The sequence below is a fragment of the Sylvia atricapilla genome, chromosome 15 (genome assembly GCF_009819655.1).
Source record: "Sylvia atricapilla isolate bSylAtr1 chromosome 15, bSylAtr1.pri, whole genome shotgun sequence".
Taxonomy (NCBI): domain Eukaryota; kingdom Metazoa; phylum Chordata; class Aves; order Passeriformes; family Sylviidae; genus Sylvia; species Sylvia atricapilla.
Genome location: NC_089154.1, coordinates 3,816,657 through 3,956,295, shown reverse-complemented (window position 1 = coordinate 3,956,295; position 139,639 = coordinate 3,816,657). Strand labels below are relative to the sequence as shown.

Genomic DNA, 139,639 nt, shown 5'->3' with positions numbered 1-139,639 from the left:
CCAAATACCAGATCTGGGGACAAAGTGCAGAGCAGTCATGGCAGTGTCCCTCATGTGCCCCTCATGGGCCACAGGCTCCACAGTGGAATGACATTTCCACTCCGCCGTGTTAGTGCCACACATACCCACACTGCCCGGGTTATTGATTATTGCTCAGCACACCATTTCTGGAGACTGCTGATCATCTCAAGGCTTCTGTCTCAAAAATCCGGTGCCAAACCCCCCGTGCAGGATGCAAAGCTGTAGTGCAGAAACTCTTTGCGCTCAGACGTTTCCATGGAGATGAATCTTTGATCTCGCTGAAATAAATAAAGGGCGGAGAAGACGCTCCCAAACTAGGGAGGAAGGCAAGGCTGATCCCTACGGGGCAGAAGCTCTCAACAGGAATTAGGGTGACAGGAGGCTTCTCCTTTTACCCCCTCCCGGTGCCTGTGGTGGCAGGGATGTTGAGCTGTGTGGAGAACGTGCCTCCATGCAGCCAGCCAGCCCCTCTGCACCTTGGAGCCGCCTGATTTAATGCTGCTGGAGAGGCAGACCTTTGTGTGAACTGCAGTGATGCTCACCCCGTGCTGCAGGATCCGGGGAGCAGGGACACAGGGCTTTAACACCAGGGCGAGGCACAGTCCTTCTCTTGACCGTGGGGAAGCAATCTGAGCGATGAGAACAGCCAGGAAAAGTGCTCTGTTTACCGATAAAATATAGAGGGGAAAAAACAACAAATCACGTTTTACTCTGGTGTAATGTGCAAAAGACAAGTGTTTACTGAGCTGACACGGAGACAGTGACCAAAGGCAGCTGTCAGTGGCTTTATCCACACTGGTGAGCTTCGGCCGTGCCAACAATCCCTGTGTTCCTCAAGCAGGATCAGTTACTGCTGGCACTGGGAATTGAGGCTTCCGTGGACGGAGCAGGAGAGAGTTCATTAGGGAAGGGTGTAATTAGCAGAGCAGTCTCTGAGAGCTCCGGTAGGATGCTCCGGGCCGGCGCCGGGCGCTGCAGCGGGACACGACCCGGCTGTCCCGGGGCCTGTGCCGGGCTGGGCACACCGGGGTGGCATTTCTGCCTCCTCTGGACACCCTGTGGTGCCTTTCCCTGCTCACAGCACAGTGACAGACCCGTCCCTTTGTCTCAGCCGCCAGCACGGCCCCGAACGGGTTTTAGTGCAGCCAGAGGGGTGAGCAAACCGCTGTGCACAGCTGGTGCAGCGCTGGGCTCCCTCCTTTTCCCCTAAATAACCTTCCTCAGATGCACTGAGCTGCCAGTTGTGCTGATCAGGGGCTCTCTGCTCTGGGGGGTTCACCCAGGCTAAATGGTGCTTAAGTACCTTTTTCCCACTCGTTCCCTGGAGCAAGTGACCCCTTTGTGCCTCGCTGGATCTCAGGCTCCTAAGCGACTCAACCATCATTTCATGTGATTTTAAATGTACAGTTTAAATACTTTATTTATGAGGATAAACGTTGTTTACAGCTCTGAAATCGTCTTTCCCAAATATCGCAGAAAGCCTCAGGGTTGAACAAAGCCCACAGGTTCTCTTTAGAAGCCAACGTGGGGGTTTTGTTGATTTTGTTGTTGTTTCACATGACCCTCACTGAAAACACTGCCACTGCTCTCTGTTTTCAGAAACGGGCCGTCTGACTGAGAAAGCCATGTTGTCTTATGCACTGCTTCACTAGGAAGAAAACATGTCGAAAGAACATGCAATATTAAAGGTATTTTGACTCAAATTCACTTCAGCTGGTTTCAGTGGAAGATTTAGCCTTGTTTCCACAGAGCTCTTCGAGAGAACCTAAAGCACAAAATACTCCATTGGGTCGCAGTTAAGGTTACTAGAGAGTAATGAAAACAGCGTTTTTATCCTCAATTACAGGGACAAGACAGGGTTGCTGTGCAGCCACAGCTGTTTGTCTCAGGGCTGTGATGGATGTTGTCACTTAGCAACCACTGTCATTTGTGCTTTAACTGCAGCTTTTTTGTTGTTGGCTCGTAATGAGAGTTGTAATCACAAGATCAATCCCGTCTAAGGTGTTTGTTATCCAGGGTGATGGAGATTAGCACTTACCTGTGCCCCAGCCTATAAGGGCTAAATCAGAGGATTTCATGTGTGATGGCTAAAGCAGCTTCACAGGGGTTTGTTTAGGAGCTGGCTTGGCTGGCCCAAGTCATGTTTCAAGATGCACAGCCTGCATTCACCATCTGCCAGACCTGGCTCTGCAGCCCCTCCGTGCTGGCCACAGCCCAGCCCAGGAGCTGGTTTGAGGCCAAAGCTCTGAGAGAAGAAAGGAGGGACCAGCCTGGGCAAGCCTGGATGTCCCTGTGCACAGCAGCTCCAGATCCCTGCTCCCTCTGCTGCCCCAGCCTGAGAGCTCAGGGAATATGGGCCAGTGGGGACTGGAAATGTGAGGAGTGAAGATAATGAGATGGGAGAACTGAAGACTGAAAGTCTCTGTCTCTTGAGGGTAATGCCCACCTGTCTTGCATTGACAATGACGGAAAAAGGTGAGACTTATGACAGTTCAAGCTCTAATACTCTACAGGAACTGGTTAAGGTCGTGGTTTAATACCTGCTCTGATCTGGTCTAACCAAGAAATGTCTCTGAAAGAGGTGAGTGCACCCTCTGTGCCAGATATTGGGTTCTTGCCTGGCATGGAGGTTAACAACCAGCCAAGTGGGGAGTAACTTGTTTTGGAGGGGTTTGTTTTGCAGGCAGAGGTGTGAAAGGTGTCTTTGCAGCCCTGTTATATGTGCTTTATTCTGTACACTTTCAGCTGGTCTGCTCTGAGCAGAGAGTGGGTATTGGTCCCACGAATAGAAACACTGTTTTCTTTAATTTCATTTTTGAACTGAAGTTGTTGTGTAACTGCACCTGCAGCTCTGCAGGGAGTCTTGGGGAGGGCTGTTCATCCCCCTTCCATCGGGGGGGATTTAGGAGAGCCCCCAGGATGTGTTTCCTTACAGTTGCACATCCTCAGCTCTGCTCTGCCTTGTCCGGATGAACACGCTGCTCCTTCAAATCCCATTTCTCCACGTGCTGGCTCCAAGGTTAAAGGCAGGACCTGTTCTGCCTCTGGAGCAGCACAGCTGACACAGGCTGAGGTCTGGCCCTGCTGAAGTGGTGCTTTATTTCCCAGCAGAAGACAAAACCCACTGCTCCGAGGGGAAATGACACAGATCACAGAGCTGCTGCTGCTGGCATATTTTTCCATTATAAATGGCTGAGATCCTCTGCAGTGAAGCTGTTTGAGTTTCTCTCTAATGCACACAAAGTTTTTAGAAGCCTTGATGAATATGTATTGAAAGGTAGAGCAAATTTTATCAGAGGAGGACAGAAGGAATTGCATAAATGTGCACAAATTGATCTGTAATCACAGATCACGTATATCTAAGCTGAAGCAACAGCCCTAGACATTTATGGCTCATTTTTGACTAAGTTGTGCAATTAGAGTAATTAGGCAAAGAATACTCTTTGTATTGTAAATGTCTAGTGTATTAAACCAGAAAATTAACAGCCATTCCTTTGGCAGCTTTCATAAAGCCATTGCTAGCACAGGGCTGAGCTAAAGATGCTTATTCTCTCTGGTGTCTGAGGCTGAGCAGTTAAAGGATAAATCCTTTCTTCAGACCTTTGTTAAAATGGGTTGAAAGCAACTCTAGGAATTTCCTACCTGTGTACAGATCAGACAACACAACTTAACACTGCCCCTGTGCAGAAAAAGAGCTGAAATGAGCTTTGAAATTTTCTTCTTTCACAGCACCAGCCACCAGAGATACAATTATTTTAAGCTGTGATGTTTTTTGTCAATCCCACCTGTATTTCTCCTGCTGGCTGTTCACAGCCTACTTAAAAACCAAGGAGAGTTCTGAGCCTCGTGTGCTCTTGTGCTGAGGCCCATGTTTGGCCACAGCCTCTGTCAGAACCAGCTCTGTGGGTGTTGGAAAAACTCAGTGGTGCCTGCCTCCTGCAGGAACCAAACACTGCTACAGCTCTGATGGGATGAACGCTGGAGCTTCCAGAAAAATCCATCCCAAAATGTCCTTAAGAGCAGGCCAGGCAGCCCCCTCCTTCTCTGTGCTGTGTGACAGAGTGAACTGGTGGTAGTTTCTGGAGGGACAGCAGTAGTTGTGCTGTGCGGTGGTTAAATAACAACGGCACTTGCTGAAGTGAATGCTCAGGACACACCTGGGGGCAGCCAGGGCTGCTCAGGGCTGGATCCTTGGGAGCCAAACCTTGCCCCAGCTGCAGCATCAGCACAGCTCCTTGGCAGGACAGCACAGAGTGTAACTCTTAACCCAGCAGGAAGCTCTGTGGCTGGGATGAGGATCTTGTGGAGGGGCAGAAAAAGCCTGGGAGGGTTAGAACTGGGTTTAAAATAAGTTGTGAGCGTAAGCAAGTGGGATAGGGCTTGTATGGGTCCTCAAGTGTGTGAAGATGGGCATCCCAGAGAGGATATCCCAGCATGAGGGATGATCCACAGCAGTAGCTGTTGGTGTGTGTTCATAAACTTGGTAGCTAAAATTTCCAGCTTAAAAATCCCACCCCATTGTTTTCTGTAGAAAGAATTGTGGAGTTTTTAGTTTGCTTTCATCTCCCTTACTGTCTCTAGCCCTGGGAATTTGCTCCACACACTGGCCAGATGTCCATGACCCTTCCTGCCGCTCCCAGCTCTCAGGGGCAGGATGGCAGTGCCAGCACCTGGGTGTGTCACTGGAGCAGCAGAGAAAACAAAGGCAAAGCAGGGAGCTCAGACAGGGCAGAAATACAGAGTCAGCACTGTCACAGAGTTGCTGGAGGTGGAGACCTGTTTTTAATGATAGAGGAAACAAGTCCTAAATACCCCTTCTAAAGATACGGAGCCCCCTCCCAGCCTGTTGTACATTTGGTTTTCAGTGTACAAGGGTATAAACATGATTTTGGACTGCAATTAGGCAAATGCTACAAACATAATGTCACCCTCACCCCAGCTGATTAAAAAGAAAAAAAGAGTTCCATGAAAAATTAATAGATCTGGGAGTTGAGAGACCTTGGTAATAAGCAGTGAATTTTCCTTCTCTAACAACTCACTTTTTCAATTTGCTGATATCTGAATAACTCCTTGGAGTCTCCTAAACTGCACAGCCCTGAAATGACAAGAATTCCAGCGCTGAACAGGAGGGAGGAGCTCACCCAGCAACCTGCTGCCTCCTCTTCTGGAGCACAGCTGACCTGCTGTCAGCACAGAATGCTGCTTTTGGAACTGCAGTGCCTTCACTAGACAGGACTGCTGGAACTCCACAAACACCTCACACTTCTTTAAAAGCAAATCCCTGCTCTCTCACTAACCCTTTCCATTTCTGAGATGAAGGCAGTGGCAGAAGAAGGCCTGGATTTCAGTACCTTCTGTCTTTTGCCAGGTGTAGACCCAGCTCAGGTAGAATTGTGTGTCAGAAGCAGAGCTATTCTCTCCTAAACACAGCTGCTGGTACAAAACCCGAGGGCTGTGTCACACATAAAGCTGTGCACAGAGCAATAGGCAAATGTGCTGCTTTCCTCAAAAGGCACAGAGCAAACCTTCAGCCTCAGCAGCAAGAGATCCAAACTACATCCCTGTCCATTGTACTGCAGCAGGGAGGAGACTGTACAAGTCCTTTCACTGCTCTGGCTGCTACAGCCTCCACTGCCCCCAAACCAGGGTCATGTTCCTGCCTCTCCACAGGCTGCAGGAGGGTGAAGGATGCTCAGTAATACCTCAGCGCTGGGAAAGAACCCACCAAGGTTTGATCTCCTGCTAAAGGTACTGTTCTGTTTGGGGTTTGTTTTTTTTTTTTTTTTTTCTCCTAGGCTGCAGAAAGCTTCTTAGCACATGGCAGGATATTGGAGCAGGTTGCAGAATGCACTCTTCCCCAAGTTGTTTAAAAACTGGCAATTTTTTTTCTCAGAAAATCGTGTTGCCCTTCACATTATGTCTGCTGGTTTATAATTGTTATCAAAGCTAATCACAGATCACAATTATCTTGAAAAAGCTTTAAGTGTAAGTTTCTCTCAAAAGTTAGAAACTATCTGAATACTTCAGGAATGGAAAATAAGAGCACTTGAGGAAAAAAAATCAGCAAAATGGACTTGCTTCTGGCTTCAATTAAAACCAAAGTCAGCATGTTGGTGTCACTGCTGAGATCAAACAAGTCTGTGATCTATAGGAGAATATTCGTAATGCAAAGGATGATCAGCTTTTGACTCCTTAAAGGCCACCTTCTGCTCTAGACCTCAAAATGCACAAGGAAAGCTGAGAGCTCTGTTTTTAGAATAAATATAGAAAGGTCAAAACAAGTGTCCCTTATAACCAGTCTCCATCAGTTTTAGCTACTCTGGCTCTAAAAGGAGCCTGTAACAGCTTGTTTTCAGTCACTCTTTTCCATTTTGTTAAAATGCTTCCTTGTGTAGTCATAGTCTGGTGCTTTCTTAAAAGACAACAACTTCTAAAAAAAGAACAAATGCCATTCTTAATGTTTTTTACTTTGAAAAAGAAACAATTTATTAGAAATGACACTTTTTAACAAAAAAAAAAACAGTATTAAAGCAAAGACTGTCTAACCCATTTCACAGCTAACGAAACCATCCTCCTCCAGAAGAAAACTGCCTAAGCACTGCTCCTTCAGAGCAAAACTGTGTTCAGTAACAGTCAACTTCATTATCCTCTACGGTCCCCACAGTAGCAAGGATGTCCTGTAAGAGGGACTGAGGGCTTTCCTCCACATGGTCACTACTTTTATTTAGCTCATCATGCAGCTCCAGTAAGTCTATTGCACCCAAAGCTAACATCATGCTCTCTGGGTCTTGGAAATCCACCCCATTAGCACCATCCATAGGGAAGTTCCGAGCCAGAGAACCCTGTCTCAGTGTCCTCTGTAACCAGGCAATGCCACGTCCTGCAGGTGAATCTTCAACCTCTCGTGGGTTCTCCAAAGTACTCACGGGGTAGAAATGACCTCTCAAGCCCACCAGCACATCACAGGCTCTCTGCCCCACGGGTTTGTCACAGTCACACAGAGATCCAAACAAGAACCCAAACAGCTTTGCCCGACAAAACACCCGCAGCAGCTCGTTCTGAGGGGTGGAGCTTGTGACTGCAGAGGAGACAGGAGCATAGGGACACTGGGAAAGCCGGAAAATGGTCTGACTACAGAAAACTTCAACCAGCTCCAAACCACCAAGTCTGACCTCCCAGTCTAAGTCCCGCTCCACAGTCTGGATGACTCTGGAGACAAACTGCTCTGTATCTTCCAGCGGGCCTGTGCAGCCTTCTCTCAGCCACTTGGTGAAGGTGCTGATCACAGCCCTCCTAGGAAAGCCCTCAGAGTCTGTGGACAAGATTTCCTGAAGCTTTGCTACAATGTTCTAGATGCAGGAGAAAGAAAAAAGCACTGTGAGGGGAGGAACAGGCAAAGAAACAAGAACAGCAGTGGTGAAAAGTCTTGTTGTTACTGATTGTACAATCTGCCTGCAGATAACTCGTGAAGAAAGTTATAAGCAGTACAACAGTAAACGGATGGGTAATTCTGCTCATGCAGAAAAGGTTATCCTACCTCCTTGTTATACGGACTGCCTGTGACAGGTGACTCTGGAGCAAAGCAAGTGATGAGGGCCAGGTGCCCCACCGCAGTCACGGCGCTGGCTCGCACGTAGCTCTCTGGGTCCTCCAGCAGGTTTTCTGTGAGCCTCAGCACCTCTGAGGACAGGAGACACTGCCTGAACTCCTCCTGGCCTGTAAACAAGACAGCAATCCAAAGGAGTGGCACTTTATTCCCTCTGAGCATGAAGCTGTTTCCTATGCAAACAGTCCTTTGCCTTCTACAGGGATGGCCACTGCCTGCAGGGAGAGCTGCCAGGGAGAGGAGTCACTGCAGGGACCAGGCAGATGTTCTGTGTCAGGCTCCCCTCTCCCAGCAGCTTTAGTCAAGCCCTGACAGACACTGGAACTTGGAAAATTGCACTTAGAGTTGTTTTAGCAGCAAGAAGAAAACTTTCTGCAGGCAAGTGGGGACATGGTTCCAGCCAGCCTCATCAAATTTATGCCTTTGCTTTAAAAGAATAAAAAATAGTCTCCCTTTCCTGTTGTCAGGCATATGGCAGAGAAAACAAAAGTAACTGCAGCACTGCAGAGAGGGGCTGCAGGGTAAAGTGCTAACACAGCTGAGCATGCTGGATACTGCTGTGACCTGGGGACAAGAGCAGCTGACAATATTCCCCTCCCTCCCTTCCAACATCACAGAGCTACGGTAGGAAAATTGGCATTGCTCAGTGCTACCTGCTGCAAAGCATGAGCTATCAGCAAAGAACAACACCAGTAATTAATCCCAAGCATATGAAGCAGGTCTAGGCTTTTAGCCTCCTAAAGCCCAGCCCCCAGCCTGCTGAAAGAAACCAGACCCCGGTGCAGAGCAAACTGAAAACCAGAAGGTATTATCTGCCATAAGCACTGTCACCTGCCTTGACAGACATGCCCCAACACCCCTCAGTTTAGCTCACCAAAACTGCCAATTAGGCAGGTACAGCCCTCTGAGTTCAACAGAAAAAGCAGGGTAAGTTTATTAATACTTCTGTCAGATTTTGATCGTGATCTCAGAGTAAATATCTTGACACTTCCTTCTTTTCTCAGCCCTCCAGTTACAGGTCAAAAGAAGCTTCAACAGCCCGACTGACTTCCACAACAATACAAGAAATACTCCTCAAATCTGAACTGGTAAATCTTTGCACCTACCTCTCAAGCACTTAACCATGGCAGTGAGGAACTCCAGGGAAGAATCTCTGACTTCCCAGCAAGGACTGCACAGACGTTTCTGCAGCACCACAAGCACATCTGTAAAAGGCAAGTGACAAACCTGAATGGACATGAAAGGCAACAAGCCTTACTGAAGTACTCCCTCTACAAACTCTACATCATTCATTCATTTTATCTGATACAATCCCTGTTGCTGCTGCTGTGTGCTTCTCCCAGAGTTCTGCAAAGCACTATTTGGGGAGCTAAACTTAAATCCAACATAACTGTGATCAAGTGAATCCAGTGCTTTGAGCAGGAACGGTAGGCAGCACTAGATTTCATGTGTGCCAACAGTTGCTGTCTGTCCCAGCTGGAACAGCTTCATTACCTTCCAAAATCTTCTCAGTTTGTTGCCACTGACTGTTGGAGCAGGACAGCTCTCGCAAGTGCACCAACCACTTGGATGTAGCTTGAAAGCTTTTCTTTAGAACCTGAAACAATGTAAAGCAGATAGACTTTACTACAGGAGGAGGCAATGCTGCCTTTATGCCTTGAAAGGTAAAATTCATTTTAGCCTCAAACTTACAGAGAAATTCTCAGAGTAAACAAGTGTGCCTCCTTACTAAGAAGCCAGCCACAAATAAATGGTGCTTAAATATAATTTCTAATAAACACCTAGAAAATCCCTATGTTCAGCTTAGTATTACCAAGTTCTAGTACCTCCAGCTTTGGATTTGCAGCTGCCATCAGAATCATTTAAACAAAACAAAGCAAAAAACCAAATCTCCTTAATAAAAAGAATTCAATACCTCATGACCAGGTCAAGTTGAGTATGTCAGTGCTACTCTCAGACATGATGGCTCCTGTCTTCCCAAGAACTCTCAATGTACTGGTCAGTTACTTGCTCATTACAATTTTAGCTATTTTCTGCAAGCCACCCAGGACAAGACAAGAGTCCACATATTCTAATACAAAGTGTGATAAGAAACTACTCCAGTAAGACCCTTTCTCAGAATTACACCCCACTGGAGCAAGCTAAGAGACTTGGATCTCTCCCTAGTTCTATACTCACAGTAGGGCTGGTGTTTGGACTCTGCAGATATGCCAGAAGGACATCAAATAGACTTCCTAAGAGTGTGTCACAGTCTGAAACAGAGAAAACAAACCCAAAGGACCGACGCTGAGAGATGGAGCAGCCAAATCCCTGCTGAAATACAGAAAGACACAGAACTGTAACTGTAAAATTGTTTTGGATCAGAAAGCAAAGATTAACTCACCTTTTTCCTCTGAGAGTGCTGCAAGGACATCAAGAGCTGACTTTTGCACTCTGCAGCAATTGATCAAATTCCGGCTTATTGTGCTTCCCAGAGGAGAAGTTGGGCTCAGGAAACCATTGCAGAATTGTAGGATTGTCATGAGAGAGCGCAGCAAGGACACACAGGGTAAATCCACTCTTAAATGTTTCTAAGGGTGAGAAAGAAAAGAAGAGTTTCCAGCAACAGTCCCAAGTACAGAGCAATTTTAGGTCAGAAGGCAGCAAAAATTGCAACTTCTACTGAGTTCTTAAGGTACCACAATGTCAATAATCACAAATAAATTATCTTTCTATCTTCCAAGAACTGTTGCACAGATGGAAGGAGATTCTTGTCACTGCTTGGGAAAGCAGTTCAATTTGTGCTGCTTCTCAGGATCAATAATTGCAGTACAAACAATGTATGGTAACAAAGCTCATCAAGACAAATTTAAACCTTAAGTGCCTCTTTAAGAGTCTCAGTATCACTCTGTTTTCCTAAGTGTAGAGCCTACTGTGCTAAATTTCCTTAACTATGGAAACCCTCACTGCCAACTCCTCTCCACATTCTGCACATTCTCTACTGCAAAAGTCTGCAACCATCTTAGCACTGTCTTTCAAAGACCAGTTTGATTCCCAGGCCCGTTTTTCCCCCTCTCTGAACGTTACCAGAGACAGCAGCTTCTCCAGGTGGGCGAGGGTCTGACACAGGAGACCAGCACAAGTTGTCTTGGAGGACAGGAGACTTTCAACAGTGCCAGGATCACTGACAGACTCATCCAGCAAACCTGGAAGACCAAAGAAGGGAAGAGCTCAGGTCATCAATGAATAGAGAAGGATGAGATTTTTAAAGTTACCCAAGATGTTCAGGTGATGTAGATGAATATCCCTTCAAATGCAACTGGCAGTAGGATTTACCACAAACACTGCTACTGTCCTTGACTTCTCCTACTCTTTTTCCTCCAGTTTTTGTCTGCACCAGGCACCTAAAATACTGGCAAAGCAGACTGGCCTCTAACTTTTCTGTCACAACTGTACCTGCACATTCCAGAGGCTGGGAGGCTGCTCTCAAAATACAGTCCATTGGCTGAAGCAGAACAGTCAGTGCCTGAATCCTGACATCTTGTGGGCTTCAAGGAGGAAACAGCAGTTACCAACACAAGTAAACTTCAATTCCTTTCCCAAATACCTGTCCCCAAATGCTGAGCAGGATAATGATTTTCCTGCAGGCTTTTAAACAAGCCAGCAATGAGAGAGCAACAAAAGCAGTATCACAATCTGAGCCTTCATCCAAGGTCCCCTTGCTAACTGAAAAAGAGAAATTGCTCTGGAATTTAGAAGCAGTTTTATCAAGCTATGCAAAGAGCAAGTGGGCTCCTGTGTAAGGAGGCTGGGAGAGAGGCATATCCTGTCAACAAAAATGTCCTTCTATTCTAGAACAAGAGTGTTACATAGCCTGTTAATCAATATCTGTAAATGCTGTATTCATCTGATGATTTCCTGCTGCTTTTTTACCACCTAAAGGGGAATTATGGAGCAGAAACACCTGCATAGTGCTGAAATTTCATTGCATGCAGTCCTACCATTTGCAGAGCTTCAAAAGTCCCACTGCCAGAGGACCTGCTTGTACTGGGGTCAGGTGCTCCAGAGCAGAAGTTACTAATGCCCAAAAGCTGCCTTCAGTGCCACAAAACACAGGGGATCTGAGAAGAGAGAAGTGTAAGTGTAACCTATCCCATGGTGGCAAACAGATCTATCTCAGCACAGGCTCCAAGGTGCCAGATCTTTACCGTGCCACATTCAGCAAAAGATTGGCCAGCAGGGGCTGTGCTTGAACTGTCTCCTCCAGCAGAAAGGATTCAATTTGCTTTGCTATGTCCAACCAAAGGACTTCTGTCCATGCAGCATAACTACTGCCAAAACAACTGCCAAACAAACTGCTCAACAGCTTCAGTGACTGCTCCACCTGAGAGGCAGAGCTGGAGTGAAGTGACTCCTGGATGTGCTTTACAATCATCTGGGCACACACTGGCCAGTCACAGTCCTTTGTACTGAGAGCTTTAGATGTCTCAGACTCCAGGGAGAAGGTGAGCACGTGCACCAGGAGCTGGCTGGCAGCTGAGGCCACAAACAGGCTGGGATCCCCTTGCAGAGTGAAGACCACATCCATGCCTCCTGTGGGAAAACAGAACAAGTCACTGGAGGAACAAACAACCATTTATGACTTTAATTCAGGTACCACACAGCTTTAAATGGTGATGGTGGGGTTTTCTTATACTTTGTAGTCTCTACTCAAAGTCAGGCAGTCCTTAAGGACAAGCAAATAGAAGAAGAAAACAGAATTGTTTTCAGACCCTCAGGGCTTTAATAACTCAGGATCAGACTTCAATATAACATCAGTAACATTAGGACAGTTGACAGCACACTCAATGTGTATTTATGGACATAACCAGTAGGAAAAACATGAACAGCAGTATCAGTAGCACTTTTCCATCACATGGAGAGCAGCACTGCTGCATTTTAATACCAATCCAGGCTTTTAGGCCCCTCTGTACATGGGAACTAAAGTTAACAGCAGAATTTACATACCTGCATAACAACGATAGGATTGCAACTGTGTGCAAGCACAGAGGTAAATGAGCCTCTGCTTAGCTTTTCTGCATTAAAATCATGCTGAAATGTATCCTTTAGTAGGAGTTACAAATTAGAGTACAGATAGCTCTTAATTCTGTTAGGACAATTTTATAATACTCTTTCCCTCTAAAAAGAGCACCACCTTCAGCGTTTGGAGAAAAAAAACTCCAAACACATAACTAACTTAACAAAAGTTAACTTCATGCTCAGCTAACTAAACCAACATCTTTTAATCCCAAATAAACAAAGACTCCCATCCCGCTCATTTGACATCTGAGCAGGGCAGGGCCACAGGAGATGCGGGGAGATGCAGGGCAGCCCCAGCAGCAGCCCTTCACTCACCGGAGGAGCAGAGGAAGAGCAGGGCAGGCTGGTGGTGCACCATGCTGTGCACACCCTTCACCCAGGCGCTGCGCACCGAGGCGTCCTCCCACGCCGCGCCGCCCCGGGGCCCCTCCCGGCCAAAGAGCCTCCCCAGCAGCTTCTCCTGCTGAAGGAGGGCAGAAAACGGAGTAAACAGCGAGCAAAGGGGCTGCTCTGGCCCGGTCAAGAGTATCAGTGCTGTGGTGAAACTTCCTCTTGCTACAAGTACCGCTAAAATGGGAAATTTTCAGAACTTCGCACTTAAACGCAGCATATGGACAAACTAGAGCGTTCAAAACCAAAACTGCTTTGTTTTCAGGAGCTAAGGGACAACTTACATACACCAGTTCCATTAAACTGCTTTATACACATCTCTTCCCTGAATGAAGCCTTTTGGGTTTTGTACTAAAATGTATCCTGTGGCAGAAAGCACAGCTTTACAAAGCTCCCTCATTTTTGCAGGGGATCAAAAATTTCTTGTCAACCTACTAATGGAGGGAAAATGACAACTGTTAGTGCAGTTTAAATCTACAGGATCTGTCTTGGGATACAGTGGTGTGCTGTGACTGCTGTGAAGTAGTGTTACCCCATGCACTCTTTTGAACTAAAATTGGGAAGCACTACACACCAGCATTCACAATCCCACTGTGGTGAGACAAGTGAGAAGTAACTTTACATGAGAACTGAACAAGAATGGTGATTGCAGGTCTTTGTTGCCACTTTTGCTGAGTTGTTCCATGTAAGCCATAACTTTACGAAGCAGAATACGCACATTTTTAGGGGTTGTCCCAGCAGAAGGAGGACACAGACACACAGCAACAGGTACCTGAGTGACCGGCTCACCTGCAGGTGCTGGAAGCGGTTTTCAGAGGAGGCGAGGATGCCAGCTAACTGCAGGGTGAAGGACAGGATGCTGGGGCTGGGATCCTGCAGGGCCAGCACGGAGGTGAGCAGCTCTGTCAGACACGGGTTGTCCCGCACCAGCTCCACAGTCGGATCTGCCCAGGAGAGGCCAGAAAACAGCAGGTCACTGCCAGGATTGTCCTGTCTCAATAAAGTGTTTCCCTGAGCTGAGGTAAGCCCTGTCAGCTGTTAGAACTGAGGAATTCGCGTTCACCTACAGCATTTTCAGGTGCCTGAAACAGCAGCACCTCAGATAGTTGTGGAGACGTTCAAATCCCACCTGGACACCCGTTCCCGTGTCACCTGCTCTGGATGACCCTAGATGCCGTGGCAGGGGGTTGCACTGGGTGATCTCTAGCGGCCCCTTCCAATGCGGACGATTCCATGAGAGACTCCGCTCCCCTCGGGCCAGCCCCTGCCAGCCCCCGGCACTCACCGAACCACGTCAGGCTGCGGAACCAGTCCAGCAGCTTCTCCAGGCAGGTGTCGTCGAGGCCGGGCTGCCGCGGGTCGGCTAGGGCGGCGCAGACACCGGGCAGCAGCACGGCGCACTCGCGGGTCATGGCGAAGCGGCGGCGGGCCCGGGCCACGAACCGGGACTGGGGATCGCACATGGCCGAGGGCACCGGGACCGACCCCGGGACCCACCCCGGCCCCGGCCGGCCCGGCCGCACCGCGACTGTCGCAAAGGGGGCGTGGCCAGTGGCCGGTCAGGGGGCGTGACCCGGGCTCGCCCCAGAGGCAGGCGGTGGGCGCGGGATGCTGCCCATGGTGCCCGGGTTGGAGTTGCGCCCTGTTCGGAGTTGTCCTGGCCCTCTCGGCCGGACGATCCCGGCCCGGTAGTGGAGCGGAGCCCTCGCAGAGGCCGCTCCGCCGCCCGCCGGGGTTTCGCTCCCTGCGGGGCCGCTTGGTGTCACCCGCGCTCCGCGGCCGGGCCGAGCCCTCCCCTGGCACTGCCCGCGGGCGCGCCGCGCCTCTGCGCATGCGTCACTCCCGCGGGTCGCAGCGGGTTGCCATGGTTACCGCGACCCGGAAGTGCCGCCGGGGGCCATGGCCGCCCCCAGCCCCGAGCCGGCAGCCGCGGCCCGGATGGGGCTCCGCGGCCCCGCCGCCCCGTGAGGCCTCCCGCCGCTCTCCCACCATGGCTCGGGGCCCCGGCGAGGCGGCCGCGGAGGGGGAGCTGGTAAGGAGTAAGCGGGGAGGAGGAGAAGGCCCCGCGTCTAGGCCTGCTTCCGCCCGGGCTCGGCTCAGGGAACGCTCCCGCGAGCACGGGGCAAAGCCTTGGAGCATCCCGCGCTTGGCAGGCCGGCGAGCCGGTGCCTCGGAGCGGGGCTGGGATGGCTTCTGCCGTCTCCAACCCGCGGGACTCTGGGCTCTGCCTGTGTCTCTCTGGCACGGCACAGGGGTGACTGAGTCTCAAGCTGTGCTAAGGAAGGTTTAGGTTGGGCGTTCGGAAGAAATTTTTCACAGAAAGGATGATTAGATATTGGAATGGGCTGCCCAGGGGAGCGGTGGATTTGCCGTCCCTGGAGATGTTTAAAGGAAGACTGGACGTGGCGCTCAGTGCCGTGACAAGGGTGACAAGGTGGAGTTGGGTCATAGGTTGGACTCGATGATCTTGGAGGGCTTTTCCAACCTAAATAATTCTGTAATTCTGTGTTGGCGTCTGTTTCCCACCCCCTCAGCAGCCAGAGGAAGGTTTGGAGCCCCTTTGGGAGCCCCCACGTTCTGTTGTTGCCTGCTGTAGGTGGCTCTGCTTGGGGCAGTTCTGCAGGAGCAAAGGGGCTGTGGAGGTTACCAAGCGATAGTGGTGGGGCTGTTATTGCATGTTTGTATCCAGGCAAATGTTTTGTTGTTACCATTTATCAAGGCTGAGCACCCTCCACGTTCTCTGATTGCAAACGTGATAGCTGCAGTTAGCACGAGAGATACTTCGGAATGAGACACCTTAAAATATCAAAAGTAATCATTGTGCTGCAAGGAGCATTGCCTCAGGAAATGAAAAACTGTATGGCCTGGTGTGTGAGGACACGTCCCTTATTGCTCTGAGCCAGCATGGCAGGCTCTTTAACCTGCTCTGTTGTCAATCCTTGCTCCTGTTCTGCCAGCCAGGGTTTCCAAAAATACTTCATCCCCTCCCCTGCCTCTTGCAGGCAGAGATCAGCATTTGTCCAAAGATTGGTGCTGAATGCCACAGAGTCAGCAGCAAGTGGTAAAGGTCTTTCTGTGAGGGCAGGATTCAATAATTTGAAAGCTAAGTGTAAATTTTCCTTCAGCTGTCGATATGCTTACATTTGAGAGGGAATCTTGTGGTCTTCTTTGTGTTTGTGGGTTTTTTCCCTCAGGCTGAGCACTTTCCCTTTTCAAAACAGGAACTGAACAATCCCATGGCATAGCAGGGATAGGACAAGCGAGTGAGGAAGGGAAGAGCTGAGTGAGTTGCAGCTTAAATGGTGAAGAAATTCACGCAGAGCCATCTGAAGGTTCAGCTGGTGTAATGCTGGGCACTGCAGTGCCAAGTCTCTGTGATCCAAGTGCAGAGTGTCCCTGCTTGTGGCACAGGAGTTGAAACTGGGTGATCTTTAAGGTCCCTTCCAACCCAAAGCATTCTATGATGGTTCATTTCTGAAGTGACTTTCACAATATCCCAGAACTGTTTGTATTAGTGCAATTGATGCTGGCTTTCACAGCAGGAGCCCCACCATCTTTCAGTGGCTTTAGCGTTTTCGAAAAATGGCTTATTTTTATCTTAAACAATTGACATTTTAGCAACGCAAGGGAAGAGAAACAGCAGCTTTGGTCACAGTGTTTCCTGTTTGTATTTGTTGCACTCCAGCTTTGTTGAATTGTCGGGGTTCTGTGTGTGTGTCACAAGCAGTTGTTCAGTAGCAAATGTCCTGTCTGTGTTTCCCAGGGAGATGACAGCCCGTCTGTGATAACCTGCGAGTCAGACACAGCCGTGGTGAGTGTTGATTAATGCCCCCAAAGACTCTGGAGTTCCTGTTGTATCTGTGTGATGTCGCCTTTCACCAAGCACCCCTCAGAGAGGAGAGTGAGCAGTGGCACTGCAATGGGCTTGAGGCACAAACCTCTAATTTCACATGGAATTCTGGCTTCCACATTCTCAGCACTGGGGCTGCAAATGATGTTTGGCATTATTGCTGTTTTAGCAAGTTGTGGGCTTAAGTAATCCTTTTAGAGAGTTTTAATGGAATTGAATAACTCCTTTAGCTAAAGGGTTCTACAGATCAGCCTCTGCTGTAGGATCATCTTGAATTTGCTGATACTCATATTTAATATTGATGGGAAATGTCTTATGTTCTGAGCAAGAATTGACAATTTACCTGTATAATCAGACTTCACTTGTCACCACCATAATTCTGGTGACCATTGCTGTGCCCAAATCTGCATATGCTCAATGCTGCTATATTTCTTTTCTATAGAAAATATTTTGTCTTATTAGAACAAAAGATGTTCATAGAAAATGGAGATTGAAGGCAATTTTGAGATTATATGATGAAATCTTAAGAGATGAGTATTTTCAATTCATAAAAAACATCCCATTTCTCTTTCAGAAGTTAAAGAAGAAGATTTTTCACAAGCCTCCAAAGTCACCAAGTAAGTGTTCCAAAACTTTTTATTCTGCAGTTGCAAACCAGGATACATTTGTGGGACACAGGAACTGAGAGCTTTGCTTGAGACAACATCTTGGTATTCTCCTCAGAACTACTCACTGCAGTGTGCAGGGCACACCTGTGTGAGATCTGTTCTGTAACCTGTGAAGTCCAACTTGTATCGACTAAAATAATTGACATTTATGGGTTGCTTGTAATTCTTGATTCTCCAGGATAAACGACTTTTTTTCTCATGTTATGCCTTCTGATGACAACCATTCTGAATTTGTTTCTCTCCTTGTTTTTTCTAAGAAATGCTGATACTTGTGTAGAGAGACTCTGGAATTATTGGAGCTCTCTACCATCCAGTCATATCTCTGTGTGTAGATTTAGTGGTTCTTGTTTCATTTGTTGTGATGGGTTGTTTTTATTTTTTTTTTCAGTGCAATGTTGTTATTATTATTAGATCTACAGCTTTAATATTTGGTTTGTCCTTTTTTTCTGGAATTTGTGGGGTTTTTTTCTATACTTTTCCATTTACTTTCCTTCTTAGGCTTGTAGTGAATGTTTCAAAGAAGACTTTACCCTAAAGTATTGTTAATAGCAGCATTTAGGTGTGCAGGTATCTTAAGGATGCCTCTCCAAACTGTACACATAAATATTTCCACATGTGTTGAGTCCTTCTAGTGTCACTCTGCCTTTTTCTAAGCCTCTTCATTTTTTGGAATTGTATTTTTTCCTGTCAAATGGAGTTTTTTGGTTTAGGGATTTTTTGTTATGTGACCGTTCCATTGCTACGTATAAACCAGTATGGAATATACTGTTAAATTCTGTTATTACAAGTAACAGGATTGAGTCTGGAAACTTTGAAGAACAAGACAATGAGAATTTTAGTGACATTGAGCTTTTGAAGGCAGCACTAAGATATTTTCTTTTGCTGTAGAGTCTCCCTACAGCTCGAGCACACAACTGTACCCTAAAAGAGCTGCAGCTTGGCAATCTCTGCAGGGAACGGGCAGTGCTGCTTTGGAGAATGCAGCTGCTAAAGACCCAGGGCAGATGTGGCTGGGATTGCTGAAACAAGGTATTACTATAGAAATGTTGTTTGCATTTATGGATAAAGTTCACTGTTGTGGACAGCTTAACATATCAACTGTTAAAAACTAGATTTCTGTTTGATTCAAGGTTATGTAGGAATCAATTTCACTGTTATTTATTTGGGTGGTTGGAGTCATCTGATCTTGAGCACTGGCATTTATAGAGGGAATAATTAACAGCATCTGGAGCTTTCCATGTTGCATTTGCTCAGAATAATTCCACAAATTTAATTCACAATTATCGCTGATTTTCACATTTTTGTTCCATTTCTCTTGGCAGGAATGAGCCATGCTCTGAAATCAGATGTTGACATGGGGCACATGCGAGCCAACGTTTCCAGCAGCACTCCAGAATATTTGAAGGAAGCTCTAGGAATGAAAAAGCCAAAACATTCTCGTTCTTCCAGAAATGGTAAACTCTGTAATGGTGTGGTAGATAAAAGTGAATGATCTTTTCCCCCCTCTAAAAACACATATTGCTTAAGATCTTAGCTTCAGTAAAGCAAGAGCCATTTTAGTTTACTAAAATATATGTGTCCAAATACGATCCATGAGATACTTTTTGAGATTCCTAAATGGGTTAAGGCAGGGATTTCCAATTTTTTTGAGCAATGAATCACTATTAGCTTTCAGAACTTTTGCAAATTGCCATGCATTTGCAGCTGAAAACGTTGCAAATATAATATGGTTCAATGGGACAGCTGTAGACAATTTATTGTGACTTCAAAACATAGTTTAGGAACCATTGATAGAAACCATCTGCTTGCCTGAAATTCTATGTAATTGACTCCTTTTACTTCTGTAGAAAGTGTTTTATCATGTGGTTGTGACATTAAAATCAAATGAGTTTTATGAGAAGAGCAAACTTTCAAAGTTTCATTTTGCTTTTCTTAAAGGAGAACTGTAAACTTTAAAATTCCACTTCCATTTAAAATGACACCTATACTTTTACTGGTGATAGACAGTTTCTGGCAGCTTTCCAGGATGATATATTTGTGCATGTTAAGCATAAATAGAAAAATGTATTCTAGACATCTTCTAGAAACCTTTTGTAAATAATGGATTTATCGGAATGAGAAGACTGCAGTCTTCTGTGAAGTTTGTGTCTTTCTCGAGATGGATATTTTAATATAGCACGAGAGAAGAGAATTAATTAGGAAAAAATTGGCTGCAAAATCTGGCAGAAGTTTTGTACAGTAACACTTTCATTTCACCTCCGTTCCTAAAATTAATTTCCTTGCTGATTTTTCTTCTTCGAGGAAAGAAAAAAAAACCTAGTTTCCACTTCGGTGCTGTTCTCGATATTTCTCTTTAACTGCAAAATTTCTGGTTGGTTAAAAATACCTCTTTTGGATCTGCTTATTTTACATACCCTTTCCTGTAGGCTACATTCCTGGAACTCCTGACTACAAAGAGAAAGAAGATATGTATGATGAAATTATAGAACTGAAAAAGGTACAGTTTCTCTAATACTTACAGAAAAAATGATGGCATTGCTCCATCCTGTACATGTCCTGGCCTTAATGATCCAGAATACTTTGATTTCTACAGCTTGGGAGATTCACCACATTTTTTGCATTTGTAATGTAGGGCTAAACTAAAACTTGTGTCTGTCTAAGACAATTTCACTGTGGTGATATGGTTAGAGTGAGTTTTCTGTAGAGGTTAGGGCACTGTATGAAGGGTGAGGACTGGGCTTGTTGAACTCTGGGGTTACCTATAGACAAAAAGCTTGGCTGTGGTTGATCATTTGTGTAAAGTTGCCTTTCTGTTAGATCTTTTCCTTTTATCTTCCCTCTGTCTCCTCCCTAAGCTGTCCTGTCCTGGTGTCTGCTCTGGTCCAGTGTGATGGTTTTGTATTTTGGCTGGTTTTTCCTCTTTTTCCATGTCATCTTTACCATAGTAGTTGGATTGACTTTGACATCAAAATGTGTTTCAGTGTGAAAACTCTTCATTTTCCTATTTCTGAAATGCACTTAAGATTCTTCTCCCCTCTTTTAGACGATACAAGCTCAGAAGAATGAGGGAGACAGAATGAAAACGAAGCTCCGTCGACTGGAAGAGGAGAACAGTAGAAAGGATAAACAGATTGAACAACTGCTGGATCCTTCCAGGGTGGGTATTTCTTGAGGGGATAAAAGTGAGGCAAAAGAGTAGGAGTTTGTGGTGTGGTGACTCCTAGGAGTGATGAGCTGGAATATGAGAGGTGCTATGAAGGGATTTCTGGTCTGTGCAGCTCAGATCAGCAGTGCTGCTCAGTTCAAAGGAAGATGATGCCAGGCACTACAGATAAGTTCATTTAGCACAAATACCATTAATTTCTGAAGGTAAAATAAAAATGTTCTCTCATTAGCAGCCCACTTGCTGAATATTTTGCCTGAGAGTAGAAGGAAGTTAACCTCTTGCAGGGTTCACACAGTCCTGAGACAGGAGGCAGAAGAGCAGCCTTGTCAGGCCCTGACAAAAAACATTTGTGATCATAGACTTGAATCTTAACTGAATTTCTTGTGGCTCTCACTGTGTGCAGACCTACATATTGAGAGGAATGTACTAACAGAAAGCTCTGGGTATAGGAAGCTCAGAATTTCAGCTGTTGGACTGTGAAGTGACTGTGGAGTTCAGGTTGGAAAATTCTGTGGAAAGAGCCAGCAGTAGAATAAAGTAGCAGAGTTGATCACTTGCTTTTTCTGTGTTACATTGCAGGGCTCTGAGCTGGTACGAGCTTTGTCAGAAAAGGAGACTGATAATGGATGGGTGAGAGTGTCTTCATCACTTCCTGCTTTCATTTGGTCTTTTTCCTGTTGCTAAGCTAAAACACAATTAAAAAATAAAATTAGATCAGAAAGAATAATCAGTTAGGGAATCACATAACCTTTATCTCTGTTAGCAGGTAAGGAGTCAGTAACAAAGATCCAGAATTAACATTATTTTGTCATTGTCTTGAGTCTGTTTAGGGAATATTCTCCCTACTGTTTGCTGCTTTGACTTAGGCAAGGTAATGGGCAGTGTTTTCATTTTATGGTTGTGTATCCATATTCTTAAACTCATTATGAAATCAAGCATCTTGATTTCATCAATGTTCCCTTTTCACAGGGTAGCAGATGTGTATGATTTACTAAATACTGAAATATGTAGAAATAAGTATATCTGATTAGGTACCATTTATAAAGACAGGGGCAGACAGGAACAGACCTGTGAAGAGATAGATTATTCAAGGACTCATGAGCTCTTTGTTCTTTCTGTAGGTGGTTACTGGATTAAAGCAGAAGATTGTCAAGCTTGAAGAGCAGTGCAAGGAGAAAGACAGTGTTATTAAGTATGACTTTGAGGGGGCAGGGGATAGAGGTTTGTGTTGGATGAGCTAATGAAGAGAATTGGAAATGCATTTGTGTTCTATTCCTTAAGGCATTTTAACAAAATTCCATGAACATTTTGGTAATTACAAACCAAAAAATTCTGAACCACTAGGCTGCAATGTCTTTGCTGATCTGAGTGGGTTATTTTTTGTGTTATTCTGTTTTCAGTGAATTCCAGGCCGACATGAGGACAAGTAATTTGGAAGAAGTGAGGTTAGCCGTGGAAACCTACTATGAACAGGTATGTCTGGCATGTCCTTCAGGGTGCATGCAGGACAGGAGGGTGGTCACTTGTTGAGTCAAAGTGCAAATGCAATGTTTAAGATAAATTTATTGTACCTTAGCAGCACCTGTCATTGGTAGCAGGTTTTCATAGTTATGCTCACAGCTCCAGCTGTACATACTGAAAAAAGGTTTTTCTTCAATAAGTTGAGTGTGTTAATGAAAAAGGGCAAGTCAAGAACCCACTGTACATCCATAAGTGTAATGTTGAAGCAAATATAACAGTAGCCTGATTTTCAGCAGTGGCATCATTAGTTCTGCCACTGCCCAGAGAGTTTTGTTCTGATTTTCACTTAATGAACAAATGTTGTTGTGGAAGCTGACATTGCCAATGCTCCTCAATGGAATCTGTATTTCACAGGTTCATCACCTCCAGCTCCTCCTGGCCAAGTCTGAGACTATGAGGAAAAAGTATGTTTAATTCTTCTGATGCAAGTGTTTGCATTCATGTGTTTGACACATCACTTATGTCCTGCTTTAACTGATGGAAAGCTAATACATGGGAACAGTTTTTATCATTTAGATTGCTGGATTTGCTTTTTGGTACTGCTTTGGTTGGCTTCACAGCCTTGAAATATGTCTTAGTCACATTTTTTTGCTTGTAGATAGATCATTTTGTGCGTGTGGAAAAATACCAGAGCTATTTAAAAAGTACATGATAGCGCTGAAAATTTATCTCTGTTACATCTTCCCTCATAATCACACCTATTCTGGCATCACTGGTAATTGAAACAAACTCCCTGCATGTTTTGCATTTCACACTTGAGTCAGTTCTGCTTCTTGCTCTAGAGTGTGTGCTGCAAAGAAAATGTTCTTGGAGTAAACATTATTTTCCTTTGGTACAGAGACACAGACTTAGTAAATTGTGCCAGAGAGGCTGGTACTAGTGCTTGTCATTGATCTGCAAGCCATGGGCATGGTGGTGAGGGTGAACAGTTTATAGAGGCTATACAAGTCAGAGCACAAAGGCAGAGGAAAAGCTCCACTAAGAGAGCAAATTAAAAGCATCAATGCAAGTGAATGTTATTTGAGCTGAAAAAAAGGGGTAAGAGTGTCTTGTAGGACAGTAAAATTCATTACCACACCACTTCAAGTTATACTTGACCTCCTAGTGTTAAGTACAGACAACTGTCTTCACATTGAGTGTATTTATTTAGATTGATAGAAGCATGTGAGACCTCTTTAGGGTCATTATTTATACTGCTTGTGTTCCCTAATTCACTGTCGCTCATGGATTGGAAACTGCAATTTGTTTTGTCACTTTTTAAAAAAAATAAATCCTTTTGGCTCAGGCCTGAAGTGAGCAGCCTCTTGAGGCTCTAAGCCATCACACCTAATTTATTTACAGGTGAAAATGAGTCATCAGGTCTCTTCCTTGTCCTCATTTATTCATAGCTTCAAAAATTGGTGGTCAGGGCAGTCTCTCTCCATTACGTGACTGTTGGTCTCTGCTGGAGAGGCTGAGCACTGAAATAATAAATCATGGAGAAGGTCAGGGCTCTGGCATATTGCAGGAGTTGTCTGACAGTATTTCTTTCACGATGCTTGTCTGCATTAGTTCTGGCTGAAGTGAATGGCATTTGGCTTCTCTTTCCCAGTGTTAATACTGAAATATGGTTATTTATAGGTGAAGCTGTAGTATCCAGTCATAGCTAGAAACTAACTTTTGAAGTCTTCAAAATGGACTGAAATAGATTTTTTTATTTAGATTTAGATGAGCCTAAAATAATGTCACTGAGTGGGTATGGTTATGGTTTCTATGATTCCTGTCACTACCCCATGTTGATGGTGTGTTGTGTTTTGGTTTTTACTCTTTTTTTTCCCTCCTGCCTGAGACAGCTGTATGCATAGTCATCCATGACATCTGGACAGCCTTGATTTGTTTGTTTAATTTCTGGAAAGGAGATCAGCTAAAAATTCATCTTTTCTCTCTAATACACTAACTGTAGGCTGTCTCCTCTTTTACTTTGTAATTATTCCAGTGGATGGGATATAAGATTGCTTCACAAACTGTTCTGTGGTTGTCACTGTCAGGGCCATCTGTGCAAAACTAAGTCCATCAGTTACTTCAGGCCTTTAATTCCAGAAGTAAGTTTTTAAGAATTTCTCATAGCAGTAAAGAAAAAATATTTCATCTCACTAAAAATCTGTTTTGTGAACAAATGTTACAGCTTTGCACATCTAGAAGATCAGATTTCTTCCCTCCTCTTATTAGAAAAAAAAAATTAAATCCCTGTAGTACATTTAAAGTAATTTTAGCACATAACAGACTTTCCCATTTCTGATATATTTCATTTCTGTATTAGCTGTATTTTTCAAATCTGTTCCAAATCTCTCTGGGGTTTATAGACACAAGGAGTTTCTTTTACAGTAGAGCACCATTCCCAGTTATCTGAAAATACACTTGGGTGTTGGATTTGTTTGAGAGTTATTCCATCTCTGTCTATCCCTCTCTCTCCCCACCAATCTCAATGTCTGTTAGTGAACAAAAGCCATTCAGAGCTTGCAGGTTGGCTCTCTGTGCTGGACAATTTTGTGGAGGAGTCTCACTGTTGGCTGAAGTGTTTTTCAAATCAGAGATTCACAGAGTGCTGGTAAAGCATTATAAGGTTGGTTAACAAAACAAACACAAAATGGGATAAACAACATTCATACAAATACCTTTGTGCATAAATGGAGCAGAGTGGGGGAGGAAGTAAAAGTAACAAGGGAATTTTCTATGTTTCAAAGTATCTTTTTTCTTTGACGCAAATTAAAACAATTGTGGCAGTGTTGAGCAGGATGATCTTTGCAAGCTTTTCCAGAAAAGAATAGGTGACTCCTAAGGAAGAAAAAACCCTTGAGAAATGTTATTATGGGGGAACTGAGGCTGCAACTCAGCCATCTGACTTGAATAGTCAATCTGCTCCACTCTTTTTAATGCTGCTTCTTTGTTCTCTGCTTTTAAGTTAACTCTCTGGTTTTGACCCCTTTTTTCCAAGTGCAGAGGGCAGAGACACCCAAAAACGACTAAAGGCACTGAATGCTGCTGTGCTGAGGCTGTCCAGGAACATCAAGGAATTGCAGGCTGAGAATCAGAGGCTGAAGGAAGATCTGGGTCATGTGCTGAGCAGTTCTCCTCCTCCCAGGAAAACAAAAAGTATGTGCTAGAAAATCAGTGGATGTGGGGCGAGGGGGTTGGGGACATCTAAAGGATGTGTGACAGCAGGACTCTACAAAGGTAGAAATAAGGGAGTTACAAAGGTGAAGATTGAGGAGTGGCAAAGTTGGAATGAGAACTTTCTTTCAAGAGTCTCTGATTTCTCCAGTCACATCTCTATTTCCTTTGTTATTGTCCCTGAGAATTCTAAACTGGAATTGGTAGAGGAAACTTTTTCAATAGCTGAAAACTAGTGAACAGGAGTGGCTTATATTGATTTTGGAGCTAATTGGTTTAGAAGTCAGATATTTTAAGCCCATTCTCATTTTTTCATTGGTAGATATTTGAAGTTGGCATTCAGAGATCTTTAAATGGTCTTTTGATATGGCTGAAGTTTTAAAAAGCAGGAACAGTGTTGCTGCATGGATGTAGTTACATGTTTAAAGCTTTGTTATTGTATTTAGATTACAGTGAGTGGAGCAGACAGAGGCTGGTGAGGAAGATTTCAGATCTAGAAAAAGTAAGTGGTCATAGTTAAGTGGCTTTCTCACCTGTCTGGGAGCAGAAAGTGCAGAGCCACTGCTTTGTGCTCTTGGCCTGTTGTCCTTCAGTGTCTCAGCCTTGTGCATTCTGCCTCATACCCATACCCTGCTGCCTGCAGCATGAGCCCTCCCTCCCTGATGTGTTTTATCACACTTGTTGTGTACAGATGCACATTTTAGAATTTACCTCCATTTGGTCTTTTCTCACGGCCTAAATAAAGTCATTTCATGCTAAATTTAATTTTCTTTTTGTGTTTGTGTGTGCTTTTTTCCATGTAAATTTACCCTGCTTAGAAAGTGTGTGCCTTGGAGAGCAGCAGGGTGTCCTCAGCTGATAGTGAGGCATCACAAGTTTCACCTTCACCTTCTGTGGACCTGGATCATCCAGCATCCCAACATTCAGACCATGGTGAGGAATGCTGTCACCTCCAAAGGCTGGTGAAGAAGCTGAAGAGTGATAAGGAGGAACTTCAGAATCTCCTGCTCAGTAAAGAGTAAGTGTGACTCTTGTTTGGGATGTTCTTCTGAAGGTGTGAGTTATTTCATCATTCCTGTTGTAAAATGATGTCATAAGTACTGCACATTTTCAGCTAGAAAATTAATTTTGAGAATCCCTTCAGTTTTTATTTTTAAAAGCTTCTGTATAATCCTACTTGCTTCCTAAAATTACATTGCAGAAAAAAAAGCCAGAGGATGGAAAATGAGAATTTCTGCTTGTTTCTAACACATTTTTCAAGGCTTATTTTTGTGCCAACCACACTGAAAACCTTTTGAAGGGTTATATGTTTATGCAGCACTTCTTGCTCATATTGTGCTGTAAAAAATTGCCTGGGTTTTTTCTTTTCCAACATGTTTTGTCCTGATCTCCCATTTGGAGTATCTGGGCCTTGGGGCAAGTGTATCTGGGCAGTGTGAGCAGGGACATGCCCACAGGGAGTGTTGGTGACACTCTGCCTCCTGTGTCACCTCTGAACAAAAATGCCCCATGAAAGCCCATGAGGAAGCCTTTTACTCCTCAGCAATGAGGGCTTGCACTTTGTTTGGTTTAAAAGGAAAAATCAAACATTTGGTGGCTTTATGAATTTGAAAAAACCCAATTGATTTAGAAGTTTCAAGAAAAAATAACTACTTTGTGGAAGTATGAATGTCTTAGATATCACTTAGATTTCCTTGCACCTTTGTAGATTAGATATCAAGGAGTTACTGCAGGCTAAGGCTGAAGTGGAGGTGGAGCTGCAGAAGTGGCAGAATAAGATGGCAGAAAAGAGTACAGAAGAGCAGACTTTAAGGTAAAGCATTTTGTATTAATAGATCCTTTTGGAACCCCTCTAAAAAATCTCCCAAAGTATAATTCTCTTTTGAAGTGGCTCAAGTTTGATAAGACTTCATCTGAACTGCAAGAAGCTGGGGATTCTTTTAAGCAGAAGTGTTTGGAGGGGTGGAGTAAGTTACTGGGGCAGAATTCTATAGAGTGCTTTTAGAAGAAGTGGAAGACTAAGTAGTATAGTAAAAATAAGATCTAAATAATAAAAATTTGTAAGATAAATGGAAAAAGCTTTTATGTTGGGCTCAGACATTTTTTCTCTACGAAAAGGTTGTACTGTCTTTACCTTAGCCTGTGTTTCTAGACCATTGCCTCTGTGTCATTCCAGTTACTCCTTGTGTTCTGTACAACTGTGAGTGATAATCCTGTGCAAGGGAGGCACAAAAAAAAGTGATTTCAATATTGTTTTGTGAGAAAGGACTTTGACTGATAAATATAAAACTGTAGCAGATCTAAATACATTATTAATAGTATCAAGGCTACCACAGGAACCTTGAGACTTCTTAATTTTAACATAAGGCTGTGCTATCACAGATTGATGTTATGTGTCTGATACTATGAGAGCAGGTATCATCCTGAGCAGTTTCCCTCTTTGGCCTTAAAAAACAAACCCAAAGCAACCAAGTGTTAGGAAATAGGTTCAGTATTTTCAAAGCAACAGAAAAGTTCTATAAGCCATAAATATCTTTGCTTTTCCAACCATAGTGAGGAGATCCAGAACCTGTCACAGAAAGTAGGGAAACTGGAGTTAAAACTGGAGGAAGAGAAAAGACAAATGGCAGAAGATACAGTGGAAAAGCTTAATAAGGTACAGCCACATTTTTGTTTGTGTTTTCCTTGTGCCTGATAGGGATTTCAAATGGAGCTAGTAGTGTAAAAAGCTGCTAGTTGTGTTTTTTCAGAGATGCATTAAATCTTTTCATAGAGATAATGATGGTTAACTCCCAATATTTGTTGGAAATAAGTTATTTCAATAGTTAACATGCAACTTAGGGAGTTTTTTGAAGCTGTTTTGTAAATGATCCTCTGCATTGCTGTTGCTTTTTTTTCTTGTTTAGTGTAATGTTGCAAAAGACTTAAACTCTTAAGGGTTTGGGGGTTTTCCCAATACTTAAAAAATGAAAAAAATGATGGTTACTTTTCTATTCTTACAGCATCTGAGGCCATTGCCTAATTTCAGTCTGATTTTGTAGATGGAGTGAGGGAGGTTTTGTAGGAGTTGACAGTTAGATAAAGGATGGAGACACAGGTAAATGTGCTCGCTGGCAGACTGGCAAAAGATAAAAAATCTCTTTTCAGTGTTTTTTTCTGCTGGCCAGGTGGTCACTTAGGGCACAAGAGCTGTCCAGTCAGAAAATAGTCACTTGGTTTTCTGTTAGGATGGAAGTGAGGTGCTTTTTCATGGGAAGCTTTACAGGATGTAGAACACTAATCATCAGGGAAATTGAGGGGGTTTTAATTGTGCTGCTGCTGGAACATAATATTTGAGTCAAGAATTAAGGAAGATGTCAATACAATAAAATAAGTGAACTTCACTTTCGAGTGAAGTTTTCCTAGAGTTGAAGTATTCATAACCTCTTCTTCCTTTTTTTCTGACAAATATATTAATGCATCTGTTAATCTTGAACAGTCTTAAATGTGGTTCTGTAATTGATTGGGGGTTTTGTGAAATATGTCTGAGCTTGATATCTTTGCAATCTTCTGTCCCTCTTCAAAGTGAGTTAATTGGCCAGTGGAGATGGATGGGCACTGACAGAGCTGCTTTCAGAGGCACTGTGGCCATGTTAATCTCATTTCACTAAATGCTGCTTGGAAATCATTACTGAGGATTTTGATTTGTACTTATAAATAAATAGACCCTGAAATACACGTAGTAAAAAATACTAATAAAAATGTCCAGTGGCTTAAGAGGGTTCTGGTTTCTGATAAAAACTCTGCCATTCTGTAGGTTCTCTTCTGTGTGTTACAGCCTCATGGATGTTAGAGGATGTTTTGAATACCAAATAACTGGAGTCTTTAAAAACAGCCAACAAACAGCTCCTTTTTCCCTCTGCAGACTATATATATTCTTGGCCAGTAACCATCCATTTATTGAAATGTTCCCATTATTTGTAATTATCACTAAGTTCCAACCAATTTCTCATTTTAATAGTAGGTTGTCATTTTTAATATGACATGATCCATTTGCTAAACTTAAGCCTGGAGCTCGGCGGTTTTAGGTTATAAATAAATGCTTTTCACAGAATCAAGAGGGTTTTTTTCAGAGTCTATGAAATCTCTTGTTCCTCTAGTTAAAATTTTACACCAACAAATTAAATTAGTCCTTTAAACTTGCAGTTAGCTTTTGTTTGGCAAGTGAGGTATGACAATTAGAGTGGGATAATTAGGGATCTAAAGGATCAAGTGGTGAGAGGTGGAATATGCAACCACACCTCAGGAGAAATTATTGGAACAAAATCTTGTTTTATTCTTGGTTTCTTCCTTTTTCCTCTAATCAAGTTATTAAGATAGGAGAGTAGATTTATGCCAATTTACATGAACCTGGTGCCATACAATGGCCAGCTCTCAGTAAGTTTAAAGGAATGATTATGGGGCCACAGTTGCCAGAATGAGGCATAAGAGACCTCTCTGGTTAATTAATACTTGTCTTTCCTGGAGAACTGCAAAATCAGATAACTTGATTTTTGTTCTCAGCCTGTTGATAACGCACAAATCATTTCTGAGCAGCAAAGCAGCAGGTTAGTGCCTTAGCAATGCACAGAAAAATAGGGGTATGTGCTAAAGGAAACTTTTCCATTCCCATGGCCTGCTGAGGGCTGAAAGGGGGCAGGGATGTGTTTCACTCTAAGAGTCGTCTCCATGATGAGTTTGAACATGAGCTGGGTTCAGAACTAAGAGTTTCCTCTTGAACTTCCTTCTGCCCTGCAGGCAGGATGAGCTCTGGTGCTGATTTTCCTGAGTCATTTGTAATCTGTTCCCTCACAGCTCTGTGTCTTTGCTGTGCTAAGTTAGAGATTCTCCTTTGCAGGCTCCACCAGTCTGCACACTTACAGGCAAAGGAAATCACAGGAAAGAACAAGCAGCCAAAGTTATCCAGAGGTACTGGAAGATGTACAAAACCAAGGTGAGATTCTCCTATCAGGGAACAGCAAGGACATCCCCCTCTGAAGCTTTCTCTTGTTTTAGCATCTGTCCACACATCTTTAAGATTATCTTGTTTGGGTTCTCAGGGGTTGGGACAGGTGTTTACTGTGGCTTTTAATCATTGGGAAAATTTGGCAAATCTTTATTGGCTGAGACTTGTATATATTTGTGGCATTAACATGGGCATTTTTCATTTCAGAAAGAAAAAATTGCTCTGGATGAGGTGAGTGTGTTTATAACACCCAACATAGCAGTACAACAGATTTAATTTGTATCAAAAGGCAAACAACCAAGACAATATTTGTTCTTCAGGCAGGTTTTAATCTTCCTTCTGACATCCTGATTTTGTTTAATGTATTTTTCAGTGTTTCCCTTTTGGTCTCAAATTTTCTAAACTTGTTTTTGCAAAAACTTATGAAAATTCTGAACAAAGTCTGATACTGACAGGAAGGTTTCTCTGAATGAGATAATTCTAATCATGATTTAATTTTCATTATAATTTTCAAAAAGACTTAAATAAGATTTGGAGCCTTTGCTAAGTAGAAATGTCTGTGAGAATTACAAAGATATTGAGGAGTTTGTCACACAAAGTCACTTCATGATGAATGTTTTGCAAAAGGGTTTTAATTAAACTGTTTTTTTTTTTTCAAAATAGCACAATGTAGCATCTTACGTTTGTTTCTTCCAGAACATTAAAAATCTGTCTTTCAGAAATTAGACATAATTCTTACCACGTGACACAAACACACTGTTCTAAGTGCTTTTTGTTGATTAAAACCCAGTAAAATCTCTGAGGGGAGTTGAAGGCCCTGCATTCAGTGTAATCACCACAAGGTCCTCCATTGGCTTGGTTTCTGATTGTGGCAGAGCATCTCAGAGCCCTCTGAGTAGCCAGAATCTCATGTGGGAATGGGAACGTGGTGCTGTGTTGGTGAAATACAAGCTGGTGCTGGCAGCTAGAACTTCAGTGATAGGATCAGTCCTGAACACCTCCCAGATGGAATTGAAACCCCAGCTCCTGGAGGTGGGTTATCTTTCAGAAGACCTAATGGCCACTTCTCTCCATGGCAGGCAGTTGTTGTGCTGCAGGCAGCCTTCAGAGGACATTTATCTCGACAGAAAATGCTGCTGGGTGTCGGGGTGCCCGATGCAGAGTCCCCCACTGAGGTAATTGTGGGGGCACGTGGGGATCCCAGCGTCACTCTGTGTTTATCTTGCAGTGTGAAGGACTTTACTTCCAGGCTTAATTGGTTGAATCACCTGGGGATTGTTTTAATGTGCTGCTTGGCAACACCACTGTAATTCTAGAAAGATACTGAGCTCATTCCCTGGCTTCCCTTCTTACTTTCTGTAGTTCACACTTTTTCTTAGAAGTAAAGCTGTAACTTCTCAGCCCTGTGGCCTGTAAGACTGTAACTAAGTCTTTTTTTCCCCCTGGGTCTCCTATCACATAACACACCCTTTAACTCTTTAATTTGGTGTGCTGTTCAAAGCTTTACCTGCTCTTGAGGGTTCACTACTCAATCACTGGAGTAACAGATAAACTTTTTTCACCAAAATTCAGCAATAGGAATCTGGAAAACATCTTTTATTGGATTGAAAAGTCAAGGAGTCTTGGTAAAGCATGCTCAGCCCGAGGCTTGGTGTCCTCTGTCATGTCCAGTTTGCTCCAAATTAATTAGTTCTGAATATGAAAAAATTTCCTTACCAATTAAACATTCAGTTTCTGTAAATCATTTGCCAGGTTATATAAATATCCTTTGGACCTTTAGCAGGCTATAGTTAATTTGTAATTCTCCATCCAGGTTGTCCATCTGATTGCACTTTCCATGCTCTTTGATTCTGATAAGCTGGTCCAGTGTGGGAGGATTGAATACTTGGCTTGATACAAGCAGAAGATAAATCCATTATGAAGGTTGTCTTACCTCCTTAATCTTCAAAAGGTTCCCTTCCTGGAAAATAAATGAAGTTTCCTTGCAGGTGTCTGTTCTTTCATTAATTGAATGCTGATGCTTCAAAGCTGATATGATGATCAGATTTGCATTTCCTGCTGATTTAGTCTTACAGAACCTTAAAAACTGCAGACCAAAAGATGGGGATGTTTGTTCTACTGCCAGTTTCACAATCAAGAGTGAGATTGTGAAAGGTTCTGTCAAGCTTCTGTGCAATCTGTAAAAGGTCAGTTTTCTTTAATCTGATTGCTTTGCAGGACTCCTGCCTGTCTTCCATGTCAGACTCCTTGAGCTTTTCTTCTGATTGCAAGGAGAGAGATGAGATTGTGACATTCATCCAGTCCATTTTCAGGGCTCACTTAGCACGTACAGGACTGCTCCAGGAGAGGTAAGCAAGGAGTAGATACTTCTGCAATGTGCAGTAACAAAATCATTTTTATTACAGGAGAGGAGTATTTTTAAAGTAGAATTTTAGTGTGGGTTCCTTGGCAGAGAAGGAGAACAAGGCCATTGTTGCAAAAAAGACAAGGGATAGCTTGTTTCTGAGAAGAGTCAAAAGATGTGCAGCTGAAAGGAGCTTTGTGGCAGCAGGAGTCTTCCCATATCCTGCTGCATGTTCTCTTCCATAGCAGTGAGTAAAAGTAAAGTGAAATAATCACTCTTTGGAACAGAAAGGTTACTGTTGTTATCACACAGATTGCTGATAGATTTGCTTAATGTGTGAATCTGAAGCCCTGACATGTGCAGGTGAAGGGTTATGTGGGGGAAGAAGAGGGAGAAGCCAGAATGCCATCAAGTCACTTAGCTCAGGCAGGGTGCAGGGATTTGATTACTGCCTAGGTTTATGGTGACTCTGTCTTGAAAAATACTTCCTTTCTCTCCAGGGTTTACTGCTCTGAAAGTTTTTAATGTTGGCTGCCATGGTTACAAGGAGAGTTACATGGCTGTCACCTCTGTTTAGTGTCTGGGTTCACTTCTGCAAGTGAAAAGCAGCAACACAAGAAACTTTGCAGCACAGACTGTGGAGAGAGACTGCAAACACTGTTCTGTGCCTCATGCTCTGAGTGTGTCTCTTTGCAGGCCCTCTGTGCCCGGTGGCCCCAGTGAGGAAGCAAATCCTGCAGTTTACATCCCAGAGAAGAAACCAGGCTCAGCAGCACTCCAGAGACCTTCAGTCCTCACATCTCCTCTTCCTGGTAATCTCCTGTGTTCAAAAGTCTGGGTGTTTTGAGTGGGTGCATGCACAGTTTTATAGAGAACATCTGCATGAGCACACACATGTGCATCCTTGTACTCCATGTGTGGCTTCATCTGGTGATGTTGCTTCTCCTGGCACGTGTAGTTCCCCACACAAAAAAACAAAAGTTCTGGCAGTCTCAGCACCAGCTCTTTCATAGTTCTTTGTCTGTTTGTCCCAGCTGTGGTTTGGAAGGTCTCTGTGGTGTGAGTGGTAATTATTGAGGGAATGTGGTGTTCCCCTGTATTGCCTCTCTGCTTCCTTTTCAGCCCTGGAGCTGGAGTATGGTACTTCATTTTGGGCCCTTAGCCATAGAGAAGCTGAGAGCATTTCCACCACCCTGACTTAGCTTCTGCAGAAGACAGACAGACATCTGCTAAAAAGAGCCATCCTGGGCAGCCATGTGCATTTAGTCACATTTTTTTCAGCAGTCTTCAGCTGATGCAGTAAAGGGAAAAAATGAAGTCCTGGATAACATTGCCAGCAAGTACTACTGCAATACAAACTGAGAAAATCTGTCTCTTTTATGGCTCTTGTGCCATTTGGTTTTCTTCTTGGATTCTTTATTGCTGTTTGTGAGAAGATGGAGTTAAAGCCAAAGATGCTTTTAGGAGGATATTAGAAGTACTGAGTAAGAAAGGCAAAACAGTGCTGCAAATAAGACATGCAGCTTCAAAGGAGTTAAATTGAAAAGGGCTGGTTCTGTCCAGAGTGGGATATCTTAGGCTTTTATGGACCAGCTGGGGAAAAAAGGAGTAACTTTGACTATGACCTGACTCAGTTTTTTTGTCAATGAAAAGCTGCCAGTCCCTGCAGGCTTGCTCAGAGACAGAGAATGCTGTAAGCAGTGAGGCTGTTTCTCTAATACAGGAGGTGGGGAATGAGGCAGATTTGCAGGGCTTGTGAAAACAGAGGTCACACTTCAGTGGAAGAAAATGTGTTTAAGAAACTTCACGGTGTTCCATATTCAGAGGCACATTCTACTTTATGAAGGAGTAGGTAGTACTTGCTTCTGAAGATGTTTGAGTTTTGAGTGGATGTTTGAGTTTGGTGGTAGTATCCAAGAAAAAAATAGTGCTGCAGCACCCTGTTTGGCCTAAGCTCTACTGCAGTAGTCATTATTAGTGTGCTTACTCTAAAGCCAGAGTAAATCAGTTGTGAAATTCTACTCCAAGAGAAAGAATGCCTTAAATGCTTAGTCCCTCTAAGACCCAAAGAGGAGTGTAAGATGAGGCAAGTCCAGTAAACACAGTCATATGAATACCAGCAGAGCACAGCTGCTGTCTAGCTATGAAGTCTCCTAAGCTGAGTTTCACTGCAGATCATGGTGACAAGTTGATGAGTGAAGAAGTTCTGGAATAGTTTATACTGGAAGAGAGAGAGAGAGAGGGGAAACCATACTTTCAAACTTTCTTCCTTGCAGTGCTTTCCTGGTGAATATCAAAAAGGATTGATTGGGAGCAGACCAGATTTCGTTTGCTGCTGATTTTATGAATGTGGGAGATGTTTTCAAACTCTGGGATGAGGACAGAATGTATCCAGGTGGTTGTGAAGAGGCACACTGGGGATGTGCTTCTGTAACTGCACAGCTTCCCAAAGACTGCCTGGCACTGAGCTCTCTGAAGTATTAGCTCCTGGTGCATGGGAGTGTTTAACCAAAATCTCCCAAAAGATGAATTGGGAAAAACCTCCTGAAACAAGGAGAGCATCCTGGTGTAAATGCAACCCCCCAGTGATCTGTTTGGTTTATTGCCATGTGGATTTATGTAGCTTAAAGTTAACTAAAAGTTAAAGTTAACTAGAAGTCCACCCCCTGCTATTTCTGCTCATGACTGATGCAAAAATCCACTGGCAAAATTGGGGTTTTGATGGTAAATTGGGATGTCAGTGGTCATCTTGCAGCTTGGGAAGGACATGAGACAAGGAGCTTGTTGAGCAGCTGAGTGATTTAAAAGCAATCAAATCCTTACAGCTTTAAATCATACAGCTGTTGAACAAGTTCTTTCTTCATTTGTCCCAACTCCGTTTATGCATTTCATGACCTCTGGGTCTTAAAATGATCTTAAGCTTTCAGTCAATATCTGTATTGCAATAAATCATTTCAATTCACTACCCTTTTGGCATTATTTTAAGAACAATGGGGAAGATGAAAATGTGTTTGTGAAAACCTTATACATCTGCTACAATTAATGTGTATATAATCCTGGTGTAGCATTTCAGACTTATAATTCATGGTTTGCATCAGGTTAGATGTCTGTATTTTCTAGGAAAATAAAATTTTATTTAAAAAGTGCATTATTCAGTGCTGCTTTGCTTGTCTTTAGGATGTGGAGATTTTATAAAGCCATTTCTGCTGTTTCCCATGAAATGAAACAGATATTAACGATTCAGCCTGTGAAACTTGGTGTTGTGTTTTTTGTTTTGTTCTGTCAGGGGAGTGACAGGAAGGAAGAATATGTTCTGTACATGCACAGCAATCTTGATAAAAGGCAGTTTTTCTCTTTGCACATTACTGACCACTCTGGCTGCAACTGTTAACTTTATTTCAGGCTTTTTTGGAATCATAATGAATTTACATACAACCCTTAAGTCTTATCAGTGCTTACCCTTCACAAGCACCAAGATAAAGTTGATATCAAACTGAAAATGAGGACAAGAAAATCTCATATGTCAGGAGTAGGATATAATCAAGGATGATTTGGATAATATTAAGGTATTTCACATATAATCATGTGTTTCCTTGCTTTTTAGGCTGAGGTCAATGTAATGTAATGGCCTCCCTGCATCCCCCTTGCCATTCACAGGCTCTGTCTGTCACTCTCTCCCTATTCCTGGGCCAGTTGTGGTCCCTTTTCTTTATTCCATGTTCCACTTTCTGTGTATGCCTGCTCTTCCATACCAGGCTGTTTTTTTCCAGTATCAGGAATCTCTTACTTCACAAGTAAGAGATTCACAATCTCTTACTTTACAAGACCCGTGGCAGGTCTGTTCTCCCTGGATAATGTTCTCTGTGTGCCCTCCAGTTCAGGTCACAACCTCAGACTGTGGCTTCTTGCCTGTTTCCTCTTCCTGCCACAGGTTGTCTTGATTTGTTTTCTTCTCTGGGATAGTCTTTTCAGAGAATTTATGTTTGAAACAGAAAACGAAGTGGAGCTGAGGGAAGAATATTGTGCTAGAAGGTATTAATAGCTGAGGGGAGGATATTGTTCTGGAAGGTATTAATAGCAGTCATCATTTAGTTCCTACATCTCTTGCACAGGGGTTAGAAGTTGCTGGTTCTGCTCTTCTTGTGTCAGGGACTTTGTACATACTCATTTTATGCCTCTGATTCTCCAGTGTTTGCTGGAATCATCAGGAATATCTCCTCACAACCTGAACACTTCTTCAAACACTGAAATGGCTGAGACACATAGAAACACATCCAGGAAAATAGTAAAGAAACAAAATAAAAAAAATAAAGGGACAAACCCTCTGGTGTGGTCGCTGTTTTTATTGTCATTACAGTAGAACAGCACATGAACAATATTTTGGGTGTTTTGCATGCATAAGGATTTAAGACAGTGACTTCTACTTTTTTTGCATCTATTTCCCTTTGTTCCATCTGTATCTGAGTCAAGTTCTCATTGTGACCTCTCTGCATAGTTTAAGCTTGGGTCAATTTTTCATTTTCTGGCCATTTAATAAATCTTTGGTTTTGACCTGCAATGACTTTCAGCATCAAATGGCTTTACTTGGTGTGTGTAACCCCTTGCAAGGATTTAAAGGCAGTAAGAGATCTCATGCATGGTCAGTGTGTCAGCTCAACCCTTGCTGTGCACTCTGGCTCATTAAAGAGGAACAGAAATAGCTCCATGCATAAAAAGATCAGAGTCATCCATAACTGGCTGGCTCCAGGTAAGCTTAATGGCTCAGAGACCACCACACTTGCACAAAGGTTTGTTTTGGTCAGTGTTGTTTGCTGATGACTTTGTTTGCTGGAATCATTTCAGGCAGGTGCTGCTCTGCTCCCTGTGTGCCCCTGAATGAGACTTACTCCAACGACTCTGAGGATGAGGATGATGATGTTGTTGTTGTCCCTCCCTTGCTGCAGGTGAAGAAAAGCTACACCCACTTCTGAGGTTTGGTATCAGGCTCTGGTGATCTTGTGTTATTTGGTTCATCAACAAAACTGTTTGTACCGAGATCAAGCATATCAAAGATGGAAATAAGGGGAATATCAGCCCCTTTTTAATGACAGTTTGCATGATTGTAGCCACAAATGAGTAATTCTTTGATATGTTGGCTAAAAGCCATTGACTGACTGTTAACCTTACCCTCCTGGTACACAAACAGTTTGGATTTAAGAACTCAACCAAAACACTTCAATGTTTTGCTTCACAATAAGGATTGTAAATTCAGTTGCCAAATTGAAATGAAAGCAATAAAGCCTTAAGATATTTAATGTCAAACAAAGTTGTGTTTCAGGTCAACTAAAATAATTTCTTTAATCAGAAAGTGGTCAATGACATAACTCCAGTTTTTAGCCTCTGTATGGAAAGGGGTACAACTGGTATTTGTTATCTGTGCTTCACTATTTAAAATTCTTACTGTATCATATTTTAATATCTTTTTTGATTATTTTTGTATTGAACATTTACTGTCTGTGCAGACCTTGTAAAGGCTTTTACAAAGCTATCTCTTTGTCATAGGGCTATTCTAGGCCCACTGTATCAGCTGGGTTTTCTTATTTATTGGCCTTTTCCATGTGTGTGTATGATGATTTGTGTTGTACTGTTTTGTGTTGAAATGTCTGATGACATAATCAGCTTTTGGGATTTTTCAGGACAGGTGTGTAATAGCAGGAGTGTGTTGTGAAGGGATACCCTTGTGAGTGTTTTTTCTGCCTAAAAAGTCACAGTTTATGTATGTTTTGCAAGGTCAACTCTTAATGTTTAAAAATACTTGACAGAGCAGCTAGAACTGTCTGGAATGTTCACCTGACTACATTGCTCCTGACTGATCCAGGCAGTTTGGTTTGGGAGCAGAAGTGGTAGGTTGGATTAAAACAGAAATTAGGATCCAGAAAAAGCACTCACAATATAATTATCCATGGAAAGACCAAAGGTCTGATGGGCTTTTGAGAATTTAATCAGAGGGAGTCTTTCCAGATCTGCTCTGCAAACTCTACTTTTGACTGGATAGTTCCTACTGTTGCACCAACATCCTTCAAAGACATTGAAATATGTGTGGGTTTTTTTAAGGTGAACTAGATCAATCATGATACTTATTGGAAGGGGAAATTAATTTTACAAGCACGTGGTGAAGGTTTTCTGGAAACACTAATGGTTTCTTTGTCATCAAAGAGTAATAAAGTCTGCTGCAAACAGAAAGCACACTCTTAAATATAAGATTTTTATCACCTTTTCTAAATTAAAAATCAGTCACCACTGTTTCTCAGAATACCAATAAGTCTGGGCTGTCTCAGTTCTGTGATTTCAATGAAGCACTATCTGAGCCTTATCAGAGTTTGTGCCAGTACTTGCAGCCAAAGAGGAAACTGGATGGCTGCAGCACAATGCAGCTGATTTCATTTAATCCCATCGGTGGAAATGCTGCCTGTGCTATTTCCAAAGGCAGTTTTGGGAGCTCTCCATACCCAAAGCAGTCTGAAGAATGTCATTTGCACTCCCACTGGGTAAATTTTTCCTGCTGGTGCTTTGGTCACGTGACTGTCATCTGCAGGAAGGATAAAAAAAAATATTCATAAAAGAAAAGGGATAGAATCCTTCTGGTAGAAGCTGGGATCTGTCTTCTTCATTTTCTGGAGGTCAGGTTAAGAAGGGTCATTTTGCTAAATGGAAGCTGTGCTGTACTGTGTTGTTGTGTATAATATTTCAGGTCTGTAACTGTGACTCTGTCATGGATCTCTCCAGAGAGTAACCAGAGATGAGGTCTGACACATTAAAGGGAGAGTGTGTAATATGTCAGGACCAAGGCTGTTACCAAATACCTGCCTGGCTGTCATCCTGTGGGGAGAGACTGGGGCAGCAAATGCAATAAAGAAAACCTTCTTTTACTTTACTGTGCTGTAATGAGCAGTGTGACAGTATTGGGAAGCTGAGACAGAGCAGAAGGGCTTGTGTTGGAGCTGAGCATGTGACCAGCAGCAGCACTGTCAATAGACAAATTCTGGGATAAATGGGACAAAGGACCTTGGGATGACCCAGACTCAGGCAGAAACTGGGGTGAAAAGGAGCAAGTGTTTTCTGGGGTGAATCAAAATGTGTCTAAAACTTTCTAAATTTGGGGGTGCTATCTCCCAGCTATCAAAAAAATCTGATACTAACTTTGAAACTCATGTCTTACTTTGGAAGATAATTATGTGTTCACTACTCATCAGAAGCTTGATGTGGTACAGTAGGAAGAGAAACCTGCACAGTATTAGCCTAATGTGTTGTTCTGTTGTACACTGTGATGGAATGTGTTGGAGGGAGTAGAGATTAACACTAGGGTTGGTTCTGTGGTTATCTATAAATGCCAGCACCCGTAAATCTGGGAAGAAGTGTGGCACAAAGAAGGAAGAAAATGTTAATTTTTGAATAAATGGCATTTTTCCTCAACAGGGAACTGAGGACAGTAAAAATCAGTGTGGCTCAAACCTGCCAAGGTAGGCCCAATACAAACACAGTTCTTGAAAAACAGCTCTGTAAAAAGCCCTGGAAACCTTGTGGGGGTGTCAAGGTCTTGAATTAAAATTAAACTCCCCTGTATCTTGTGTAATCTAAAAACACACTTTCCATTCTGTCGATATGGAATAATGTTTCTGACTTAAAACCTTCTGCAGTTTGCAGCAGTGTTAGTTAGAGGTTGTGTGTGAGGGCAGGGATCTGACTTTAATGGGACCTTATCTCTCTTGATCTCTTTTTGCCCTTAAGTGCCTTTGCCTGTAAATCTTTACTGAGGCATCAAGACCTGAAAACTGTATTGTTTCCTGCATAGCTCTAAAAATAATCCCTGCACAGGCAACTTCTAATGTAGTCAAAATGGAAAAGGATTAATCTTGGCATATGAGAGCACCATTAATTTTTATGATCTTTTTAATATTTAGAACTGCGCAAGTATTTTATATAATTTATTTTGGGATCTTTGAAAAGCGAAAACAATTGCAATGTATTTTCTTTGAGCTATTGAATTTTGAAATAAAGTTTATAACCGAATGTTGATGTGTTTGTTCTGCTGCTGCTGTGTTTTCATTGCCCCACTGGCCTCTGCTGCCCACTCCTGTTTTGTCTTTGCACTTGGGCTGACCTTTTATCCCTGATTTCCTTCATGGACAGTAACAAGATAACTGAAGCATGTAGGGTGTGAAATTTCTTCTTTCTTCTTAGCGCAGGTTCAAGGTTGTCCCATCAGGAATGAGCAGTGTTCCTGCCCAAAGCCTGGTGAAACTGAAAGAGCTGATGGGTTTTAGCTTTAAAAAAACTGGTCTGGCCACAGCTGAGGGAGAGCAGGAGACTACAGAGTTCAACAGTTTTCTGACAGTGGATCTCCTCACTTGGGTTAGTGTTGCTGTTTGTGAAGCTTTGAAGGAGCTGGGACACGTGCATTCCTTTCCAGGTCCACAAAAAGTCTTTAAGGAGTCCCCAAAGAAGTCTTATGCTGGTTTATGGAAATAGAAGACCCTGTCAGCTGCTGTGAAAACATGGGGAATCCTGCAGTCATCCTCCTGTCAAGCAGAGTCCTTGGTGTAGGACTACAACAGCTATGAGAGTACAAGATGAGACAATCTTTGTTGGATGATTATATTAATTAAATTTCACTTTTTTTTTTTTTTTTTTTTTTTAATTCTTTCCTCTTAGCTCTACAGGCATATTCTCTAGATTTCTTACAGAGAACTTCAATTTTAAATCTTAAACACCAGAGGTAATCCATGAGGCATGAATGGAAAAATTTGGTATTATTTCTTGGAACAGACTAGTCTTGAATTCAGTTGAAAGCAATTAAACATTCACACTTAGTTATATTAAGCCATAATTTGTCTGCAGCTGAAGTTGGAATGCCCTTGACTCTTGCAAGCTTTGCAGCATCTCTCTGTGGTAGGTTTGTCAGCTAATGAATTGCTTTCCTCATACAAACTTTTTAAGGGTAGGAAAGTTTCATTCAATGGGCATCATTAAGACCTGCAAAGAGCAGAATTTCCATGTTAGACTCCAGGTTTTTGGGGAAGGATTTTCAGGCAAGGTTGGTGGTCAGGTGCTGCATCAGTTCCTCTGATGTTTGCTGAAGGGCTGCTCTGGTGGAGGCAGTGCTGACATCCCCTTCCCACTGCCCTGACATCCCCTGCCCTGGGTTTGGGGTGTGTTTGGCACTGGTTCCACGTGGTGTTCAGTAACCACTGTGCTCAGGGAATAGCCTTGAGCAGTGAGTGTTGCTGTGTTCTCAGGAATTACACTCTGGTGGTGTCCCCTGCCCCTCCCTGCCTGGCTGTCCCAATTACCCTTTTCAAACCTGAGCATTTGGACTCCCCCTGCTCTCCAGGACTGGAGTTGTTCCCCTCACCAGAGCTGTGTCTGAACCAATGTCCCAGCTCAAGGTGTTGCTCAGGCTGTCTCAGCTCCCCTCTCTTTGGGAGGGTTTTTCCTCTCAGACACATTGCTCTGGGTAGCACATAAGCCCCTTTAGGGCTTCCATTGCTGGTAGTGTGAACAGAGGAGTCATAAAATCTTTGTTCAAAATAGCCTGGGCAGAAGCAGGAGGGACATCATGTCCATTGTCAGGGGCTGTCTGACCTCCCTCATTATGAGCCAGACAATCCCACACCCAGATCTCATTCCTGCCCCCTCCTCAGCCCATCAGCTCTGCCTCAGCCATGGAAGTCTTTGCTGTAATGTGACTTTAGGGATGCAATACTGTAAAATCTGTCACTTGGTTACAGTGCTGCTGTAACAAAAGGCTGTGCTTGAATGGCCTCTAGGTATCTGCATGGAAAATTAGAGGAGCTTTTAATAAATGGGATTGACCCTGAGTGCCTGTAGTACAAGTTACAACGTTCTGCACAAACATTGCTGTACATTGCCATTATCGAGCAATAATCCTTATTTGGAACTTATACAAATCGTGGCAGAACCTTCTATTTATCTAACCTGGAAATTTTTCCTGAGCAGGCTTTCTATGATGTACTCTGAGAATTGGCAGTTTTCTTCCCTCCCTCGGCAGATATTTAATAGCCACGTATTGCATTTCCATGCTAGTAAACCTTCATTATTATACAAAATGTACCAGAATGTTACGAAGAAATACCTTAAATTATTAAATAGAAACCAAGAGTGACAAAACAAACGAACAAACTGCAATTTGAGCTGTGTTATTCTTTCCTTTTTATGTTCACTTATTTGCTAATTTGCTGAACTTACTGGACTGCAGTGGGTCTTGCTGTGATTAGAGAGAGTTTGCCAAGTTCCTTTGTAATTGTTTCTTTGCAATTAACTAAATAATAGAATGTTCTCTGTGTGGCTCTCTGGGGAAAGGAGCGGGCAGGTGCTTTTGCAATAGGATTTCCACATCTTCCACCCATTTCCCTAGAACTCAGTTTAAAAAGACCAGTAAAACGAGAGAGAGAGAGAATATTGCCTCAGGACTGGAAACGAGAGAATTAACCCTCTATTATTGCTTCTTTCACTTGGCTGGAAGATTTTTGCCGGCCGAGTACTGGCTATTCTTTGTGTAAACCTGAAAATCCCCGGCAGGACGTCAGAGGAAAGTCCTGAAAACCCAAATGTATGTTCCTGCCTGCAGATGCCTCCACTGGGGGAAGTCCTTCAGGCTGGGGGAGAAGTCAGCTGGGAAGGTCCCTGGACGTGGGACAGCAGAGGCTGGCGTGCAGGGGACAGCGATGTCCGGGCGAGGCTGGAGAGCAGCGCCGGCTTTGTCATTTCCTTTGACTTTGAGCAGAAAATTGCAGAGGAAGCCCTGGGAGGAGAGGAAGGGTGATTTTGATGGAGGCGCAGTTCAGCTCAGCGGTCAGGAGGCACGGCGGGATGTACGGGCAGGGTTTATGGAGCGGCAGAGCAGAGGGGTGGCCTGACAGCCCGGACACGGGGCTCTCCCTGACCCGCCGTAATTCATTCCCCGTCTCGAGAGGGTCACTCATCCATCTGCTGGCACTTGGAGTGCAAACTTGCCTTTTATTTTATATATATATATATTTAATCTGTATTGTTGGCTAAAACCTTTTGTGGCACATATTAGGTTTGACAGTCAGGGGAAGACTCCTTGCTCCACAGTATATTAAAAGCTAAATTATTTAATTTCGTAGTGAATCAGAAAAGCCAGGGCTAGGAGATTGCTGTTTTAAAAGGTGTTCTCCTTACCACTTCAGCAGTAAGGATGTCTGGAATCAGGAGCTTGTGAAGAGTGAAAAATGTTAGATTTCTCAGAGTGCTTCTGCAGACTGCCTGGTGGTCTCAAGAGGATGCAGGACAGCACTGGCTGCCTTATTCTGGAGGTTTAAACCAGTCTTTTTATCCTTGCTGTCTTTAATGTGGAATGTTTCTCATCTGCCTGTTCTGTCCAGTGATTTTTTAGCAAAGCCACTGTCAGAGCAAGTTAGCTAACATTAATACAGCTCTTTGGGTTACTTTTCAGCAGGATTACCAGTGAACAAGCTGACATTTGCAGTTTGCTTTGCTTGACTGTAGAACTGCTTTCCATGCAGGGGTGATTTAGTGTTAGATTTTATTCATGGGATGTCACGATAGTGTCTCGTTTGTTCGTTTGGCTTTGGCAAAGCAGAGTGTACATATCTGTGTGGGAAGGAAAAAAAGGCTCTTATAACCTAAACATGAGAGCCTTGATAACTGTCTTGTCATATAATCAGGAGTTACCTGAACAGGATCAAATGAGAGATGCTAGACATCCAAGAATTGCAGATTTTTTTTGTGTGATGTAGTATAACGGGCTGAAATGCCATGGAAAGTATGGCTAGTGCTGGATCCTGTGGTTTGTCTCTTATTCCTCAGTCGCTGAATCCATTCTGCTCTTCATTTTCCCATATCATTATAAATAATTGTGGGGGAGAGACGAAAACTGTTGATGCCTCTGTTTCTCTGTAATCCCCAATCCTCATTCTGCTCTAATTTAATCCAGTTGTGTCGGCAGCAGGAGGCTGAGGGGAGGCAGGCACACCAGCACTGCTGAGCTGCTCCCTTCCCCACTCACCCCCAGCCCCGGAGAGTTTCTCAAACACCCACCCCCATGGAACAGCATCCAGCTTTTCCTGTCATATATTCCAAAACGTTTTGAGCCTCTTCAAACAAGAGCTCCTGGCTGCATCTCCTGTCCCCTCTCCATCACATGCTGGCAGAGGTACTTGGACTTACAGGCTGGTGGGGGTTTTGTGTCCATCCGGAGCCCCGTGGCTGCGGTTACATCTGCAGGACAGATTCCAGCCTTGAGCGTTTTAGCACCAAATTGGATAAACTCTGTGTCAAAAGGGGCTCACACAGAGATCTCTCACTCCCAGCCAGGTCTCTCTGCTCCTTCTCTTTGGGTTGTTAAAACTGGAGGTGAAATATGTTAGACCCTTGGCCCTTGAAATGATTCCTTCTTCATCCTCGCCAGCACTGTGAAAAAAAAAATGAAAATTATAAGGAAGAAAATAAAATTGGCTGATGTTCAGCTGTCCTCCTGCAGAAAAATAAACCCTTTTCTTGGAGAAAGCTGGAGGGAGTTGAGGTCTTGTATCTTGTACCCTTGTATATCTTGTACTTATGCACAAAGCACATGGCTCTGAGCCCTCTGACGTGTGTCTTAATGCTATTTGTGAGTGATAAGATTTCTTTTTAGCTGCGTTGATAGTATTCATATGAAAACCCCATCCTAGTCAAAAGCTATTGAAGTTGATGTTATATTTCAGAACATCAGCAGCAATATGTTTATTTGCTTCTGAAGGGTTAAATGGCCCGTTTTAGCACTTTTGCTTTCCTTATTTATGAGATCCATCAGTCATCAGACAATGTGTAAAGCACGAAATCCTGGCTGCACTTGGGAAAAGGAATAAAATCATACTTACAAAAAGGGGTGTCTCCATAATGTCTACTGATCTGCCACCCTTTAGGAGAAAACAACTGTTGGTGTTACCCATTTTTTTTCCAGTGGGATACACAGCACTCCAATATTCTCTAAGTTTTCATGGGCCATCACAGTTTCTAACTCTAAACAGATGAGAGTTTCTCAAGCCTGCAAGACCTGGAAATCATTTGCCTGAAGTCTGTTAGAGGACTGGATGGTCCTTTTTTCTCTTGCCAACTCCAAATTATGTTGAGTGGTATTTAAAAAACAATGCTTTGAGCAATCAGCAGTGGGTGAGGTGTGCTGCAGCAGGGCTGGGATGGGGACACGGGCATGGAGAGACTGAAGGCTTGGGAGATGGTCTGAATAGATTGGCCAAGTTTAGGAGCTCCTTCATTAATGCTCGGCCACACTGCATACTTACAGCAAGAATTAAATTATTCATTCTATTAGTTTTAAAAGAAAGCAGCAAATATTTTTATACATTTCAGTACAACAGGAGCAGTACAATCTTTGTAATAACGTGAATGAATTTGGGATTGCTGCTGCTTATCGTTATCTTTTCTATTTTACCTCACTATCCTAGCATTATCTAGAATATTTATGTGCTTGTTTCTGACATGATCCCCTGAGAAGGCATACTCATCTTTTTTTACCTTTTACCTAAAAATACTTTCAGTTCTGTTTAGAAAGAAATGAAAAGCCTTTCCCATTGGGTCAGAGTCTAATCCTTGGGAAACGTTGTGTGAGTGGCTCTGTGGGGAGCCCACCACACGCACAGCTCCGTGGAGTTCTGCAGGTAGATGCTGTCATTGCTGAAATATTCAGGTGTTTAATTCATGGCTCTGATTTATGATGTCATCAAAACAAGCTGAGAGTTGTCGGTCCCTTCAAGGTGTTGAAGCAACACACTGGCTTTGGGTCAGGGTTTGGATGAGGCCAAACCTTTGCCAGCAGAGAGAAGGGTGGAAGCTGAACCAGAGCCCTGCGTATCTCCGTGGAACAGGTGGAGGGCACACTTGGAAATCACACAAGGGGCTCATCCATATCTTTAGACACCCAGGTACCTCTAGAAATTTCCCCCTGAGTTTTGGGCAAACCAGGCTGGGCTGGGGCAGTCAGGGCTAGGGAACAAGTCCATCCGCTGGTGAAGGCATCCGTGTCATCAGTGGCACCAGGGGCTGGAACAGCCAGAGGGGTTGGGGTTACATTGGAGAGGGAGGTGTTGGTGTGAGGGGTGGGGATGAGGTTTGATGCTGGGTGTGGACACCACCCTCTGCCACCCATGGCCCTGTGCCCAGCACCGCAGAGTCACAGTCATTAAGGTCGGAAAAGACCTCCAAGATCACCAAGCCCAACCATCAAACTGGCACCACGACCATGTTTGCTGCTAAACCATGTCCTCGTGTCAAATCCGCACATTTTTGAGGTATTCTGAGAGATTCCAAGACTTTGTCCAAATCATCATTTTATTTTTTTTCCCTTCGTGCTGTCTGTCACACAGCGAGAGGTGTCCCCTTGACCTGTGCTCCCGTTGCTGCCACTGCCATGTGCGTGCCCCGCCAAGGGAGTGCTGGACAACACTCTGCCTCTGTGACCTGGGAGTTCAGGGAGGGCAAACTCTGCCTCCGCACCTTGGGGTGGGCGCCGAGCCGGACTCGAGAGGAACCAACGAGTGACTTTATGACTGCCTTTACCACTTGGTGCGGCACAAATCTCTGCTACTGCGCTGCCTTTAGGCTCAATGCAAACCGCGCCCTCCCGTTAGAGCCTCACGGCCGCGTGTGAGCGGGGGTACCGCCGGAGCACGCCGGCCGGCAGAGACCCCCGCTCCCGGGGAGGGCGCGGGGCCGGGCCGGGGCGGGGCGGCGGCGGCGGCGCCAATGGCAGCGGGCGGGCGGCGCCGGCAGCGGGCGGCGGAGCCTCTGCGCGAACAAAGAGGGAGCGGGAGCGGGCGGGGGACGGGCGGACCGGCGGACCGAGGGGGGACGGCCGGCCATGCGGGGCCGCGGTGAGGGCGAGTGAGGCGCTCCATGGCCGGCGGCTCGGGGTGAGGCAGGCGCGGGCATGGCGGGCGTGAGCTACTCGCCGCCCTGGTGGGTGAGCCTGCTGCACCGCCTGCCGCACCTCAGCCTGCGCTGGGAGCTCACCGCCGCCGACTTCCGACCGCACGACGCCGAGTACCAGCAGGTGGGTCTGCCCGGGGCCGGCCGCGGCTGTGCGGGGCGGCGGGAGCGGGGCTCGGGCCCGGGCAGCGAGGAGGAGGAGGGGGCGTGCGGCCCCCGGGTGGGTGCCGATGGGCGCCGGTGGGCGCCGGTGGGTGCCGATGGGTGCCGGTGGGTGCCGGTGGGCGCCGGTGGGTGCCGGTGGGCGCCGGTGGGCGCCGGTGGGTGCCGAGTGCCCGCCGCACGGGGGACAGGTGTCCCCGCAGGGCCGCGCCGGGCGCGCTGAGGGATGTCGCCGGCGGGGCTGGCTGGGAGGTCACCGCCCCCGGCGGGATGGGCAGCAGCGCCGAGCTGCCCCCAGCCTGCCCGGAGCCCGAGCTCTGCTGGAGAGAAGGTGAAATTGTGGACTGATAAAATCACTGAGGTTGGTAAAGTCCCCCAGGATCAGTGAGCTCAACCTCCGGCCGGATCCCGCCGTGCCCGCTGACCCACATCGCGATGTGCCCCTGGCACGGGTCAGCGCTGCTGGGAGCCCCGGGCTGCCCGCTGTCCCCGGGCTGCCCGCTGTCCCCGGCCCGCTGTCCCCGGGCTGCCCGCTGTCCCCGGCCCGCTGTGACAGCCCTGTGCAGGCTGCCCTGAGCATCCCCCCGGATGCCGCCAGCCCCGCAGCGAGGCCAGCAGTGCCTTTCCAAAACCGGCTGCCTGCCGGCTGGAAAACAGATGACTTAATGCACGAGAGTGGCGTTAGCATCAAGTGCACAGGAAGATGCTCGCAGAATACTTGTGTGCAGCGCCTTTTTTTTTTTTTTTTTTTTTTTTTTTTTTTCTAAATGCTGCTTAGCCTGTATCCTGTGCTTGGTTGGCTAGGCATGTAATTAAAATGATTGTGGAGTGAATCTGTGTGCTCCAACATCTGTGTTCTCTGCTGTCATCTTGGAACAGAGCTGCAGTGACTCTGCTGCCTCGGTTTGCCACGGTCTCTGGTTTGGAAAACACCATTTTGCTTTTCTGAACGTACTTGCAGTGTCCTATATACACAGCCTGCTCTCATGCACACAGGCATGGAGGCTAAAGCACCTAAGCAGTTCTTGTTTATCCTAGAAGTAGAAGGTATTCGAAAGACTTTAGGAAGCAGTGTGTTTTGGCTTTTTGTTCTAAACAGATGAACAGATCTGAGGACTGAAGCTGGAGCGAAATGTGAGAGATGTGTTTAAAGGGCCACGGGTAGATACAAAGAAACATCTTTACGCGTAAATCAAAGGGACTTTTGAGGAACTTTGTGTTTTGGAGCTTCATTTGTTAATTTGTTTTAGTTCCCTTGGTTTAGCAGAGTTCAAGATGGCCACATGCAGATGTAACGCTGCACAGCAGCTGAACTGTATTTCCATGACCTCAGAGGGTAGCTGCCTGTAAAACAAGGGATATGCGATCCTGGAGATCAGAAGTTAAAGAGTTCATTGAAAGATCTTCTTGGGAGTGTGTTATCATGAAATAAGCACTCGGTGACCTTTTGAATAGACAGCAGATGTACCAGTTCTCACTCAAATTGCTTAAAAGCATTCCTAGCAATGATCTGGGGTTGTGTTTGTTTGTCAGATAATTTTTCTACAGCAATCGTATTCCCACTTAAATCCTTCTGCTGTTCTCCTGTGTAGCTGCCTCCCCTCCCTTGATGGCATTAAGGACTTCTTGCACAGCAGTCAGTGGCCTTTTAGATCTTAACATCAGCAAACATCTTATCAAATCCCAACTCGAATGTCTGGATTACTGAGGCGTCTGTCGTCAAGAGAATGATGTGAGCAGCAGCAGCTTTGCTGGTTTTGGTGTTGGTGAGGGGTAGCAGGCAGGCTCCAGCACTGCAGCCTGTGCTATCAGTGCCGTGGTTATATAACCACGCTGCTGTGGCTCTGCAAGTTGGCTCTGGAGTTGGTAGGCACATAGATTAATTCTAATGCAGTGAAACAGGGAAACTTAATCCAGGACTGGGAACTGTAATGCTAAATGCTCTCTTGTGCTTTCAATGCTTCTGAAGGCCTTTTGGTTTGAATTCTAGATATTTTTTTAAATGATTTTTCACTTCTTGCTCTGTTTGCAGCCTGTGCTGGCATTGTCTTCCCTTATCTTTAGGAACCTTTCATATTTAACAGGCAAGATCAAATACATCCTCAAAATTTAGGAGTCCATTTTTTAAATTTTAACATTGGCTTCTTTTTCTTTACTTTGTAGGTCTCACTGGCCCAAATTGTGGGGGGTTGGTTTGTTTGTTTTCCATTAGCAATAGATACTCTGATTCTTAAGTATGAACTGTTAAGCTACACACTGCATTTGATTTCCCCAGGGGCTGAGGAGAGGTCAATGAAGGGATGCTAGATGAAGTTTATGGGGACAGGTAAGGGCAGTGAGCTGCAGTGAGGAAGGATTACTTTTGCTAAACTGTGTGACTCCAATTCATCAGGGAGCTGGACTGTTGTCACAAATAACCATACAGCTGGGCTCAGTGTCCAGTCCCATTCTGATGTGTTTTGAGGAAGGAAGCAATGTACCCTTTCTGACTTCACTGCTTCTCTAGAAAAGATTTCCCAACCCCTGACCACGGGAAAGCAGCACTTTCCTTAGAAAACTCTTCCCTTTAGTAACCTTGTAGTAAATGCCCATCTGTTTCTTGTACTCATGTTTCAATGACGGGATTTGAAATTGTGCATCAGCTGAATATTCCACTCCAGCCAGAAGTGGAACGCAGTGGCTTGGGTTTGCCTGTTGTCCTGTCACTTGTTGCAGTGCCACGTGCTGCTGCAGGTGAGGAGGCTGCTGCCTGAAGAGGCTTTGCACCTCTGCCTACCGAGGATTAGTGTAATGCCAAGCCGCTCTTCCCCTGAAGCAGCAGCCCAGTGATTGTGCCCTAAAACCTCTCTGAAGGCAGGCAGATAAGCACACACTGCCAGTCTTTGAAGTCTTGGTCTTTGTCAAGTCTTCTGGGACCCTGGGGGATGTCTAGCAGGATGCAGGTCCAGTGGCTGATGTGCTGCTGTGTCCCAAGCAGTCCCCTGGCCAGGGCAGCAGGGACACCCGCTGTGCTCTGGGCTGTCTCAAGGCAGCTGCAGCCATTGTGTACCAACCTGCTGGGGCTTCCTCCTTTTGTCTGAGAGCATGAGAAGTGCTCATGGCAGTGCTGCTGCCAAGGGCTGAGATCAGTGCAGCTGCAGGTTTTGGCTGCATACCTCCTTCACCTGAGTCAGGCTCTAAAATGCTCTCTCTCAGTATTACTTTCCTCTTTATCTTCTCCCACAGCATATCTTGTTGCATTAGGTTAGACCAGTGTGTGAGTGTGGAGGAGCAGAACAGATCCTGCCCCTCTGGACTAGGTTGTTTAAAAATGTATGTGTATCCTGATGTCCTTCAGATGCTTTGCTTCTGCCACAACAAGCAATACGAGCAGTTGTTTTCTTTTTCTGGGGGAATTGAGGTGAATCTCCATCTAGAATGAGCTGGGGTTGTGATCCTTCATCTGCAGGGGTTTGGCATGCTGGTGAGTCCTGTCAGAGCTGCCTTCGTGTGCTGCTTGCAGGACTTGCTCCATAGTCCTCCCTACAGAGGATCTTATCAAACCAGTTCTTTTCCTAATCCTCCCATGAATCATTGGGGTTGAAAATATCTTGATATGAACAGCTTTGTTCTGGCTGTATTCTCATCTGAGTCATACTGCAGTGCTCTGCAAAGCCTTTTCATTGTGTAGTGAGTCACAAATTCTAGAGTGAAGAGAATGTAAAAATGGAGCAGAGCTCCTGTTCCTTCTGACAGCATCATGCTTGTACCAGTTCAGGTCCCCCTGCCTTTTGCTGGTGGTCAAATCATGATGATCTTACCAGAACTGTCCACTTACTTTGCAGTTCAGTGGATTGGCCCAGTGAGATGGTCCTGAGCCTGCTGCTGTCACTAGTTTAATTTATTTGGCAGTGTAGGTTCTCCTACTTGTGACTGACTTAGCTGCTTGGCATTGAATTCACTTTCTTTCTCAAGGTAGAGTTGGTTAAGAGCCTTGAGGTAGCGTGGAGGTCAGGTGCTGGAAAGAAATAGAAAAGCTGAAAAGCTTTTTAATACAGCACAACAACAACAGGTAACAGGATATCTGCTCCAGTCAGGGTGTCTGTGTACTGACAGAAAAGGAGACCACAGCTCTGGAGTCTGACTGTGGGCTGGGAAATGCACAGTGAACAGTGAAGGAGAAAAGAGGCTGTAAAAGCTAAGCCACTTTGGAGCACTTAGGAGTTTCTGCTTTTTCTTCATTGCTGGAAACTGGCGATGTTGACACGAACCTGTGTAAACACATAGGTTATGTGTGAGTCAGGCTAGAATAAAGAAAAATTCTCCAGCATCTTTGAAACTCTTCCCTTGCACTGCTTCGTGCCTCCTCAGTACGAGTCAGAACTGCAGATGCATGGTTAGTAGGTGTGATGGCAGCTGTTTGTGCTTTGGAAGATGACTGATGATTGATTCACAGCAATTAAGATGCAGAATCGTGCTGAAGGAAGCAGTGATAAGAGCAGGACATGCTCTAGTCCTTGGCTTTGAGATGCTCTCTTCAGTGTTGTCACCCAGGAGTTTCCTGTCACACATCTGTCACTGCTTTCGTGCTGTAATGTTCTTTTTCTCCCTCTGTACGTGTGCTGAGCAGGGATCCAGCAGGGAAAGGTGCTGTGTAAACCCAACGACCCTTCCCTTTTTTTGGCATGCAGACTCTAATCCAAGGCATGTGTGTTTGAACCCATAGCCAAAGGTTCAGCAAGGAATTAATTCTGTCAGGTACTTTCTGGCTGTGCGAGGCTGTTTTCCTACACATAACAGCTAATGTCATCTTTGGAAGCATTTCTTGGCTGGAGAAACATGATGGAGCCCAAACTGCCAAAAAACTTGGATTATAGAGATTGTTTTAGAACTTCCTCTACTGTACTGGCGTCTTATTTCAATTTTGAAACCAAGAGTCTTTCTGTAAATTAGAAACATGTGTATTAGTCAAGTTGGATGACGTGTTTTTGTCTAGTTGGCTCAAAACCAGAGGGTAATGTGCCTTTCTTAAAGAGGTTGGACTGAAGGTTTCTTTCTTTCAAGAATAGATGGACCTCTTCCAAGGCCTGATCAGCTATCCTGCTGTAGCACCAGTTTGCTCATATTTCCAGAAAGGTTCAGTGACCCCTGTTAGTAGAATCCAATGTTTTCTGAAGAAATTGAAGTTGTTTTGATTTTTTTTTTTTTTTTAAGAACTGCTGGTAAATTCCCTCTTCCCTTTACTCATCAGTGTTGGCTGCATGAGTAACCATGCAGTAATGCCTCCCATCAGCAACCTGGTGCTGTGCTCTGACTCTTCTGCTTTTGATCTGGAAGAGTTTTTACTGAGAAGCTGCATCATGACAAATAACCAAAACTGTAGAACCAAGGCAATTTTGGATGGCTGATTTTTACCAAAGGTAGACATAAAATGTTTCCTGTTGACCATTCATCCAGTCATGCAGCAGCATATGGTATGCAGAGAGGGGAAAAAAGTCCACCTTTGCCAGCTTTCTGTCTGCAGCCTTGCTTTGTTTCGCTGACCCATGCTGAGCTGCCACGTTTTCAGAGGGTCTCCTGAGAACTGACAGTATCTGGAAAGGCTGGCTGTAGATTGCCTTACTCTAGTAAAAAAAAGTAAAGTAACTGTTCTAAACATATGGTTTTAGCAGAGTACACAGGGGTAAAAGGTGTCTTGGAGAAATGCAGAACACCTTGTGGTGCATGGAGGAAAGGAGGTGCAGGGGAGTAGGCAAAGCTGTAAACCACACTCCCTTCCTCTTGGTAGGATCCTAGAAGGATTCATCCTGCACAGAGAAGATGCTGGTGCCCAGCCTGGTGAGCTTCCCAAATGTGTCTTAAGTCACAGTTATGGAGCATGTGGTGCCCTGAAGGAGCCGTGCTGGTCCCAGCTGGAAGAGTAGAACCGGAGTTTAAAACTTGTCTGGTTGTGGTGGCCAGCCACTGGCACCCTGGTGCTTCTGCACCTACACAACATTTGTCTTCCCGAGAATGCTCCATTTTTATCCACATGAGTGTAGCACCATCTGACTCCTGGTCTGCAAAACCTGATCTCTAGCAGTCTGGAGAAAGGGGCAAGCAAATTCAGTTCAGTCTTACCATGTCTTGTGTCTTTTTGCTCTTTTCCCCTTCGTGCCTCTTTGAGCAGAGGAGCATCTGTGCTCTCCAGGTTAACAAAGCACCTTTGTTTAAATGTTGATCCCATAAAGCAAGCAGTGCTTAAAGCAGATGTTGGTGTGGATTTTTAGTGTTCTTTATTTTTCATTATTAGGGAAAGTGAGAAATTCTCACCCAGAAGAACATATCCCATTAGGCATGACTCTGGAGATTAAGGGCACGAAGTCAGGTGCTTTCTCTGATTTAATCCCAAGGCTCTGAATGTGGATTAAGGGGCTGTGCCACAAGTCTTCTTGATCTCTTACTTGTATTTTGGGATTATATTTATTTTGGCACCTGTAAACAAAAACCTGTCTATTGAGTACGAGAGAGAGGGAAGTTATGGGCCTGTGTCCCATCAGGTTTCTTGCCATGTGTCCTCAGAGCAGACAGTTGGAGGAACAATCACCCTCCAATCCCTTGGGATTTCTGGGGTTTTTCTGTTCTTTCTGTTTGGTTTGGTTTTCCTCTCCTTTCTCTTCTAAGACAAGGCTAATTTTACACCATTTCTGCTCCACTTCCCAGCACTTGCTGATGGGAAGGGTGAAGTCCAGAGTGGATGATTGTGTTGGTAAGACTGTGCAGCGGCTGAGCTTGGCAGTGACCCCGGTGTGACCCCTTCCAGGGGACACTCCTGTGTGTGTGAGGCCCAAGGATGATGGCCAAAGCTTCTCCTGGAGTCATTTTTTCACAGCCTTTGATGTCAAGTGAATTCTCTTGGGTGGCTGTGAGCAAGCAGTGAGTAAGGCGTGATGGCTCTTTATTTTCTTAGGGTGGAGGGGAGTCAGCACCTTGTTTGCATTAACCTCTTGGTGACTGTCAGTCCTCTCCTTGTTTCTCTTTTAACTCCCAATAGTAACTTCTCCACCAGCTATAGTGAGATTTCCCATTCCCCTTGAGCGAGTAGGAGAACTTGGCTTGTTTTCAGCTGAATGTGATTCCCAGAGCTGGGGGAAGGGATGTGATGTCTGGGAATTTATTTGCTCTAAGATTCAGATGAGACCTGAGTAACTTTGCAATATATCAGGATTACCTACTGTACTGAACCTCAATTCTCACTTTTAAGACATGAGTAAGACTCATAATACACAGGGACTTATTGATGTATGCTGAGGAAATAATAATAATAGTAAATATTATTATTATTATTATATCCAAGCCCAGTAACTTTGCTCCTCTCTTGGCAAGGCTGTCTGCACTTCCTGGGTATATCATCCTACCAGTTCTTTGCTTGTTGCTGATGACAATGATTAACAAGACAGATGAGCTAAAATCAAGGAGGACCAAGTTCCCCTGAGACTTCTAGTCCTGGGGATGCATTCATATGACAGTCTGAAAAAAACCTAAAAAATCATCACTGTTAGAAATCCTCTCCTTTCCTCCACTTCAAGGGTGACTGGTGTTGTGTTGCAGTGGTGAAAAACTAGGAATTGGTTACGTTTATTTTCAAACCCGAAATTGTTTTTGCTGCGTGGTGAAAGGGTCTCCAGGTATCGTAGTGAATAGTGGCTGTGGGGCAGAGCCATGCTGGTGCTACTTTTTTTTTTTTTCTTTTTTTTTTTTTTCCCTGTATTAAATAAACTGGGAAACAGCAAAACACAGGGCACTTTCATGTTGCAAAAGCTTTCATTTCAAACTTTTTTTAAAAAGATTTCTGCGTAATGAGCCACTTATAGTTTTTGAGTCTGATCTTGTAATTGTGAGCTTTAGGGTTTGGTAAGCTGCAAATGTGCACGTTTTCTCAAAGTAGTCATTTGTGTGCCAAGGCTGCAAGGCTATTCTCTTGCAAGAAAAAAGAAAAGTAGGTTAGCGTGCAATCCACGGCCACAGCAGTTGGTGTGAGTCAGATACTTGTGCCATTCCCTTCTCCAAAGCAGCGGGTTGTGAGGGTAACATTTGCAATAATGTGTGCTTTCACATGCTTATCAGGCTGCTTGCTTCAGCAGATGTAATGTGTGCCAGCCCTCTTTGAAGTTATTATTTTAACAAATGAGCGGGTTTTGGTCAATGGTAAGAGCAGCATTGAAACCATCCAGGGAAAGAGCTGACACTCCCCTCCACCTTCGCTTAAACTGGAGCTGCACCCTCGGATTGCGATTTCCTCGGTCACTCCTAAATGCTTTTTCTGGCTGATATGGCTCAGAATGGTGCCACACGTGCATATGCATGAAAGCCCTTTGTAGTGTGAAATTAGGGATGAAAGATATTGCTAATCAGCCCTAACAATGCGGGGCTTATTCCTGGACGAGGGGAAAAGGGAATGTGGGGAATGGATGTTTCACAAATGTATAACACATTCAGACGCGTTGTTATGCCAGTGTTGGTGTCTGTGCACGGACGCCCTTTTCAGGCTCTAAAATGCTGCTGTTCATGCGGGGAATTTAAACAAGCCGCCTATTCAACGCCGAAATTCAAAATAACGCCAAAATCCAAATGGAGGCACTTCAGTTGCATAATAGTGTCTGTTACAAGGAGGCCTTGGTGCAGAAGATGATGTAATGCTCCTTAAGATAAGGCCCAGCCTGGGGATGGGGGAAAAAGGGAAGACAGTGTCAGTGACAGAGCCATTAAAAGTATTGCTAATGGTATCAAAGCTATCCATAGGGTGTTAATTAGCGCGCCTGAATAATTCCAAAGTTGATTGTGTTACAAGTGTACATGTGGAAAAAAAAAAAAAAACAAACCCTGCTCGGTGCTACCTTTTTTCTCTGATTATAATCGCTTTTTCCCCGGGGTGAGCTTTCTTCAACAGGGTGCTCAGGTTGCTGTAGCTGATAAAGTGGTAGTTTTGACACTTGCCGTAGGTGCTGAGAGTGCCCCAGTGTGCCGAGGAGACGCTTTCTGCTGCTCGCTGGAATTGCCGTGCTCCTCTCCGGGGCTGTCGCTGTTACTGTTCCGAGGCCTCCGGCGCTTTGTTACTGTATTTCCTCCTTTAGCTCCTGGTACATATACACTGAATTTCTTGAGTTTAGGCATCTCCTTTGTGGCATGCTCGCTGCCGTGCCTCCAGTCCGTTTTTGGCCCGGGGTGTCAGAGAGGTGATACAGGATTGCTGCCTCACCTACGGCCCGCCCCATCGCCTTTCCTCCCCGCTCCTACAGGATTCGCTCCAGGAAACGCTGAGAAACTCAGGGACTAATGGAATTCATGAAATTCAAGCTGTGCTCCCATGAAAACGTGTTTTCAATTTGTGCCTCCTTGGGAGCCCGGCACTGAAGTGCGATTGTGGGCGCGGGGTGGGGGCTGGGGCCGGGATGAATGGAAGTGCCCGAGTCAGCGCTCTGCCGAGCCGCTCGCCATTCAAAGGCTGCTCTGCGCTTTGTGGCAGCCTCAGGAAGCGCTTTTGGGGTTGTTTTTTTTTTTGTTTTTTTGGTGGTTTTTTTTTTTTTTATTATTATTTTTCTACATCCATTAAAAAAAAAAAAAAAAAAAAAAAAAGCACCCAGGCGTTTTCCTGCTGGGTTTGATCTGGATGTCGGGGTCTGAATGACAGTGACATGCTGGAGAGGGACGTGATGGGGGAAGCATCAGCTGGGGGTGGTTTATCCCCCCCTCTCTGCTCTTGATCCTGCTCACGGTGTCCTTTGAGTGTCCTGCAGCCGATTAAGGGTGAGAATTATAATGGTGACTCAAAAGCCTTTGGTAAAACTCATTAATTCATTCCTCCTTTAATTAGACACCCAGCCATGGGCTTATAATTATCAGAGCCCAGGAACGTTTGCAGCTGTAACAAGCTGTGCTGCATCAATTGCAGGAATGGTGGATTTTTTGGCAATTCGGATTTGGTGAACTCTTCTCAGGTCAGGTTTTTGGTGAGGATCAGGCAAGGGCATAGGAATGGAAGAAGCAGCTGGGCAGTGTGTGTTGTGACTGACCTCTGGCCGAATCTTGCCTTGTGGTGTGGAACTGAGAGGAAAGGGTGGAGCTGTCCTGCTTATAAATATTTTTCTTCCTTGGGAGGTGTAATAATGTAACTTTCAAAGAGAGAAAAGAGGAAGGGGAATGGAATGAAAATATTATCTTAATATAGAATATTGTATTAAACCTTCAGCACCCGAGGGAATTACACTTGAAGACATTGCACACAGAGCCCATTTGGCTTTTTGGAAGTTGGGGAATAGCCAGGTGTTCTACAATGAGAAGTACCAGGTACGTTTTTGGAGTCTTCTGGGGGAAGAAAATCAATAGTGAACTTGTATTATTTTGTAATCTCTTCTTGTTTCTGAAATGGGAAGCAAGGTAATTTTCAGAACTAATTTGTGTGTGTGACCCCCAGCAACAGATGATTGGGGTCTTCTGAGAGAAGCTTGTGCTGCTTCTGGTACCTTTGAAATGCTCATGGCTTTTTTTCTTTGGCAGAAGGAGAACTGGGGGAAGGGTGAAAGGATTTCAGGGAAGGACTTATTTCTACCCTATTGCATCTCTGCTTGTAGTTCCAATCCTTGTGAATGCCATGGTAGACCCTGATAATATGATCTCCTTTTAGCATTGGACTGACAGGCTGTCAAGTGCAAGCAATCCAGAGGAAGGCACAGACCCAGGAAAAGGCTGGGGATGGAGATAGCTGGCAGCCACTGGCCTTAGACAGAGATGACTGAAGGGATAGGTTTTGGTTTTTAATATTTTTTTCCTTGGGATTTTTAGCTTGAGTAAGGTTAGAATGAACACTTTCGACTGGAAAAAATGGGAGCTATTGCACAGGAGTAGATCAGAGGTACTGCTAGGCAATGGCAAGTATTAATGTTCATGTTCCCTTAAGAGGAAAACTGTTTCAATTGGAGTAGGTGGCAGGAAAAAATGGATCAGCTGTGTTTTGGGTCTTTTTCTGTCTGGGTTTAGTGGAAAGCACAGATAGTACATCCAGTGAGGATGGAATGATTGGTTTGACACTTCTGTAGCTAAACAGAAGTCTTTACTTCTGATGAGGGTGCTATTTTAAAACCACCTTACAACACTTCTTGTATGCCTTTTTGTATTACAATATTTGGCTGCTGTCTTCTGCTTGTCCTTCCCATCCCCTCCCCACACAGTCTGAGTTATTGTTGGTTTATGAGACTGAGCAGTACCTGGAACTTGGATAGGGCTGGGCTTCATCCCTGGCCTCTGAGGTCAAATATGCTGGGCCTTCCCTACTTCTGTACGTGTTTAAAATTCCTACAGGTTAGACAACAAACGTTGGATCAGCCTGAGTAGACAAATTAGCTGGAGCAGTAAATTTACAAGGTTAAAACTGCCTTTCAGTCTTGTAAGTACCACTTGGTAAATATCGTGCTGAGGTTCCTGGCTGGTCTTGGAGACCATGTTCTGGGGCAGGTTTTGTACTCTAGCAGTGAACCTCTTGATCACTGCAAAGGCTGGGGTTTTTCTGGAGCTTTTTCAGCCTGACCTGCTACAAACTACGAATCTCTCCAAACACAAGCTCTTCAGCATTTAAACTGCTCCAACATTAAATGGCAAGCTGAGGATGATAAATATGAACTAGGTCAGGTGCTGCTGACAGGGTTCTCCATGTGGACAGGCGGTGCTCTGGGAGGTGCTTCCAAGGTCCCTGCTCTTGGAGCAGCCGTGTGAACCACCGTGGCTGCTGGGAGCGTTCTGCTGAGGTGTAAATAACGAGGTTGGACAGTTTAGGCTGGCTCTGCTGTTTTCATTCGTGCAGCTTAGCTTTCGCCTCGGGTGATGCGGAGGTTGTGGGAGAAGGAGGAAGGGACAAGCTGTGAACTTGCCTCCTCTCCCAGCAGAGGACGGGGAGAAGGTCTGGGGAGCTGGTTTCCCTAATCCCCCCTTGGCATGTTAATTCTTCTTGTCTCTGTGCTTGTATCTTATGTCTGAAATTCTTACTGAGGCAACTGCTTGCTGGGTCACGTGTGTCTCACTGCAGTGCCCTTTCAACCTTTTTTTGTGTGGATTTTGTTGCAGCTATTAAAATTCAGTTGCCTGCTATGGTGTTTCATTGCTGTTTATTTTGTTCTCAGGAAAACGTTGCTCTGAGATGTGGCTGCTTGTCTTATTCCTGTCCTAAGTACTTTTACTAGCTATTTGCTAGATCTGACACCTTTTGCCTGTCGTTGACCCACCTCTTAATGTCCACCTCTGCAGATCCAAGCTCTTTTTTGTGGATAGATCTGAATCACGTTGTGCTGATGGCAGGAGATGTACCTCTTGGACCACAACAGTGACAAATACTACTGGTGAAATATAGTTCTGCAGGTGTAACCTATGGGCTGGACTCTCATCACCAACTTAATTATTAGGTTTGGTTTACATGTGCTGGCTCCAGCAAAAGTGGTCTTGATTATGTGATGCAATAAATTAAACACAAGGTTCCTAAGAAGGAACCAGTTTCCACAACAGGCTTTGAATGCTCATCAAGGTTCAAGCTGAAACCAGGCATGTCTGTTTTTTCTCTGCCAAAGTGAAATTTGCTGCTTTGTCAGATGTAGTGGATGTTGAGCTTCCTTTCTAACATCTGTGCCTTCAGCTGGGATTCACCAGCAGTTTAGTTCTTTGCTTCCTACTCACAAACACCTCCATCAGCATTTCTTTGATACTAAAGCTAGTCCTACAAGGCTGTCATCCTTGAGGATGTGATCAACTAGGCTTTTATCCTTGAGTTTCTGTTCAACTAGCCTTTGACATGCTCTTGCCTTCCAACAAGTCACTGGTCATGTCTCCTGGGAAAACGGAGATCCTGAATGTTTTCTGTGTAGCCGCACTCAGACCTTGCTCAGTGTGTGGTCATGGCCTTGTGCTATGAATATGGCTGACTGTAAGCAGGGCTGAGAGCTTCTAGAAGCTGCTGTTGCCCTCAGCTTTACTGTCAATGATGAATATTTTTTTCCTGTTGAGAGCAGGAGATGTATGAAACGGAACCGCAGCTCTGTTCTGAAGCTGCAGTAAGGAAGTCCTGCGTGGTGAAAAGTTTGATGTCAACTGAAAATGGTATATTCTTTCTGTAGTCAAAATCCTAACTATACTGGGATAAGAATCTTGTTCTTGGTACGCCTGTGGTTTGGCCTGTGTGGCTCTCTGTGTTCTGGGACAGTATTTCTGCTGATGCAGATGGAGGAGCTGATGGTTGGAGGTGTGTGCACATACCATCAACTGCGGGGACGGTGTTTGCCTCTGCCTGTGGCCACCAATGCTGCACTTGGGGTGCTGGTTCTTGCACAATCCTGCCTGTAAAGCTCTAAATCTCTCCCAGTGCTGCTGAGTGGGGTCTCAGTAGGTAGGAGAGCATCCTGTGTGATTCCCAGCTGCTCACAAGGAACAGGGTCTTGAGGCCGTTTATGTTGCACTCTTTGCTATTGTGGATTTTACCATCCAGGCAGCAGCCAGATAACCCCCCGAGCTTGTGCCCCTGGTAGAAAAGCTCCCAGGTGGGGTTACACATTCCAGGCACGTCCTGGCTCAAGCTGAGTTAGTCATGCGTCTCACCAAGCGTGTCAGATCTGAGACGATCTGTCTCCCTTGTCTGGGCTCTCTAAATCCGTGCTCTGTAAAAGACAGTAATCAACAAAAGGGCAGTGGGAGTCGTGGAGCCTGGTTATATGATCCTGCCACTTCTTTCACCCTGATCTTCAGAGACAGTGTTCTGAGTGCAGGAGTATTTTCAGGAGCCTGGGAAAGTGGCTGGGACTGTACTGTTCAGCTGTAGGGCACTGTCTCAAATTAAATAGTGGCAGCCAGTGACAGGAAAATGAAAAAAAAAATCTGATTTTTTAAGGAGAAAACCAAATGACCATATTCTGTGTCTGGAAGCTACTGCTAAAGTTCCTAGTCATTGCATGTGGGATTGCACTATCATGTCTTTAAATGTATGCAAAAACCTGTTCGTGTGCCTTCCCTTACACGTTTTCCACCTGAGGGCATAATCTAGTGACAATACAATCACTTCCATAGCAACCAGCATGTCATAAACTGGATTATGGCACCTAGACAGGATGGGGGCACAAAGAATTCCGCCCTCTCATGCAAATCCCCTCCTCACGGTGGAGCAAAGCAGGGTAAATAGTGATGTGTGTGTGGCACCCAGGGGCTGTGCCATCAGAGGACAGCGGAGGAGGAAGGGCACAGGGTCACGTGTGTGGTGTGTCCTTAAACTAATGTGACAAAGCCTTAAGAAGGTGAATCTGTGTTGTTAGCGAGGCAAGGTAAAGCCTACAGAGAGCCTGTTACTGATCTCAAGGTGCAAGTGCACCAGGCTGCATTGTCTCAGATAATGCGATTAAACCCCTGAAGGCACCAGGGACATACTCGAGCCATCTCTTGCCTTCCTTTTTCCACTTCCCAGTCATGGACACTCTTCTCCTCCAGTCTGTACAGGGCAAGGTTTGTCTGCTGTAAAGTACTGCATTTTTTCCCACTAATGTCTGCAGAGTTAAATTAAAATGCTTTCTCAATACACGTTCAAGCTTACGTTCTCTTTTAGTATAAACTTGAGCTGTTTTATTGTCAAAGATGATGGGAAGAACCATCAAAATGAAAAGCCTTTGTCTTTAGCTCCTTCTGCAGAGAAGAAAAACAGTGTCATGTAATGTTCTTCTGCAGACCCATAAAGGAAAGAGAAGTACTTTACTTGCACACACTTACTGCCAGTGGTACGGTAGCTGGTTTTATGCTGCATAGATTGAAGTGAGAACAGTTACTGAGAGCCTTGTAAGAGTGTTTGAGCAGCTGCTCTGCTCTACTTTGTTCTGCAGTTTATGCACCACTTGCTTTCGTTCAATAAAAGGCAGCATGAAAACACGGGAGTTATTGCAGATATTTGGTCTGTGGCTTCAGGGTATCTTATCATGGGGCTGGTCAAAACCTCTTTCTAGTGAATTGCTCTCACTCTTCGCAGCCTTTGGGTGATGTAACCAATGACTCGGTTGCTTCAGTCAGTCAAAAGCGCTGCTTGGCTCTCTCCCAGGAGCTTTAACACCTGCTAAAAGGGTGAAGAATCCTGGGCAACTGCTGCCAGCCCTGAAGTGCTGTGAAAAGCCTCTTGTCAAAGATCCAGCTTTCTGTCCGGGTTGGGAGTCAAGATCATATTCCCCACTAATCGCATGGGTTTGGTCAAAGCAGCTCTAACTCCTTTTTGTTGCCTGAACTGCTTTTTGTAGCGATGGTGTTTTTGGGGAGCTGGGTTTGTGGAAAGGGATCCTGATCATTAGTAGTGATACAAAATTGCTGAGGAGGACATGACTTTCTGATTTTTGTTGTATTTTTGCTGCCGGTCCTGCAGTCGGTGAGGTCTGACTGCCCCACCTGATTAGAGAATAACTTCAGTAAGAGATGCTGTGAGTCCTGCACTGGGGCAAGTTGGGAAGTTTTGTTCCTGATTAGGATGCTCACTCAGTTCATTCACAGATGCGGCTTAAATTACCTGTCTATTAAGAAAAGAAAGAGACTATCCCTGTGGGGAAGAGTAGATCTCAAGTCTGAGATATTTCAAGTGCTAGTTGAGTGTATGGTGTGGCCTGGCTTAAAAATATGTCTAAAACTACTCATGCAAAGTGATACACCTGGCTCCCTTTTGTGGCAACCTTTACGGGAGAGTTCATGCATAGCCTGGGGTTTTTCTGCTTTACACGCTGGTGAATCCCACTTTGGGATAATGTTCCAAACAGGCAAATTGCTGATCTGCACATGTAACAAGGTATTCGGTACTTCTGAAAAGCTGTTTGCAGATGCAAAGTTAGCCGTGAAGGTAACTGTAGGTATTAGTGCTGAGGATTGCTGTAAAGCCAAGGAATGTGGTTCACTGGTCAAGATAAGGTGGCTGAAAATCCATACAGCTGCAGCAGTTAGCTGAAAGGCCCTGAAATAAAAGTAAACACAGCAGGCAAATAAGTAACTAAGAACCAATTCCTAGTGTAGATTTGATGAAAATGTGTTCCAGGAACCACAGCAGCAAGAAAGGGTGATGTCATGTACTTCTGCATTTGTTATTCTGGAACCTCTCACTGAGAATGCTGATCTGGCACTAACAGCTGTTTTTAAGTAGCCTGATTTAATTTTTAAGTTTGTGTAAGTATTCCCTGAAGGCCTGATCTATTCTGTTTGCGTTGTTGTTAGTGGAAATGACCAGCCTTGGGGGTGTTGCAAACGTACACAAGTCATTTTAAGGCACCACAAGGTGTGTGTTGAATGGCAGGACAAAAGTCAGAGCAGGAAGGACCCATTGCTCAGCTATCAATGGCTGTGGCCTGGATGTTGTAGGGGAGGCTGGATTAAATAATCCTGCCCAAGGATTTTCAGCCCAGGACTCTCTCCTGACTCCGAGTTGCTTCAAAGAGCTGCAGTAGATGAGAGCACAGTAGTAAGTGGAGGAGGCAGCTGGCTGTTGTCCATTGGATTTCTTCTTCCTTTGGATCTCTCCTCATACTTCCAGTTTGAATGTTGTGGGCTGTGTTTCCAACCTGAGATGTGAGGCTTAAAACAGCAGACTGAAGAGTTTCTGATCCTGAGTTTTCATTGTGAAAGGCACTGAAGCCCAAAATCTGCCAGTCAGTAGCTGTGAACATATCAGGGAAAGAAAAAGGGCCTGGTTTGTGGGTTGGAAGTGCAGGTCCCTCCCAGTGAGGCTGTGGTGAGCAGGAGCACTGTTCTCCAGGTGCTGGTGAATCCTGCTCTGGTGGCTTCCCTTTGCAGGTGCCGTGTCAGGGCTGTGACCACTGCAGATGTTTTGGCTGTGGAGGAAGAAGCCTTTCCCTTGAGGTTTGTTGGGTGGTTGTGCAACACCTTGGGCTTGGCCAAGCTCTTCTGCTGGAGCACTTCTGTCTTGTTGTGATTCTTCATGGGTGGAAAGCACTGGTTATTAATCCACAGGGAGCAGTAAGACACAGAAACACCCAGCAGATACAGGAATCTCAGTGTACCTAAGTAGAGGCAAGAGAAAAAGGAGTTTGTGGGAAGAATAGCTCAGGGTCACACTGTGAGGAGGAGGAACTATCATCCATTTGGGATGTGAAAGAAAACATGCTTCCTCCTTCTACTTTATAGTTTTGGCCTCAGTGAGAAGTGCTGGGCCTCTCTGAAGGAAGGCTTCGGTGTGTTGAAGATTTTCAAGGTCAAAGGTCCAGGACTGCTGCCTGGTAAAGCTGTCTGCTGGTGGGAGGATGTGGTGCTTTCAGAACACACAACTGCAGTTGTGTGATGAATTGTCTTTTAGTGGGTGGAGAAGTGGGGGAAGTCTCCATTATCAACAGTAAGTGTTCCAAGTGGCTTAAATTTTCCAGTGGAGTGCACAGTGAAAAGTTGCAGAGAGTAAGTTTATCACAAGTAGAGAAATCAAATTGCAGTCAGTGCCTTCTATAAAAGGCAAAACTTTTGCTGTTAGCTTGTGGGGCTCACTTTTTTCTTCAACAAAAGGTGGTGTTTAGTGCACCTCACATCACTGTATGAGTCGTGCATGGGATGATGCTCACAGAACAGGGTTTCCAGCTGGAGGCATGGCAGGGTGAAGGCTTTCCTCTCTGGTGACCAGCTGTGACAGGAACAGGGGAGCTCCTTGCTGTGCTGACACTGGCACTCCAGGCCACACTGGAGCAGCAATCCCGAGCAATAAAATCTGCTCCATGCCTGTGTGCAGGTGACACACAGCTCAGTGCACAGGGCTGGGCTGCGCTTATTTGCAAGGTGTGGGGTCTGTGAAGCAGCTCAAGCTCCCACAGGGCAGGTGGACTTGGCATTTCTGCCTCAAACTGATCCAAGCTGTGCTCTGCTGAGAGGTAGAAGCTTTGCAGTCATTTCTTCCCCAGATGTAGCTGCTGTGAAAACAAACGTTGAAGGACTATTTTCTCACAATGGTCCTCTATCAAGGGCGCTTCAGCGTTAGCAAGTTACTGGATTAGCATGACAAGGGTGGCTTGAAGCGGTGCTGATAAGAGCAGAGTGTTTCCTGCTAGAATTATGATCGAGCAACTTACAATTCTGCAGTCTTGCACTTTTTTCAATCGTGAACTTGCAAGAAAAGCTTTGGCTGCCTGAAGTGTCACCACTTCCTCTTCTGCATCTCTGAGGAGCAGAAGGATTTGGTGCTGTCCAAGTCTGCAGAGCACAGGCTGGGGCTCGGAGAGGTCACTCTTCTGGGGACTGCGAAAATATTTCCTCCCTTGTGCTGTGTTTGCAAAGACTGGGTTTTTCCAGTAATGCAGATAAACGGCGTGTTCTTAAGTCCTGTGTGGTTTGAGTGTTTTGTTGTTGCTGGTGGTTTTTTGTTTAGATTCTTTTTGCAACGTGCAGGTGCTTAGATATACTTGAAGAGCCCAGGAGAACACGTAGTATTGTCACTTTCCTTACAAGTCAGAGGAGAGTTTTGAAGTTGTTTTTAAAACCCCCAAACAATCAAACCCAAACATCTTTATGTTGTAGAAATCCATGCAAACAAATTGACTTAAGGTTTGTCTGTGTGTACACTGAAACTCCAGGAAATCCTGTAGTTATATGGAGCCCAAACTTCGCTGCAAGGTTTGCACTTGTGATCTGAACCTTTGAAAAATGGGTCTGTTTCTCTGCAGAGTTGCAAATCTTTTTTTTTTTTTTTTTTTTTTTAAACATTGTGGGGAGGGAGAGTGTGACCAGCGCTTTCTGGCATTGGCTGTAACTGTGTGCTTAAAGTCTCCTTTACTTTTTGATGACATTAAAGACCTTTTTTGGTGCTGATTTCCCATGGACTGGCACTGCTGTATCAATGCTGCAGTGCCAGGACCTGTGCGTGGGGGTGAAACTGCATCCAGCACCCATTTGGGAAAAATACATTTATATTGCTTGCTGAACAAGATAAAGAAATGGGTAGTACTGTATTCTAACCTACTGAGCTTGATTTAAAATTAGATTTGGGCTGTGAACATGGATGTTTGTCCCTGATAGGCACCTACAGGCAGGACCTCAGCAGAGAAATAGTGCAAAACTGTGATTTCAACACTGAGTCTTTGTTTGTGTAAATGACACCTAAATCTGAGATCCTGCCTGGGGAATTCTAACACTGATGTGACTCTTCCATCCCTAATAAAACTTGCAGCTTTAGACCTTTTAATCACACCTGTGTGAGGTGGAAGTTTGTGGTTCCTGAGGCTGTGGTCCAGGAGGGTGGCTGGAACATTTTGCACTTTGGGGCTGCTCATTGATTAAATAAATGAACTGGCCAGGCTGGGAAGAGGTTTCCACACCAGCTCAGAGGTGGTCTGGTTCCAGTTATAGTGTAACTAGGCCTGGTATGCACAGGAGCAGGGGCCAGGGTGTTTGAGCAGCTGCCCAGTGAACCAGACTGAACATCTGATCCAGGCATGAAGCACTGGATATTCACGGCAGATTAATTGTTATAACCCTGGGCTGGCAGAAACCTGGCACAGAAACAAAGTTCCCTGTGCCTTCATAGTGCTTCAGCACTGAGAGTTGGGTGGAAAAGTGTGGGACATGGCAGGCTTTGTGCTGAATCTCCCTCTTGGAATATTTTGGAGTGCTCAGTCAAGAAGCAGAAATCGGGAGCCAAATAAAAGGTTGCTGGCTGACTTCTGTCTTCATGTGACCCCATAGGTTTTCCTAAACCATAGCTTTTTTTAAACCATCATGGAAAAAACCACACTTCTGCTTTTGGCTTATAGATGAGCTGTTTCCTGCCCTTTATGGCTTCTTTCTGATTTGGAGTTGGAAACAATGCTGAGAGCAAATAGAACAACCCACTGGGCTGCTGGTGAAAGGGTCTGTAATAGCATTTTATTTCTGGTTAATTTGTGACCTGCAGAATTGTAGCTGAGCAGGGGATATTCCTCTTAAAGTGCTAACATCAACCTATCCTTTTTAGAGCTCACTCTCTCCATCACTTTAACAGTCTTGAGCAGTTCTTGTTGCCACGTGAGCAGGTGATCAATTTTTCCCTTCTATAGCAGTAGATGACCTGTGCTGTGATGCTCTCCTTGGTGGTGGATGTACATCTGCTCCTTACCTGTGTGCTCTGTGAGATGGGATGTGGCAGGGTCTGGGGTGAGGGTGGAATGCCACTCCACAGCTGGGCAAGCAGTGGCACAGATCTCTTCAGCAGAGCTCAGGAGCTCAGCTGGTGTCTGTAACGTAGCTCCAGTCCCCAGCTTCCCTGCAAACTCCCCTCTTGCCAGTCCATCTGCATTTTGAAGACCTCTTCAGAGCTGTACCTCTTTGGAAGAGTGATGAGGCTGAAAGGGAGATACAGGGCTGTGCAGCTCAGTTCAGGCCCATCCATTTGTCAGGGAAATGGTTTTCCAGTGCTGCATTCAGATAGAAAGTGCCAAGCCTGATAAATATCCTGGAGCTTCCTTACTTCTTCATTTTCCCTGGAGCTTAGTTTCTAGAGAGACATATTGTTATGTAAAATATTGGAGATAGTCACCAGGGACCAACCTGGACTGGAGACAGGGCAGAAATATTTTAATTTTGAAGATGGCTGGATAAATAGTTAAATGAATAAACACTTTCTTTTATTTTATAGACACTTTACTTAAAAAAAGAGAAAGGAAGGGAACCAGGATTGATACATTGAAGTGTCTGGGAGGGAACATCCTTTCAGACGTTTGGTGTGTTGGAGATAAAGGCAGCCTCCCTTTAATCAGTGGCTTTTTTTCCAAGTGCTTTTTTTAATGCAGTGCAGCCAGTGAGTCTGGGTTTCTGAGTTTCTTATTTCTGGGCACTGGCTGAAATAGCTCTTCCTGCTGGAATCAAAATCGGAAATGACCAGAGCTCCACATGCTGAACAGGAGGAAGAAGGGGAGTGGCTTTCTGGCTGGAAATTTGGTCGTTCTGTTTATCTGTTCAGTAGCTGAGAAATAATTACTTTTCAAGTGCTCAGAACTTGGCTGGTGGGGCCATTCATTGTCTTGTTCTCCATGGAAGTATGATGTTGGGAAAAAGTGGTGTCCTCCTCTTAGGATATTAGTTATAATGAAGTTTGTGACAAATATTGCTATGAAAACTTTTTTTTGAGGGGAAAAGGAAAAGAGTGTCTCCAGAGGGCAGACTGAAGTGATCAGCATGTCTTAAATGTGAATGATGATGTCTTCCTTAATGCTTTGCCCTGGCAGTCTGGGTGCTTTTACATTTGCTGTGGAATGGTCAGTATCTCCAGACTAGCAGCAGTTCTCAGGGATGGTGATGTTTTCCAGAGGGACAAACTTGAAGAACAATTATTATAATTGAAGTTTTGTGAATAGCTGTTGTTTCCTGTACCTGAGAGAGACATTTTTGTGCCTGGAGAACTCACTGAGGATTTCAGCAAAAAAGACCGAAGACTAAACCTAGCTTGTCTCAAGATCAAATGCTCCACTAGAGTGAGTATTAAAAATAGTTTGGGGAGCTAAAATGATCTTTGGTGCCTACAGCAATGAACTACATGAAATAATCCTGCTCAAGTCCTGGGACATCAGAGGCTTACTTTGAGCTGACCTCCTGTTAAAGGACTTGAAATGACAGCCCTTGCAATTCAGCTTGTCCAACTTGATTAGATTTTATCTGGAGCTTGATTGAATTTGTGAACAAGATTATGAAAAGCAACACGACTGTCAATGAGGTGAACAGGCTTTGAGGGGAAATTCTCTGGTATCCCAGAGGGTAGTGCTTTTAAGTTCAGTTATGAATATTAGAACTCCTTGATTAAGTTAGTTGCAGGTTTTAATGAGGAATTCAGGCTGCTGTGCATCAGTTTAACACAAAGCTTGTGTGGTGTTTGTTTCCACCTTCCGCATCCTGAAAGGGAAGGGTCTTCTCCCCATCTTAGCTGGTCTTGGAGACCCTGGGATCTCATTATTTTAGGGAAAAGCTTTGATCATCAAGGAGAGCAGTAGAAATCGCTGAAATTGTTTTTTAGTGTGGAGCTGTGTTCACTGTGCTCTGCTGCTCCATCAGGTGAGATGGGAGATGATGACCTCTGTTCACCTAAACAACACATCTTGGTATTTGTGTAGGGGATATCAAAGTCAGCTTCACTTGAGGACATAGGGATTTACAGCCTTTTTTTGTAAGAGGAGAAGAAAATAGAGGAAAACCTGGATATCTCACCTCTGTGGAGAGGGTAAATGACAGGTTTTGGAAGCTGCTGTGCTACCTACTGCTTGCTTTTCCTGGGAAAAGGAAGCAGTTCTAGAATGAGTGGCATTGTCTCCTGCTCAGAGACACCACAGTGGTGTGGTGAGGGAGTGCTTGAGCCCAGGGAGAGCCACACTTCCCATCACAGCCTCAATTGTCACAACTTTTCACAGTGGCTTTCTTGTTTTTCTTCTGTTGCTAAAAGTTCAGCTGTGATGTTGGAGAAGAGACAGAAAAAAGTCTGACACCTTCATTTGTAGCGGCAGCTGTTAATGAGGAAAGCAGTGCTTTGTCAAAACTGGGGAGATCTCACTTATTAAAACCATGCTTTTTACCTCTTCTTTTCCTTGTTGAAGTAAAAGTAAGTTGATTCAGAAATAACAGTAATTTATAAGCTTGAGAACTCTGCCCATATAAATGATTACAGACCTTTTTGGCTACTGCCAAGTAATAAAGAAATCTAATATTTAGCTGTCTGCTTGTCAAATGTCTTTACAAGTCGTTTTGCTCAAAGCAGCCAACAGGGGTGTGACAGATTTTCAAAGGAATTTGTACCCTTAGTCCCTAAAAACTTTGAAATTGTTTTAGTACTTAGTAGGGTGGCAGGATCTACTCCTCCCTGATAAGAAAGAGTATGAAGGTGCTGTATTTCTTGGAGCTTTTCCCTGTTTGAGACAACCATAGCAGCAATGGGTGTGTGTATGTTTGCGTGCAAGAAATCTGTGGGTTTTGTCTTTAAGATATTAAATATACCCTTTGTTCTATCCCCAGCAGAGCTGGCAGCGTGGATTGCTCCAGGGCCTCCTGTTTCAGTGCAGGGTTGGGTCGTCAGGAGCTGAGTTTATCTATTTGACTTCACGCTGGTGCTTCTCATCTGCCTTGGTGCTGTTTGATCAGCTGAGGGGCAGGCAATTCAGGGCAGGCAGTGACACAAAACACAGTTGTTTCTGCAGTGGCTTGGCTCTTGGTTTATAAATAGTTGGGAAGCAGGTAGGTGTTGCTGGCTGCATAAACAGTTGCTGTAGGTACAGTTGTGTAATGGCAAAAAGGGAGAGGTGCTGCTGCTTTCCCCTCCCCAGAGCACTGTGTGACTTCACTGGCTGAGGAGAGGCAGCTGATCAATACTGACTGCCCAGAGGATGAGCACAGGCTGGGAAATAGGGCAGAGGAGTCACTCTTCTTAGCTCTAAGTGCTCCTGGAATATAGTGACTTGGGGTTTGGATGGAGAGAATTTGAGACATTTCTTTCGCTGGAGCCTGCAAATCATGGCATTTGAGTTCTGTGTCTTAGATTAATTTTTGCTCGGGTCTCCTGGGGATTTGGTTTAGGTTGTAGTGTGAGAGCGAAGCTGAAGCAAGCTCTCCTGTTGTGAGCTGTGGTGCTCAGGCACTAGAAGTAGCTTTGCTCCTCCACATCCCTAGTGGGCTTCTGGACCTGCTCTGTGACTCTGGTGAGCCCAGCAGCTGGATCAGCTGCTTTCCCAGATGATGCCAGTTTCTGTATTCTCTCCTGCTTGTTCTTTGAGGATTGTGATCTTCTATTGTAAGCTTTGGTGTGGATTGGAGCCCTTTCATAGGGAAGCCGAGGCTGGGTGTCTTTCTCTGTAGAGACCGCTTCCTCCCTCACTTTCTGGAATTAATGGAGTGAAACACCTACAGAAGCAGCCCTTTGTGCTGTGTGCTGCTGCCTTTGAGGAGTATTAATCCCTTTTGGGTGTCAGCACTTCTCTGAGCTGTGTCAGGCACAAGCACAGCTGCACATCTCACCCCTTCCCCTCCACCCCTCCTTATTTCTGCTTTCCCGCTTCTCAAGGAAAACGCGAGCTGTGGATGGAGATAGAGGCTGTGATTATCCAAGATGCTTGTTGTGGTAGCCTGGTGTGGCTGCTCGTTTGTTGGAGCAAGGTGCTGTGTCCCTGGCTGGGGTCAGTTTGGGGTCAGGGCTGGGCAGGGTGAGCAGCAGGGCTGGGCTCTGCTGTGGCTGGCGTTCTCCCACCTCCCGGGCTGGATGCTGAGCAGCTCTGGAAGGCAGCAGCCAGTGGGGGGGTGCTGGAGCATCCGTGCAGTTGGGCTGGCCAAATGACTCCCAAGGTGCCTTCTTTTCAGCCTGTGACTTCTCTACTGCTGCTTTCTCCCTTTCCTCTCCTCTCCCCTCTGCTGTCTCATGGTATTTTGAGGAATAACATGCACGCTGTTGACTGTCAGACTGATGGCACTCGGTGTTTTTCACAGAGCCTGGTGTGGGGGAGATCTGTCACCTCAGGGTGCTTGGTGACCCTGTCAGGTCACCCAGGGCTGGGTCCTGCAGCTGGAGGCAAACCCGAGCTCTGAAGGGCTTTGCCCAGCCCTGTAAGCCAGCTGAGAGTAGCCCCAAAGCGGGAGAGGCACAAGGGTGGACTCTTCCCAGCTGTGTGCCAGCAGAAATGCTGTGGAGCTGCCCCATGGCTCGGGGGCTGCAGGGCTGGAGCACGAGCAGGGGAAGGCACTGAGATGGTCAGAACCTCATCTGTGAGGGGACACTTGGGACCCTTCAGCCTGGAGAGGAGAAGGAGAAATGACAGATCCGTGAGCAGCCTTTGCATAAGTGAAGGAGGGACTTGGAGAAGATGGTTCCAGGCTCTTCTCAGAGGTGCCCAGCAAAAGGACAAGAGGCAACAGCCTCAAGCTGAACTGGGAAATGAAACATGGATGCAGTCACTTATGAGCATTTTTCTTTATACTGCTGGAGCCGAGGCTGAGGGAGGCTTTGGGAACTCGAGCATCAGAGACACTCAGAACTTGCCCAGGCAGGACTCTGAACAACCCCATCTATTAAATTAGCCCTACTTTAAGCAGCAGGTTGCACTGCAGTGACCTCCAGAGGTCTTTTCCAGCCTATTGTTTTCTCCTATTGTATGGAATGTGTGGAATTGAGGTTTGTCTCTGAAATCTCAGTAACATGTTGTCACAGCAGCAGTGACACGTTGACATAGTGGAGTGAATGCTGTAAAGCTGGAGCCTTAAATGGGGACATTTAACATTTATGGCAATTAACCTTTCAGGACTCTGTGGTGCCTATTTTTGAGTTACTGGGAAAGGAGATGAAATAACCATGAATGCTGCTTTCCCCCTTCTCCATGGGGTGCTGAGTTAAGGCTGAATGGTGCTTTGTTTTCCCAGGTACCCCCTCCTGCCCTGTTAGTGTGATCTCTATTTTAAAAGTATGCTTCACGTTCATGTATTGTCCACACAGTCCTTTCAGAGGAGTCAAGGCTAACATTAAAGACACAGTCATTCTTATTTTCTCTTTAATAAGGTCCAGTGGTGTGCAAGTGGGTTACAATACAATTGTAATGAAAAGCTAATCACCAGCCTTCTCCACCCTCTGGGATCCCAGGAGGTTACTGGAACAGCACACTGCCCCAGTTTCTCCTCCTCATGCGTGTGATGGTTGCATTTTACAGTTTTGTTTGGTATTTTAAGCGTGACTCTTGATAAGCTAGTTTGATAGCTGGCTGCTATGTCTAGGACCAGCATTTGACAGATGACTTCAGAGGGGGAAAGCAACTTAAGTAGCTTAATAGGATTTAGCTCTGTCTACACTGTCCTGCCAGAGCACGTTATAAACCACTTTAGTGGGATTCCTTCTTTAAATATAGCCATGACATAAGTGCAGGCAGAACCTCTAAGAGAACTCTGGGAACTTTCCTGAAAAATCAATCTCTGTGGTTCAGAAGAATTGCTGAATGAATGGGTATCAGTGCAGGAACTCGAGGAATCCCACCAGCACTGATCTCATGAGCAGGATAAAAGGATCTCTGAGGGCAGGCTGTGTGTGTGTATTAAATTACCTATAAAATGCATTGATTTCTAGTGGATATGATGTGTATGTCATGGGAAAGCCAAGCAACTAATGAAAAATCCTGTTAGAACACAGAGGGGCAAGCACCTCCTCCTTTAATTGATGTAACCTCTGTTACAGCCAAACAGCCCCGTGTCCTACGTATTCCCAAATTTGGTGTAAAGGAAGCTGAAAATGAGGTGTATTTGTCTCTAAACAGTTGCTATAAACCAAGTACTTAAATTTTTTTTAGGCCAGTGGCCCATGACAGCTTTCAGCTTTGCAGGCAAACCCTAAGAGAGTTAAACAGCTTTGAAACAGTTGAAAGGAGACAGATTCCCCTCTTCCCCCAGCCCCATGGGGAAATGAAGGAACTGCAGGAAGAGCTGCTCAGAACCAGAGCCTGCGAATATCTGTTGGGGCATCAGATTTGCCTTGTAACTGCAAGGATTTTAATCTACAAGTGTTCATTCAGGAGGTGAATTTAGGAAGCCTGTGCTGCCCGTTGATGAGGATGATGCTGGGGAGCAGAAGCACAGGGGTGAGGCAGTGACCTGTCAGCACAGTGCTGCTCTGCAGGGACAGCTTCACCCCGAGAGGAGCATCTGCAGCCCTGCACTGCTGGTGGGGAGAGCTGCAAAGAAAAAAACTCCCCAGATTGCATTTCCCTTCAGGGCAGCAGCCTGAGGAGGCCCTAATCCCTTCTCACATTTGGCCAGGAGCCTGCAGGAGGCCTTTCTCAGCTCCCCTTGCTCAGGCTGAGGAGAAGTGGTTAATGACGCTCCCAGTGTTGTCAGTGGTGCAGAAACATGGGCTCCAGCTGTGACTGTGGTGGGTCTTGGCTAGCTTGGATAGCTTTTTTTTTTTTTTTTTATCTGCTTCCTCTGTTAGTCCCTCTATGGTATTTTTTTTTCATGGGTTTGAAGGTTCTCAATAGTGAATATTAGTAGTCTTTGTCCTTGAGGGTTTGTTTGGTTTTTTTTTGAGAGCTTTTTTTTTCTTCTTTAAAGAAAGAAAAAGAAAAAAGGCAACTCAACCCCAAAATAAAACTAAAGAAGAGTTGATATTGAGATGTTTCCTGCACATGAAGGAACCTCTTTTGTGGGAAGGAAAGGTACAATTTTAAGTTGAAAGGAAGAGATTTCCTCCCTTTCTTTCTCTTTTTTTAAAATTAATTATTTTCTTTTTTGAACTCTGGCTGTAGTAGTCTCAACAGAGGCGGTTTGGAGTGAATTACTGGTGAGAAGCGTGGCACCTGTTTGTCTCTTGCAGTTCAGTGGCACATTCGCATTGTTGGTACAAGGAGCTCAGTGCAGGTCCGCAGTCAATAGGTGGGTCAGAGGTCTCTGTTCTCCCTCCCAAACTTACAGAAGCTGTCCCCATGGGATACTGCCCCTTCCAGCCCCTCACAGCCTCTCCACACGACCGGCACACTGCACTGAAGCTGACTTCAAATACAAATTATTTTAAGGGAGATGTCATGTGGGCTGCTGGCCGTAGCGCAGTGGGCAGTGACACTGTGCAGATGTAGGGCAGTGTGCCTTTGATTTTTGTTCTTTGTCCTGTCCCAGGGGTCAGTCCTGGGGGCAGCCAGACCTCTGTGTTTTGCTAATGTAACCAGGAGTGCTGTTTCTCTCACCCTGTAGTAGGATTACAGTGTGTTCTGAGCTGCACTAAGTTTTTGCTTGTAAACAGCTTTTTGACCTGCTTCACTCGTGTAGACAAATGCCAGTGAAGCTGGACAGGGTAAATGTTATGGAAACTCAGTGCTCGGTTTTCCTGTTGGTTATTTTCATGTTGTTCCAAAACTTCTCATTCATTTTCCTGAGGATTCACTTCAGGTTGCAAACTGAGCACAAACTGGATGTGGATCTGCCTGTCAAAGACACCTGAGTACACTAAAATGACCCATTGCCATCACTGATACAGAAATGCAGAAGCCCGATTATTGCTGCTTACCTTCCTGTCTATTCAGTGCTAATAAAAGCAGTTTATGAAGCCATTTGCAGTGCATTTGTAATCTTGGCTAGAAAGTACCTCTTTTCCTTCTAATTATTTTTTTTTTTAACTCAGGTGCCTTCAAATGCCGAAGTGTGTGCTAGAGCTTCTCACTTAGACACTTTCCTAATAGCTGCAGTTTAGAAAAAGACCTCTTCATTGTGCTAATGATACGGAACGAGTTGTATACATTAAAAAAAGGCAACATTAAGTTGCCTCCCAAGTCTAACATTAGTAACAATTTGATGCTGAGAGTTTCCATTCCAATTTGGATTCTCTCTCTGTTATTCTGTATAACTTTTGTGGTTCAGTGCAGCAAATGTAATGCTCGTTTATAGCGTGCAGCTGTAGATGCTCAGTGCCAAAACTCTCAAGACATAAATGGGATTAAAATGGTGCCTGAAGACAAACCAGCAAGTTCAAAATAATGCAAAATAATGGCAGAAGGGAGCAGAACCACGTGATGTACAGGGTCATGCTCATGGAAACTGCCATTCCTGCTGATGGGATGGGCTAACCCTGTTGATGGATTGGGGAAAGTTTCCACATCTGGCACAAGTGTTTGTTTTCTGTTCCACTTTGGGGTGGCTCTGCTCATTTTCCTGCTCTTTCCTCTCCCTCCCCAGTGCCTTGTTTATCCTCTCCCCGATAGAAATGTCAAAATATTGATGGCTGGTGTGTGCAGCTTGCAGTGACCTCCCTGCCAGGACATCAGAGCCGGGGATTGGGCTTGGTGTCTCCAAGCTCTGTAGTGGCTGATCAGTCCAGATTTGGTTGTCTGGTTTAAGAAGAGATGATTAAGAAGATCAAGAAGTTGCTGTGAGCCTAAATACTGCATTTAATCTGAACTGGTGCCATGTCTCCTGGAAAGGACAGGGTTTGGCAGAGGAATGGGAGACTTGCAGATGATGCACTTAATTGCCTTTACTGAAGGCCCAATCTTTGTGGAGACTGCTTAAAATTCTTATGGGCAGGATGAACACTTGGGTTTGAAACCCAAATCTAGTAAGGAACAGCAATAGCTGAAGAGCAGCTAACGTGGAGTACAGCACAGAATCTGTACAGCTGGGGTCTTGGAAGGAAATCCTTGAGGCTGCTGTCTGTGCCAGAGAATGAATGGCCATCATAGATTAAAACAAAAAAAAAAGCAGTGTCCCAGCACTTGGCTTGATAGAGTGTAAGGACAGGCACTTAGGAAAGATCATGTTTTTGCCCTCTAAATGAAGTGTATTGTCTCTGAGAGTGCACATTGAAGGAGGGGGAAGGGAAAAAAGGATGGAAATTGGATTAAATCACTGGGCTTCAGGCCTAAGCATTTCCTGCTATATATATATTTTTTTTTAACACTCCAGTCCTGCCTCCCTCACGTGCTGAGCTCTGCAATGTGCCCAGGTCCCTGCCTACAGGCAGTGCCACGTCTTTCCTTCAGGGAGCTCCAGGCCAGCAGGAGCATGGCTGAGCTCCTGCTGGAGGGCTGGGGATGGGGAATTGCCTTGGCGTGGGAATTTATACAGCACTTGAGCACGAGCCAGGTAATACAGGCAGTGCTTGCTTAGCCCTGGGTTGTAGGAGCATTAAATTCATACTTCCTTTGTAGCACGGGGTTTCTTTCCATCATCCAGTTTGCTGGAAAATTACCTTGTGAGGAGCCTGTGTTTTAAGGCATTAATGGATGATACAGTTTTCTAAGCAAGGAAATCGAGTGGCTTCTAAAAGCTCGAGCAGAGGAGCCGCTGTTGGGTGGGAATGTGAGACATAATCTGCTGTGGGAAAGGAATGTCTGCTGGAATTGTGTGGCTCTGCCATGGGGCGAGCTGGGCAAGCTGAGGATGGATGTGAGTGGTGCAGGATACTTGCCAAATTCCTCCAGCTACCCTTTTGGTGCCCTTACCTCAATATCCAAAATAATTATCTGGTTCTTGCCTTTTAACACAATTAACTAATAGCTGTAACTTTGTCCAGCTGGGAGCACTAGGAAGAAATAACCTTCTGAAGCTGAAGGCCTGTTCCCATGAGGATTCCTTGCACGTCTGGCTGGTCTGGGATTTGGGGCAAAGACTGCATGAACACTGATGTATCCGTGGTGGTGGGGTGTTTTTTAGAGTCCTGCAAGGGAATTTGCAGAATTCCCAGAAAGGAAATCCGCCTTTTCAGTGAGAATGCTCATTTGACAAACTGCCAGTTCTGAGCTAAGCCTCATTTAATAAAGATTTAGTCTGTGGGGACCTGTCAGTGGAAACTGAGTTTGGTGAGAGTCTCATTCTTTTCATCACTGTAGTGCACAGAGGCTTTCAGCCAGCACTATGGAGAAACTAGGGATAAGAGCATCCAATTTAGAGGACCCCCTTACCTCTGGGAATGTTTCCTTGCTGTGTAAGATGGAGATTGCTGAGTTGGTAACAACTAAGGGAATAAATGGATTGTTATTTGACTTCAACCCAATAGGACTCCAGTGTTCACTGCTGATTAGCACAGCTTAGATCTGCATTCATGGGCAGCAAAAAAATATCCAACCCAATTGTTAAGCAAATCCTTTCTCCTCTGTGCTTTCCATCTCTGTTTGGTGTGTGATATGAGCTGCTCTGATGAATTCCAGCACCTGCCCCTGTGCAACATGTGGAAACTGAGGTGTGCAGGCACACCTGAGCCATGTATTCTTCAACCACAGCTCTCAAAACCCTAGCAGAGGTTATTTTGAGTTGGTTGCTGCAATAAGCCAAGGATCAGCAAGTTGTGTCTTTTTGGCCTCCACACAGCTGGCTTCTGTGAGTTGGGCCAAATATAAAGGCAGAGCTGAAAGTCTTTAATTATGAAATAAGGGGTCACAATGTTAGTGTAGAGGAAATGATGATGAATCTTTAATCAACTTAGCCTTGTTCTTAGTTGTTGCTTACACTTGAGAAATTAATCTGAATTAACAGGAGGAATAAATTCAAAACAGATTAGTTAAACCACTTTAAATGCACTAAAGTGAATTAAACTACACTGAATTAAGGCCATTCTAGTTAAACTACATTAAAACCCTGTGTGAACACTCATTTGTAATTAAAGTGGCTTTAGTTCACAGCTCTAATACCAATTAACTATATAATGGCCGTGCCTGTGTAGAGAGCTTTGCAGTGTTGGGGAAACTGGTCTGCTCATTTAACCACCTTGGTAAATGGAATTGAGCAATGGAGTCATACTAACACGTGTTTCAGCTGCAGATCTGTTTTTATTCTAATGTGTCTGCTTGTATTTGTCTTAAGGTGTTAAAAAAACCCAACAGAACAAAATAAGCATGACACAATCCTTGGCATTTCCTGCTTTCCAAAAAGGAAAGCCAACAGCCAAAAAAAGCTAAAGGCAAAGTGTCGGCCTATATTGCTTGCTCCAGTGTGGACTTGCCCTAAATACATCTGTGATCTCCTGCACTCCCTTAGCAGTGTCCTTTCTCCAGGAGATGTCTGTGGAAGGGGATGAGATGGTGGAACCTGTTCTCTGTTTCCGTGGTGCTCTTCCCTGCTGCAGGGGGATCCCTCATGGAAGAGGATTCATCTCAGTACCGTGGGAAAAGCCTCTTCCACAGCACACTTCCTGCCCAGCTTTGCTCCCTGCCAGTGCTGAGCACAGGACTTGGCCTGGGGAGGGCTGTCCCCTGTGAGAGACAGGGATGCTTCAGTGCTGACCTCAGCAGTGCTTTCCACATCCTCACCTCACACTGGCCAGTCCGTGACTGGCTGTGTTCCCCACCCTCCTGCAGGGGCTGTGGGATGAGTGACATCCTGAGACACTCAAGTATCTCCACAAACACCTCGTACAGCATTTTTTCAGTGCTGAAAATCGAGTCTCTGAACCCACAGCGTGTTCAGAACGAGTTGGTGAGGAGGTCACAATGTTCCTCGTGTTGCCAGCATAAAAAAAAAAAAAAAGAGTATCAGCTAGCTTGGTAGAACATAGCTGCTTATCTGTGAGTACATAAGCTTTTTAGAGAAATGTCCTGAAGTCTGGAAGGAAAAAAAAAGCAGTGTAGGAAGTAGTGTAGGCATGACACTACCCCACAGCAGTTTCTTTTCTTGCTAAGATGACTTCCGTCCTCCATGGAATAAATAGAGATGAGTGCTCCTTTGGCAGCAGCCCAGGTTGCTTCATTTATTCTTCTGGGTGAACGTTTTTCTCTTCCCACACTCCTTTAACCTCTTCTCTCTGTTTTATTATCACTATCTCGAGTTGCTGCATGGAAATACAGAAAGAATACTAGCTGCAGATTCAATGGAAAGCTTGCTTTTGGCAAAAGCTCACTTTAAGGTAAACCATTCTCAATCTGGCAATGATTAAGACAGCTGTGCTCTTGATGTGCTCAAAAACTGCAGCTTTTTTGTTCTGAGGGCTGAAATTACAAAGTTTTAAGATGAAATACCTTTAAAATCTTTGATGGGAAACTAAAAATGAAACTGCAGTGCTTCTCAGGAAACCACCTGAAGGCTTCAGCTTTGCTCTCAAGTTTCTTAAGAAGGTCTGGTAGACTTTCCAACTAGTAGTAAAATAGCAATCATCTATTCCATGTGAAGAGCTGCTCACTATTCTGCTGTTACTGCAGTTAAGGTTGAAAGAATGTGGTAATTGGAAGTTGGATAAATTGAGATTGGTAAAATTTGTACCTGATAAACACCTGAATTGTTTTGTTGAGCCCTTGTGTATTCAGAATTAACTTCTTAAACCTATTCTGCTGCCGGGACATTTTGTGCCAAATAATCTTCATGGCAGAATGGACATGGTGGTGTGAAGAAGAGTCACTAAGCCCACACTTTCCTGTAAAGTCAGGTGATGAGCAGACAACATTTAATGCAGTGGTAAACCTTGACATTTAACATGAATGCAGCCCAGAGTCTCCCCCCTGCACTGTGGTGCCTTGTGGATTTATTTAGGCTTTTGCCCTTTCTAAGGGAATAAATACATCTTGTATATCCCTTTTCTTGTGTTCTTACGTAGATCTCTTTTCTTTGTGATTTCATCTGTTGGATGGGATGAAATAAACCCTCCTTAAGTGCAGTTTCAGCAGCTAAAATTAACCTTCCAGGACCACAGTCCGTAGATATATTCAGATAACTAACAGTGGGGATCACCCTTTGGAGTCTGCAAGCTGAAAGTGGCTGTTTCATATGGGGATTTTTCATCCAGGAGCCGTGGCTGTATCTTGTTTTATTTGATCCTCAGTGACATAAGGCACTGAGGGGCTTGGAGAGCAGGGCTCTAGCAAACTGAAGGCTGATCTGGATATAAGTCCTTAGGAATGATATCAAGCCCATGCCACGTGGAAGAGCTGACCAGCCCCTGGGTAGAATCGTGGGGGAGGTTTTTGCTGTGGTCTGAGTTTCCCCTTGCTCTACATCAGACTCTAGATGTTTTCTGCCCCTTTTTTTGGCTTCATACTCCCGTGGAGGTGGTAAGTACCACAAACCCTGGCAGCCACACTGGAGCTGGGAAAGCTGCTAACATTGCACCATCCCTGCACCACAGCGAGTGCTTTCAGGTTCCCTGGTGCCTCTCCGAGCCAGCAGTGCTCTGTGTGCAGCTTTTATTTTGAAAGTGCTTCCTGCCACTGCAGCTTCCTCCCCTGCCAGTCTGGCTGATACCACTTGGATTTACTCTCATTTTCAGGGACTGCTCTGTCTCCACTTCTGCCATTAGTGTCAGTGCAGTGGTAAAATGCTGTTCCTCCAAGTTGTCTCCATTTTCCTGTAAGGGCAGTTCATGCATCATTTGCTATAAAGGTTCTGATAGCTCAGCAAATGTTCGAAGACAAATTGATGCTCTTTTGTGGCAAAAGGCCCAGTGCATAATTTTACATTTACTTGGGATAATGTGGCCTTGGATAACCGAGTCCCAGATTTGCTGTTGCAGGATGGAGTGTCTAAGGGTTTATCCAGCCTCAACCCCCCCTTTTTAAATACTGTCGTTTAATCCTGACAAGCAGGCAGAGGAATATCTCTGGTTGTGACCAGGCTTTCACTGCCAGCCAGTCCCTGGGTCCTAAACTGACTCATCAGTCAGAAAGATTAATAACTGCTCTGCTGGATGATTTCACTTGCCATGGCACATTTCCATTAATGGAAAACAAATATTCTCTGGAAAATGAAATGCAGATTGTGGTGTAGTGGCCAGCCAAGTCCTTTTGGCCAGATGCAAATTTAAAGCATGTATTAAGTGTCCTTTCAAAGGGAGGACTTCAGGTTCCTTGCTGGTTGGCAGTCTAATATCCATTTTTCTTTTTCCTTTTTTTCTTTTTTCTTTTTTTTTTTTTTTTAATAATTCCTTTCAATGGGGGCGGTTCCCCTACATCTGGAGCTGCAGTGTGGATTTTTTTGCTGATAAAAGAGTTGCTGGGAGGATGTTTTCAGCTGAGTTTGTCTTTCCAGCAGCAATGCCTTTCAGGATGTGCAGAAGGAGGGTTGAGGGTGTGAAGAAAGAAGCGCAGGCGAGCAGGGCAGGAAAGCTTTGCCTTACAGCAGCCTGACATGTTTAAAAAATAAAGGATATCCCCGAGGAGCTTTTGGTATGCCAAATGTGTTAGTTAAATTAGCAGGGAGGGCTCAGTCATGGCAAGGCTTCAGAAGTGGGGGAACGAGGGGCTCCAAGCACAGCTCCCCTCTCGGAGGCCCCTTTCTGCTCCGGAGCTCCAGCAGTGCTCACACCATCTGGAGAAAGCATGGGAAAGGGGGACTGGGCTTTTTCCCTTCCACCCCCACTCCTCGCTGGTAGAGATCCCAGAGCTCACTCTGCACCGCAGAGGGGCTGAGTTTCTGCTCTTTGGTTTTGGGAAAGCAGCACCTGTGAGCTCCCCCCAGTCCCAGGGTGCTCAATGGGCCTGGGGAGAGGGTTTCTAAAGGCTGGGAAAGCCAAGAGCAAGGGGCTACGTGGAGAATCTGTGGTGCAGCACTTGGGTTTCACTGGTGTGCACTTCCTGATGTGTGGCTGACGTTTCTTGGCTGGGAAGGACCTGGTGTGGTTGGTTTGCCAGGATAATCACTCTGCAGGGAGTACCTATGGAGCAGAGCAGGGGGCAAAGAAAAGCCTACAAAGAGCAAGTTCCTACCAGACCCTGTTAGAAACAGTCACCGGTCGTGGAAGTTCTTTACTTTAATCTCAGCACTCTTTGTTGTGCTCCTTTTGATCAGAAGGAAGTTATTGTTTCAATCAGGAGGAAGCATATAAATGTTCTTTAAGGAATTTCTGCATGGGGAGGAAAAGAGATACAGGTTTGAAAACCCAAGCCTTTGTTCTAGGTTAGCTGATACAGATCTATGTCTGCATTCCCAATATTGGGGCAGCAGCAAGTGGACTGGACTCTTTCCAGTTATTTAAATGATTTCTAGTAAATTGGCATTTGTCACCACAAGGATTTATCAAAAAACCCTTGTGGATTAAATTGTATCCTTTTGCTTGATTCATGCAGGTGGGAAAATGTGGCTAGATATAGTGTCGGAGTGGATTTATTTTTTAAAATTTTATTTTATTTAGCAAAATTGGTTTGCGTTTTTGGATTTTAGGCAGGATTTTTTGAATAAAAATAAATTGGAAAGGAGTTAAGCACTTACAACTTCCCTTTCCTCCCAGGAACAGGACTAGAAATAGGTATAATTCACACTAACCCTACTTGTGACTGCTTCAAGTGTGTCTGTAGCATCCACTTTTGTTGTACCTATATATGTGGATGGTGTATGGAGGGGTTTAGGATTTATTCTGGGTCTACCTTGAACAGAAGCATTGCACAGAGATTTTTTTTTTTTTTTTAATGCATGTATAATAAATTCCACCCCCTTTCAAACCCACTCATGCTCTTGGATTTCTAATGAATAAGCCTGCATATTTATTCATGAAGATTAAAAAACTGTACAGATAGAGGCAGCTGGCTGAACGATTTTTTTTATTATTATTATTTTTGTTCTCTAAATCTGCTGACCTGTGATCAGTAGGAAAGAGGAAACCCTCAGATTAACTTAGGCTGTTTGTAGACTGGGACAGACAAAATGGCTCAGCTATTTACTGCTGAGGTACAGAATGTGGTTTGGTCGAGTGGGATGGAGAGAGGGGGAGTGAATGAGACAAAAAAAATCACCTCTTTATATTCTAAAAATGTGCCAAACACACCAAGTGACTTGTTTTCAAGGTAAGCCTTGCAGAGCCCTCAAACTTCCCTCACCAGCCTCCCCTGCCGTGGCCAGATGTGGCACCCATCTGTAATGGTTTCACATTTGCTAGATTTAGTCTGAGTGTTTCTCTTTTTCCCCTCTGTGAGATAGGGTCAGGAGAAAAGCAAAGCAGGCCCAGACTTGTCGCTGTAGGACACGAAAGACTCCAAATTTTTCAGAAGGCAAAGAGCATAGAATAAGAAGGCTTTATTGTCTAAATTCTTACTACCTTTTATAAGGTGTTCCAATACAGACTTAACATGAATAGGAACAACACCTCTCTAATCCCATTGGTTAAACCAGAGAAACAGCAAAACACCACCCTAGAGAAAGATTGGTTTGAGAGAGGATAGTTGTTTACCAAGATTGTTTTGAGAAAAAGCTTTCTTGAGAAATTTTTTCTTTGGGGAAAAAGTTAGCAGCTGCTAGCAGGTTAAAACCTCTCAGGTCCACGCAAACTTAAAGGTATAAAGACAGATTTCTTAACACACACTAAAAGAAGAAAACGAGAACCAAATCAACAGGTCCTTACAGGGTTCCAGGGAACTGTTCCTCCTCTAACTAAAAACTTGTGTTGAGCTGTGACACCGCCTCTGTTCCTGCAGGCCCTGCTGCTGTTGGGTGGCATTGCTCTCTCCTGCCTGGCCCTGGACCTGCTCTTCCTGCTGTTCTACTCCTTCTGGCTGTGCTGCCGGCACCGCAAGAGCGAGGAGCACCTCAATGCTGACTGCTGCTGCACGGCCTGGTGCGTCATCATCGCCACCCTCGTCTGCAGGTACGCCCAAATGGGTCTGAACAGCTTAGCCCACACCCTGCCCCAGCCAAAACGGCTTTAGTTGTCCTTATCAGAGCCCTCAGCAATTCATCAAGGGGTCTGTGGAAGGGGTGAGATGGTGGAACCTGTTCTCTGTTTCCATGGTGCTCTTCCCTGTTGCAGAGTGTTGTGGTTCGAAAACAAACCGAGGCTCCAAGTCAGAAATACAATTTAATGAGAAGAAAAGGGAAAAAAGTGTAAAATAAATGCACTAATACAAAAAGACCACTGACAGAGTCAGAATCCAACCTGATCAGGGTGATGGAAGCAGTCCAGACCTGGTGGTCTTCCTGAAACAGTGATCCCATAGAAAGGTCTGTTAGCTCAGGTCCTCTGGGAATCCAGTGGGTGAAGGCTGCTTGTACCGTCCCAAATCCCAGTTTATATCCAGGTGAGAACGCTTGGCTCCTCCCCCTGGACTCCTTGATGGCCCATTAAAGAGAGATAACTCCTCCAGGAGTTATCTGTGAGTCATGCACAAGGCATTGATGGGCCATTAACTGAAGATGGTGATAGACTACATCCTGAACTACAAGCCAGGACACAGAGGGATCCCTCGTGGAAGAGGATTCATCTCAGTACCGTGGGAAAAGCCTCTTCCACAGCACACTTCCTGCCCAGCTTTGCTCCCTGCCAGTGCTGAGCACAGGACTTGGCCTGGGGAGGGCTGTCCCCTGTGAGAGACAGGGATGCTTCAGTGCTGACCTCAGCAGTGCTTTCCACATCCTCCCCACACCTTACACTGGGTAATCCATGGTTGGCTGTGTTCCCCACCTTCTGTGTCTGTTCATAAACAGTACTAAAATAAGAAAAGAGAGGCTGAGAAACAGGGTACCAGGATTGCTGGAACTATCTAAAGGAGGTCAGTGAAGCACTGGACTGTAACCAAACTGTTTCCTGGCTCGATGAGAATTTCAATATAAGCTTACATAGATAGAAGTTTGAAACAGAGTTGAGTTTTAGGCCTTGAAATATTTGGAGCATAGAAAGTTTCTGAGCTGTGAAAAAATAGAGAACAAGCAACTATTGTGTGCTGTAAGGTGTAGGTGTAGTGTTTATTGATTGGCTTGTAAACTTGCAGCATCAGCCTATTGGGTAAAAAACTTTTAAAAGACCTTGTAACAAAAAGAACTTTGACTTCTGTTGTTATGGCATGAGTTTTACCATCTTTTATGTCTCCAGCTCCACTGAAACTGATAGTGAAATAAAAAACTCATAAAACCCCATAATCCCATTATTAGTGATTAGATCCAACACAGATCCTCCACCTCAAATGCTCTGCCTCTCCTTCGTGCATATTGGCAATAACCCCACTTTCCATTTCATGTATGTATGTTTTTAAATGTCTGTAATGTGTCTCCTTCCTTTCCTACTGCTTGTGAAGCTGCCTGGTGGTTTGAGCAATGTGAAAAGGAATAGTTAATGCCCTGCTCTTTGATACTTTTCAAGTGATAAATCAAGGAGCCTCCGTCCTTGGGAGCTTATCACTTAAACAGCATGGATACAGCTGAAATATTTATCAGGTCTAAATGTAGATTTCTCAGAGCCTGGTGTCCAGAAAGAATCACTATGTGTGGGAGAGTAGATTAGGAAGAAAGAGTCACAGATGATTCTTTTAGGTTTGGGAGGATTGGTGTTCAACTGGAGGGAATGTTCAGATTTTGTAGCCTGCTGCATTTTGTTATCTGCAGTAAAGTGCCTTCTCCAAGGGCTGATGGTAATGGTGCCAGGGTCAGCAGTGTTTCCTGTTATGACTGAGCAAGAGAAGCTTTCAGAGGTGAGGTGGATTGCTGAAAACCAAGGAAAAAAATCAGTAATTAGCAGAGAATGGGTGGCAGGAGAATTTAAAAGGAGATAATTGCCTAGAAAGTGAATGATGTGGCATCTGAAAGCAAGGACATGCAGATATGGAAGGAAGGAGCCTCTGATCTTGTTTTGACTTGGGCAGAATGAGTCCTCTGGATGTGTGCCCTGTATCAAGCACTTTCCAGTTTCTGTTTCTTTCCATTTCCAAGCATCATCTCTTCTTGCCCAAGACTCCAGGTGCTCTCAGCTGCCCCTGTGTGGGTCTGGCAGGTCTGGGAGCAGCCCCCTAGTCAGAGAGGAGGGAGCAATGAGATGGTTGCATTGTGCAGTGCCTTGTGGTAGAGTTTTTGCATTAGCCTGCTGATATGATAGATGGTGTGTGATGTCTCTGGAGGGGAATATGATAGGTGGTGGGTGTGCTGTGTGATCCCTCTGGAGGTGAGGCGTTCCCTGAAGGCCAGGCTCAGCTGCTTGGGAGCCACCCTGTGCTGCTGATGCATTTGTGTGTTTGCTCTTTCGAGGCACTCACTTAGGAGAACAGCAGAGCCTTGGAGTGTTGGAACAAACAGTGCAGAGCAGACATTCTGTGGTGAGTTTAGCAGCTGGGGGTGGATTTGCCTGTAGAAGCAGGGGCTGAGGAGGAGACCTTGTGCACCAGTATTGCTGTGTTTGCAAGGAGCTCTTCCCTGCTTTGCTGAGTGCAAATGGGTGCCTGGGGTGGAAAGGCAAACCACAGAACAACTTGTAGAGAAATCTCAGCCTCATTCACCTTTATTTCAGTGATCTGAAGAGCTTCAGCTGCATCCATTCCAATCCACTGAGAGAGCTGTGGTCCTAACCTTTTCTTACAGAAGCTCTGGCTGATGCTATTTATAGTTGTGCTGCTGCTACAGGCCCTTGTTAGCTATTGTTATGCAGCAAATGTGACCCAGGCAGCTGCTGCCCTGTGGTAGTTGTGTTTGTTTTTGATTGTAGAAAGGGTGAGAAGGAGGTATTCTGCACTTCTCCAGAGCATATGTGAGATCATTTAAAATTGGAAGGGCAGCATATTAATTCTGGTAAACTGAGTGTGACTCTGTCAAATCCACAAGCTGGAAAGCTGCTTAGCCTTCCTCAAAATCTGAACCACTGGTTCTCATCCTTGGTGTACGGTTTGTTTCTGCAAGTATTAAATGCAGAACTATAAAACAAAGGTACATAACATAAGGGTCTATCTGAACCTACAGTGACCCTGGATGATTGTTTTTCTTGACTTTTTTAGTTAGTTGTTTGATTTCCTCTCTGAAATCAGCATGCTTGAGCAAGAGCAGGTTGGTACCATCATTGTGAGGAAGTGCTGTCCAAATGCTGCTGCTCTTCTGCAGGGCTGAGCTTGGTTTGCTGCCTCTCTGGAGAATGCACAGTGCCCTCAAAGCAGTATCTCTGGCACTCTGTGCTCAGTCACTCTGTGCCTGGGAATGCAGATACAGCTCCAGACAAGCTGACTCCAACCCTTGGTGTCTACCTGGGACTTCCTGCTAGCACTGATTAAAGATTGGCCCACTGGATCTATCCTGTCCTACCCCAGCTGTGTGTCACACATGACAGAAGATCCAGACCAGTCATCCTAGTGGGGATAAAGGCTGTTCTGACCCTCTGCCTGACCTGGGAGGCAGTTTTGTGGCTCTGTTCAGGTGCTGAAGCACCGAGAGGTTCCAACCAGCAGCAGATCTGGTTGGTCTGAGTGCTTGGAAGGGGGCTCATGTCCTACTAACTGAGAACTACTTAACTCTGGTTAAGTCCAGCTGTGCCTAGAACATGCTTCTCTGGGTTCCCTCAGTCCCAGGGGGCTGTTTGTGCTGTGAGTGCTGCTGTATGCTCTTCTGTTCCCTAATGACCCACAGCAGGGAGAGTGCTGAGCCAGCACAGCCAGAGCTGGTTAACACGAGCTCTCCAACAAAACGTCTCTAATGAGTCTTCCCAGTTGCCACAAAGCTGCAGGAATGCTTAGCCTAGATTTTTTCATTAATACTTCAGTTCTAGTCCTTACCAATTTTGATTGGTTTCTGTGTATGAGGAGTTGTCCTATAAACCATCTCACCCACTGGTTAGGTGACCCTAATTCTCCCAGAAGGGCCCTCAGCTCCAAAGGGGGGAAGAAAGCTTTGTGGAGAGGGTATCAGAAAGAAATGGGTGCAAATAAATGGTAAAAACTTGTTTTATCAAGTGCCAGTAATAGCACTTCCCCCTGGTGCGAAAGTGCAAGGTGGTAATTAGATAGACAAATTAACATTCCTCCTGAGAACTTGAAGTCTAAAAAGGGCTCTTCTTATGAAGTTCCTGTAATTAAAGATGACTTGGTGAAGTTAGATTATTCATTTCTAAGGATGTGATGTGAATGGCTAGTGCTCATCTTTCCTGGCTGCTGTCTGGGTTCCCAGAGGGTCACAGTGTGTGTGGGTATGACAACAGGAGGATCTCACCACTAGGAAGCACATATATCCTCTCTGTGTCAGATTAATGCTCTGATGTTCATCGTGTGTAAATGCAGAAAACTTTTTTCTTGTTGTTTTTTGCAGGTCAGGTTGCAAGCAAATTCAGAATTACACTTGATTGGTATTTTTGGTTCTTTACCTGGGTGTCCAAAGCTCATGTGATTCCTGCACACAAACCATGGGAAAGCTGCTCTCCACACCTGAATTTCTTGAGTCTTTCTGCAAAGTGATACTGAAGTGTGTGTACACCCTGCAGGAGTTTAGATCACCCTGTTGTATCTGTAGGAAAACACTGTAGGAAAACACAGAAATCCTGGTGTGCCCCTCTGCTATCTCACTTGTACAACTCTCTGAGGAGCCTGTAGAGTTCTGTGTCCCTGGTGTGTGTCTGTGGGTGGGCACTGGGGGTGATAGCTTTAAGCTCCAAGTGCAGTGTTTTCTTGACTTAAATAAGTGGGTTTCTTAAAAGTCACCAAGACTATTGAGTAGCCAAGTGGCTTTTAAAGTGCAGTGTTGAATAGCAAGAGCAACTTTTTAGATGGCCTGTACGAATGTGATAGATTGATTTTTAAAGATTTTATTCAAAAATATGAGTGAGAGGGAAAGCAGAGGAGTGGTGGTTGTAGTGAAAGCAACAGGCTAACAAAGGTAGGTTTAGGAATTGAGGATGGGGCTGTACGGATTTGGGAGGAGAGAGGGGTTTGTGCACTTGACGGGGAATTCAACAGACTGGCAGAAATAGACGTGGCTTTTCTATAGAAGCATTGAAAGTGTGTTGGAGTATCTTCCAGAGGGTGCTAGGGTGGAAAAGAGCTGTGTTATTCAGGGATGCTGTTCCTGTATCCAGGCTGTGTGACAGAAATACATCCACTGGGTGATGATTTTGTCATCCTGTACTGGGAGATGGATCTGCTGTATCTTAGGCTAGTGTGCCTTCCGGGGTTCGTGCAAGAAGCCTGGTGATTTATCATGACCCCAAGGACTTATGCTGCTGGGTTAAGATGAGTTGATCTATTTTTATTTTCCAAGAATGCTCTTAAATAGAAGGAGCCCCTCTGTTCCCCTTTAATCATATAAAAGGTAGTTAAAAACTAGTGTAAATCCTTAAATCTGCTTTAAACAATAGCAACTCATATCAGTGTGTGTGTGTGTGGGCAGGGATTTGACTCCAACTGTTGGATTTAGATGAAGCCAAATGCAAGCCAAGCTAAGCAGCAGCAGCTCTCCCCTGCCTGCCCTTCAGCTCTGCCCCTCTCTCAGGCACAGCTGCCCCCAGGCCGGGCTTGTGGGTTTGGTTCCTTCCCTCTCTGCCCTGATAGAAAGGGGAAGAGCCACAAAACTGCATGGCTTGCTCCTAGGGGAAGGGCTGGCTGTGTGAGTGGCCCTTGCTAGCACAGGGTGTTACTGCAGAGCTGGCTTTTGCAGGGCAAAAGGGATGGAATAATTAACACTTCATGTGTAATATGTAATTTGCAGTGAATGTGTGAGTCGCATGTCTAGAGGAGTTTATTGCTGGGATGAAATGGCTTTTATCCCAATTGTTGTGCTGTAGCGTTTTCTTTCAGGCTGTGCCTGGAGGGCCAGGGCAGTGGGAGCTGTGGTTTATACTGGGCAGGGTGGGAAACCTACTGAAAACTGCCAGGGTGGATCTGCCTCCAACAGGGCAACAGTTTAAAGTCCCTTGTATGTACTGCCAGCACTTCATAGCTGGTACCTGGGAGTGAGCTGGCCGATCTGTGCAGCATCCCCAAGGACAAGGGGATGCTGTTACTTCAGAGCTGCTGTTTCTGAGTCTTTCCCACCAAAACTGTGCTGCTGTGCTGGGAATACTGAGAGCCAACAGCAGATTTTGGGCACTTACCAAGACTTTGCTGAAAGAATAGGCTTCCAGTAGCTGTAAACAGGCTGAATAGAAATTGCTCGCTAATTAAAGGGGTCAGATCTGCCTATTCAATGTCAAGAACGTTCTGGAATTTATTTGGTGCCTATGGTAGAAACAACGTTTCCTGCAGCTCAGGAGGCTGAGAGGGTCTATGTGAATTTCTTTGCTCTGATAAGACAAGGAGAAATTTGCTTTTGTAATTTCTGTGATGGGATGCCTTATCCTGGGCATAGCTCTGCATCTGTAATCTCTGCTTCAGGGGGAGGGGGGAATGTGTCTTTTTTATCCCTTCCACCCCCGTGCACCCCAGGCATGTGTTATCAAGCTCTGATAATAGCTGCAACCAGGGAGGAATGCAGAGGGCTTTTCTCTCTTTAGTTATCAGCACAATTTGCATTAGGAAAATGTTTGAGGAATGGTGTTCCTGGAGAAAGAGGCCCATTTCTTTTACTAATGCTAAATATTTAGTTACATAGCTGCTGCCTCTCTTTCTGTTTATGAAGGCTGCCTCTTGTCCCTAGAAGACTCCTCAGCTGAGGTTTTTATGGGCCAAGCTCTCTATAATTTATGGAGATTCAATTGCTGGAAAAAGCATGAGGCTGACACAGATTTTCCTAGTGGGTCTGCTTCCAGATCATGATCTTTGCTTCTCTTTCTTGTCACGTACGAGGAGAAATGTGACCAGGTGAACTACATTGTTCTGCTCACTCTTTTGAAGCAGAGCCCAGGAAAGGAGGAATGGATGTGTCTTCCTGCAGGAGGGGAGCAAGAGCAGGAGCAGCACACAGAGTTATTGTGAAGGAACTAAATGTTTCATCCAGAATAAGTTTAGATTTATAGCAGGATCATCGCCACCACCTTCCTTTGCACTGCCACAAGCACAGCCTTAGTGTCTTGGGAACGTTCCTAGAAAAGGTCCTCAATGCTCTCAAGCTAAATTTAATATGGAACAGAAAAACTGTGTCTTGGTAAGGTTTGTTTGCCCTGTTTAGTTGTGTGATCCCTTCACAAGTTCTTTCCTTCTCTATTATTAGGAAATACAGGCTTGGGAAGAGGAACTGTGAGTTCCTGCAGCGATCTCTTAATAGAAGAGGTATTGCTGACTTGCATGAGATAATCCTCTGGTTGCAACTCATTTACAGGATCTTCCTCCTTTAAGTGAAGCTTAAGCTAATATGGTTTACTTCATAATTGGGGCAGACTGATATGTGTGGACAATTATAGAAAATCAGCTGATAGGTGGTAATTTGCTAAGCAGCTGGAGTTGAATTGTGTCTGCGAGCTTGAAATTTGCTTGCTTTAAAAATAAATAAGCCTTTTGTCCCAGTAAGTTGTTAAGCCTCCCTTCCCAGTACTCTAAATCAGTGTGACAGAAATGTTTCTAATGGGAAGATAAATCAAGATAATGTTCATAGATATTTCACAGGGTAGAGAAGAGGGCATGGAAAATGTATCCGGAGGAACCACCACCACAAGCAAGCAGTCAAAGCAAGCTCTTTGTGTCCTGCTTTAAAAAAATGTAACAAAATAATCTGTATTTCATGTCCAGAGGAGGCTGGTGTCTCCTGGCACAGCTGTGGCAGCACTCTCAGGGGCCAGTGGATGGATTTCTGGTTGTCCATGGCTGGACCTGAGCTCCCAAACAGTTCTCTAAGAGATTTCCATGATTGTACCATGAATGAGGTACGCTTGTTGTGTTCTGCTGTGTGCCATGTGGATGCTGTGTGGAGAGCTGCTGGCTGGGAATGTTTCCAGGTGGGAACCAAGGAGCAGCACGGCCGCAGCTCTTTGGGAGGGAACGCTTTGCCTTTTTTGTGGAATGCACTGGTGTGACCACTGGGGCCATCAGCCCTGTGTTACACACTTGCCTTTTAGCCTTACCTCTGCCCTTTGTTGCTTTTCTTTTCTGGGCAGTGCTGGGATTGCTGTGGGCTTCTACGGGAATGGGGAGACCAGCGACGGCATCCACCGGCTGACGTACTCTCTGCGCCACGCCAACCGCACCGTGGCCGGCGTCCAGGACAGGGTGAGCACCCCAAAAATGGGACCTGTGGCAGTCAGCAGCCTCCCTCAGCACCTCTCCTCCTGGATCTGGCTGTGCCTGCATCTCTTACTGTTTTTTTTTTCTTCATATCAGGGTTTGGAGTTGTGCTAAAATTTCCATTAGTGGCGGGGTGATTTCTTCCGCTCTTCTAAAAATAACCAAGTGAACACAGCTTGTTGAGTGGAGCCTTCGCTTTGCTGGGCTTAAAAACAGCTTGTGATCAGCTCTCTCTTCCACACCCGGAAGAGGAGGCAGGCCAGAGCAGACAAATCTTAGTAAAATGTAGCATTTTGGTACCACTGGTTGTTCCTGTGCTATCTCTGATTTCATGGTATCATACTGCAACCTCGATGGCTGCAAAATATGTGCATGTGTTAAGGCTCAGCTGAGGTGCCATCATTGGACTACTTGCAAACAATATCCCTTATTTAAGCTGCTTTTGAAGGGTAAGCAGTCTGAGCTTCTTGAGAGAGGACTTGTAATCTGGAAGCTGCCCATGACTTGCTAGTAAGAATGAATTCCCTTTTTACTTCCTTGGCTTCCTGTACTTTAATATTTTTTTCAAATTTGTTTTTCCCCCTTTTTCTTTCCCATACCGTAGGTATTGGACACTGCAGTGGCCCTGAACCAAACAGTGGAACCAAACTTGCTGGTCCTGGAGGAGATGTTCAAGAAGCAGACAGACTACCTGCATATTGTCCAGAAACTACAAAGTCTCTTGGATGATCTGGTCAGGCAAACGACTGAGATCCCCTTTTGGAAGAATGACGAGCTGTCTCTGGAGGAGCTGGCAATTCAGATTGACCTCTATGACTGGTACAGGTGTGTAGCATGCTGTAGTGTAGTGGTTGTAGCATCTGCTTTGGCTTGTTCTGCAAAAATTATGTGCGTGTTCTGTTCTGGGTGGCTGAGCCAAAGGCTCTGTATATTGCTGCAGGTGCTCTTGGCCCACAGAGCTGATTTTGTTTCTAATGCAGGACTGCATTCAGTTTAAATCAGAATGCACAGCTTCTTTTCCTTAAGTGGCTTTATTGCCAACTGATGAGAAATTTATTCTCAACCTACAAAATCTGTAGTTTGTGTTCTAGCACTGGGGAAAAAAACCAGCCCCAGATATAGCTTCTGCTCTGCCCTAGTAAGTGCATAAAGAAAACATTAAATAGAGTAGAAAATGGCAGTGGTTCTCTAAGTTAATACCACAGCCTAACATTCCTTTTTATTAAACATATTAAATAAGATATTGCATCAGTTGTATTCCACAAAAGAAAAATTTCTATCCAAACATGTGGAATAAATAACTGAAGCATTTCCTAACAAATATCTAGGAAGTTCAAGAGGCTGCAATGACTTTTCTTCCTCTGATGGTGACCAGTGCATATAACATCCCACTAGAAAAGACGAGCAGTCTCATTTCTCCACAACTGTTTGCTCTGAGCGTGTTGTGTAAATGCTTTTACCTGCCTCAACTTCCAATCCCACAACTATCCAGAGCTCTCTGAAGATTAATCTTTGGAGGTGGCTGTGGAGAAGAGAAGGACTGTGTTTTCCCCAGAAGTCAAAACAGTTCTTGATGTGTGCTTTGTCCACCAGTTTTCCTTTGCAGACTTTGTTTTTTGTTTGCTGCAGGTGGCTGGGATACCTGGGCCTGCTCCTGTTCAATGTCCTGATCTGTTTGCTGGTGCTGTTTGGGCTCATCAGAAACTCCAGGGCCATTCTGGTGGGGTAAGTCTTGACCTGGGGACAGCGCATAAGGAAAGTCAGCTGAATGCAAGTGCCTGCTAGTGAGAGCCTCCAGCTGTTATCAGGTGATATCAAGGGCATCTGAAACTGAACATCTTACCCTTGCCTCTGAGTAGAGAGACATTGTGGGGTGTAGCTCTGTGGAAATAGTTAGGGCTTCATACAAGGAGGATTCTTGAGCTATGGAATGCCACGCTGCTGGTGTTCACTGCCTCCTCATCAAAGGTGAGGAACTCACCCAGACTCTCTGCTTTCCACTGGGTGCCATTGGAAGCCTCCATTTGCTGGCAGATAACAATGTGCACATCCTTCCTTAAAATTACAGGCTTTAAAAAAAGTCTTCCCTTAATTCTCTGCAGTTGGGAAGGCATTTGTTAATCGGTGATAAGCATGGCACATGTCTACACAAGCTGCAGCATTGCCTCCTGTGTCACTGTCTGCTCCCCTTACCTGGGGCTGTCACACCTGAGGAAATGTTAAACTGAGAACAAGCAATGGTTTGCACAGTTATGAGGAGGAGTCTTGTTGCCATGGTACTGCAATGTTAATGCATGCCTGTTTCTCAAAAACACTGAAAATGCCCCATTCCAGGAAAAAATCCTTCCTCTCCCTATCTTGGAGCTTGGCATATTTGGCAGAGATCCTGGTATCATAAACACAGTGACAGTTTGATAAGTGACACGGCCAAGGGTTTATCCTGGTTCGTGGTGATGCCATTAATAATTGCAATGTGTATCCAGATTTATTATTTACCAGATGATTTCATACCTGGCAGATTATACAGACAAAAGTCCAAGTGTACGCACAGATGGCAAACCCAGGGTTTAAATTAGAATCTCATTTCCCTTCAGCCAGAAGTTCATATTAAGGCATTCCCTAAAGGGAGCACATGGCATAAAGAAACAAGTGTATCACAGCCAGGCAAGATGGTGAAATGCCAGGTTTAGATCTTTTAGCCAAGCAATCAGTTGCTGACCCAGTCATCTTCATTTAAAGTAAAACAACAAATGTGTCTTATTGATTAACATGCTCAGCTGGAGGCACCAAGCTGTGTTGTCCTTATGTCATAAACCCACAGAACCTTGCTGATCCATGGCTGATAATTTTTGCATCCATTTGGAAAAGGCATAATAAAGTCTTTAGTGTCTCATTTCAGAGTGCAGCACAGATGTCAGTCTGCTCAACCTCCCTTACTTCTGCAAGATGAGGCATACATCCACTCACAGAATAAGATGATTTGGAATTAAAATAAATTACTAAACTGAGGGATATGGGTTTTTTTGATGGAGACCTATGGGTTTATTTTTTTCAAGTTCTAGTATTCAGTGAGACAAATGTAGCAGAAAAAAAGATTTGTCCCTTCCTCACAGAGATGGTTGTACTAGGTTTGAATAAAGAATGCCTTGGTTATGAACAGGTTTTTGTATTGTTCAGGGTGTGGGTGGGAAGGGATCTACTTATGTTTCAAAGCTTGAGGGGAAAAAGCATCCCTAAGAGAGCAAGCCAGTGTCTCTTTACTTTGAAGATAGAAACAGATAAAATGAAACTGCTTATTAGTCTGCAGCCCTGTACCTGAGGGAGTTGAGGAGCATTATAGCCTAAATATCTCAACCACTCATACTGACAGCAAGGGTGAAGAGTTAATGTGCTGGTTGGGAAGTGCAAAAGCCTTTTCCAGGAGTGTGTGCTCCTGGATGTCACTGGGAGCAGTGCTCTGGCATCCCTCTGACACGTCCCACTGTTTCTGACAGTAATGAGGTCCAGCTGTCAGAACAGAGCTTGAAATCTGTGCAGAGCTGGACTCACGAGGCAGTGGTAGGCACCTGAACTGTAATCCCAGTCACTGCAGGTGACTGTCTCTCTCCTGGAGCTGTGTGGGACGTTTGGGTGCTGTTCAGGTGCACCAGCTCAGAACCAAGGTGTCCTAACATGGGCTGTGTTCCCTCCCACCATCTGTAGCCATATAGTGCTTACACCAAACCACCTCATTTATTGTAGACACAGCAGAGATTTCTCTAGTTTTGGATCAGGATGGCTTTGTGGGGTTTTCTTTATTTAGCATATTTTTCTTTGGGTATCTTTGGACCTGGAACATTAAATCCAGAATGGGAACGGTGGAAGTGATGGGACTGTAGTCAACCTCCTGCCAACCTGCCTCCCCTACAGCCACCTCTGTGTCTTTGTGCCTTTGGTTTCCCTGCTAGAAGCAGGATAATACTTTGCTTCTCTACTTCTCCCTTCCCCTGTAGTTCTAGGGCAGGTAATGTGGTAACCAACAACTGGATATGAACTTCTCTAGTTGCTGCTGTCCATGACATCTAAAATGGGATTGTTTATCTGAACATACAGTTGGTGGTTGACAATTTCTTGGGTTTGGTTATTGCTCTGGACCCCAAATAATACATCTAGTGAAAGGAAAGGCTTGAAACCAGAGCTGCTGCATCTGCCATCTGTCTGTCTCCCACAGGGTGTGCTTGCTTGGGGTGTTTGCCCTGATTGTCAGCTGGGGATCCCTGGGCCTGGAGCTGGCTGTGGCTGTGGTAAGTGGCTCACCTCCAAAATCCATTCACCCTTTGCTGCAGGTTTAGCAGGCAGCAGATGAATGTTGTGCTGTGCCTGTTTTACAGCATGTCCTGGTCTAAGTAACTGTCCTAGCAATTTCCATCCAAGAGAAGCCCAGAGCTGCTCCTTCTCTGTGCTGTGGTGGGGCGTGGTAGCTTTTACTCCAGCACTGCTGTGGCTGTGTAAAGCAGTGCTGCTGGGGATGGTGATGAGAGACCTCAGTGTATGAAACACCCCAGAACAGAAGGTTCCCTCGTGTTAACCTGGCTCAACTGCTCTTTGTTGCTGGTGTGCTTTGATATTCCCTTTGCCTTTTTGTCTCCCATCTCTCCAGGGCTCCAGTGACTTCTGTATCAACCCTAATGCTTACGTCTCCAAAGTGGTGGAGGAGAATGCAGTGCTCAGTGCTGGTGAGTGCTGGGGCTGGCTTTGGCACGGGCTTCTGCAGCTCCAGCTGTCACACAGCAGCATGGCAGTCACTGAGAATTCCAGGCTGTGTTTGACACAGAGGAGCTGGCATCATAGGAAACAAAATTTGTGGAGCTCTGGAAAAACAGCATTCTGGTCAGAAGTGAGCATGTATGCATCAGAACCACCTCAGAACCTTTCTCCTGCCTTCACCCTTAGGTGGAAATAACTGATAAAATGGCACAACAGAAGTTCCTGGATTATTGGATTATTTTGTTTTAAATATAGCACTCTTGAGTCCTTTTCTCCTCTCTAAGTGACAGAACTGTGGCAGTAGCAGTGTGCAGTTTGAGTTGTCATTTTTAAACCTCGCTCTTGGGTCTGTATTCCTGAATCTAGCATACATATTTTTATATCTTTTACCAACAGTTTATATATAAATTTTTCTCTTAATGGTGGCTGTAAATAGTAGCCTTTTTGAAGGGTAAGTGAATGGAAACAGCCACAAAGAAGTATGACTTTCCCTTTCCATTAAAAATGCAGTATTTTGACCGCTTTGTGTATCCTGTCCCACTTAAAGCACGTGCCTGCATCTCAGTGGCTTCCAGCTGAAGCACTGATACCTTTGGGGTTTGTTGCTCCTAATTTAGACTGAAGTGGTTGGTGAGGTGAGGGATGCCTTCAATTTGAACCTCGGTGGGGTAAAGATGGCATCCAGAACCATGCCTTAATGAAAAGGTGGTTGGGTGCCTGCCAACAGAGATACACTAAGTGCTGAAAAAGAAAAGTATTTTTAGGACTGAGTTTGCTGCTCAGTTTACAAAGTTAACTTTTTTCCCCCTGCCTTCTCTCCCCCAGTAGTTCATTTATGTAGTTCTGTGTATGGTAAAACACAAACAGGCAGTGACACTGATTTGTAAAAGGACTGGTGTTTTTTCTGGTTCTTATTTGGTGGAGCCAGAGAGCTTTTGCTGTGTGTGCAGAAGGTCTGTGCTTAGCCAAATGCTGTCTCTCACTGTGCAACTGGTAGGGAATTAGGTAGGTAGCTGTGGCTGAGGATGCAGGGATTGGAAACAATAAAAGACATAAATGTCTGGAGGCAGAAATGTAGTGTAAAAGAATATGTACAGGTTGATATTGCGACTCTACATCTTATTTTTGGATTGGTTTATTTATTGACTTTGTGGGAAGGAGATGATAGAGCCAGGCAGCTCTCTTGGCAACACAAAAATGTGGTGGGGGAAGAGAATGACTGTTTAGCATAAGATGAAAATCCTCCCTTGGCTGTGAAGGTGACAAAGATGTGGCTTCAGGTGCCTAGCTGGTTTCCTGGTTTTTCAAGGAGGCAAGTGGGTCAGTGAGGCAAAGGGGAAATATGTGATGCTACTGCCAGCTGTGTGCTGTGATAATTTGGTAATCCAGATTGGCTCTGGAGCCTGTTTGGCAACAACCAGATTGGCCCTGGGACACTAAAGAAAGGCCCCTTTGTGCTGCTTCTCCATTTCACTTGTCCTTGGCTGTGGGCTGCTGTGGTTCTCCATTGATCAGTGTGGTTCCTTTTGACATTCCATCCCTCCTCCTGCATTCCCAGCAGGGACAGTTGGCTCCCCCAGGGGAAAACAGGCTCTGCTCCTGCAGCACCACCACAGAACAGTTGTTAAAGCTCCATAAATAACCCTGAATGGCTCCAAGGGAAATGGTGGAGGAAGAGCAGGTGCTGCTGCAGGCCTGGGTGGAAGGGTGGCCCCTCCATGGGCTGTGAGTGTGTCAGCTCCTGCTGCCAGGCACCCTGGAGCGTTGGTGAGCACCTTCTCCTTTCTCCAGAAGGAAATCTGTCCAACTTCTGAGCCTGCCATGGCACCAGGCAGCTGGCTGGGAGATGACTGAATCTTCTGTCTTCCCCTGTGGGTTTTCAGTGTTGTGTCAGTTTATGATGGGGAAGTTGTGGAAATAGCCCTTGGTCCTCAATGTTGAGATCTTCCCGTGCACCTGAGCAGGAAGGAAAATGACGACATGAGGACTGCAGTGTGGCAGTTACACTTTAATCCAAATAAAACCTCTTTAAAATCTGGAATAAGTGTTAGTATCCCTTGGCTGCAAATGGTAGCAGCTGCTTTGTGATCACTGAGCCATATGTAGGAGAGTGAGGAGCTCCAGGAGACAGGGACAGTCAGCTGGGACAGCATCCATGCTGTCCTCTCAGAGGAAGGGGCCCTGTTGAAAACCCCTGGTTCTAGTCCTCTGTGCCCTCTGGGTTGCTGTCTTGGCTTTTTGCATGATGTTCTCCAACTTTACCAGCAATGTGGACACACTAAGAGAGAATGTGAGTGGCTGGAGGGGCTCAGGTAGGTGATGGAAGAAGAATCCATGGGGAGTTATCACAGATGTAGGAATCACATTTGCTGTGAGAATCACTTCAGCTGAAGCTGGGCTGAGAGTCTTGCTGAGGTATCTGCCAGGGCTGGGCTCTGGCATGCTGGGCTGGGTGCTGCCATCTAATTTTAAAGATATAAGAACTAGCAAGAAATTCTGAGAAGCTTGGTAGTGCTGGGTCATTTTTTTTCTCTTTAATCACTATTTTTAGTTGCTGTTGTTATACACAATGTACTGTAAGGTTCTCTATGCTCTGACATTCAGCCTGGGACTGGAGTCATCGATATTTGTGATGTGCTTTTGCTGCTGGTGGTTCTGTTTTCACAGAAAAATAACTGAGTTGAATACTGGGCAACTAGTATGTTAATATTTTTGTTTATGTATTAACTGCTGTATTCAAATCTAAATGGAATTAATGGAGCTGAGAATAATCTGATTAAGTGCATTATTACTGTCATGCTTTTAACTAGAGATGTTCTTGTTTTGCAGATAAAATGTGCTGCATTAAAAAAATGATGGGGGAAGAAAAGGGAGGCAAAGAACTTTATTGCAGGTTTCTGGGAGAAGGAAATACTTAAGTAATTTTGCAGAAGAGGCTGATGTATGTGCCTAACTCACCCTGTATTCATTAACTGAGATAAAGGCAATGGATTTGAACAGTGCCTGTATAATCAGCTCCTGCTGCTAGTAAAAAGACTTGGTGCAGCCAAGATGTTTATTTTCAAAGCAGGAGGCCATCTTCTGGTCCCATCCTTTCTCACTGATATTATATTATTATCTGATGACTTGTTGCATAAAATTAAATAAAAAGGCACAATCTGTCTAAACAACTGGAAGAGCTTTCTCCAGATTCTCTTACCAGAAATCTGCCTGGTGAACAGCCACTCTCTCCATGGAGGGAGCTGTGAACCCCAGGGGATGGATAATGGAGCCTTTCAGCTGCAGTCCAGCCGAGCTGCTCAGGCTGGATGCTGAGGCTGAGCTGCTCAGATTGGAGCAGGAAGGGTTCTTGTCGTGCCCAGCCTCTGAACTGGCCTCCCACTGATGCAATAATCTCATCTTGGAAGTCCAGAGCTGAAAAAAAATCAAAGGACTGACACAATCACCACCTCTGTCTAGGAGTAAGATCAGGGCAAAACCTCAAGTGAGGGCAGTGATGTCTGCACAGTTATTACCTGAGCTCAGAGTACACTGCAGGGATGAGTTTGCCCAAAGAAGTGCTCTTGAGAGTCCTGCTGAGCTGATGTTGGCACTGGGGAGGTGTTTTCCTGCCTGGTGTTGTGGGACTCCTGACAAGCAGAAAGCTTTGAGTGGAGGGCAAATGGGGCAATTTCAAGCTCTTTGCTTTTAACAATACAAGAATAGGATGTATCAGAGAAATTAAATATTATGCAGACACATCCCTTTGCTGTCAGACTGATGCCTTAGGGGAACAAAACTGGTGGAGAGTGTTACCTGGGCAAGAAACTCCAGCCAAAAGAGCTGCCTTCCTTTGACACCACAGGTGCTTTCTCTGATGACTGAACCCACAGAGAGAGCCTCATCTGGGTGTACAGGCAAAATGAGCACTGCTAAGAGAATGTTCAATTAGAGATGAAGAGCTGGGAGAAGCTGTTTTAGGTGTGAGGAATTTTTTTTTCTGGGAACTAGGATCTTTTTTTTCTCGTTGCTCTCTACAGACCTCACTGCCTTTTGGCAGGTGCATAATACCATTTCTGCATTTTGGCTGGGCTTTGAAGTGAGTAGTAGGTCTCCATGGTTGCAGAAGCAGTAAGTAGTTCTAGCAGCTGAAGCTGCCTTTAGTAGGAAGCTCTACTTTCCTTTCTAAGAAAAACAGACTTTGCAAAAATAAAGCGTTTTAGGTAGTTCCCTTCCTTGCCTTCTGCTCCCACAATGCCCGTGCACCAAGAGTGAGTCAGGAGGATTGCTGCTGGCAACAGCAGGCATGGGCAGCTGCAGATGTGACCCTGCCTAACCCTTCTGCTATGAACTAGATTGCCTAAAGGCCAGCTTCAAAAATCAGATCAACCTTTAGGAATTTTCCTTGAGAGGAAAATGCACCAGAAAGATAATTATAGAAAGAAATTGCCTGGAGCTGTTAGCAAAGGATGGATTAGTGCAGCTGTTTTGTGGTCAGAAATATGAGATTTGGTGATGTGTTAGATAGCCTCCACCAGCTTTAAAACAGGTGAAGGTGCCTCCTGCTCCTTCCTCTTTCCCTGGTGGCACGGAGGCAGGGGACATGGTGCTGTCAATTCCCAGGCTTTGCAGTCCAGGATCACCTGAAGGCAGCTTCACTGCCTGTTGTAGCCACAGATTTAAGGCAGCACAGCTCGGGTTCAGTGCAGGGGAAAGCTGCTCCCGATGGCTGTGCCATTTTGGGAAGCATGTTTTATGTAGAGTGTCACACTTGTCAGCAGCAAAGCCAGCGCTACCACAGAGAATCCTTGTTGATCCTGCCTTCCAGGGTGAAGCAAGGCAAGCACTTATTTCACTGCGCTGCTTTTTGCTTCACTTGTAACCAGCAATCTTTATCCTGAGCTTACAAGCTGTGAACTATGATATCAGGAGCTCTCATCTCTAATCTGCCCACCAGGGATGATCCAGAAGGCCCTCAAGAAACATTTCTAGAGCTCTGCATTAGCAGAATGTCATGCAACTTATTGCACTTAAAAAGGTGATGCGAACTCGATACCACCGTGTGGGAGCTTAAGAGAAACTTTACGTGGTTTTGTTGGTTTAAAATAAATAGGTGACAAGATGACAGCTCCTGTGGGTCACCGTGTGAGATGCTGCTGTTCTCTCAGTGCAGGTGTGTTTTAATCCATTTTCACACGGCCATTGTGTGTGATTCATGAGCCGGGGAGGAGCAGCCCTTGCCTTGGCTCAGTGCTTGTGGACAGTCACTTCTGTGGTCTGCCCGAAGCGAGGCACAAAGCAGTTCTTGCTGCCCTCCTGTCTGCCCAGAATTTGCTAATTGCTGCTTGGAGGCTTGGCCGGGGAGATGTTAAGTTGTCCCAGAGAAGGAGTCGGTGGGAGGGAGATGGAGCAGCTGGCAGGAGCTGCCCCCGAGTAGGCTAATGAATTATAAATCACAGCTGTCAGGTTGCATTGGCAGCACTCAGGGGCTGACAGGCTGTGCTGTAGCACTCGGTCTCCAGCGTGCTGCCTCGCCGAAAGGTGCATTCAATATTTATGGGACGTGTGGCAGAGTCAGGATGCAGTCAGGTCTGCTTCCTTCACAGCTCTGCTTGCTTCTGGTTGTGCTTTTTACTGATTTCTGAGCTGGGACCCAGCAGAATAACTGTGCAGCCTGGAGTATGCATTACTGAAAGTCACAGACAGAAGATTATAAAGAATGGAGGAAAAGATGCTGGTGGAGGGGGGAATGCAGAGGGTTTGTGTGTTTTAGGGCTTTTTGTAGGTTTTTTCCACGCCAACATCATTCTTGCTTTTGCTGAGCTGGCATGCTGATATTCATCTGAAGAGGAACTGTAAATGTTTGAGGAATAATCTAAAGGCATTTGGATGATCAAGACTCTCAGAGCTTCCCTTCCTTGATAATACTATTGAGGATAGCAGGGGAAAGCCTGGTATTTGTAATTTATGTGTGCTGGCAGTTGATGTAGTGTTGTAGAGGGCTCATGAGGGCACCAGGCTGGTTTGAATGAAGAGGAGCACAGCTGTGTCTTCAAGCCTGGAAACAAATGATGTTGTTAGCAGAGCACAGTAACAGTCTTATCTGGAGGTTTATGAGTATGTCTTCACTGTAGTGTAGTTGAACTTGTCCTAGACTGATGTCTTGTCTTAGGTTTATGTGGTGGATAGTGCCAACCTCTGAATAAAAATTTTTTCTGTGCTCCATCTGACTTTGAGTGGAGCAGAGCCCACACTGCAAAGCTGGAGTGACTGATGTGGCCTGACTTTCTCCTCTTGTGTCTTCACAGAGACTCTCCGCTATTACATGACCTGTAGTGCTGGCTACCCCAACCCTTTCCAGCAGGTGAGTGTGAGCACCTTAACTCCCTCCACCCCTGGGTCTCCTCACCCTGCAGGGTGCAGGGGAGGTGCTCTTGGTGCCAGTTCCAGGCTGTTTGCTTCAGGGAGCACTCTGACTGTTGGTAGCTACCTCCCAGCTGTGCAGGAGGTGGCACTGTGATTTAGGGAGGAGTTTTTTCCAACTTCATCACTACCTGCCCAGCCTCAGGCCAGGACACCCCCTTAGAAGAGCCTGTGTGTAATGTGGTGTGTAATGGCTTTGTTGGTGGTACCTCTGTTTACAAGGCACTTGTCTAAAGCACTGTGGAGACACAGCACCATGGTTAATGCCAGGTTGGGAAACTCTGTAATTCCTGCTTTGAATCTCTTCTTGAAGGTTCTTTTGGGTTAAACAGTGATAACACTCCACTCCCAAAATGCAGTGGCTTCTGTGGGTGAAGGAGTGTTTTTCACAGATGCCTCTTTACAAACCTTTGAACATCCAAGGGATTTATCCTGAGGTATAAATGTGAGTCATTATTCTTTTGTGTGGGGGCAGAAGAACAGCACCTGGGCCCATTCCAATCTTTGTCTATCCATCAGAGGCCAGAACGGGCCCACACCACCCACCATTTGGCAGACACCAGCTGCTTCACCGTTTATATTTAGGATTTTTTCAAAATCATGTCTTCCTCTGTTTTAAAGGGTGGGGTAAGAACACTTCAGGCTGTGGTTTGATGCACCTCTGTCATCTGTTGCATTTCTGGTTGCTCTGTGTACTCCCTGACATGCTATTGCATGTGAAATTCTCATGGTGCTGTAAAGGGATGTGAAGGCTGCACCCTAATACAAACAACTTCTACAGTTAACATTATATCTTTTTCATCCATCTGATTTAGTAAAAAAAATCCAGCTGTGTTCTGTGGTGAGAACTTGAGTGCTTTGTGTCCTTTCTCCTTCCCTTCTGTCCTAGAGCCAGGCCCAGCTGTGTGTACATTTTTTTGTGAATGTATTTTGTTCTTTCTTTGTGAGTTTGTGGTTTTTGGTTGTGTATTTTGGGTTTTTTTTTTTTCCCCTTTTGGTTCTTCCCTTCTCCTCTTCTCTCTGTCTGTACTTCTTCCAGTTTGCTAAAAGTCAAACTTAACCCTATTGCAGCTGCACTTGTGTCAGTTGGGACGTCTTTTACTAGTACCATTCATACAGAGGATGCTTCAGTATTTGGGAAATAGGATTTCAGTCTTTTCCCAGGAGATCTGTTGGTCCATGTGGCCTGAAGTGCTGAAACATTGCATGTTTTGTGTTGAGCAGAAGCTGTCAGGAAGTCACAAGGCTTTGGTAGAAATGCAGGATGATGTGTCAGAGCTCATGAGGTCAGCGAGCAAGGAGCACCCCACCTCCAAGGTAACTCTCCTCAAGTGTGCTGTCCCTGTTCTTTGGGGCTTCCCTCAATGGGTTACAGAACCCAGAACCAGCTCCTGCCATGCATTCCCTGGCACTGATCACTGGCTTCTTGTTTGCAGGAGTATCTCACTCGGATCCAGGAGGTTTTGAATTCAACAGAGATCAACTTGCAGCAGCTGACAGCTTTAGTAGACTGTCGGAGTCTGCATTTGGTGAGTTCTTGGTAGCTGGGCTTGAGCTAAGAAAGAGCAAAAGGGGTGTGGAGCCTGTATTAGTTTAGAGTTCCAAAGCTCTGGTGGAAATTTGCAACAGCTTTTTACTAACTGATTCTTGCAGAAAGGGGAATGAGAATTTGGATCAAGTTAGCTTTGAGTTTAACATCAACACAGGAAGCTAGATGACCTTCATACATCTACAAGCTGCAGCCATAGAGGCCTTCAGGTTTGGGATTTTTGTGTGTAGGAAGTAACTTGTTGCCTTTGCCATGGAGTGCAGTGCCCTGGAGCAGAGGAGCATGTCCTTACTGTTGTCCTCACTGCCTCTCTAAAGGCAGAGACACAGACAGTTCATGCTTCTGTTCTTGGGCATGGCACATTGTGAGGGAGCTGAAAGGCTTAATGAAAAATATTGTATCTTCAGTTGAGTGGCTGTTTGCCTTGGCTGTTTATTTTTCCTCCTCTTAAAGTCTTATTGTGGGCGGTTGAAAATATTTCTGTGTCTAAATCCAAGCTGGTCTTTGTGAGGGAAAACAAGGGTTAGATCATTTATGAGAAACACTCGAGTCCCTGAAATTAAAATAGAAATATGCTCTAGAAAAAGGGACTGTGATGTCTCTAAGTTGTTTCAGAGAGTGTAGTCTGAAGAAAGACTTTTGAGTTGGAGCTCAGCGTTAACTCTGCAGTGATCAGGAAACTCTGCTCCTTTCCCTCTGCAGGATTACGTCCAGGCTCTGACAGGCTTCTGCTATGATGGAGTGGAAGGCCTCATCTACCTGGTTCTCTTCTCCTTTGTCACAGCCCTCATGTTCAGTTCCATTGTCTGCAGCGTCCCACACACTTGGCAGCAAAAGAGGTACAGAGAGGGTTTAGATCCTGTAGCACTGTAGAGCTCTTTCCCAGTGAAGACTGGCTGCTGCTGGACTTGTGCCCATGAGCATATGGAGTTCATTCCCACATGATCCCAGGAGTGTGAGGGATGAGGCTTTATAAGCACAGGTCTAACAGGAAAAAAAAAAAAAAAAGGTTGTGTTTTTCTCTGGCTGTGGTTGATACTAACATCTGAGTCTTGCTGCACTGGAATACTCTGTGCAGAGTATTCAGCACACTGTAGGGCTGTGAGTCAAGTCAGATGAATGATTACAGCTGTAATATAGAGGTAATGCTTGAACTGTTGCTCTCTCTGTAAAATTCTTACTCTCTTACGTTGTCTTGAGGCATTTGTTCTGCTATGGGGAAGAGAATTGGAAAAAGAAGCAGTTTACACTTGCTTTTGTAGCTTTGCTCATGCTGAGGTGACTGACTTGCACAGATAATGGAAATCAGAAGCTGTCTTGTTGTCAACAACATGGGCAGGTGAGACACTTGGAAATTGGAACTGGTGTTAATGAGGAAAACCAGATTAATCAGTAAGTCCTTAGCAAACCTTCACTTCACTGACTGGCTGCTGCACCACAGGCAGCTGTGAAAATGGCATTGAGTTTTCTGCTCTTGCAGAGGAGCAACAGACTGCAGCAAATTCTCTCCTGCCATCTGATTTTTGTGGCAAAACAGGAGGCCCTGAACATCAGCAGGAAGCCAGAGCTGGCCCAGCCTGCAGCGCCCACAGAGAAGTGGCCTTAGGAAGTGCCAGAATAGCCCCTGAGGAAATGGCTGGTTCCTCACCTCTTCCACAGGCAGCTGCAGAGACCTTGCCACGAAGAGCAGGGCAGTCTGCCTGTTGGGAGGAGAGAGGTTTGCCTTTTGTGCTGCCTGCCCTGCCCATCCCAGCAGGCTCAGGCTGCTGCTGGGAACTGAAGGGTTTTCCTTGCACTCCATGGAGCACCATTTCTGCCCCAGGGAAGTGGAGCATGTCACAGTTTACTGCCTGTGAGAAAACGTGCTGGCTGCAATTCCTCGGTCTTCAGTGCCACCGTGTGGTGCAGAGGCTGCAGGTGATGTTTGGGAGGTTCTAGTGATGTCTGTCCGTGCTGGGTAGAACCCTTCACTAGCTTTAAGCACAGATAAATATATTTCAGTCCATGGTGCTCCACCCCCTAATTAGGGAGATAAAATAGCAGTGTGTATTATATAGGAGGTGCAAGAGAATACTATGGGAAGGCGGAGGGAACCAGCTGGCAAACTGCTCTCCATTGATTTAAAACCCTGGCATTTTTGAGAAGATAAAGCCTTTAGATGCAAATTTTGCAACTTAGTGTCTGTAAAGACTTCTGTGATCTTGCTAGAAGCTGAAGCAGAATGGGACTTCAGAGGATGGGACCCTTTGCAACCAGAATGGGACTTAGAGAAGTCTGCAGAGGCTCATCTTTCAGAGCTCTTTGGATGTGTCTACAGGAAATGGAAGGACACAGACTGCAGTTTTGAAGGATGTTTCTGTGGGGCGCATGGCACTTACATCCCCGTTGCCTCGCTTTTTTTGTTGTTTGTGGGGTTTTTTGGCGCGGTATATTTTGGGATGCGTGTCCATCCCTCGGCTGTACAGCTGGGCAGTTGCAGACCTGTGTGCCAAGCCCTGAGAGAAGCCTGCAGGGAGGCTGCAGGGGATCACGCAGTGTGCTCCTCCAGATGGGGTCTGTGGGAGGTCTGAGTCACTGTGCTGTGGGCTGTGTTTCACACTGCCACCCCGAGGCATCCCAAACGGGTACAAAACCTGGAGGTGTGGAAGATGACTGGGAGGTTCCTAAGGATCACCATGGTTTCCTGCAAACCCCACACGTGGGGTCACTGTAGGGTTCTAGGAGGAACTTTTTCTCCCTCTTGCAGAGGCTCAGATGATGATGGGGAAGAAGAATCAGCTGCTCAAGGGAGCAGGCAGACACACGATAATCTGTACAGAGTGCACATGCCCAGCCTCTATAGCTGTGGGAGTAGTTATGGCAGTGAGACCAGCATCCCTGCAGCAGCACACACAGTCAGCAATGCTCCCGTCACGGAGTACATGTGAGTATCCCCACAAGAAGCTCCTCCACGTTTGCTTCCTCCTCATTTCTGTTGGCTCAAGTGCCACAAGGTTGGCCACTTCTGACCGAGTGGTAAAAAGCAGAGAAGGGTTTTGTTTTCTGATTGGCATCTAATGGGAGAAGGGAATAGCCTGAAGGTGCTGCGCTACAGAGAGTTTTGTTAGACAGCGTGCTCCAAAATGTGAACAGCTTTGTGCTCCAGGAGTCAGGAAAATGTCTAAAGAAAAGAGGTAGGAAAGTATTTTCTGGGCTTCTTATTACACAGTGATTCTGACCACCAGAAGATTTAATTGTTCAGACAGAGAGGATATGCCAGAAGCTTCCCAAAAGACTTGAGAGCCAAGAAAAAAACTGTGGGCTTTCTCTTTCTACAGTATTTGCAGTCAGCTCTGACATCTGTTACAGTTTGGAGATACCTAGTCCAGGTGGGATCTTCAGAGCTTTCTCCAGAAGTGCCTAACCCTGATTACATTTGGACTCTCATCAGGGCCCATCTTTTTTTTTTTTGGGCTGTCACATCATTTTGTTTATCCCCTTAGACACTGTCCTCATTTTATCTCCATTTCTGCCACTTGGCAGTTCTGATGCTTCAGGGAGGCAGATTTTCACAAGGACCTATTTTTAAATCACTTGATGTGATTCATTGTGGGCCCTTCTGAGTAAGAATGTAAAAATAGTGCTCAATCCGAGGAAAATTATGATAGTTTTGTGCCCGTGTCTGAAAAAGGGGGATCCACCTGGCCTGTAAGAAAAGCTTTGAAGGAGACTGAGCTGATAGAGTAGCTCTGGGGGTGAGGATGCTCTGTCCTGTGTCCCCATCAGAGACCCTCCCCAGAGAAGCATGGCACGTGCCCCGTTACCATGTGTCTCTTCCTTTCCTAGGAGCCAGAATGCAAATTTCCAGAACCCCCGTTGCGAGAATACCCCGCTCATTGGCCGGGAGTCCCCACCTCCCTCAGTAAGTCTCTCTTTACTGCTCTTTGCTTCAGCAGCTTTGGGGGATACACGTTGGCCACTCCTGTGTACTCCCAAGGGAGCTGATTGTGCAGCCAAACACAGGATCTGGCCCATAAATGGCAGCAGCTTGGATAGACAAGCTGTGTCTCACCTGCCATGGAGAATAAAACCCTGCTGTGCTGCTTTGGACATTGCACATGAAAGGATTAAAACTCAGCCAATTAACACTGGTAATCCTATGGGCCCAGTCCTGCCACCACTGAAGTGCATGAGTATCTTGATGGGTGACTTCAGCAGGATTGATTCACTTGCATGCAGTGTACTTGCTATCTGTGCCATTGGTTCCTCAAGTTTAAAAAGAAACTTGTTCAAACTGTAAATTCAGAGTTATTGCTGAACCTCTCTCCTTAATCTGCCCTAAAGAGATGGTAGGATGAAACCTATATTATTTTTTGTTGAGATTTTTGTTTTTAAATCTTTCTTTCACAACTGTTTTACTTTCTTTGAAATCTATTTTTGTATTTAATTTCCTATGGAGGAAAAAAAAAGAAACTTTCATGGAAGGTTTTGGTATTTAGAATGGCCTGATAGCCATTTCTGTATGCTGGATAAAACATGGGCTTGTCTTCATGTCTGGGTAAGAACTAAATGAATCTTGCCCTCCCTTGCTGGATCCTGTAAGCCTGATTTACAGCAGAACCTGGAGAACATGTCATCCCAGTGCTCACTAACTTGGTGGTGTGATTACAGAGGATGAGTAGTAAAATGCCTAACCATCAACCAGTCTTCAGGCATAGGTAAAGAAAATACAGCCTGTGATGCCTGGTTCAAATTGATGGGCAGGGGAGGAAGAGGAGGCTGGCGGATGAAGGAGTAGGCACTGTGGTGGAAATGAAGGCATCACATTCATGGTTTCACTTCAAGAGGACCAGTTCATCTTGCTGTAGAGGAGGTGGAAATGTGCAGAGTTGATCCTTGTCTCTGTCCTTGGCCAGACCTTCTCCACCCTTCCCACAGAGGATTCCTGCCCCCGGTGCTCTGAGGGCGAGCTCCGGTCACGTTATCTGTGCTCCCAGCAGGATCCCTGACCTGCTGCACTGCTGCTCTTCCCTGGGGCAGAAGGGCACTGTCCCTCTGGCACTGCCAGGGCACATGTCCCTTCGATGTCCTGCTTCCCCTTGCCCTACAGCTCTTGTGCTTCAGAGAAAGGACGTTCCCTTCCACGGGGCTGCAGTGAGGCAAGAAGCGCCCTGGTTCTTCAGTAGCTGTTTGTGTTAATGCCCTGAGTGGGAATCTGAGTCCTGGTGCCTTAGGCTGGGGTTTGGGAGTAGGTACAGGGTTTTTTCTTCAGGGTAACTCGAGTTGGCAGCCATCAGTGTGGGCTGTGGGGAAGTGCAGGAGCTGGAGAGGATGAGGGAGCAGCACTGCACCCATAGAAAAGGGAGCTTCCCCCCAGAGAGCAGAGAAGGAACCAGGCAATAGGGTAAATGTGTTTCCTGGAGGGATGTAGTAGACAGGCAGTGGAGAGAAGAAAAATGCTGTCTGTTGTCATACTGGCAGAAAACAGGGAAAGCTTTTCTGGGATTTTTTATATTTGCAGCTCTCCGTAGCAGGTGGCTGAGAGAGTATTGAGGCAGAAGAAATGGTAACTTTTCATAGCAAATTGTCTGTGGGAGGAGAGAGATGGAAAGGGAATACCAATGTACACATCTCTGCCTCTTTTTGGGAGGGAGGAGAGGGAGATAACCATCCAAGTAGGTTATGTCCAGTGGGTAGACAGAGCTGACCTATTCCATTTAGCTTTCTGTGAACAGATGGTGAAAAGGAAGATGTGATGATCCTGCTGCATTGTTTGTCCGTTACTTTTCCTGGCTTTTTGTTCGTTTGTTTGTGTTTTTCCTTCTCTCATTCCTTCTGTTTTCTCCTTCTTGCCGCAGGGATATTCCCTTAGGGTGGTAGAATCCACCTTGTCACTGACACACACCACGGTTTCACTTGCTTGCACTGTGTTTTTCATGCACGTTGAGGCTGCACTCTCTTTTTCTCTCTCTTTCTTGCGTCATCACAGTTGTATTTGGCTGCCATGGACAGTAGCAGCCATATGAGCTGGCAGCTTAAGCCCTCGGACAGTGCACGGACATACTGGTAACAGCGCCCGCAAATGGAACAGGTACTGCAAAACAAGGTCCTTCTTGCTCAACCCCTTCTCCACTCCCAACCGCTCCCTTCATCCCTGCACTCTTTATCCCAGGCCAGTGCCTTTTATTTCTTCACATTCCTTCCCTCTGCACCTCCCACCCCATTCCCTCCTGCCAAGGGTTAAAGTAAAAAATCCGTTTTGGCTCTGGTGCGGACTCAAGGAGCAGTATCAACCTTCCAGAGGCCTCTGGTGCACGGTGTGAGGGTTACAGGTGCCCGTGCCTCACCAAAGCTGCCTCACAGCAGCTTCAGCCTGGATTCCACACTTCAGAACAGCTTGAGCACCAAGGGCTGACTGCTGCTCAAATGTAGAAATAACCTTGCGCTTCAAAAGCAACACAGAAGTTCTCCCATCACAAGAAGCCAATAAAGAGAACCAATCTAGCAGCACTTCAGTCAGGAATGGTTGTCTTCATTCAGCTTTTGGCTCTCCTTGAGCCCTGCTGCTGTTCTGCTTGTCCTCGGTAGTCATAACACCCAAAACCATCAGTACCAACCTGCCACAAGCTTTTAGCTCATTTGTAGGGTTTTTAATTTTAAACTGTCCTGAAGAGTTACTTAAATGCCTGTCAGATCTGTGTGCCGCTTTTCCTTTTGTCCTTACACTTAAGGTCAGAAAGGAGCAAGTTTTTTTAAAAAAAAGCTTCCCTAAGGGTCCAGATATAATCACTAAGATCTGTTTCATTCTGTTTCAAAACCTTTTACTGCTTTCTTTGTTCTCTGTGTGTCCGAATCATCCCATCCATGTCCCACAGACTCTGTGAGCAGGGCCCCCCTAGTACCATTCCACTGTCTGAATTCCTCATGGGCTGTAGCTGCTGCTGTTCTCCAAGACAGCCAACGTTTCCTCCCTCATGACAAAGCCACATGCCCACAGAAAGAGGAGGTGGTCTGCATTTCTGGGGGTTATTAGATGGTTAAATACAGGGTATGATTAGGGCTACCAGACAGCTCAGGTGGTGTGAAGGTCAGTGCTTCATGCAGTGCCAGGAAGGTGTTGGTTCCAGTGGGAACAGGGAGCCCGTGGCTTTTGGCTCACGCAGTCATATCTTGCATTCTCTTCCTAGAAATATCTGTCCATAAAGCTGCTGCTGTTCCTTCTTCTCTGCTTCTTCTCGTTGGCACTTTGCTCAGCCTGGCCCTGGATTCCTTTCTGTTCTGTTGGTGCCTGGTCCTGCCTGCCTTGCCTGCCTGCCTGGGGACTGCTGGGTGTCTTGATGCCCCTGCCACGGTGCATGAATGCAAACAACCCTGTCTGGAAGCATGGTGCCAGCCCCCTTGAAAGGCTCACAGCTTTCTCCACTCTTAAGTCTTGCTAAGACTCCTCTTGGGCCTCAGCTCGTGGTGGGTTTTCTGCTTTGTTGCTCCTGTAGGTGGTATTGTAGAGATGTTAGATGGATCTGTTCCATGAAACAAAACATTGGTGAGGGTGGGGAAATTCTGGGGCCTTCATTCTAGACTTGAAATCCCTGGGCTGGAACATGACCTGATCCCAGTCTGCACTGTCTTCTGTTTATCTATGGTCCCACCCGAGCTTAATGTGGCTGTCTGAAGGGCCATGGAAAAGGCACTGCATTCTTTCCAAGGCTTTCAAAACAAACAAAACCAACAGAAGCTCAGTTCTTTCGACTTGAAAGACTTAAGTCCCTTTGAATTCAGAACCCACTGGCTGGAATTAGCTGTTTCCCTGCATCTTGTTCCTCCCATACATAATAACACCAAACCCTCTGTGTTTACTGTGCTCTAGCTGTTTGAGATCAGCCTTTCAGAACTTGAATCCAGAAGCTTTGGTCTTTATTGGATTACCTGAACAGCTCTGGCAGGAAATCAAAGTCAGGGTAGCTCAAGAGAAATTCACGTGGGTTTTTAACCACAAATAGTAAATGGTTTGTACTCAGTCATGGTTTCATATGGTAAGTGATGTTTCAGCATAGCTTAGTTAGCTGTGAAGTGCTCATGGATTTCACGGGAGTCAGTAGAATTTATGGCCTCTAAAACGAACTGATTATTCCCTCAAAAAAAAAAAAAATTTTTTTTTGCCACCAATGATTCCTTTGTGTCCAGGCTATGCGTGTTAAGTGCCTAACTTGTATGTGCTGGCAAACCACACCTATGAAAGTTTATACCCTCAACAAGGCTGAATGTGAGGGAAAGACTTTTATTTTCTTTGGAGAAATACAAAAATAACCCTGTGTGCGAGCAGCTGTGTTTGTCAGAGGTGGCTGGTAAGTGACTGAGAGGGGCTGTGCTGAATAGCACAGGCCACCAGCAGGAATGGCAACAAGAACTCTTTCAGGTGCCCTTCTTGGGGAAACTGGCAGTGAGGTGGAGGTATGGGGTGAAGCTTGTCCTCTGTGCTGTTTTTGAAAGGGTAAATGAGGGTGTACAGGCACATGGGTACTTCCAGGGAGCGTGCTGGAACAGTGACTGAATTGTGCGTGTTCTTTAACCTTCTATGAAAGCTCCTCTTGAAAGGAAACTAAATGCAACTGTGAACCTGACAGCTGTGGACCTCAGAGTGGAGTCCAAGACCTCCTTGGTCTGAATTGTGCTCAGGCTTTCTGTCTTTAGAATCACTTTTTACAGGAGTTAAAGACATAGTGATTTTTATTTTAAAGCAACTGAAGACCTAACTATTTTAACTCTGGATAATATTGTTTGGTTTCATACCCAAAATGACAAGTGTCTGCTGATACATCTTCATCGGCTGGCCTGTCCAGATGTTGGGACCTGTGTGTTCCACAGCATCTTTCCTCTGCTTCCCAGCAGAGGATGCAGAGAAGGACTTGGAGGAAGGACTGCAGCATGTGGAGAAAGCCCTTGTACCTGAGGGTGATGAGATCCAGGGCACACTGCTAGAGCTGTGCTGGTGAGAGGTGCACTGGGAAGTGTTGGCTCTCTACTGCCAGGTTTCTGTCATACCTGTCATGGTCATTAAAAATACTGGACAGAAGGAGTAACTGGTTCAGTTGAACTGGGAAGAGGTACAAAGGTGCAAAAATCCCGAGTTAAGGAGAGAACATCAGCCCTAACTCTGACTGCTCTGAGTCTTGATTTGTTCCTTGTGGTGGATTTGCAGGTAGGTTTGAATGTAAAATACTCTCTAGTATTGGCTCTCCAGATCTTGTGTTCTTGGTGACTTTATTTTAGTGACACTTAAACAACTGTGGGGTCTTTTCTTTTTGGAGGAAGGAGGGAATTCTTTTCAGCTTCTCTCGCTGTGATAGGTGTACTCTGTACATCTTTGAAATGCAATTCATCAAGTGGTCCTCTTGATTTTAATGCTTTAAAGAAAGTTTATGTTGCATGTTGTGTGCTGAACCTTTATGACTTGTCCAGAAAGATTCACAATAACTTTCTATTATCTGAGATTATTTTTTTTTCTTAAATACTTCTAACAAAACTTTAGCACCTGGACAAGTTCTCTGTTCATACTCATCTCCTGTCACATGTCACTACAGAGAATGCAAATGGAAATTGAGCCCTCAAATGCATTTTTGCTTTAAGGCCCTCTTCTTAGCCTGAGGCTTGGCTGATAATTTCAGCATTGCAGTACCTGAAATGTGCCCTACTTACTCTGTGAGAAAGTTCTTTGACTTCTAAACCTCTCTGAGCCTGTTGGGTTATTCTCCTATGTATTAATAATGCCCTAAACTTTCTATCTGAAACAGTAATCACATTTAATAAACTGTAGAGATTATTGTCCTTAAAGTAGCTCAGCTTGCTATTTTCTATCTTTTGCCCTCTTGCTGACAAAAAAACGCGTCTTAGAAAGAACAGATGTACCCTTTGTCTCCTAAATATAGATGCCATTTCTGGGCCAGAGATTTATATTAAGATACATGTTCTGAAAAAAGTTTTCCAATTATGGAAGACACTAAAAGCTGAGTGTGCAGAATGAGCCACAGGTGTCTTTTTCTTGTGCTGATGGGATCAGCTCTGCCAAAGGAGCAGTTTCTCTCTTCTATTGTGCAGAGGTTCAACCCAGGTCAGTCTTTGACGGAAAACTGATAAAATACCGTTAATTCTCTGAAAACTCCCCCATGGACAGTGAGCTTTTGAGAGCCTAAAGATGCCTCATAATGTTCTTTCCCAGCGAGCAAGATAAATCACACCTCCTGGTGTGGAACTGCCTTTCAGTTGTCTCTTTGCCAGCTTAACTGGCTATTTTATGTGGTTTGGTTTAAGAGGTGATAAAAAGTCAGTATGCTGAAGAGCACTCTTGGGAAGTAAGCTGTGGATATTGTAGAATTATTCAGGCTGCAGAGGGTATAAAAAGAGGAATGAAATGTCTGGCCTCATTGCTTGGTTGTTAATATTGTGGTAGCAGGACCCAGAAGACATGGAACACATTGGTGTAAAGAGGCAAAGTTCTGTTCTTACTGCTGAGCATTATTTACATGTTTTTCAGCTCATTATTCAAAGCTGAATGACACAAAGCTGAAGTTACCTCAGTAGCTTCTGGGAGCTGTTTTGGATTAACTTACTTAGAATAAAAGAGAATAAGAACAGCACCACCACCTCCAAATTGAACCAACCTTCATCTTTCTGACTTGCTCTTCTCACCCCCACGCTGGAGTTTCATCTGCTGCTGCACAGTGCACAGCTTGGATCCCAAACCACAGTGGGCTGTCACCCACCTGATAACTTGCTAATATCATCCTGTTTGATGGCAGCCTGTTTCCAGCCTGATAGGATCTGTTCTTTCTTGGGCATAAATCATTTTGTTATTCCTCACTTTTCTTTAAAGCTGCCCATCCATGGCTCATGCAGTCTTTTGATGCCCCTGTTGCTATAAAATGCAATGTGAAGATGCAGTGAGCACCCATTTTCTTTTCAACCTCCTTTTCTGGCATGGTTGAAAACTGTAACATGACTAAGAGAGGATGGAAGTGCGGGGTGGGTTTTTACATCTGCATCATTCCCATTTCCCTCTCTTCTCCCAAACAACATATGTCATGTTTTGACTTAGTGACTATTGGATTTCCTTCTCTGGAGAGCTTGGAGAAATCACCAGCACGTCTGCACTGACCTGGCCAGCACCCCTGCAGCAGCCTGGCAGAATATTACTCAGAGTGAATTATGCAGTGACTTGTGAAACTTTCCTCTTAAGACTGAGTCAGCAGCTCCTTGAGATGCCTGCTGTAAATACACACCATGTTATGCCGAGAAGTGGTAGAAATCTGTGGTTCCGTCGTGACATTAGTCATTCTGACTTAACTTTCTGTTTGTTTGTTTTGTTTTTTTTGTCTTGTCTTTTCTTTCTCCAGTACACCTCCAGCATGAGAGCCAAATACCTCGCCACCAACCAACCTCGTCCAGATGCTGGCAGTGTGCATTAAAATGAAAAAGCAAAAAGCAAAAGAAAAAAAAAAAACAAAAGTGAAAACAAAAAACAAAACTCACACGTGCAGTCAGACTTAACAATGTGCCAACTGCTGTGCCCCTGTGCTGTCCTCGTAGAACAATCCTGCTGTTCTGAAATCTAGTGCAGCTCCTTCTGTTTCTCCAGTCCAGACCACCCTTCCAACCTGGTACCTGCCCACCGAGTGGAAGCTCCTTTTGAATTTAAGCCTTCACCTTGTAGTACCTGATGTGCAAGAGAGCAAAGGTGTGCAGCTGACAGCACCTGGGCAGGAAACTGTGCCCCCAGCCCACGGGCCAGCTTACCAGAGCAGCCTGCCAGAAACAGGTGCTGAACACCTTCTGCCCTCTTCTTCCCCCCTTCTGTTCCAAGAGGGACTTGGTGAAAGATGGTGGGAGATGCTCTTCACTTCTGCAGTGGGCCCAGCAGCCTGTCAGACACTGAAGAAGCAGGGCTGGGTGCCTGTGGCTGGAGAGCAACGAGGGAATGCTGAGGGCATGCAGAGCACAGAGTCTCGGTGGGAATCCTCTGGTGCACTGCCCTGGGTGAGGGAGGAGGGACCTCCTGCCTCATGGTGTCACTGCATAGCCACTGGAATTTGCTCTAGAAGAGCAAACCATTTCATTACCTGATCAACTTTTTTTTTTTTTTATAAGTCCATTAAGAAAATGCCTTTTTCTTTCCCTCTATATCTATCACATGAGTTCTTGAGGAGGAGCAGGAGGGCCCAGCACCAGTCAGTTACCCTGTCCACTGCTCTGGCCCTGACCTCTCTGCTCCATCAGGGAAGCCCAGGGATTTGCAGATGGTATTCTGGGTGCTGCCTTCCTTAGGCTGACACAGATCAAACAGGAGCCAGCCACTCACTTGGTGCCAAATTTTTCCAGGGGAAGACTTACAAGACTTTATGGGAGGTATTTTTGCACTAAAGAGTTTTGGCTCTCTGATGCTAGATCTTATGGGACAGTCAGCTTGCAAAAGCAAGAGAAACTGGAAGCACCATTGGATTTATAGCAGATGCAAGCTCTCCCCGCAGGAATGACCTGTGAACTCTGCTGGACTCTTTTTTTTCCTTTTTTATAAATCATAACCTGCAGCACAGGGTTGCTGAAATGGCATTGAAGGAGGTTTTTGGAGCCTCAGTCCTAACAAACTCACAAGATTGTCAGCGTCTCTTCAGTGTTCTAGAGTCGGGAACCCTTGACAACATTGTGACTATCAGAACAGATTTATATTTTATTCTATTTTGTTTAGTTTTTGAAGGCACATTGCTAACCACTATCTGACCATACTAATGCACATGTAAGGCATTTTCTAGACATGAGGCAGAAGAAGGCTTGCAAAGGGGCAGCTGGGTGCGTGCAGAGGGCAACATCCTTCACTGGTGCTGTACTTCCCACTGAAGAGCAGTGCTCCAAAGGGCACTGACAGCTTCCTGCTGGAAGAGGAGACTGCCTCTGGGGAGGTGCTGTCAACTACTGCCCTTTCAGCAGGGTAACTATGATGTTCCTTTTTGTCTTTTTACCTCTTAGTAGGGGCAGTCTTAGCAGAGCTGCTGAGCATTATATTAAATAACTGGCAGAGGAAATTGAGTGGGAAGCATCTCCCAAAGTGGAGTGGAGCCATTGGCAGAGGCAGTTCGTTGTCACCTCAGTGATGTTCAGACTCGGTGTGTGTTTACCCCACGTTTGCTGTTTGGGGCACAGAATTACCAACCTGCCTTTACTCAAGTCAGTTGCCTTCTTGCAGTGAGGTGGGAACTGCTCCTGGCAGGCAGCTAAACAGGCTCAAGGGATCTGCTGGGAAATGGTACCAGCTCTGTGGCAGAGCAAGCTTGGAGACTCCTCTTAAGATAAAAACCACTACTAAACTGCAAGGCCAGCTGTTACCATTCAAAGGAGTCAGAGACAGGGAGGAGGCACCACCATACAGACAGGAAGAGAAGGGTCTGGAATAAACTTCACACTTCACCATAAATCTCTGGAAGCAGGATGTTCTTGCTCAGGACTGAGGATGCCCTTTCAGACACGTTGGATGGGCTTCACACTGAAACATACCTCTGTTTTATCAAATAACAAGGGCAGGGAAATGTGGTCACAGGTGGTATGGAGGGACACTGTGGCTCAGGAGCCCCAGGGTTTCCATCCTGTCTTGGAGCCTACCAGGAGCTGTGGGTGTGCACGGTGTGGTGATCTTGCAGGGCCTCAAGCACCCAACTGCTCCCTGGGGGGAACCCCAACCTTTCCTTCACTTTGAAGAAAAAGTCAAGAGCCATATAATCCTTACCAAGACTCAGTTGTTCTGCCATCATCCCTCCTTGTGAGGATGTGCTCCAACTGCTACTCACATTATCAATTTTAGGGGAGCTGCCCTAAAATCTGTGGCCCAGTCCTACAGGTGGAAGGCAAGTGTTTTGGAGGCTGGAGGGTGTGGAGAACCCTGTGAAAATGAGTGCTTCTGTGTAGCAACTTCTTTGTGCACAGAATGCACCCTGAGCCTGTGTGTGGCTGCACTTTGGGCTGGGTCCAAACTGTCACCGTGGCGTTGTCTCTGCCACACGATGATGGGAGTGAGGCAATGCCTTTGCTTGCAGCATCTAATGGAGAAGCCACCTTGACCTGCTTCCTCCCAAGGTCTGGCATAGCCACTTCCAGCACCCAGAACAACTCCTGACAGTGTTTGGGGCTCGCAGCAAGGCACAGCTGTGGAGATACGCGCTCTGTGACTTCAACATATAACTGGAAAGAATGTTATGGAGATAACATTTTGCTCTCTGGAGGCCAGCACAACGTGACTGCGGTGTGAGCCGTGTACCTGTGTCCAGCCAGCACTTCCTTTACTTGACATGGATATTGCACTTTTGTAAAGCATCCTGGAACTCTGCTGCCCCGCTGCATGCTGTGCAGAGCGCTGGATAGGAAACACAGACAAATGGGTTTCTTTTGGTTTATTATTACTGTTGTTATTACTACTACTTTTTTTTTCTTCTTTTTTCCTTTTTTTTAATTTTACTGGAACCTTGAGCAACAGTGTGGCATTTCTGCAGGCTGGTCTGAATGGATCTGCTGAAGAACAGATGGCCTTTGCCTATTCTTATGGCTGCGACATAATCAGTCTCATCCATATGGTCACATTTTGTCTGAGGAGGGGACTTTGAAAAGCCAAGATCTCCCAGACTCTGTGCCTCCCTCTCGGGTGAACAGCAGGTGCTATCTGGCAAAGACTCATCTGTTCTGGGTGGCATTCATGGTTGAGGGAGTCCAAACTCTTCAAGCTGCAGGAGGTAAAGCTGTAGAGACTTCTCTCTCTTCCATCGTGTCTCTCTGTTTTCAATGTGACAAAATGCCAAGGCCGTATCACTTGGCGTGTCCCAGCTGACCTTATTGGACATTTCTCATGTTACTGGTTGCTAGAAAAAGGGTCCAGAAGTCGGGGGAGCTGAGATTGGCCTCTGGACACCTCCCTGACTGCAGAGTGGATGGCAGCTTGTCCAGTTGAAGGTGACTGCATCGGTGAAGACACTTCATGTTACTTTTTCAAAAGCACAAATGTGGTCATTGGCTTGTCTGGTTGGCTTGGTTTATTTCCACTGCATCATCATGTGTGAATGACACTTTCTTTTGGAACTGAGAACTCTTCCAAGCACACAAACATCTCCACAATGTGAAATGTAAATAGCATGTTGGACTCTCGTGTCCAGTGTTCAAGACTGCATTGTAATTGTAAAGGAAATCAAATCAAGACTTGGCTGTGAATTTCTTGTGCTGTCTTGGGAATTATAACTGTAGTGTTTGTATCCTGTATGTATTATTAAACTGAGTTCATTTTGTGTGCTGATAAAAGGGTTCAAGCTAAGATTTTTAGCGTGCATCCATGTACCCAAATGTGAAGGATGGAGTGCTCCCTTCCCCTCCTGTCCTTTTTAAGTTTTCTCCATTTGATAGGTGTTGATTTTCCGTGTACAGTCATCTCAGCCAAGATGCAAGGGATGTTCATTTGAGTGCTTTGAGGGGGACACATTGCATGGGTTTTTAAGTGATCCTGAGTCAGGATTTCCATAGCAGTTCCCTGAAACCACATGGAAAGTTTGGCCTTTCTGAGAGTTCAACCATTTCTCAGGGAGCTGCTCAGCCATTGCTCACAGAGCTTTGGGTGCTGAAGGTGGTGGGAGACAGGAGTGTGTGGGTGCCCCCAGAGCAAGGTTCAGGTACCTGTGGGAGCAAACCCAGGCTTCACTGCTGGTGCCTCCTTCTTTTCCTCCCAGCAGCCACTGAAACACCATTCTGAGCCCTTTGAAGAAGAGAGAAGTGTCTTGGCTTGTTGATCCCTGCCACCCCCCTGATTCCAGAGGAGATGAGGTGGGTGGCTTTCCCCTTAGCTGGGAGAGGAGCTGTCTTTCAAGTACTTCCTACCTGGGGTCCAAGGGGAAGCCAGGGCGTTCCGCAGCTCAGCAAGTGTGTCAGTGCCACTCAGAACACCTCTGGGTGTGGGGGGAAAAGCCCCCCAGGGAGGAGATCTCATGCCTGGAGACAGAGACCTGACAAGGCTTGGTCTGTACCTCCTTCCATCACAGCCTACTTCCCTTTCCAGAAACTGTGTGCGTGCTATGGCTTCCCTGGGCAGCCCAGGGGGCAAGCAGAAGCGTGGGATGTTTTGGTAGCAGTTCCTAGTCGGTTGACAAGTGGTTTGTGCTTTCAGGAGGGTGTGGGGTCTCTGCCAAGCCGTGATGGTGAGCGTGCTGCCCAGCTGGGAGACAAGGGATGGGTTACTGGTGGCCTGGAGCTCCCGTGTGCTCACCCAGCCCCTGTGGCTGCATGAACAAAGTGGAACATAAATTGACAACCAGAAAGTTCAAAACACTCCTTTCCTAAAGAGGATAACTGTAGCATGAAGCTCTTAGGTGCTCTGCATATTTGATACCACATTGCTCCTCACTATGCAATTCCCAACTCCTTCCTTCCTCTTCCTCTAATCTCACACCAAGACTTCTCCAGTGGCCCCTCTGCCCAGGAGGCTGCTGAAGTCCCAGAAAAGCCTCATTTCTTCCATTGTCCTCTGCACTGGGTGCAGCTGCCCAGCCGTCACGTCATGTGCCTCAGGTCCCTTGGTAACGGGAGGCCCCAGGAGTTTTATTCACATCATTCAGAGGGAAGTTTATTTTCTTGGACACTGTGCACAGAAACCTAATGGTGAACATGTACCTGGCCTTTTTTGTAACTCCTCTGTTTTGGTTTTGGTTTTTTTTTTTTTTTTTCTTCTTAACCATAATGGTTGTATATCATACCACTTTATATACATATATAATATATAAATATATATAATTTTTTTTAAACTTCGGACCTGCTAGTTTCTTTCAAGTGTTCCTGCACTTACCCAAAATGTTTTTAAATTGTGAGGATTAAAGAGGATTGAGCCCATTTTTGTATCTTTACTTTTAATTCTGTAGTTCTATTGATTGTAACGTAGCTATTTTTTACTGTAACTTTTTGGTTTGCAAATACTAAACGAAAAAACCTAAATGTAATTTCTGTGGTTTCTATTCAGCTTGGGTTTCATGTTTTAAAAATAAATGATTTAAAACCACTGCTCCTGGTTATTGATCTGTGTTTTCCTCCCAGAGGGGGCGTGGGGCTGGGCTGGTGGCTGCTGTGGGGGCAGAAGATGCTGGAGCAGCCATGGGATGCCTCAGCCTGAGAGATGTTCTCCTGTGTGTTTTAAGCCCTTGAGGCACCTCTGCTGCTTTGATTATTCCCCACTGGAGCAGCAGCAATCACGAGTGGTTCATTTCCACCAGCCCAAGTACAAGAAGTGTGGAAAAATGGTCTGGGATGGTGCCTCATGAGCTCAGCCCTGTCAAAGGCGTTCCTCTTTGGGGGAAGATGAAACTCAGCATGGGCTCACCTTGCTCAGTGCTGCCCCAGGGTATCGTGGGTTTCTTTTTAGTTCTGATTGTGCAGTTCTCTGATCACGGGCCCACCACCACATCACTATCACACAGTGAACTGAAACATTCACCTTCCTCTAATTTTCCTCATCTGTTTTCTGCCTGATCCTGCCAGTCAAAGGCGGTGTCAGGCTCCTGCCCTCATCCCGTGCTATTCTTGCCCTGACCTCAGCCTCTCCCTTCCTTATGGGGATAAGCAGTAATTCAACTCTGTCTTTGTAAATGCTATGTGTTTTTTGAAATGCTGTGACTATGGCTGAAGCCCACGCCCATGCTCTCAAGTCCTGCCCACGAGTCCAGTTCAGAACCACAGAGGGCTCCTTGTTGTGACTTACCCCTAATGGCTGTGAACATCTCAACAGACACCAGCTTTTCTCCCTTCTCTCATAATTGACAGATGCCTCCCTCTTTTTTTATTTGTTTATTTTTTTATTCGTATCTAAAAGATGAGCCCATGTTTCCATCTTCATCCCTGACCTGAGATGATTAAATCTGCTCTCTAAAGCTCTAAAAGGGCTCGGAGCAGTCAAGAGAATCTCATGGCGTGAAGGAAAATAAAGCCTGGGTCAGAGTCATCAGTGTAAATATTTTACCAGGTTTCTGGACTCCACCAGGGATGGGAACATGCAAAAGCCACCTTCCTGGTGACCTCTGCCAGTGTTCTCCAGCCACCCCAGGGAGCAGCTTCGCTCACCCTCTGCACTGCTCCAGTCCCAATGGGAGCAGGCAGAGCTCTCTCCTGAGCCATTCAGGGCTTGGAGAAAACAGAGGGAAAGGGTGAAGTATGTGTTTGAATAAACCTCTCCTTCAATCAGCCTTCAGTAGTGGTCCCTTAGATCTCGGTGCTCCGAGATAAGGCAGGGAGGGATGCCCCGGGGAGATGCTTTCAAACGGATTTGCTCTGTGGTGTGCTGAGCTGTGCTAACACGAGCCGTGCCTCCGGGAGCTCCCGTGGGTCGGAGGAGGATGGAAAACAATCAGGTAGAGCCAGTGGCTGTGGGACACGGTTACTGACTGTGTGTCCCCATCTGCTGTCACCTCTTAGGGCGGGAAATGGCCCAAACTACAGGTCGTGTTTCCTGCTGAACGCGGCGCTGGGCAGGCAGCACCTGCTGCTGATGCTGCAGCCTGGGCTGCCCAGCTCCTTCCACCGGGTGCACTTCACAGCTGGATTCGTGGCTTTTTGGGAGGCTCCGGTGGAGTTTTGCAGTGTCCGTAAGTCCAGGAAGGCAGCAGGCAGCTGAAATTGCAGCGCACCTTCTCTAACCCGTCCTGAAGCACCGTGTGAGGACTGACCCCATGTCCCCAGCCCACTCGGGTGCTTTCAGGAGGTGGCGTCCTCCCCTCGCACTGCGAGGGTGGCCAGGACAGCGCTGAGTGTCCCCCGGTCATCCGCTGGAAAAAAAACCCGAGCAGGATGGCTGTGGCCACATGGGGATGCTGGAGCCCCGTGTTTGGCAGTGGGAGGGTTTGTGAGCGGGAACGCTCCATCCAGGGCTCCTCCTCACGCCGTGTCCCGGCAGCTCGGTGTGTCCGGCACTCCAGAGTGTCCTGGCTCATTGGGAGTGTTCAGGCAGGGACAGAGGGTGGCCTGGCTGTGGCCAGAACCATGAAGCACTGCAGTGCCTTGCTACTGCACGGTAGAGAGGGGATGGATGGTGGCAGCGGCAGAGGACTTCTCCTGCAGCTGGTGCCTCCATTGCTGCTGAGCTCCATTTGCCTTGGCTCTGCAGGAGAGGAAGGCTTTGCCTTGGAGCAGGCGGTGTTTCTCACCATGACCTCAGCAAAAAAACCCCTGCTCAGGGATTGTTTAAATCCCTCCCAGTCCTTGGAGGGAAGCGGGAGGAAGCGCAGCTCCCTGCTCACTGCGAGGTGTTGCAGATGCTGGTGCTTCTCCCACCTGCTTCCTCTTCCCAGCAGGCAAACCTCACGGATCCTGGTGCTCACACCCCATAAATCATGATCTCTTCCAAACACATCAGCTCTGGGCCTTGGGCATGGGGTGCTCAGCACGGAGCCAGAATGGGCCCCTGCCCCCCAAACAAGGGGGGCTCACCAGGCTGGTGAGGACGTGGCTGGAGCATTGCCCAGCGCTGACACGGCGGTGACACGGCTTTGCTGTGCAGTGTCACTGCTGCTTTCAGCTCCCTGTCCTCAGGGTGGACAAACACAACCCCAGCGCTGCTTCCCTGGCGAAACCACCATGGTTTGGTGCAGGCTGAAGGGGGACACTGAGGAGGAGGAAGGAGGGCTTGGGAGCGGGGCTGTTCAGTGATGCCGTGGCTTCGCAGATCTCATCTGGCAGCGCCGTGGGAAGTGTTTCCAGATGCTTTTAAGATGCTCAGTTTATCTCCTCCTCCACTCTTGGCTTGCCAAATGGCTACGGCAGCAGAACTGGCCCCACTGGGCAGCTGAGGCAGACCAGAAACAGCAGTTGCTGGGAGCTCTGGGGCAAGGGGGATTGGTTTTGATAGATTCAAGGCTGGTCTTAGAAGTCAGGAAGGGAAAAATAAACTTTGTGGGGCTTTTGGGTTATTTATTTTAACCACCTGCATGTTATGCAGGGGTGGGAAATAGTAGAAGGGTGAAAAAAATAAAGGGGCAGTGGTTGAGAACTCCTCTGCACATCCCAGTGCTGAGTCTCGGCCATCCCAGAGCCATCACTCTCTCTGCAGGGCTTTGCAGCCCCTCGCCCCAAGGCAGACAGTGCTGCTGGTGGATTATATCACCTCCAGCTGCACAGAGGTGCTGGGGATGTGGATCATACCCCACAGGGGTCCCAGCACTCTCCCACCCAGCACTGGGACAGGCGAGTCCCAAAGCTGCAGCTGCACGCATCACTCAGGCCCCGCGATTCGGATGCTTTTATGTTCATTTCCCACAAATATTCCGGTTTTCTGGGCCAAAGCAGCTGGAAGTGGCTCTTGGAGCCAATTCACACAAGTTTTGTTGTCTCCCAATGCTGCCCTCCCACCCCAAGCCTCAAGTACTTCTCGCTGCTGTCAGTACCAGGCCGGGTGTTTGTCCCATCGCCGTGCACACGTTCCCTGGTGAAAGTCCCCACAGCCGGGCTGGGAACACAGTGACTCACATGGACTCTGGGACTGCAAGTGACCCAAATGCAAATTAAACCCAGAAAAAAAAAATTAAAAAAAAAAGGAGGTGGGGAACAACACAAAGGACTAAACCAGTGTGTTTCTCTCTGCCCTCGATGTTGCAACCACGCAGAGATGGGGAAAGCCTTTGGCCAGCACTGTGCTGCAGCATCCCTTGGGCACAGTGGTGTCAACAGCAGCAGCCCCTCCATGGTGGCAGTGTCCCCAACAAGCTGGACTTGTCCCCACCCCATCACCACACACCAGACTCTCCAAAAGGTACAGCTGCCTTATCAGCTGCTGCGAGCAGGCGAGAGTAAACAGGACGTCCCACACCAGCACCGGGGTGCAGATGAAAGCAGCCTGGCCTGCCGAGTCTGCCAAGTATGCGAGAGCAGCAGGCTTTGCTTTTGTTTTCCTTTTGTTTATTAATGCCTGTATTTATTTACTTTTCAGCCCACGAGTAGGGAAAGGAGGAGGGAAAGGCTGGGAGCCTGGTGGGAGACAAACTGGAGGGCTGCTGAGCTGCCTGCCCCCGCTGCTGAAGGCTTAATGGGGTATATTTCATTCCATTCCATTCCATTCCATTCCATTCCATTCCATTCCATTCCATTTATTGTATTTAATTTTATTTTTTATTTAATTTCATTTTTTTTATTTTGTTACTTTATTTTTTAAATTTTTATTTGTATTTATTTTACTTTTTAAGCCGCACCCAGGAGCTGCACCATGCCCAGCATCCCCTCAGCCTTCATCCTTGCCAGGGGCTCCTGTTCCTTACAGCAGCATCCCAAGCCCAAACCACAGCCCCTGGGTGCCCAGTGCCTCCATGGGCACCTAACCCTCATTTCCTCATCCTTTCTGGGGTGCAGGGGAGGGCCAGGCTCAGTGAGGGTGACAGCACTGCTGCTGGGAAGTGCCCACGCTGCTGAAACCGCAGCCTGTGAGCAATAGGAAAACTGGGGGAGCAGATGGGGCTGGGTGTCACGGCTTCCTGTGCCTGACACAGGTCCCTTCACTGACCCTGCACCAGGGGAGGGCTCAGGGGCACCACATCCTGCACCAGGGCACCGGCCCCGGGCAGCCGGGGGAAGGCAGCACTGCTCTCCAGCCACCCTTCCCTTCCTCCAGGGCACTTTTTGGGGGTGGCTGGGTGAGGGCAATGCTTGTTCTCTCAGCCAGAGCCCAACCTCACCAAGGGCTGCAGAGGTTGGGGGACTTTTGATTTTTGTGGCTGGCTGAAGGGTGAGTGGGTGCTGGGTGGCTGCTTCAGCACACACTGACTTCCTGCCAGGCTGTATTTTTAGCAAGGCCAACCCCTGATAACCCAGAGACTCGAGCAAAACTGTGAAGTAAGTAAGTGTGCCTCGAAAAGAATAAAAAAAAAAAGGTGCTGGCTCCGCAGGAAGGCGGGGAGGAGGGGGGGCACAGGTGGAAGCTGGCACCAGTGGCACAAACAGGACTGGTTTGGGGAGTGAGAGGGGGCAGACCTTAGGCTAGCACCACAGCCCATGAAGGCTGGGGCTTGTTTCTGGCAGGTGGATGCTCAGTGCCGGCTGAAAGTGCGGAGGAGAGGACGAGGGGAAGGCTGGCCAGGGAAGGGGCTCCTCCCCCGCAGCCCCCAACCTTCCCACGCACACGCCTGGCCGCCGGCTGTTAACAACACCCCGCTAACAACCGGCTCTCACCTCGTCCCCACCGCCTCCCTCCCAGCGCCGAGCCTGGGAAAAACCAGCCCCGAGCGGCCAAGCCCTGTCCGAGCCGTTTGGGAAGGGGAAGGAGGAGAGGACCCTCACACCCCGGGATGCAAATGGCAGCAGGAGATCCCGGTACCCGTGGGAAAAACGGGGCTGGAGGCGCAGCCCCTCCTCGGGGCATGCCTGAGAGCTCGGCCAGAGGTGAGAACATCTGCGGGGGATCAAGGGGTGCTCAGAGCAGCACATCCATAAAGAGACGCCGGAGCCCGGGACCAGGTGACTGTGGTCAGCAAAAAAGCCACTTTATTGGTGACCGCTCCCACGGGAACCCCGTGGCAGCAATCGGGTTCAGGTCCCTGAGAACACACTGTCCATGCTGGTTCCCCTGCCCACATCTATTGCTTTAAACACGTCCTAGTTACAAAAAGCACAAGAGTGACATTCCAGATACTGGAACATATAAATTAAGGTAAGTGATAGTTACAAGACATCGCAATTTTTTTTCTTTCTTAAACAGATTATCAAAGGTCAGGGATTTTTCTTTTTCTGATCCACAGAAAATGTATAAAAAGCATTTTAAAATCTACATATTTCTCAATGTGGTTCTTTTTTCTCTTAAAAAAAAAAAGGCACAGTAAAAAAAATACTGGCTCAATAACATATTTACAACACACCCATTATGGGCTATTTTCGCTCAGCTTCAAGTTGGAAATGTTCAGCTCTGGCTCGGCCCAGGGGCAGAGAGAGGGCTGGTGTTGGCAGGCAGGGCAGCTCTCAGAGGATGCAGGATCCCTCTCCCTCCCTGGATAAACCCCTCTCCATCAGGGAGAGCACAGTGGGAGGGTTGGGAGGTGCCGCCTGCCTGTGGCAGGTGCCCGGCTGGTCAGGTGCCTTTTGGGCAGCACCCACAGCCAAGGCAAGGCTGGAGGATGCTCTGGCCCTGCAGGGGACACCCACACAGCTGCTGGACACACCTCGAGGTGTTCCTCTGCAGAGCTGCAGGGCTGCCCAAGCAGCACTGGAGGGAGAGCCTGGACAACCACGGTGCCCACCCTGCTGCAGCAGCTCTGGGAAAGCCCTCCTCCCACACCCATATTTATAGAAAGTCTTTACACCAGTCTATAAATAGTTCACCCACCAATGCTGCTGGCAACCCTTCACCCGTGTGGGGGGAGCTCTGGGAAGTGGAGTTAACACCAACACCAGCCCACCCCACTGTCTCCCTCCAGTGAGGCTGTTGAGCACCCAGCAGCTTTGCAGGACCCTGCAGGAGCCATTACCACGGCCAGAGGCTTCCCCTGCCCACCTCTGCCCACCGAGCCAGGGAGAAGAGCTCACAGGGCTCCTCATCCGAACTGGGAGCCAGAGCTTCGCTGCTGAGATTTGGGGACTGGGAGAGAGGATGGAGGGGGGTGATGGGAACAGGTTGGGGGGTAGATGCAAAGAAGGGAAGAACACACCAAAAAAAAAACCATTTGAAAGGGGGGAAAAAAAAAACAAACACCAAAAGAAGGAGAAGCAAGCCCAGGGTGGGGCAGGGCCCCGCGCTGCGGCTGCTCCCCACGCATGGCGTGAGGGCCGGCAGCCGCGGGGTGCCCGGCGGTTAAGTGCTCAGTTCCCGGCCCTCCCCAGCGCCCCGGCAGGGGACACGGGCAGCCGGGCAGGCAGGGCAGGGCTCAAGGGGCCGCACAGCAGCCTTCAGTACACACACACACTGTGCAATACCACAGCAACGACGTCCGTCTGTCCGTCCGTCCGTCCGCCTGGCGGCGGGGCCGGACCGACACACACCCGCACGCAGGTCCCGCACGCCCGTCGGATACCGGGGAAACTCGGGACGAGGCTGGAGGGGCACGCGCACCTCCTAGTAAACCATGTTGGTGGGGCACCACGGCGTGTCTGGGTACAGCAGGCAGTGCACGGAGCGGAACCTGCGGGGGAGAGCGGCAAAGCTGAGCACGGGACGGTGGTGGCCCTGCGGCAGCCCGGTTTGGGGGGACGGGGACCCCCACCTCACCTGGATGGGTCCTCCTCGACAGAGAAGGCTCCCTTCATGTGGATGGAGTTGCGCTTGTTTTCGAACATGCCGTAGCTCAGCGTCACCTGGGGGGCAAGCACAGAGGGGTGAAGTGGCCATAAGGATCTAGCAGAGGAAAGGGGAGCTGCAAAATTCACCCCATTTCCCAAAGCCTGCAGTGACACTTTGCATCATCCCACAGCGGTGAGCCGATGGGGCTTTTCCCCTTTGCTGCTTTGGTCACACATCAATCAATATCTTAGCTGGGATGCCCAGTATTTAGGTGACAGCTGGGGGTACCTGTTTGTGGATCTCCGACTTGGGCACCTGGTGGAGGTTCTCCAGGTGGGAGTGGAAGAGGTTGCTCCGGATGAGCTTCACGCCCAGCACGGACTCGATGATGTAGCCGATGGTGCAGTCGTCGGGCAGGCGGATCTTCTCTGCAGTGCTCATGAAGTGGCCCCCGCTGCGGGGAGACAGAGAGGGGCTGCAGAGGAGCAGAGCCCAGGGGATGCGGGCACCCTGCAGGGTTCTGGGGTTGGCCAGTGGGTGCCCAGCTCCGATTAAAAGTCACTTTGAACGGGGGAATTGAGCCCTTTCCAATTGTTTCCAAGCTCCCTGCAGACACCCCCAGAAAGGCAGGGAGAAAGGCTGTGGGACATGATCCAGAACCCATCCCCAAAAATCACCTCCCTGTGCCCAGGGGACCGTGAGGAGTCCCCATGGGAGAGCAATGCCAATGCTCTTACCTGGCCCAAGGGCTCATCTTCAGTGCCAGCCCTCGGCTGATACAGAACCCTGCTCCACCCGTGGCAAACCAGAAATGCACAGGATGCTGTGAGAGAGGGGAACCAACGCGGTGAGACAACAGCTCCTTCTGTACCCAGCCCATATTAAACCAGCCCCAAACTCCTCCCATGCTCACCATCTTGTTCTCACTGATCCTCTCCGTAGCCTGGATGGGTCGGTCCAGGCTGGGCTTCCCGATGTAGATGTCCTGTGTGTGGGGGTAGCTGGAGAGCAGCTTCACCAGCATCCGCACGTTCACGTAGTTGTCATCGTCCACGTGGCAGAACCACCTGCAGTGACAGCAGTGTCACACCCAGCTGAGGCAGCTCCCCAGTCCCCACACTGAGGTACAACCCCAAAAAAGCAAATTTTGCACCACCCTGTCCCCCACAGCAGCCCTGGGCACTTACTTTCTGCCAGACTCGATGAACTTGTCATACTCCACGGCCATCTTGCAGGACAGCGCCTGGCGGCTGTGGGCAGCCGAGCAGTTGGTGTTGATGACATTTCCTGCAGGGAAGAAAAGAGCGGTCAAAACCCAGCACTGGTGCATCCCACACCTCCCCACACACTCAGACGGTGACACTTCACCACACATGTCCCAGGTGTGCCAGGGGGATGGAAACTCATGGGTGATCCCAATTCTCAGTGACCCACATGTTACGGTTTTTTTGGGCAAAGGATGGATTTTGATGGGAACATCTTTTGTGTCCATGTGAGAGAAGGGAAGTGATGAATAAGGAATGTGGATGCAGCAGATGCACCACAGATAAGCCCTATCCACGTTTTAAGCCTGATGCCACTCCACATCACCTTGGCCAGGGTGCCCCAGCCACCCTGGGGGTGAAGGGGGTGTCTGTGAGCCCTGAGCTTCCCCAGGACGTGGTAGCAAAAATCCTGCCCTATTTTGCTTGCCTAGCTCAAAGGCTCTCAGCCTGAAAAGGAGTAATTTACATGGGGAGAATAGACCACGCTGACCCCAGCCCTGAAAATGCTCCCATGAAACCCTGTCTGCGTTGCCATCAGTCCCAGCTCACCCCAGGGACAAAGTGGTGTAAAGGCACCCCACCCTGTTACTGTGATCCCCACCAGCACCATGCAGGGGATAGGCTGGGCTGACTGGGAAGTAAACCTGTCCCCAAATGGGGCTCCTGGGCAGAGGGTGCTTTAAGCATTATCAGTGAAACAATTTGTGTCATTCTCAAGCCAGGTTCCTATGGCAAAGGGTTTTTCAGAGCTCTCAGGACAGGCCCCATGCCAACCACATTCCACAGGTAGGAGCTTTTCAGGGGACCTGGCCAGGTCACACACACAAAGGAACAAGAGCCACAGACTCACGTGCTTGCTTCTTCAGCTCCTCATCCTCCCCGTCAGTGAAGATGAAGGTCTGAAAGAGAAGACGAGGCACCTCTGAGGACCGAGGGGCTGACACCATGTGGCTCTGGGTGTGACACAGCACCCCTGGGAATAGTTCCTCCAGGAACCTCCAGGAGGCTGGTGGTGACTTCTTCCCCCTCGTCAAAACCCCAAGTGGCACTGGAGAGCCGGGCACCCACACGACACGCCCGGCTTCAGACCGAGAAGGATGCTGAGCTCCCCTGGGAGCAAACCCCAGTCCCAGCACAGAGCATCCCCTTCCTCTTCCCTTTCGCATGGGGCAGCAGCTGGCAGGGAGATTTTGGGGGCCACAGGGGCTGTCCCCAGCACAAGGGGAGGCGGGGACACGGAGGGGAGCAGGTGCAGAGGGCGGCCCGATCTGAGCAGGGATTTCAGCCTTGAGCCGGCGCGCGTGGCCGGGGTGCCGGGGCAGCCGCCCAGGCAGGTGTGTTTGCCCGTGGCGCCGGCTCCCAACCGCGTCCCCACCTGTGTCAACAGCACGTGGCTGTCCTTGGCCGCTCGCACAATAGCTCCACGACTCCGCTCCTGTGTCCTACCCGAGGGGGCCGAGACGTGGCCAGTGAGTGCCACTCGCCAGCCCCGAGGAGGGGATAGTCCCGCACTGCCCCATCCCAGCACGGTCCCATGGTGCCGGGCAGCACCCAACCTCCTCCCCGGGCCCCTGAGCTGCCTGCCCGGCTGCACTCCTCTATTTACACAGCTAATTCCTGGCATATGTCACCCAGGAAGGAGGACTGGAGGGGCTGCTCTGGGCCTGGGATTTGGGGAAGGACGAGAAGCAGGAGGAGAGAGCAGGGGGTGGGAAAGGCATCGCCATCAATCAGCGGGCAGCAAACAAAGCTGGAGGAGAGAAACCACAACCAGCTGCCAAGCGCTATTAAAAACCAGACGTGCACAAAAGGGCAAAGGAAGAAAGACAAAAGGGCTGGGGGGGAAGGCAGGAGGCAGCAGAGGGGGGACGATGGAGCGCTGGGGATGATGAATTACAAGTGAGCTGGAAATTGGGTGCCACCCCGCAGCCGGCCCCGGGAACGCGCTGGGGTTTTGTGGCTTGTTTGAGGAGCTGGGTACAATAGTGGGGTTGACTTTACTCAGTGAGGAGAGTTAAGCGGGCAGCAGTCATTAGCATACAGCTGCACTGGTTAACCCGGCCGTGTTTGCTCAGGTCCCCAGCCGGGGCTGGTGGGGAGAGCCCGGAGCTGCAGCGAGGCTCAATGGGAGGGGACGGGGCTACAAGTGACCTTTGGGGCTTGAAAAGGGGAAAAGAAAAAGTGGGGGGAAAAAAATGATGGAGGAGGTGGGAAGGCAAGTTCTCACAAAGGCACGGCCTGCCGTGCAGCCTGCCTTGTGGGGAGGGCCAGGGGTCAGGAAGGCTCCGAGCAAAGGGGATGGGGAAGTGCCGGTGAGGAGGGGACAGCTGGGGAACAGGGACCCTTCAGCTGCAGGGCCAAGGATGCCCTGTGTCTCCATGGACACATCGCTGCTGGGATGGCACAAGGTCAGTGCTGTGTGTAGAGGAGTGGGTGTCACCCCCACCCAGCTCGGGGTACAGCTGCTGGTCCCCATTTCCCCCAGGTGCTCAGGGAGGGGTCAGGCAGCTGCTCGGGGTACAGACTGAACCAGGGCAGCAGGACAGCATCCAAGGATGCCCCAGACAACCCCATCCCACAGCGGCGTTGGCACTCCAGCCCAGGTTTAGCCTCGCTGGAGGGGGCCAGGGAACACCCAGCCTGTGCACAGGCCAGACAGAAAATGTTTGCTTGATTAGCTCAGAAGCGCCGTCCAGCAACTGCCTTCAGCTGCTCCAAAAATAACCCCACAACTAATCCTGCACTCAGCCTCTATAAATAGACCACAGGGACAATTGTTTATTGCTCGCCTGCACCGAAACCTTTCATCCTACCGAGGCATCTCCCCTCGGCCTCTCCCCACACACATCCCTGTAATATTCCTGGTGCTTGGGGACCAGGTGGCACCTCAGGGCCTGGGACAGGGGCACACAGCTGCAAGTCACCCCATGTGAGCACCTACTGGGGCCTCACAGGTTTCCTACATCCCTTCCAACTGCACCATGGCATTGGATTAAAGTGAAAATAAAGACTTCATTGTTTAAATTAATTTTGTAATTAATTTGTGTTTCTTGGAGGGGAGATGCACCCTGCCTGCATGGCGCCCTTCACCTGGGGCTGCAAGGGAGAGGAGCAGAGGTGACAGCCAAGCCTGGGAGGGGATAGGCCAGGAAAGGATGAGAACAAGTCAAAAACACGAATCCACCTTTGGCATCTTCCCTTTGGGATGCCAGACAAGAGGGCAGCATCCAGTTTGTAGTGGTGCAAGTGGACACTGCAGCCAACATCCCTGAGCTGTCACCTGTCACCTAAACCACCACCTCCAGGCCCAGCAAGCACTCCCAGCCCTTACACCCACCTCTCTCCCACTTGGCCCCTGTGCCAGCCACGGCACCGAGGGGTGCAAGGACCTCTCGGAGCCCCCTGCAGTAACTTTTCCTGCAGGGTGCAAGAGAGGAAGGCCCCGCTGCCCCCTCCCCTCCCCCTCAGCCCCTGCAGGAAACCTCATTGTTCTCAGAACTGCAGCTTCAAGAAACACAGGATGCCAAATCCGTCCCGAACAATAGCTGCCAGCGCTCCTCGCAGCCCCGCACAATGCACGGCCCCGCGGCCGGGACTGAGCGGCACCCGGGATCTCCGCGGCCAGAATGGGCTCAACCCCCCCCAGGAGCCAAGCAGCCGCCGGCAGCCCCCACTGCCTCCTCGCCCTTGGGGAGGGCTCCTTTTTTTTTTTTTTTTTTTTTTTTTTTTTTTTTTTTTTTTTTTTGCGTCCCCTTCATTTCTCCTTTCGGGGTGACTCATTTCCCCTCCATGGTAGAGCGCACGGGTTGCTCATAGCTGGGTGCTGCAGAAGGTGTCCCACGAGCCAGGGCCACCCCAGAGTCAGCACGGCCCTCTCTGTGCTGCCTGGCCGAGTGGTTCTGTCACTTCCCCGGGTGACACACTCTCAGCATACCCCAGCCCTGCCACCGTCCCACCAGCACAAACACCAAAAGGGGAACCTCGGCCAGGCAGGCACCCCGTGACCCTGCAGTGGACAAATCCTGACCCTGTGCCACATCTCACTTCCCCATGCTGGGACAGGATGGAGCACTCCAGCACCCTTTTTACAGCCACTTGGGTGCAGAGCAAAGGAGGGAGCAAAGAAGTGCTGAGTGGGGGGCCCTCAGTCCCCAGCTGAGCAAGGGGCTCTGGAGCAGGGCAGGATGCTGCCAGAGCTGCCTTTGTGTCCCCCACAGCAAATGTTCTTCTTTGCCCTCCAGCCTCGGGGTTTAGGGGGGAAAATCCCCACCCCTCTCCAACAAGTTGGGAGCAGTGTGATGTCCCCGCAATGGCAGTGTGCCACCATGGCAGCAGCCCCGATGCACGGTGGTGGCTTTCCCCGGGGCCGGGGGCAGGTCTGTGCTGGCACAGGACCTGCAGGGGCGGGGAAGGGGCTTGCAGGCCCGCGGGCCCTTCCTCCCCCTGCTCCTTTCAGCAAGAGGAAGAATCCTCCACTGTAATTTTAAATGCTATAATTTTTTAATAACCTCCTCCAAAACAATGAGCTCATTGTGCGGCAGGGGTCCCCCACCCTCCCGCCTGGTGCTCCACGCGCCGCTCGCCGGCTCCGGGGCTTTTATGGGCAAGGACAGCAGCATCGTTTGGGACAGGCGATTAAGGGGCCCCCACCCCTTAAACCCACACAGGCCGCCCCGGGGGACAGCAGGGAGAGACCCTGAGCCCCGATCCGAGCTGGGCAGTGCCCGGCAGGCCCTGGCACACAGCCCGGGGCTGGGGGAGCTCCGGGATGAGCAGCTCTCAGCCGCGCCGGTGGGAGTGCGAGTGAGCCTCGCATGCCAGCACGCTCCAGAGCGTGGGTGGGGACCCTGGCCAAGGTGCTAAAGAAATTTGGGAGCCGCCATCGGAGGAGCGCGCTCTCTGGAAGGCAAAGCCCTTCCCTCTGCCCCGAGAGCAGGAATTTTTTTTTTTTCAAAGGCTGCAATTACCGCGCCGCCGAGCGGGAGGCAGCCAGCGGAGCCCACGCTGCCGGGCTGGAGCCCCGGCGGGCTCCGAGGCGTGTGCCGAGCTGCCTGGATGCCTCCGGGGTGCCCCAGGGACACCCGGCCGCCTTCGGGGTAACCCCAGGGGCAGCGGAGGTGCCTTTGGAAACTCCGTCTCTGGAAATCACCCGACTCGGCACGAAAGCAGTGGATTTGGGGTTGCTCCTGTCCAGGATTTCTGCTTAATGGCCATTTTCCTCCCCCCTTTCTTTCTTTTCAAGTGCAAAGTTCCTCCAGCCCACACTCCAGCATCCTAAGGATACTGAGACAGCTGGAAACTCTCCCCAAAGCAAGGAAGGGAAAACCCGCAACTCTTCTCCAAAAGCAGCTTGTCTGGCTGGAATTGTGCAACCCAAAGAGGAGATTTAGAAGGGAATAGGGATGTGCTCTCTGTGCAGAGAGGCAGGAAGGAGAAAGGGGTGCCCTTTGCAGTGTCTTGGAGGTGACAGAGGGCAGGAAACAGGGACTATTGTGGGCAGAACAAAGAGCAGCCAAGGAAGGACACAATGGCTGTTCCCCCTATCTGCCAGGGTCCAGGCAGCAGCTACCTGCTGGGTTTAACCCCTTCCCAGCAGTGTGTGCACCCCTCCTGCCTGGCGAACGAAGAGCCAGAGGGAGGCTGGCGTTTGAGTGAGAGGAGATGAGGAGAAACAGACACAGCATCAGGCAAGGGAGATTCTCAACCCCTGGGCAGGAACTTCCCCACGTCGGTGAGGCAGCTCACGCCTGAGCACCGTTACTGAAAGCAGAGTGAGAGAGGATGAGCAGAGACAGGCCTGACTCAGACCAAGAGAGACGTTTGAGCGAAGGCAGTGCCCCGCTGCCACCAAAACACCCTCCTGGGATGGAAACCAGGGGCCCAGGCAAGGAAGGGATGCAGGAACTGCAGGGAAACAAGAGCCTCATAGCACCAAAAAAGCCCAAGCTGATGCCCAGTTTGGGGAAGCCCGAGGTACCACAAAGCCTCCCGGAGACAGTGGCTGGCTCGGTGCGGGAAGAGCAGAGGCAATCCCCTCCAGCAGCGCCCATTCATCCCCTCCGCCCCGCGTCCCCAGCGCCCCGCTCTGCTCGGCAGGAGTCAGCGCTGCCCCCGGCTCTCTCGGCAGCTCCTTGTCCTCAAGTGCTGTACAAGAGCCGTCACTCAGCGGCTTGGCTTGTCAGGCAGGCACCTCGTCGGGCTGCGGCCCCCCTGGCTTCATGGCCCTCATCTCTAGGCAACCTGACCTGGACACGGCCGGCTCCGGCTCCCTGGTTCCCATGGAAAGTGCCACACAAGAGGCTGCGAAGCCTTTTCTCTGCGCCAGGAGAAAAGGGGCTTTGTTAGCTTGCCCAGGGGGACAGCGTGAGAGCCGAGCCTTGGGGCTCTGGGAATCCAAACGGACAAACGAAGCACAACAACAACAAAAAAAAAAAACCCTAGAAGAAAGCCGGAGCTCACAAGAGGGAGGAGAGAAAAAAAAAAGAGCAGCCATTCCCAGGATCATCTGTAGGTGCTCAAAGAGCGTTTCACTCCACCACCACTCACCACCCCCTCGCAGTGACAGCGGAGCATAAAAGAGGTTTCCATTAAATAACTGGACCAAGGAGAAGTGGCAGATCCACTGCCAAGCCCAGGAAACCAGAGGAAAAAAAAAAAAAAAAAGAAATAAAAAAGGAACAGAATTCACAGGGGGAAAAAATAGCAAGATAATTCTTGGGGTACAATGCAGGAGCCAGGCCCCCACAAGGTCCAGCAGACTTGGGTGAGAAGGGCAGAGGCTGGTCAATCCTCCCCCCATGGCCTCCACCCTCAGCCACTCCAGATTTCCAAGGAAAACAGTTTGCAAGCAAGAAACTGAGTTCCAGGCCAGGAGGAAACACGTGAAGACAGTAGGAAGAAAAGGTTAAGACCAGACATAACTTACTTTTGGGAAGCTGTCTAAGGGTAGAAAAAGTGACTTAAGAGCAAAAGGCAAAGCACATTTCCTAAGGAAACAGCTTTTTTTTTTTTTTTTTCTTTTGAATTTTTCTTCAGTACTTAAGGACAGAGTAAGAGACTGCCAGAACTCCGGGGCAGGACATCAGTAAGGTCAGGAACCAGACTTGCTGCAACTCCCTCGGTGTGGGTGAGCCGGTGCAGACCCACAAGAGCTCGCAGCCACTCCAGTCACTCACAAGGAGACCGAGAGCTTCAGCACATCGCGGCACTCTCCCAGCCCCGGGCTGATAAACCGGGTGTCCTTTGAGCAGCACAACCGCAGGGGCCTGACCCGGACTGTGGCACCACGGACACCACTACACCGTGCCTCAGTTTCACCAGCGGAAAGCACCTCAGACCAGCCCTGCGATGGGAGATGCTCAGCAGGACAGACCCCAGAGCAGAGTTTGAGGAGGCTTCTGAGTGTGGGGAGCCGAGGTCAGGCTCTCTCCATCACTCACCCTGCAGCGCTGCATCTCACCCTCCCGAAAACACAGCCCGGGAATCCCAGCCGGCTCAGCGATAAGGGGAAAAGGGAAGGGGAGGTGGTATTTGCCGGGTCACGGCAGATCGAAGGGCCGGGACCGCGGCGGAGAAGCGTGGGCTCCAGCCCGTCCCGAGCCGCTGCAGCCCGGCCAGCCGGGAGGACCAGCCCCGTCTCCACCCCTGTCCCCATCCCTTACCATGTCGCGGTTGCGGGAGATCCAGGTGTCGAGCAGCAGCTCTAGCCGCGCCTTGTGAAACTTCTTGGTGGTCTTGACGGCGATGAAGACGTCGCGGGGGGAGATGTCCTCTGCCGGCGGCCGCGGGGGGCTCGGCGGGGCCGGGGGCAGCTCCCGCCGCGCTCGGCTCAGCCGCCCGAAGTAATCGGCGAAGCTGCGGAGCCCGGGCGGCCCCTGCGCCGCCGGGGGAGCCACGGCCGCCGCCGCCCCCAGGCTCTGCAGCGCCCGCTGCGCCCCGCCGGCCTCCCCCCGGGCCAGCCCCGGCCTCCCCGGCGGCTCCACCATGAGCACCAGGAGGCAGGTGAACATGGAGCCCACGAGGGACAGGAGCAGCTTCCTCCCGCAGCTCTTCAGCATCCTTCTTCCCTCCGCTCCCTCGCCTCTCCGCGCCGCCGCCGCCGCCGGCCCCCGCCGCGCCGCCGCCTTTAAAGCGCGCCCGCCCCGCCCGGGGAGGGACGGAGCCGGGGCCGCCCCACGCGGGGCGTGGGCACCGCCCGGCCCTGCCCGCGGCCCGCCCGCGCCCCTCCGGCCCCCGCCGCCTCCCCGGCGGCTCCTGCGCTTGTCCCGGCCCCGCCGGGCCCGTCCTGCCCGGCCCCGGGCTCTGCCCCGAGCATCTCCGGGAGCGCACGGCTGCGTGCGGCCAGGGCGCCTTATCCTC

The 139,639-nt window shown here is 46.8% G+C and overlaps 4 protein-coding genes across 8 annotated transcripts; 2 read left to right on the top strand and 2 right to left on the bottom strand.

The window, feature by feature from the left end:
* Window positions 1-6,467: 6,467 nt before the first annotated feature.
* On the bottom strand, window positions 6,468-14,579 carry BRAT1 (BRCA1 associated ATM activator 1). 2 transcript variants are annotated; one of them, XM_066329759.1, is made up of 13 exons: window positions 14,361-14,579; window positions 13,865-14,019; window positions 13,001-13,148; window positions 11,815-12,199; window positions 11,608-11,727; window positions 11,063-11,154; window positions 10,694-10,812; window positions 10,011-10,197; window positions 9,806-9,879; window positions 9,122-9,224; window positions 8,734-8,832; window positions 7,559-7,737; window positions 6,468-7,370 (listed from the first exon to the last, which is right to left on the bottom strand). In XM_066329759.1, the coding sequence occupies exons 1-13, from the start codon at window positions 14,536-14,538 to the stop codon at window positions 6,645-6,647; spliced, it is 2,565 nt and encodes an 854-aa protein (XP_066185856.1). In that variant the 5' UTR covers window positions 14,539-14,579; the 3' UTR covers window positions 6,468-6,644. The 2 variants fall into 2 exon arrangements, with proteins under 2 accessions (XP_066185856.1, XP_066185857.1); XM_066329760.1 differs by having other exon boundaries at window positions 13,001-13,145.
* An 88-nt stretch (window positions 14,580-14,667) lies between these two features.
* On the top strand, window positions 14,668-40,807 carry IQCE (IQ motif containing E). 2 transcript variants are annotated; one of them, XM_066329761.1, is made up of 22 exons: window positions 14,668-15,107; window positions 16,839-16,886; window positions 17,500-17,542; window positions 18,482-18,622; window positions 18,916-19,047; window positions 20,020-20,090; window positions 20,637-20,750; window positions 21,339-21,389; window positions 21,881-21,951; window positions 22,160-22,232; window positions 22,635-22,684; window positions 25,255-25,412; window positions 25,877-25,932; window positions 26,249-26,448; window positions 27,139-27,243; window positions 27,984-28,086; window positions 30,307-30,402; window positions 30,622-30,645; window positions 31,494-31,589; window positions 32,632-32,762; window positions 33,455-33,570; window positions 37,601-40,807. In XM_066329761.1, the coding sequence occupies exons 1-22, from the start codon at window positions 14,907-14,909 to the stop codon at window positions 37,726-37,728; spliced, it is 2,208 nt and encodes a 735-aa protein (XP_066185858.1). In that variant the 5' UTR covers window positions 14,668-14,906; the 3' UTR covers window positions 37,729-40,807. The 2 variants fall into 2 exon arrangements, with proteins under 2 accessions (XP_066185858.1, XP_066185859.1); XM_066329762.1 differs by lacking the exon at window positions 37,601-40,807 and adding an exon at window positions 36,948-37,565.
* A 6,883-nt stretch (window positions 40,808-47,690) lies between these two features.
* On the top strand, window positions 47,691-117,287 carry TTYH3 (tweety family member 3). Of its 3 annotated transcripts, XM_066329747.1 has the most exons (15): window positions 47,691-47,849; window positions 84,679-84,848; window positions 92,964-93,075; window positions 93,695-93,915; window positions 94,720-94,815; window positions 97,301-97,373; window positions 97,730-97,805; window positions 104,124-104,179; window positions 105,463-105,555; window positions 105,675-105,767; window positions 106,490-106,626; window positions 108,534-108,710; window positions 109,613-109,688; window positions 111,756-111,857; window positions 117,157-117,243. In XM_066329747.1, exons 1-14 carry the CDS (start codon window positions 47,727-47,729, stop codon window positions 111,834-111,836), a joined length of 1,584 nt encoding a protein of 527 aa, XP_066185844.1. In that variant the 5' UTR covers window positions 47,691-47,726; the 3' UTR covers window positions 111,837-111,857; window positions 117,157-117,243. The 3 variants fall into 3 exon arrangements, with proteins under 3 accessions (XP_066185844.1, XP_066185845.1, XP_066185846.1); XM_066329748.1 differs by lacking the exon at window positions 111,756-111,857 and having other exon boundaries at window positions 117,157-117,287; XM_066329749.1 differs by lacking the exons at window positions 108,534-108,710; window positions 109,613-109,688; window positions 111,756-111,857 and having other exon boundaries at window positions 117,157-117,287.
* A 10,972-nt stretch (window positions 117,288-128,259) lies between these two features.
* Window positions 128,260-139,371, bottom strand: LFNG (LFNG O-fucosylpeptide 3-beta-N-acetylglucosaminyltransferase). Its single transcript, XM_066329750.1, has 8 exons — window positions 138,943-139,371; window positions 132,132-132,180; window positions 131,204-131,303; window positions 130,930-131,083; window positions 130,754-130,839; window positions 130,305-130,470; window positions 130,005-130,090; window positions 128,260-129,918 (listed from the first exon to the last, which is right to left on the bottom strand). The coding sequence occupies exons 1-8, from the start codon at window positions 139,336-139,338 to the stop codon at window positions 129,852-129,854; spliced, it is 1,104 nt and encodes a 367-aa protein (XP_066185847.1). The 5' UTR covers window positions 139,339-139,371; the 3' UTR covers window positions 128,260-129,851.
* Between the last annotated feature and the right edge of the window lie 268 nt (window positions 139,372-139,639).

Coding starts and splice junctions, on each gene's coding strand:
- LFNG (XM_066329750.1), bottom strand. CDS start 139,338: ATGCTGAAGAGCTGCGGGAGGAAGCTGCTCCTGTCCCTCGTGGGCTCC. Junction 132,181..138,942: donor TCTCCCGCAACCGCGACATG/GTAAGGGATGGG, acceptor CTTCTCTTTCAG/ACCTTCATCTTCACTGACGG. Junction 131,304..132,131: donor GGAGCTGAAGAAGCAAGCAC/GTGAGTCTGTGG, acceptor TCTTCCCTGCAG/GAAATGTCATCAACACCAAC.
- TTYH3 (XM_066329747.1), top strand. CDS start 47,727: ATGGCGGGCGTGAGCTACTCGCCGCCCTGGTGGGTGAGCCTGCTGCAC. Junction 104,180..105,462: donor ACCCCAACCCTTTCCAGCAG/GTGAGTGTGAGC, acceptor TGTGTTGAGCAG/AAGCTGTCAGGAAGTCACAA. Junction 109,689..111,755: donor GGGAGTCCCCACCTCCCTCA/GTAAGTCTCTCT, acceptor GCGTCATCACAG/TTGTATTTGGCTGCCATGGA.
- BRAT1 (XM_066329759.1), bottom strand. CDS start 14,538: ATGTGCGATCCCCAGTCCCGGTTCGTGGCCCGGGCCCGCCGCCGCTTC. Junction 11,155..11,607: donor CTTTTGAAGCTCTGCAAATG/GTAGGACTGCAT, acceptor TCCTCCTTGAAG/CCCACAAGATGTCAGGATTC. Junction 10,813..11,062: donor CCAGCCTCTGGAATGTGCAG/GTACAGTTGTGA, acceptor TTGGTCTTCCAG/GTTTGCTGGATGAGTCTGTC.
- IQCE (XM_066329761.1), top strand. CDS start 14,907: ATGCGTCACTCCCGCGGGTCGCAGCGGGTTGCCATGGTTACCGCGACC. Junction 30,646..31,493: donor AAAAAATTGCTCTGGATGAG/GTGAGTGTGTTT, acceptor TCTCCATGGCAG/GCAGTTGTTGTGCTGCAGGC. Junction 31,590..32,631: donor ATGCAGAGTCCCCCACTGAG/GTAATTGTGGGG, acceptor ATTGCTTTGCAG/GACTCCTGCCTGTCTTCCAT.